At 46.9% G+C, this 121,896-nt stretch overlaps 1 protein-coding gene across 1 annotated transcript; it reads right to left on the bottom strand.

The window, feature by feature from the left end:
- Nucleotides 1-734: 734 nt before the first annotated feature.
- On the bottom strand, nt 735-89,806 carry LOC147111756 (interleukin-18 receptor accessory protein-like). The gene is made up of 11 exons (XM_085998959.1): nt 89,655-89,806; nt 79,648-79,748; nt 77,331-77,586; nt 53,977-54,154; nt 38,540-38,714; nt 36,060-36,128; nt 31,293-31,419; nt 24,669-24,814; nt 23,645-23,794; nt 16,962-17,138; nt 735-2,760 (listed from the first exon to the last, which is right to left on the bottom strand). Exons 1-11 carry the CDS (start codon nt 89,720-89,722, stop codon nt 2,402-2,404), a joined length of 1,806 nt encoding a protein of 601 aa, XP_085855085.1. The 5' UTR covers nt 89,723-89,806; the 3' UTR covers nt 735-2,401.
- Between the last annotated feature and the right edge of the window lie 32,090 nt (nt 89,807-121,896).

The raw sequence follows: 121,896 nt of genomic DNA, 5'->3' as shown, positions 1-121,896 counted from the left end.
ATAACAGAAAATGCTGGAAAAACTCAGCAGGCCAGGCAACATCCGTGGAGAGAAACAGAGTCAATGTTTCAGGTCGAAACCCTTCTTCAGAACTGAGAATAAAAGGCAGGAAATGAAACAGATTAAAAGGCAGTTTGGGGGCTGGGAAATGGGGGAGGGGATGAAAGAAGAGACATTAAGAGATATTCAAGGAATAGGACAGGTAACGAAACAAACAATGGCTGAAGTGTGAAATGCGCTGGCAGAGTGAGAGACAGCTGCCATGTGGGAGAGAGAAAAAAGGGAAAAGGCACAAACCAAAAGTGTGGATAAAAAATATAAAAATATAATAGGGGCCGAGGTTATGATCTGAAATTGTTGAACTCGATATTGATTCCGGAAGGCTGTAAAGTGCCTAATCGGAAGGTGAGTAAGGCACTTTACAGCCTTCCGGACTCAATATTGAGTTCAACAATTTCAGATCATAACCTCGGCCCCGATTATATTTTTATATTTTTTATCCACACTTTTGGTTTGTGTCTTTTCCTTTCTCTCTCCCACATGGCAGCTGTCTTTCACTCTGCCAGCGCATTTCACACTTCATCTAGAGCCATTGTTTGTGTCTTTACTTGTCTTATTCCTTGAATATCTCTTAATGTCTCTTCTTTCATCCCCTCACCCATTTCCCAGCCCCCAAACTGCCTTTTAATCTGTTTCATTTCCTGCCTTTTATTCTCAGTTCTGAGGAAGGATTTCGACCTGAAACGTTGGGCTGGATTTTCATTGAGGAGACAGGTAGGAGGCGGGACTACAACTTTTGGGGTTGTAGTCCCGCCTCCATCGAGTTGTGGCCAACCCACACGATTTTCACTTGATTGACCTTGAGCCCGCCCAACGGGCTCAGCAGGCCAATTAAGGGCCACCCGGCAACAGGTGACGTCACAGATTGACATTTCATCTGTCAAGAGCTTTTGATAGATGAAATATCAGCGTTCAACAGCTGTTTGAAGCTGTCAAACACTGACAATCTGTACTCCAAGTTAATTCCTTCCTCTCAGGGTGATTTAGAGATCTCTCCGGAACAAATAGCTGAATGCTGCAATTTTTGACAGATCGCGGCCATTCTGCTTTCTCCGGTGAGATGAGGGACTCCCGAGACCTGAAGGAAGGAAGGCTGTAAAGGTAAGTACATGTAACTAAAACTTCTTTAAACACTTTACACACACCAAACACACTTACCTCTGAACTCAGGCACCCATCACTCACCTGAACACCGGACATCTCAACCCCTCCAAGCCCTTCATCCCGATGGCCCACCTCGCTAACTTGGCGTGGTTTGGAGCCATTGGGAATTCCACACTTCACCAATAAAAATAGGGATTAGGCTAAAAACTGCCTGTTAACTACCTGTTAACAGGCAGTTAATTGACACTAATCCCCTTCCCGCCTCGGGGAGGCGGGTCCCAGTGCGGGTCGGGTACCCGCCTCCTTTGAAACTGGCATGGAGGCGGGTTGGGGGGGTGGGATGAGTTCGTGCCCCCCGATTTCAAGATTTTAACCCCCCACACGCCTCCAATCCCGCCTCCACTGCTCAATGAAAATCCTGCCCATTGACTCTGTTTCTTGCCACGGATGTTGCCTGGCCTGCTGAGTTTTTCCAGCATTTTCTGTTGTTATTTCTCATTGCACTGTGTCTCTCTTCTCTTACTTAATCCTGGACGTAGAGGGGTGGTGTTCCTAACATGTTCTGAGGAAGAGATTCACCAGCAAGCCTGTCAACCAAACTGGCTACATATCCCATAGACACCTTATGCAGTATCAGCATGAATAGAAACTGCCTCACTACAAAAGGTGTGAATATTTGTTTGCCCATCTGAGACAAAGTGGTGAATTGCTTAACAGCCCTGCTCATTCAGGTTCACCTGGCTTTACATAGAATTACATAGAATGTACAGCACAGAAACAGGCTATTTGGCCCAACTGCTCCACGCTCCACATGATCCTCCTCCCACCTCACTTCATTGAACCCTATCATACAATTTTATACACATTCTCCAATGCCCGCAGCCTGTGGCTTTTCTTTTTAAACCTATGTGAATTCACTTTGTGCTAAAACACAAAGCTTAAATAACATTCAATCCGCGAATCCTTATTGTGAAGAAAAACCTGATCAAAACATGAAACATGACGGCAAGTTTAGAATTAATGCAGGAGCACGCTAATACTGTACAGAAATTCTTTCACTTATTATAAGCTAAAGGCACTGCAGTACCTCGAACTATAATTTGTGTTTTACACAATAAGAACAGGACTGAGTTTATGATTTCCATATACATTTGACAATATATTGCACAGAGTACAATTAAATGGATGAATAGCAGATATATAATAATTACAATACAAAAAGGTCATAGTTTGTCCATTAGACAGCAGCTTTTGACAGAAGCTCCAATTTCTCACATAACTCATTCTTCTTGACTGGCATATAGTACCTGAGCATCTTCCAGAATTTTGAGGATGGGGGAGAAGACTTGTTTCCTTTCCATGTTATCTCTGGCAGCACTGTGATGGCCTTTTTAACATTGTGTGGAAGGTCAGTTACGTCAGGCAGAGATCTGAATTTTATCAAAATCACCTTAGTTTTGAAATTATCAAGCATGCTGTCGATTCCTGTCTGCAGTTCAAAGACCCTCGATTCAGTCGGTGCAATGTAATTTGGACTAAGGACAATTATTACTCTTCTGCTTCTCTTTATACATGAAATAACATCTTCTGTGTAAACTAGACAAAAAAAGAACAATTATATATGACTATTTCTTGTATGACTAGTGGTTGATATAGTTTACAACATTTTGGAGTTGAATCCAGAAACTCATGTTTTCATTTTGTCAAGTCATTAATTGTAGGGAACACAATTAAATTGTGGTGGTGCCCACAAAACTGAGGCCGCGATTTTTCCAGTGAATGCGGCTTGGGAGCGGGTCAGCTGGTTTCCGGATTCCAGTCCCGCCCCCAACTGCATCTGGCCAACGGACGTGATTTTACGTTGATTGGCCTTGTTAAGCCCGCCTGCAAGCTTGCCAGCCAATTAAGAGGAAGCCGGTCAGATGACGTCATTTGATGACGTGTCATCTGCCGATTTTCTTAAAGGGACCATGTACAATTTTTCTTTGACAGCTCATTTCTCAGTGTTTGACAGCATTGAGGTGCTGCAAACACTGACAATGACTCTTGCACCAAGGCTCTCCAGTGACTCCCTCCATCGGCTAGAACAGGTGGCAGCTACAGGTGAGGTTGCAGAAGCGATCATGTCACTGGTGAGAGAGGTTCTCCCAATAAGGTGGGACTAGACAGCCAATTCAAAACCTGTTGCCTACAGAAAAGTGTAAATGCATTAAAAAATGATTTTCCCAACATTTTCTTACTTCTGAAACTCACCAGTGCGCCATTGGATCCTTCACACCACTTCTGCAGCTGTCATCAATGCAGAAACATTACAGCAGACTCACAACACGCCACACTTACCTGGCGTGGTGTCTGGACGTCTGGGAACCCGAGCCAGAAGCAGCAAAATTCAAAAAGTCCCTGTTAACAAGTATCAAGTACCTGTTAACAGCCAGGTAAGTGGCTATAATCCTCTTCCTGCCGCTAGGTGTCGGGTCCATGTGCAAATCGGGGACCTGACACTTGGTAAGATTGATTGGAGGCGGGTTTCCTACCCGCTGTCAATCTTTGCGATTTTGACAGTGGTCCCGCCCCCTGAGTGCCGGCAAAATCGTGGCCTGAGTCTGTGTAATCCTCCCAATGATGTCACTTTCTATGTTATAATTATGTGCATTAAAGAAGAAGGTAACTAGACAGCTAAGTTATATCACTGCTATTTTTTTTATTGAAGAACCAAGGAGAAGGTGTTACCATTCAGATTTTCTCCCAGCTTATTTCATTCATGTTCACAGCAAACTTCAGTTTTCATAAGTGAACCTGTGTGCTTTCTGATCTATAATTTTCAACCTTAGACGTCCCATGAATAGGAATAATATACCTCACGACTAATAATTGCCCTTCTACTGGGATAATTTACATAAGAAGTAACAGGGGATGCCACCTTGCACACTTGCTCTCCCCACTAGATGTAAAAATACCACACTGTCAGGCTATATTGTTCAGGCTAAAACTATAGGACAAATTTATTACAAAATTAAATATACAAAGAAGAAAAAGCATTACAAAAGTAGTAGTATGAACACTTATAAAAACAAGAGAGATTTAAATCTCTCGTTTAAAATTAAGAATGAACCAATGACAGATAACAAGCTCAAATTCAAATTACAGAGCACTGATTCACCTTAAGGACTGTTTTTATATCTGTCTAATTAGTTCATTAGATGGAACAATGACCCAACCCTTCCCATTGAGGTTGTACAAACAACATAGAAATCAAAGGCTGTTAGTCTTTAATTACTCAAGCAATCTGTAATCCCAGAGACATCTCTAATCGACTAAAGCAAAAACAAAATACTGTGGATGCTAGAAATCTGAAATACAAACAGAAAATGCTGGCTGACCTGCTGAGTGTGTTCTAGCATTTTCTGTTTTTAGTTCTAATTTACTACTTGGATTTTAATAAGGTATAAATGTGCACATTTTGATCAATAATGACCACATTCACAATGCATAGGATTAATGATCCAAATAACATATAAACAATGTCACATTCGGATGGTAGTTTAGGGCTAGGACTGGCAACTTGCTCCTGCCAAATATATATAATTCCACCATTCCTTGAAGAGCATGTCCTGGTAATGGTTCTGCCGTAACTATTTACGCCTCCCCTGGACCTATCTTTTGTTTCCTTATTGTCCTATCACCATCTCCTTTTGCCTTACACCATCATCCCTTTCATCATTTAATTGCTCCTGTCCTCCACCCTATTACAGACCTTTCCCTTTGTTCTTTCCTCCCCCCACCTTTTCCCTGGCTCTGTACTTGCTAAGTATGTGGAATAGATTACTGACATGGGTGATGGAACAAGGAACTTTAATGAATTTCAAGAAGGTTCTTGCCAACAAATGGGAAACCAGGTTATTCGAATTGCACCAAGGGAATACTGTGGATAGGTGGGTTAAGATGAATTGAAGGGCGTGGAGTTTCCACTAGGGGCGCAATTGGCAAAATGCACCCATAATGTGCTGGGCACTGCGCTGGTTTTGATTAGGTGAAGTTATGCTCAAGTCTCTGCGCAAACTCATTAGCATAAGCTGCAATGTAAAATCTCACATGAATCAACACAATTAAGCAGCGTAATCGATCATAATTGATTTGTGACTGGAACAAGGCATTCTCCAGTATCACAAAGAGGAGTGGGATTGCCAGGAAATTAGCCATTCTTGAACTGACTGATTTAAGCTATTGGTCTTACTTTTTAATTGGCTTCAATTGACTGCTTTGATCTGCTCTTGGTACACAAGACCTGTGGCCAGCAGTCAGTTGAAGCCACACAAGTGCGTCCTGCTCTGCTGTAATTGACAGAATTTAGACTAATTTAAAATGAATTTAAAGTAATTTAAAGTAATTGCAGCAGCAGCGGGAGAAACAGCCCTGGGTCAGGCTTTAATTGTCAGCTGTGGCTCAGTTGGTGGCACTCTTGCCTTTGATGTCAGAAGGTTCTGGCACTATTTTGACGAAGAGCAGGGGAGTTATCCCTGGTGTCCTGGCCAATATTTATCCCTCAGTCAACATTATTGAAAAACAAATTATCGGTCATTATCACATTGCAGTTTGTGGGAGCTTGCTGTGCGCAGGTTGGCTGCCGCGTTTCCCACATTACAGGTAGACTATCCTTTATCCGAACTTCCGAAAACCGAAAACCTCTAAAAACCGAAAGTTTTTTTGTTCAGCGTAAGTCGTGCGCACGACATGACCAGAGTGGTGCACGACTTACGCTGAGCAGGGCAGAGGGTCACAGAGTTCCCTCCTGGGTAGGAGATTGCAGGCCGAGCCGGGCAGTGTGAAGGAGGTACCGGGAGAGTGAACCCAACAATACAGCGGCCCGTCCGATAGCTGCAGCGGCCCGTCCGATATTCTTTTCTCCCCCGCGACCCCGCCCTCCCCGACCTCCCTGACCCCCCCGCCCCCCCCGACCTGAACCGCGGCTCGTCCGATATTCTTTTCTCCCCCCCCCACCCGACCCCTGACCTGATTTGTGGGCCAGCTTAGCAGGAGTCAGCCGATATCCGGCTTTCCAGAGAAGCAGGAAGGGGAATGAGACACGGAACAGTCGCAAGAGGTAGCCTGAACTTTTAAAATTTATATTAAATACAAATTTCCCAGTCTTATAATAATACTTTCTGAAATCCGAAAAATTCCGAAAACTGAACCTCAGCTGGTCCCAAGGCTTTCGGATAAGGGATAGTGTACCTGTACAACAGTGACGACACTTCAAAAGTACTTCATTGGCTGTAAAGCGCTTTGGGACGTCCCGAGGTCATGAAGGGCGCTATATAAATGCAAGTCTTTCTTTCAATGGACTACTGGTCACTGTAGGTACAGGTGATTAACGCTGGATTCATGTGAAATTCTGGGTGCAATGTGATGAATACATCCGAACGGGTGCAATCGGCGGAAACTCGCCATTCCGGCTTGGGGGCATGACCAGTTTTGTGAGTGAGGACGAATGGACTTTTGAGCAGCACAAAAGATCACAGATGGTTATGAGTTCAACGCACTTGCGTTTTAAATTCTTTAGTGCTGTTTCATTCAATTCCGTTCGGATTACATTGATATCTGGGAGGAAATCATACAGAAACTCCAGGCCAAGATCTTCTGCCTGAAACTGTTACTATGTTATTCAAAATGTCATAAGATGTCTTTTCTCTTTATAAATGCTAACTGATCTGCTGTGTATTTCCAGCATCTTCTGGTTTTGTTTCAGATTTCTAGCATTTGCAGTTTTGTTTTTATATTTTGCTTTTTTATAACATGCCTGACACTGTTCCCATTGGAATTGCAATCAAATTGTAGGAACTGGTAGCTACATTTTCCAAATAAAATTAGTAATGATTATAAATGGAATTGTTCTCACTTTGAAATCCAAAATTTTGAGTTAACATTAATTTAATTTGACGGTCCTTTTAGCCACTGTACGAGTGCAGCCATCTGGCCTCTCTCCGGCGACAGTACTTCAAAATGTAAGCGCGCCCAGAATCCAGGAGCTGACAGAATCATAAATCCATAAAAATTCTACAGTTCTACTTCAGGATTAAGCCAGTGGTTTATTGTTTATTGTTTATTGTCTCCATATTAACAGCAGAGCCCAGCGTGCCGACAGAGACCAGCACCCCACTCCAGAAGAACAGAATATCAAGTCCACTCTTCCAAAACAGGATGTGATGGTTAAGTGTAAATTAAAAGCACTTTAAAGCTGATGTCATGGAGGAAATACTCATCTCACCTCTTCGGTATGGGTTGGAATTCATGCCCATGAGATAAAAGTCTAGCCTAACCCACCAACTAGACATATAAATTTTATTTGATAAATGTATGCACTTATTGGCCGGTACGTTTGTTCTGGTACAAAAACTGCAGCGCATATTGCATCATATTTAAAATGTTGTATATTTTAAAACATACGTGTATATAAATAATTAAAAGTGATTCAACAGACTTCTCTAAATAATAGACCTTTATCAAACCACTTGATTTTATCTGCAACAGGGCATTCAACATTAATTTACATAAGAAGGAACAGGAAATATCAGTAAAAAGTGTGAAACTAAACAGAACTACGCTGTGCTACCTAAAAACCATAATCTACCATAGTCACTGACACTAACTGTATAGTCAGTGTTTATAGATGAGATATGTTAAGGATATAAGGCTAAAACTTAACCTTTACCTCATTAGCCACGTCAAGTTTATAAGAAACTAGACAACTTTAAGCTGCATTTATATTGTTTTTATGTTGTATGTGCCTATTTGCATGTGTGTTTTGGCTGCCACTCTGGACTGGAGCCCATCACTTCTATTTCTCCTGATGTGGTTCATTGTCAAATTTTGTTTTATTACGCTCATGTGAAGCACCTTGGGATGTTTTATTACATTAAAGGCGGTATATAAATTCAAGTTGTTGTTGTACAACTGTTGTCAGCTCGCAACCTGCTGAAGCAACAGCGGAGAAGACTCAGTAAAAAACAAATCTTTCAAGTTTACTTCAGAATAAAAGAAAAACCTGCAAATGCTGGAAATCTGAAACAAGAAGCGAAAATAAAATACATAACAGGCCAATGAACATCATTAAAGAGAAAAGATAGGTTAATGACATTTTGGGTGTGTTAATCCTTAGTTTCCTGTGGGTTCACAGTTGTCTGACACCTCAGGAACACACACGGCACCAGCACGACATGAAACCAATATAAAAGCAGCTTTATATTTAAGTAGGGGCAGTGGCAGAGCAGAACTTAAAACACAGACCCAAAACGGAACCTAAAACGGGGGCAACAATAACCAATTTTGCAATGTAGAGGCCCATGCCTGATCGTTACAGGAGATCGGACCTCTGCTAACTTGGTCGGGACCTTTTAGAGGCATCCCTGGCATCGCACGAAATCAGCGCAAGCCTCATTTTAATATTGTGCAGCAGTATTTGTAGGGAAATGGTGTTAGGGAAATTGACGGGATTGAAGGCCGATAAATCCCCAGGGCCTGATAATCTACATCCGAGGGTACTTAAGGAAGTGGCCCTAGAAATAGTAGATGCATTGCTGGTCATCTTCCAAAATTCGATAGACTCTGGAACAGTTCCCATGGATTGGAGGGTAGCTAATGTTAGCCCACTATTCAAAAAAGGTGGTAGAGAGAAAACGGGGAATTACAGACCGGTAAGCCTGACATCGGTAGTGGGGAAAATGCTAGAGTCTATTATAAAAGATGTAATAGCAGAGCACTTGGAAAACAGTGATAGAATCGGACAAAGTCAACTTGGATTTACAAAAGGTAAATCTTGCTTAACTAATCTACTGGAATTTTTTGAGGATGTAACTGGAAGAATAGATAAGGGAGAACCAGTGGGTGTGGTGTATTTGGACTTTCAGAAGGCTTTCGATAAGGAGCCGCATCAGAGATTAGCGTGTAAAGTTAAGGCACATAGGATTGGGGGCAAGGTACTGACTTGGATAGAGAACTGGTTGGCAGACAGGAAGCAAAGAGTTGGAATAAACGGCTCTTTTTCCGAGTGGCAGGCAGTGACTAGTGCGGTACCGCAGGGATCAGCCCTAGGACCCCAGCAATTCACAATATATATAAATGATCTAGACGAGGGAACTAGATGTAATATCTCCAAGTTTGCAGACGACACAAAGCTGGGTGGGCGTGTGTGTTGTGAGGAGGATGCCGAGAAACTCCAGTATGATTTGGGCAGGTTGGGTGATTGGGCAGAAGCATGGCAGATGCAGTATAATGTGGATAAATGTGAGGTTATCCACTTTGATGGCAAAAACAGGAAGGCAGATTATTATTTGAACGGCAATAGATTGGGAGAAGGGGAAGTGCAACGAGACCTGGGTGTCCTTGTGCACCAGTCGCTGAAGGTAAGCATGCAGGTGCAGCAGGCGGTTAAGAAGGCAAATGGTATGTTGGCCTTCGTAGCGAGAGGGTTCGAGTACAGGAGCAAGGATGTCTTGCTGCAGTAGTACAGGGCCTTGGTGAGACCACACCTTGAGTATTGTGTGCAGTTTTGGTTGCCTTATCTGAGGAAGGATGTTCTTGCTATGGAGGGAGTGCAGCGAAGATTCTCCAGACTGATACCTGGGATGGCAGGAATGACGTGTGAGGAGAGATTGGGTCGATTGGGCTTATACTCGCTGGAGTTTAGAAGAATGAGAGGGGAACTCACTGAAACTTATAAAATTCTAACAGGACTAGACAGACTGGATGCAGGAAGGATGTTCCCGATGGCCAGGGAGTCCAGAACCAGGGGTCACAGTCTAAGGATAAGGGGTATGCCATTTAGGACAGAGATGAAGAGGAATTTCTTCACCCAGAGAGTGGTGAACCTGTGGAATTCTCTACCACAGAGGGCAGTGGAGGCCAATTCATTAAATATATTCAAGAAGGAGTTAGATATATTTCTTAAGGCTAAAGGGATCAAGGGATATGGGGAGAAGGCAGGGACAGGGTACTAAATTTGGATGATCAGCCATGATCGCATTGAATGGCAGAGCAGGCTTGAGGGGCCGAATGGCCTACTCCTGCTCCTATCTTCTATGTTTCTATGTTTCTATGTTTCTATGTGCTACTTGGCTTATTTCAGACCCGGACTCTGAAAGTTCTTTGCCCTAGTTGGAGGTTGTGATGCACAATCTCCAACTGGAATTTCCGGGTCTTGAACAGCCTAACCAGCAGTCCTTAAAGGGGTCGCTGGAGGTCGCTCAAAATAAGCCTCAAAACGTCCAAAATTTAGTTTTTTGTGGAATCAGAAGGAACGAGAATGCTCCTCCTCACCAGCCCTCGTCCCCCTCACCCTGATCGCCTCACCCCTCCCCGTACTGGACCACAATTCATAATACCCCAACAGGCAAGCCCAGCTGCGCGGGGGCCTGCAGCTTACATAGAAACATAGAAACATAGAAGATAGGAGCAGGAGTAGGCCATTCGGCCCTTCGAGCCTGCTCCGCCATTCAATGAGATCATGGCTGATCATCCAAATTCAGTACCCTGTCCCTGCCTTCTCCCCATATCCCTTGATCCCTTTAGCCTTAAGAAATATATCCAACTCCTTCTTGAATATATTTGATGAACTGGCCTCCACCGCCCTCTGTGGCAGAGAATTCCTCAGGTTCACCACTCTCTGGGTGAAGAAATTCCTCCTCATTTCAGTCCTAAATGGCTTACCCCTTATCCTTAGACTATGACCACTGGTTCTGGATTCCCCGGCCATCGGAAACATCCTTCTTGCATCTAGTCTGTCCAGGCCTGACAGAATTTTATAGGTTTTGATGAGATCCCCTCTCAATCTTCTAAACTCCAGTGAGTATAAGCCCAATCGACACAATCTCTCATACGTCATTCCTGCCATCCCAGGTATCAGCCTGGTGAATCTTCGCTGCACTCCTTCCGTGGCAAGAACGTCCTTCCTCAGATATGGCTACCAAAACTGCACACAATACTCAAGGTGCGGTCTCACCAAGGCCCTGTACAACTGCAGCAAGACATCCTTGTTCCTGTACTCGAACCCTCTTGCTACGAAGGCCAACATACCATTTGCCTTCTTAACTGCCTGCTGCACCTGCATGCTTACCTTCAGCGACTCGTGCACAAGAACACCCAGGTCTCTTTGCACTTCCCCTTCTCCCAATCTATTGCCATTCAAATAATAATCTGCCTTCCTGTTTTTGCCACCAAAGTGGATAACCTCACATTTATTCACATTATAGCTCATTTGCCATGTTTCTGCCCAATCACCCAACCTGTCCAAATCATACTGGAGTTTCACGACATCCTCCTCACAGCATACCCTCCCACCCAGCTTTGTGTCGTCTGCAAATTTGGAGATATTACATCCAATTCCCTCGTCCAGATCATTAATGCATATTGTGAACAGCTGGGGTCCTAGGACCGATCCTTGCGGTACCCCACTAGTCACTGCCTGCCACTCGGAAAACGACCCGTTTATTCCAACTCTCTGCTTTCTATCCGCCAACCAGTTCTCTATCCAAGTCAATACCTTGCCCCCAAATCATGTGCCTTAATTCTGTACGCTAATCTCTTATGCGGGTCCTTATCGAAAGCCTTCTGAAAGTCCAAATACACCACATCCACTGGTTCTCCCTTATCTATTCTACCAGTTACATCCTCAAAAAATTCCAGTAGATTAGTCAAGCACGATTTACCTTTTGTAAATCCACGTTGACTTTGACCGATCCTGTCGCTGCTTTCCAAGTGCTCCGCTATTACATCTTTTATAATGGACTCTAGCATTTTCCCCACTACTGATGTCAAGCTTACCGGTCTATAATTCCCCGCTTTTTCTCTACCACCTTTTTTGAATAATGGAGTAACATTAGCTACCCTCCAATCCATGGGTACTGTTCCAGAGTCTGTCGAGTTCTAGAAGATGACCAGCAATGCATCTACTATTTCTAGGGCCACTTCCTTAATACCCTAGGATGTAGATTATCAGGCCCTGGGGATTTATCGGCCTTCAGTCCCATCAATTTTCCTAACACCATTTCCCTACAAATACTGATTTCTTTCAGTTCCACCCTTTCATCAGACCCTATGTTCCCCGGCATCTCTGGGAGGTTATTTGTGTCCTCCTTTGTGAAGACAGAACCAAAATATGTATTTAGTTGGTCTGCCATTTCTTTGTTCCCCATTATAAATTCCCCTGATTCTGACGGCAATGGACCTACGCTTGACTTCACCAATCTTTTTCTCTTTACATATCTATAAAAGCTTTTACAGTCAGTTTTTATGTTCTCTGCAAGCTTACTCTCATATTCTATTTTCTCCTTCTTAATTAATCCCTTTGTCCTCCTTTGTTGAATCCTAAACTGCTCCCAATCCTCAGGATTATTGCTTTTTCTGGCCAATTTCTATGTCCTCTCCTTGGATCTTACGCTATCCCTAATTTCCCTTGTTAGCCACGGTTGAGTGACCTTTTTTGTTTTATTTTTATGCCAAACTGGGATGAACAAATTCTGTAGTTCATCCATTCGGTCTTTGCATGTTTGCCATTGCCTATCCACCATCAACCCTTTGAGTGACATTCTCCAATCAATCCTACCCAACTTGCTCCTCAGACCATCGTAGTTTCCTTTATTTAAATTTAGGACCCTAGTCTCTGAGTCAACTACTTCTTTCTCCATCTTAATGAAGAATTTGATCATATTATGATCGCTCCGACCCAAGGGGCCTTGTACAAGATTGCTAATTAATCCTTTCTCGTTACATAATACCCAGTCTAAGATGGCCTGATCTCTGGTTGGTTCCTCGACATGTTGGTCCAGGAAACTATCCCGTAAACACTCCAGGAATTCCTCCTCCACAGTATTGTTACTAATTTGGTTAGCCCAATCTATATGTAGATTAAAGTCACCTATGATGACTGCTGTGCCCTTATTGCACGCTTCTTTATTTTCCCTTTTAATGCCATCCCCAACCTCCACCTTACTGTTTGGAGGTCTATATACCACTCCCACTAACGTTTTCTGCCCCTTAGTATTTCTCAAATGACTAAGCTTGACTGATTTAATCTGATGAGGCCCGAGGGTGAATTTACTTTCGTCCTTCGGCCTCCCCATTCTGGTGTGCCATCGCTGCGCTCCACCAGAAACATACCTGGTTTGGGGCACAAAGACATTTAGGCCCCAAAGACTATTATCTATACAAAGTAGTCATCCAGCACTCCACACTGGGAATAGAAAGGCAATTAAAAACCTGCTGTAATGACCATAGCCTGAATTTTAATTGCAGATGTAAGCTCCGCCCAATTACTTTTTTCTCCGCACATTCATTTACCACCAGTATAGCTACAGAGAGAGAGAGAGCCTGCTTTCAGGTGGTAAGAAATAAAGCTGCTCTAACAGTGGGGCTTGGTTGGTTTGGATTCCTGAAGACTGGCAAAAGAATTATAGACCCACAAAGATCTGGGTCTATGATTCTATCACTGAGATAAGGGAGTCAGATTCAGCACTGTAAATGCAGGGGACTGGCTCGTCTTCTGGAATCCGAACTGAACAAACCCATTTATTTCTCAGGACTTGAAGTGAGGCACTCTTTCTCTCTCTGTAGCTATGCAGGTAATTAAACAATGTGTACTGTTATCTGCTACAATGAGATCACCCGATTATATTACATGGCTCAGCATGGAATTTATACAGTATGATATAGTAGAATTTAAAATTTAAAATAATATTTTAATTTTATTTGATGTATTTTACTGAAGCTTTGCACAGCTATATGAATATTGGATCCTGAAGTTCTGGCATAGCATGTGGCCCGCTCTATTGACTACTAAGTTACCATGAGGTGCTGTGGGCCATCAGCAGCAGCAGAACTGTATTCCACCACAATCTGTAACCCGGCATATCCCTCACTCTACCATTAACATCAAGCCAGGGAAACAGCCCTGGTTCAATGAGGAGTGTAGAAGAGCATGCCAGGAGCAGCACCAGGCATACCTAAAAATGAGGTGCCAACCTGGGGAAGCTGCAACACAGGACTACATGCATGCTAAACAATGGAAGCAGCATGCTATAGACAGAGCTTAGTGATTCCACAATTAACAGATCAGATCAAAGCTCTGCAGTCCTGCCACATCCAGTCATGAATGGTGGTGGACAATTAAACAACTAACGGGAGGAGGAGGCTCCATGAATATCCTCATCCTCAATGATGGTGGAGCCCAGCACGTGAGTGCAAAAGACAAGGCTAATGTGTTTGCAACCATCTTCAGCCAGAAGTGCCAAGTGGATGATTCATCTCAGTCTCCTCCTGATGTCCCCACCATCACAGATTCAAGTCTTCAGCCAATTCAATTCACTCCACGTGATATCAAGAAACGGCTAAGCATACTGGATACAGCAAAGGCTATGGGCCCCGACAACATGCCGGCTATCGCGCTGATGACTTGTGCTCCAGAACTAGCCGCGCTTCTAGCCGAGCTGTTCCAGTATAGTTACAACACTGGCATCTACCCGACAATGTGGAAAACTGCCCAATTGTGTCCTGTCCACAAAAAGCAGGACAAATTCAATCTGGCCAATTACCGCTCCATCAGTCTACTCTCAAATCATCAGCAAAGTGATGGAAGGTGTCATCGACAGTGCTATCAAGCGGTACTTACTCACCAATAACCTGCCCACCGCTGCTCAGTTTGGGTTCCGCCAAGACCACTCAGCTCCAGACCTCATTAAAGCCTTGGTCCAAACATGGGCAAAGAAGCTGAATTCCAGAGGTGAGGTGAGAGTGACTGCCCTTGACATCAAGATAGCATTTGACCAAGTGTGGCATCAAGGAGCGCTTGAAATTTTTTTTTTGTAATCGTTCATGGAATGTTGGCATCGCTGGCAAGGCCAGCATTTATTGCCCATCCCTATTTGCCCTTGAGAAGGTGGTGGTGAGCTGCCTTCTTGAACTGCAGAGAGCAATTAAGAGTCAATCACATTGCTGTGAGTCTGGAGTCACATATCAGCCAGACCGGGTACAGATGTCAGATTTCCTTCCCTAAACAGCATTAGTGAACCAGATGGGTTTTCACGACAATCCGGTACTTTCATTGTCACCATTTCTGATACTAGTTTTTAATTCCAGATTAATTTAATTCATTGAATTTAAATTCCCCAGCTGCCTGTGGTGGGATTTGAACTCACATCTCTGGATCATTAATCCAGGCCTCTGGATTACTGGTCCAATAACATAACCACTATGCTACCGTACCCGTAATTCAATGGGAATTCAAAGGAAAACTCTCCACTGGCTGGAGTCACACCTAGCACAAAGGTGGTGGTTGTTGGAGAACAATCATCTCAGCCCCAGGACATCGCTGCAGGAGTTCCTCAGGGAAGTATCCTAGGCCCAATCATCTTCAGTTGCTTCATCAATGGCCTTCCCTCCATTTTAAGGTCAGAAGTGGGGATCTTCGCTGAAGATTGCACTGCGTTCAGTTCCATTTGCAACTCCTCAGATAATGGAGCAGTCCATGCCCGCGTACAGCAAGATTTGGACGACACTCAGGCTTGGGCTGATAAGTGGCAAGTAACATGCGTGCCACACAAGTGCGAGGCAATGATTATCTCCAACAAGCGAGAGACTAACCACCACCCCTTGTCATTCATGAATACTGTGGCTGCAAGAGCAGATCAGAGGCTGAGTATTCTGTGGCGAGTGTCTCACCTCTCCATTTGCCTGGATGAGTGCAGCTCCAACAACACTCAAGAAGCTAGACACCATCCAGGACAAAACAACCCGCTTGATTAGCATCCCATCCACCACCTTAAAATTTCACTCACTTCACTACTGGTGCACCGTGGCTGCATTGTGTACTATCTACAAGATGCACTGCAGCAACTCACCAAGGCTTCTTCGGCAGCACCTCCCATACCTGCGACCTCTACCACCTAGAAGGACAAGGGCAGCAGGCACATGGGAACACCATCACCTGCAAGTTCCCCTCCAAGTTACACATCTAGGGATGGGCAATAAATGCTGACTTTGCCAGCGACACCCACATCCCATGAATGAATTAACAAAAAACCTCCCTGACTTGGAAATATATTGTCGTTTCTTCATCGTCGCTGGGTCAAAATCCTGGAACTCCCTCCCTAACAGCACTGTGGGAGTACCTTCACCACACGGACCTGCAGGAGTTCAAGAAGGCTGCTCACCACCACCTTCTCAAGGGCAATTAGAGATGGGCAATAAATGCTGGCCTTGCCAGCGACGCCCACATCCCAAGAATGAATAAAAAAGAAATCTGTATCTTAATAAACTGCTTTTATTTCACTCAATCATACCAGCAATTCAACTGAATTTGGTATCCGGGTCTGAGTGATTATGGCCATAAAGCTGTGGGGACCCTTTGTAAACTATAACAATCTAAAAGTTTTCCTGTCAGAAATGTTCATACATTATTTATTCTTCAACACACAGTGCAGTACTAACTCATAAGTGTGAGTAGAGAAGTGAATTTTCTATGAGGATATTAAAGGTTGATACATTCATAGAATTACACATTTCACCTTTTGGAGCTGTTGGATGTGTAGAGATCTCAAAATTCATTAAAGTGATGCTAATGATTCGCTATTTTGTATGGGAGGGTACGTAGTGTGAAAATGAAGGAGGATGTGAGAGTAGGAGCGACCATTTCTCTACATTAGTTTTATATAGTAAAGAGGCATTCCTGTGGCAAACCCCTCAATATACGCAGTATAAAAAAAATACAGTGTAAATTAAAACAAATTAAACAAATATAAAAGGGCACTCACCCCCTCCAGGGAGTACATCCCTCTCAAAGAGGCACAGCTTATATCCATGCTGGTTCTCTAACATGGATGGAAGAAGCTCCAGAGCAAACCTCTCCTCTGTAATAATATCACTCTCATCATCCTTCTCCGAGGAAGAAACCTTTGCATATGAAACAAAGGCATCAAATTCTTTCCCATCTGGTCACAAGCAATCAGTGGCGGAGTGGGGTGCGGGGGAGAGAAAAAGGCAAAAAGAATGGAGATTACTGTCTCTGAGCCATTTGGAATACATTCCAAAGGTTTATTTTACAAACATAAAAGAAAGTAAATTTGGATAACATTCATTTTTTAAAATCCCATTTGAAATTTGAGACCTATTAAGGGTGAAATTGGACATGGTCGCATCAGTTGCCTGTTAAACGCTCTGCCCGACACTCGGTTCCATTGAGTTCAATACAAGTGAGCATCAGGCGTGTCATATAATGGTCGGAGAATGCGATTCAACCTGTTTTTCATCTTCACCCATATCCAATTTCACCCCCATAGAATGCAAAAACAGTGTCTAAGGGGGAAAAATTTGTGCATGCCAACAAAATTGCCGGTGTCACCGGCAACTCGAGTTAACAGCTGTCGAAAATGACCGCAGGGCCACCATTGAAAAATTGGCTCTGGAGGTAGGCGATATGGAGCGCAGCGCTAACTTACCATGCAACGCCCTCCTGGTGGTGTTAATGGAGGCCTCCGACCCAAAGTTCTCATCCACAGTTGGCATTACTGCATATTACAGCCTCTGGGAGCGAGGCTGCGGAGTTTGCAAGGTATTGTGGGTAATTAAAGGGGCAATGAATTAAAGGGACAATGCATTCAAAACTAATAAAAATTAAAGGCAAGTGAAAAAAATGCATTTTTCAGCCTTTACTGCCTTTAAAAAAAAACATTAAAAATAATTCCCAATTGACAGTTCTCAGCTCTTAAAGCTGAATTGTCTTTCACACCTAAAAAATGGTAGAAGTGCTTCAGCACTAACTCAAATGGTTCAGCAAACCAGTGAAGGGGCACCCAGAGTCTCAGCTTTGTGCAGGGGCTCAACACTGCAAGTGAGGTCCTCTACCTACAGGGGCCAAGAGGCCCTCCAGAAAGAATGATGTGGGACCACATCACTGAGGCTGTCACTGTCAGCAGTGTTGCTCCCACCACCTGGCTCCAGTGTCCAAAGAAGCTTCATGACCTCAGACCACTGGTCAAGGTCAGTGAATGCATCTTCAAAAGCCGTCTCCTACCAACTGCATCACTAGCCTCACACACTGCTGAATGCACAACACCCCCCACCCCCAATCACTCACCTACCAACAATGTGTATCAATCACAAGGCACATCTCCCATTCCTAGCCTCACCCCTTGGAGGAGATGGTGCAGGCCATTCTTGGCAGGAGCATGGCTGAGCCCTTGGCCAGCGGCGGGGCTGAAAAGATACAAGATGTTGGTATCCTCACACGTTATTCTCCTTCTTGCAGACACCTCTTGCTTTCCCACCATCCCTTCACCACAATTGCACCCTTGTGCCTTCCTCATTTCACACACCCAAAAAATGCAGCCTGTCCAGCCAGTGGGTGACCAAGAAGAGGGAGAGGAGAGTGAAGAAGAAGAAGATTGATTTGACATTCCCAGCCACCAGTTCCTCAAGGTCATCCAGCAAGGCCATTTGCAGTGTCCCGCACTGAAAGTCACTAGCCTTCCACCAGCCATGCTACAGCCACTGGTATAGCACTGCATGACATCAGTAGGACAGGCAAAAGCTCACACAAGACAGTCACTAACAGAAAGCATAAGGGTGATGATTTGATTTCTGGATGTCATATTGGATGGATAGATGTATAAAATTGGATTGGAAAGCTTGCTTTGTGGTGGCTTTTATTTAGGTATCGTGGCTAAAAGGACACTGTGATGGTCAGTAACAGAGGAAAGATAAGAAGTGGGACTAATGTTGAAAGGGGAATTGGGGTTGTGGTCACTTGGACTGCAGGCAGATGATTCCATCCCAGTGATCCTGGTCGCAAAGGGGCTGTCTGGGATGCATCCTTCCATCTGCTTCCTCCTCTTCCCTCTGCGAGCTGATGCTATAAATTTGAAATGACAGCATAAAATGCTGGAAATACTCAGCAGCTCAGGCAGCATCTTGACCTGAGACGTGAACTCTGTTTCTCTCTCCACGGATGTTCCCTGACCTGTTGAGTATTTGCAGCATTTTCTGCTTCTCAGAGGCCTTCCTTTACCATCTGAGGCCTTGAAAGCATCCAGCAGCACTTTAACATTTTTTAACATCTATTGTCGCAAGCCACTACTTCCAGAATTTTTTTTTAAAAGTCCAAAAGTTTAAATGCAAACTTACCTGAAAAATGTGTGTGTCCCTTTAAGAGGTGCTGACAGTGCCTCTGTCAGTCTCTTTATATGCTGGGTTTTCCCGGCGTGGTTATGACCCAGTGTTGAACTGGGTCATAACCACGCCAGGGTTAGGGTCAAAGTTGGCCGTAGTGACGTTAAGTCAGCATTACGTGCCAACTGATGTCACCACTTTGCTATTTTTGTTTGCAGGTCACTAATAGTTACCAGCAGCATGATGGAAAAGGCCAAAATGGAGGTAGCATCGTGGTAATGTCACTGGGCTAATGATCCAAGAGACATGAGTTCAAATCCCACTATGGCAGCTGGGGAGTTTAAATTTAGTTAATTAAATAAATCTGGAATAAAAAGCTGGTAACCATGAAACTATCGGCTTGTTGTACAAACCCATCTAGTTCACTAATGTCCATAGGGAAGGAAATCTGCTGTCCTTACCTGGTCTGACCTATATGTGACTCCAGATCCATAGCAATGTGGTTAACTCTTAACTGCCCTCTGAAATGGCCTAGCAAGTCACTCAGTTGTAACAAACAGCTACGAAACAAAATAATAAGAATAAAACCGGACAGACCACCCGGCATCGACCTTGGCACTGGCTACGGAAATGGCAATGGCACACCCAGCCCAATCAACCCTGCAAAGTCCTCCTCACCAACATCTGGGGACTTGTGCCAAAATTGGGAGAGCTGTCCCACAGACTAGTCAACTAACAGCCTGACATCAGTATACTCACAGAATCATACCTTTCAGCCAATGTCCCAACCTCCTCCATCACCATCCCTGGGTATGTCCTGTCCCACCAGCAGGATAGACCCACCAGGAGTGGTGGCACAGTGGGATACAGTCAGGAAGGAGGGGCCCTGGGAGGCCTCAATATTGATTCCGGACCCATGAAGTCTCATGGCTTCAGGTCAAGCATGGGCACCTGATTACCACCTACTGCCCTCCTTCAGCTGATAAATCAGTACTCCTCCATGTTGAACACCACTTGCAAGAAGCAAGGGCACAGAATGTACTCTGGGTGGGAGACTTCAATGTCCATCACCACGAGTGGCTCGGTAGCACCACTGCTGGCCGAGTCCTGAAGGACATAACTGCCAGTCTGGGCCTGCGACAGGTGGTGAGAGAACCAACACGAGGGGAAAAACCTACTTGACCTCATCCTTACCTGTCGCAGATGCATCTGTCCATGACAGTATTGGTAGCAGTGACCACCGCACAGTCATTGTGGAGACAAAGTCCCATCTTCACATGGAGGACACCCTCCATTGTGTTGTGTGGCACTACCACCGTGCTAAATGGGATAGATTCAGAACAGATCTAGCAGCTGAAAACTGGGCATCCATGATGCACTGTGGGCTATCAGCAGTAGCAGAATTGTATTCCACCACAATCTGTAACCTCATGGCCCAGCATGTCCCTCACTCTACCATTACCATCAAGCCAGGGGACCAACCCTGGTTCAGTAAGAAGTGTAGAAGAGTATGCAAGGAGCAGCACCAGGCATACCTAAAAATGAGGTGTCAACCTGGGGATTCTGCAACACAGGACTACATGCATGCTAAAAAGCGGAAGCAGCATGCTATAGACAGGGCTGAGCAATCCCACAATCAACGGATCAGATCAAAGCTCTGCAGTCCTGCCACATCCAGTCGTGAATGACGGTGGACAATTAAACAACTAATGGGAGGAGGAGGTTCCATGAATATCCCCATCCTCAATGATGGTGGAACCTAGCACGTGAGTGCAAAAGACAAGGCTGATGTGTTTGCAACCATCTTCAGCCAGAAGTGTCGAGTGGATGATCCATATCGGCCTCCTCCTGAGGTCCCCACCATCACAGAAGCCAGTCTTCAGCCAATTCGATTCACTCCACATGATATCAAGAAACGGCTGAGCGCACTGGAAACAGCAAAGGTTATGGGCCTTGACAACATCCCAGCTATCGTGCTGAAGACTTGTGCTCCAGAACTAGCCGTGCCTCTAGCCAAGCTGTTCCAGGACAGCTACAATACTGGCATCTATCCAACAATGTGAAAGCTGCCCAGGTATGTCCTGTCCACAAAAACCAGGACAAATCCAATCCAGCCAATTACCGCCCCATCAGTCTACCAACAATTATCAGCAAAGTGATGGAAGGTGTCATCGACAGTGCTATCAAGTGGCACTTACCAATAACCTGCTCACTGATGCCCAGTTTGGGTTCCGCCAAGATCACTCGGCTCCCGGCCTCATTACAGCCTTGGTCCAAACATGGACAAAGGAACTGAATTCCAGAGGTGAGGTGAGAGTGACTGCCCTTGACATCAAGGCAGCATTTGACCGAGTGTGGCATCAAGGAGCCCTGGTAAAACTGAAGTCAATGGGAATCGGGGGGAAAACTCTCCACTGGCTGGCGTCATACCTAATAAAGGAAGATGGTTGTGGTGATTGAAGGTCAATCATCACAGCCCCAGGACATCGCTGCAGGAGTTCCTCAGGGCAGTGTCCTAGGCCCAACCATCTTCAGCTTCTTCATCAATGACCTTCCCTCCAACATAAGGTCAGAAATGGGGATGTTCGCTGATGACTGCACAGTGTTCAGTGCCATTCACAGCTCCTCAGATAATGAAGCAGCCCATGCCCGCATGCAACAAAACCTGGACGACGTTCAGGCTTGGGCTGATAAGTGGCAGGTAACATTTGCACCACAGAAGTGCCAGTCAATGACTATCTCCAACAAGCGAGAGTCTAACCACCGCCCCTTGACATTCAATGGCATTACCATCGCCGAATCCCCCACCATCAACATCCTGGGGGTCACCATTGACCAGAAACTTAACTGGACCAGCCATATAGATAATGTGACAACAAGAGCAGGTCAGAGGCTAGGTATTCTGCAGCGAGTGTCTCACCTCCTGACTCCCCAAAGCCTTTCTACCATCTACAAGGCACAAGTAAGGAGTGTGATGGAATACTTTCCCCTGCCTGGATGAGTGCAGCTCCAACAACACTCAAGAAGCTCGACACCATCCAGGACAAAGGAGTCGCTTGATTGGCACCCCATCTGCCACTCTTAATATTCATCCCCTCCACCACCGGCGTACCGTGGCTGCAGTGTGTACCATCTACAAGATGCACTGCAGTAACTTGCCAAGGCTGCTTCGGCAGCACCTCCCAAACCCACGACCTCTTCCACCTAGAAGGACAAGGGCAGCAGGCGCATGGGAACACCACCATCTCCAAGTTCCCCTCCAAGTCACACACCATCCTGACTTGGAAGTATATCACCATCCTTCATCGTCGCTGGGTCAAAATCCTGGAATTCCCTCCCTAACAGCACTGTGGGAGTACCTTCACCACACGGACTGCAGCGGTTCAAGAAGGCGGCTCACCACCACCTTCTCAAGGGCAATTAGGGATGGGCATTAAATGCTGGCCTTGTTAGCGACGCCCACATCCCATAAACAAATTTTTAAAAAAGAACGCCACGTGACCCACCACCAGCTGGTGAAAGAGCTGCTGCTGCCGCTCTTTCACCATTTTTTGCCAGTAACGGGTGGCGTTAAGCCCCTGAATTTTTAGCCATAGGGCTTTTTCTTTGGCCCCATCCTAGTAGTTACAAGCACAGCATTAGGTACAATGGGTTCCAATTTGGCCATATGTGAATTAATGCAATTTGCAAAAATTCATATTTAAATCATATTATAATTACTTGAGGCTGCACATTCATCACTCACTAGCTGTTTGAAGAGTTGCTGAAAGAAGGCTAAAAGGCAGACATCTTCTGTTGAGGAAAGACATCCTTCATTTTTTATCAAACCTTTAATTCATTTTTCAATCCTCTCTCCCTTGCTGGATTCTTATTTTGTCAGAGTCTTCTTTTTCCCATTTATTACCCAATAAATATTTAAAACACAACCAATAAGCCCAGATGGTATAAGACGACAAGGGTAATTAAAAAATACTTATGGTAACTTTTGGAGAAAGAAGTAGCATGTCACAAGCATATTGAAATAGAAAAGTTAGCAGATGAAAAATTATTCAAAAATTATATTCTATTAATTTCTCAAATATTATAAAATTCATTTGAAGAAATGTAGAAACCTAAATTTTTTAATTAATATGTTTGGATTAAACTAAAACAAGATATGATAGAACTAGAATACTATGGTCCTAAAAGATTATTGGTCTTTCCTTTGTGAAGAGATTAGAAACAGTACATTTTTCTAAATAAATATGATTTACAATTCAGTAATGCCTCATGGTTACATCCATGTGGAGGTGAATTCTATCAATAGTTTGTAACCTAGAATTTCTCTCACCTCCTATGGTTTCATCCTTTGAGAAATAGTGCCGGTAAAGCAGAACAATTTCAATCCAAAATATATGGACTCCGACACATCCACAGACAATCGTCACAAATATTAGTGATGTAGATATGGTTATCACTTTTACTTGAAAGATGTTGGACTCTGAAAGAGTAACATTAGATAGGAAAAATATCAATATGTTTTAGCATATAGGGATTCAGTTTCATAAAACAAACATTTTTTCAGTCTTTAATGTATTTTAATGTAACTGTTTATTATATCACAGCTTGCTCAAACAGATGCGTGAAAGTTAAAATCAGTACCAAACGTTCTTCATCATGCATATTAATCAGCTGGGAAATGTATGGAGGCCAAATTCCTCAAGCCAATTAAGAGCAGTTGGTCACTGTGTTGTAGGTTTTCCTACATGTATGAGCTATGGCTTTCCTCATACACCCTTCTCACAACTTACTTTGTCGGCGGTGACTGTTCTTTTGGTGCTGGCAGGCGGCCTCCTGCCACCCGAAATTCCACTGCCACCTGCTGGCCAGCTGCTGCTTCCCACCGGTTTCAGGAAGGCGGCTGACCAGTGGCATGCACATGATGCCCAGGAGTTAAAATCGTCCGGGTCTCACACTTCTGAGGCTGATTCCCTCTCCCCGTTCCCCGCTCCCTGCTCTCGGTTAAAATTAGGGCTAAGGAACTGGACTGAGACTGCAGACATATGACTTTCCTGCCATGAATCTAGCTAGTTTCAGACTCAGGTCAGGACAATTGTAAACCAGTGATAAACTAGCTCGATAGCAAAATACTGCAGATGTTGGAAATCCGAAATAACAACAGAAAATGCTGGAAAAACTCAGCAGGTCAGGCAACATCCGTGGAGAGAAATTTGAGTTGACGTTTCAGGTCGAAACTAGCTTATCTTGCGACGTTTCAGTAAATGAAGGATTTCTCTGAGATTGCAACACATTCTTATTTTGAAGTTTTCTGAAGCACGTGTCAGTGGAAGCATTCACTGTCTGTTGTTTCTTACCTTTCTCTTTGAGTTTAAGCACACCAGATGAATTTCCCTGGGAGTTCTGGGAGAAGCATGTGAAGTTGGCTCTAAAATCTTCTTCAGTAACTTTATTCAGGTTTGCTTTCAGAATGAGTGTAAATCCTTCGATTGCTTTTGTATGCCTAAAGAGGATAAATAAGAATATTTAATTTACTTAACGTAAAACGTTACATGAAATGTTTGCCCTAATATGGCAAAACCAATTACACTGTTGAGTGGAGTTTTTTTGATCTTGATTTTTACACAAAGATTCTATAATTTACACAGGGTTAATTAGCTTTAACAATTTATGCTGAAATTGCACTGTACAATGCTTTGGCAACTATTTTCACCAATCGATTATTTTAAATGGATTAACACATTTGTTAAAATATTAGGCACAGGGATTCATATGAATGCATTAATATACTCATTAGTAATAACACACAGCACATTTTAATACTGATTAATTTTAAATAAGACCTTCTGTGGCCTAGCTCACAGTGAATAAGGGGATATTGGGCTAGAAATTCAGTTGCGTGTGCGACCAGTTACCGCCCAAAGAGGGCTTCTGCGCTAGTAGAGGAGTTTGCGCTGATATTCAGCGCTGCGGTAATGGCGGCAGTAGCCGGTAGCGCTGCGCCGGCACCGATGATGTCATCGGTGTGCGCAGTGCCCCGGTTCTGCCCCGCTACCGGCCCGACCCCCATATTTAGTTGCGGCCGCCTCTTCCGCAGCGGCCGCAAACAACGTTGTGAAGACCGGGCCGTGCTGCAGCCTTAGTGGCGCTAGTTAAGGCGGAGGTGCGGCCGGCCACTTTTTCGGCGGCCGCCTGGCCGCACCTCCTTCCCCGGCCTCCTCCACCCCCCCCCCCCCGTGGCATTGCCGGCTGCTTTCCGCGAGCCCGGCACTTCTCCGTGGTGCCGGGCTCATTTGCCGGCACTATCAAGCGGCGAGCTCCCCATTGCAGGCACCTCCCCCTTAAGAGAAGGAGGAGGCCTGCAGTACCGCAGCCTGCCGCTCCGCAGGGGGTGGCGCAGCGGCACCTACAGCGCTGAAATTCAGTTTCAGCGCCCCAAGCGGGGGCGGGCACAACCTGGAATAGCGCCTGGTTCCGACTTGGGGCGCAAAAACTGAATATCTGATGGGCGCAACTGGCTCCGTGCGCAGCGCTAACTTTTGGGCGCTAGCCAGCTGGCGGGGCCTTACTGAATTTCTAGGCCATTATGTTTTATTACATGTAACACACAATGGAGCAGATTTTCCTGTTATTTGTTTTTGGCCGTATCGCATCACCTGGCTGCAACAAAGTGAAGATCAGGCAAGGAGCATTACATGCCCATAATGGAGTTTGCCTGATTGTGTGTCCATTCGTTTAAATACACGATCCAACATGCCCAAACGCAATAACAGGAAAATCTGCTCCAATATTTTAGTAGAGCCACAGTGACTGAATAAGTCATTAAAAAAAATGAGTATTATGGAGTGTTAATGATAGTTTCAGGCTTGAATTCCATGATTAAGTGCAAAGGCTGGAGGTAGGTCGAGATAGGCTGCAGGAACTGCATGTAGTAGTACTGGGGACTGGGTGTGGCCCTATAGACTGATGGCATTGGGAGGATAGTTCTGGAGTCTGGGAGTATTGTGAGTAGGGTTATAAGTGTTACACCATGGGGATTGCAATGGCCTGAAAGAACTAGGAGGTGGATTCTAGGGTGTGGGATCACTGGGATTGGGGAACAGGCACGTGTTTGGTATGGGATTGTTGGGGAGAACCCTAGCATAGTCCTGAGCCTTGAGAGCAATGAAAGGGGCTGCTGGGATTCAGCACTGGTGGGAAGGTGTGTTTGGGAATATTGGGATGGTAGTGGCAGGTATGGGATTATTGGGAATGGATTGATAGGAGTGGGAGAAAGGTCTCAGGATGTAGGAGCACAAGGAGAAAGAAAGAAAGAAAGAAAGACTTATAGCGCCTTTCAAAGTGAAGATCAGGTAAGGAGGATTACATGCCTGTAATGGAGTTTGCAGCCAATGAAGTACTGTTGAAGTATAGCCTCTGTTGTAATGTAGGAAACGCGGCAGCCAATTTGCACACAGCAAGCTCTCACAAACAGGAATATGATAATGACTGGATAATCTGTTTTTGTTATGTTGATTGAGGGATAAATATTGGCCAGGATATTGGGGATAACTCTCCTGCTCTTCTTCGAAATAGTGCCATGGGATCTTTTACGTCCACCTGACTGAGCAGACAGGGCCTCGGTTTAATGTCTCATCTGAAAGACAGCACCTTTGACAATGTAGCATTCCCTCAGTACTGTACTGGTCAAGTCTCTGGAGTGGAATTTGAACCCACAAACTTCTGACTCAGAGGCGAGATCAATGGTGTAGCAGTGAGGGGAGGGTGGTTGTGAAAAAAATGAAATTTCTTATTTGGATTCTTTATGACTAGAATCAGCCTATAAGAGATTAAAATCACACAGGCATGCCAGGTATTTGTCAACTGAAAAACCATAAGCTCAGAGAATAGACAGGCTGACTGCAGAGGTTTCACAACATGTGAGTGTCTAATGCAAGCACAATGGGTGCCTAAGGTATAAAATTATGAAAATGGCCAAAGCCATTGTTTTTGATCACAGACTTCCTTACTATTGTCAAAGATTGACTATCCACTCAATATAGATGGGTGGCTGTTGATCTAATGTTATTATGAGAGATGCAGTCATTTATTGCCATTTTGTTTCTATATAATTTAAAAGAATTGGTATTGTATTTCTGCGAGAAGCCTGTATTATTAGCGGGGTCAGTGTCAGCTGCCCAGCCAGCAGCCAGAGAAGAGCCCAGTGGTTTAAGTTTTGTGCCAACCAGTGGAACAGCTGGATCAACTCTGAAGCTCTGAGTTGCTCCACAGCATTAAAAAGTGAGCTTATGTTTAAGGCCTGTGTTTAGAGAGAAAGTGAGTGACATTTTTATCAAGGAAGATAGCATTTTGTAATTGTCCTTGGGATTTGAGAATTTCTGACAGGGCTGCATTTATTGCCCATCCCTTGTTGCTCTGAGAAGGTTTTTCACAATTGAATGGCTTACTGGGCCACTTCAGAGGGTATTAAGAGTCACCCACATAGTACAGGATTGGAGTCACATGTAGGCCAGACTGGGTAGGTGGGGTTGGCAGGTTACCTTCCCTGAACAACATTAGTGAACCAGTTGGGTTTTACGACAATACGATATATTTTATCAATTAACAAGTATTCTAATTGTTAAAGCCAAATGCATTCAGAGAGTCCCACTTAAATTTCAGAGATCAATACTGACAACACATTAAATTATATTTTATTCTCTTCAGTGTAGTTAAATGATGTTATAAACGAGACATTTAGAAACTCACTTAAATAGAAGCAAATGTGGGAAAAAGTAGAAGTCTGATTTCATCATTAACTCAAGTGAACAGTTCTAAGTTCTATTAGAGACTGGTGTAACCCTAGTATTTGAGGGATATTGTATAGTTGGGCAAATTTGCTTGTGTGACTATTTTATCCATTAGAGATATCTCAAAAGATGATGGGCTCGATTTTGTCACTGGGGCGGGCTGGGGTTGTGTCATCCGCTTTTCGTGTTATCCACCCGATTCCAAATCGATGTGGGAGAATGATGCGATTTTCACCTAATTGGGCAATTGAGTTCCAGCGTGTGGGAACCCATGGCCCAATTCGTTTTTTCAGTCTGAAACTCGCCTCCGATGATGTCATCATTGCTGCTGCATTTAAGGTCTGCAATAAGCCTGGCTTCTTCTGCAGACTGCCAACCTTTTGGCCTTTGCTGTGAGAGGGACCTGGAGGCAAAATGAGCAGCGGGAGACCTAAGACTGCTCCCAGATTTGATGACGTCGCCCTGCAAGCTTTGGTGGAGGGTGTAAGAGCTAATAAGGAGGTGCTCTTCCCTTCTTCAGGGAGGAAGAAGCTTCCCCAGCAAACAAAGGCTGTGTGGATCCAGGTGGCCCAGGAGGTCAACTTGTTGTCACTGATCCGCAGAATCTGGCTTCAGTGCAGGAAGAGGTTTCATGACCTTCTGCGCACTGAAAAAGTGAGTATGACTTTCCCATCACCCTCAATCTGATCCCCATCGTCTCTCCTCACCAGCACTCAGCTTTAGCAACCTCTTCCTGCACATCCCACTTAACACTGATATCCCTGCACCCTTACCCATTCCCTCTCTCTCTACGGTTACATTCACCTAACTATTTGACTATGCAGCCCTCACACTCCCTATCACTGTGATGCTATGAAAACAACTTACAAAACACAGGGAGGGCCCTTGGTCTTGCCACCTCACTCCATCTTTGTCTCCTTCTAAGCATCTATGCTATGGATTCTCGACACTCACTCCTTCATTCTCACTCAAACTCCACTTGCCTCCCTCATTGCAGGAAAAGAGAGCTCACAATAAGAGGGAAAGAATGAGGACAGGAGGAGGGCCATCCTCAGTAGCCCACCTCACCCCTTGGGAGGAGGTGGTCCTGGAGATCGTGGGACTCGAGGACGATGCGAAAGTGGGGGACGGACAGATGGGTGCATCAGAGAAAGCTGGTGACAGAATAGTTTTTCATCTCTCTCATTGATATTGTATGAGTCACTGATAATGATTCTGATGCTCTAACAGATGGACTTATGATCATCTGCAATATGCAATGTGCATGTAACCTTGGCCTCACATCTCTGACTCTTTCCTTTACTCCCCCACAGGACCATCGCAAGCACCTGTCCCCACTATCCAGGAGGAACAGCCTGAGCCTCCAGACTCCCCAGAGGAAGCTGCAACTTCTGAGGGCGCAGCATCAGCAGAATTCAGCCGGAGGAGGAGGAGGAGGACGATGATATGTGAGGAGCCACTTGGTCCTCAGGAATCTGCAAGCCATGATGCTGTGCCATGTTGTGACGTGCACAGCAAACCACAATGATTCTGGAGACCCTGGCTGCTGAGTACTGTAGGGCTCCACCTGATCTATCAAGGCATCTGAAGCACATCTTCAGCAAGCCGATGGTTTGCTCGATTATGGATCTGGTGGAAATGTGGCTGTAGTTGTAGCTCTCCTCAGCTTCATTGGATGGGCTCCTCAATGGCGTCATTAGCCATGTCTTCAGGGGATAGCCCTTGTCTCCAAGTAGCCATCCGTTAAGTTGGTCTGGTGGACTGAAGAGTGGAGGCACACTAGACTGGCACAGTATGAAGGAGTCATGGCAACTGCCAGGGTACTTGCATAAACATGCAAAATTTCCTTCTTGTGGTCACACACCAGCTGCACGTTGAGGAAGTGGAAACCCTTGCGGTTGACAAAAATACTTGGATTGCTATGGGGTCACATGTATGTAGTCAACGACGCCCTGCACCCTTGGAAAGCCTGCCAGATTAGCTAATCCAACCGCACACGCCATGACACTTGCTCGATCCTTGGAGAAATAGATGTGATTGTGCGCGATGGCAAAGAGGGCATCGGTTACTTGCGTGATGCAAGTGTGTGCGGCCGCCTGGGAGATGCCGCTGATGTCTGCTGCTGATCCCTGGAATGAGCCTGAGGCAAAAAAGTTGAGTGCGGTGATGACTTTGACAGCCACTGGTAAGGGGTGTCCATCTGCTCCTCTGGGCTCCAGGTCTTGTTGCAGCATTGCGCAGATGTCACCCACTACCTCTCACGAAAGTCGGAGTCACCTTTGGCACTGCTGCTCAGTCATGTTGAGGTAGCTAATCCTCTGTCTGTAGACCCTGTTTGGGGGGGTATCTCCTGCGCCGGTGGGCTTCCATGCGCTGGCGCCTTCCGGCCTATGCAGCTTCAGGTGGGTGAGCAGCAGCTTGGCGCTCCTGTTGTTGCTGCAGCTGTTGGTGCTGCTGTTGTTCATGGTTCTGCTGCTGCCGTGGCTGGTCTTTGTCCTCATCTGATGTCCAGGAGGAAAGGAAATAAATGGATCCCATACTTCTGCTATATGCCTCAGTTGAGGAAGTGCTCAGTCAAGGTAGCGAGAGGGGTTTCCCAGGAGGTCACAGTGGAGATGGGTGTCAGGCTCCAAACTTCCACAGCTATGGTTATGCCTGCTATAAGTTCCCTCAGACCTGAGACAACAAAGTCCTGCTACCTGCAAATGATGACTGATCAAATCTCCTATTTAATGGTGGAGCTGCAGCTGATAGTCAGCAATCCAATTGTGCTACTGCCAGGTTTCACTGTCATGTTTCAGAGGAGGCGTGTATCACGTGGGAAAAGTGTTAAAATCAGAAAGGCCTCTCAAAATGGGGTTACAGAGGCAATTCAGTGGTTGTTAAGGGCCTTAAGGGCCTATCCCGCCTCTTGGAGGTGGGACGGAGACGGGATCAGAAACCCCACATTTGGGAAAATTGCTTGGAGGCAGGATGGAGGTGGGGTCGGGCCCGCTCACCACTTTTGCAATTTTAACACCCCACACGCCTCCTTTCCCGCCTCCTCGGGCCTGGCAAATTCGAGCCCGATGTCTCTGGGCTTTTAACAGCTAAATCTGAATGGAGGGAGCTAAGAATAATTTTCTTAGAAGTTTTAACCCAGTTAGCTTACACTATAGATAATAAAAACCGTCTCAGTGGCTTAGTACTTACTGAACTTCATCCTGCTGGAGTCTCATATTTTCTGTCCCATCTTTGCCGTTTGTTAACCATTTGATTACAGGGCGGAATTTCCTTTCATAACCAAAATAAACTTTGCACATTAACTGTACAGAATTTCCTGGAATGAAATGTGTAGACTGTTAGAAATGGTGTATGTAGTGAAAAATATCAAATTAACTCCTGTCACCTCACACAAGCCTCGGTTTTGTCGATAATGGGGGTTGAACTGGCTCACTGCATGGGCTTGCCTGCACATGTAGTGCAGAGTGCTAGACTGCCCCAATTTTCCAATGGGAGACCCTCTCCCAATTTGAATAAACTACAGGCACAGGAAAAGCTTGCCGAGCAAGCTTGACCTGTAGCGTGCTTGGCTGGGGAGTGCAAACTTTGACAAGGAGGCAGCTCTTAAAGGGTTACCACCAGCTACTAAAAGGGAAGCTGTGGTGGGGACAGAAAATTGCTCCCTTTAATGCATAATGGTTAGAGGTCCTCTTGTAGGAGGTGCAGCAAAGGAGGATGCCCCAATTTGAGGTTGGATCTTACTGTCCTTTAATAAAACAGGTGTAGGCTGCATTGAGGAAGGATACTGATTGAGCCTATGTAATCACCCAGGTCCCTTGCGTCTGGCTGTAAATGAGGAAATCGTTTGCTAATATTAGGAGCAAGGCAAAGGTAACTACTTCTCACTGTTGCACATATTTCTTGTGAGACCTATCAAGGATGGCACAAACCTAAATTGGAAACTACCACACCCTCTGCATGGTACCATTTCAAGCACTGTACACAAGGTTTGTCCTCAAAGGTGTACAACACACTTCTCAGGTCCAGGTGGTGGACTTTCTCAGTAGGATCAGCAACCATGGATGCAGAGGATGGCCCTGTTCTCTTAGGGACCATCCACCCAGTGTTTCTTCACCTTCAAATATCACGGGCGCTATGGGCTGCCACACAACAAAGGCATCACGTCTGCTTCCTGGATAACAGCCATGTGGGTACCAATTGCAGTACTTTGCACTCGAGGGAACTCTACCGCCATGTGACACCTAAGTATCCTGTCCAGTTGATGCTTCCTTTCCACAGGAACAACGATGATGGCATTGCTGCTTGCAAACACAGCATCTATCATTTGCTTGATACCTGTGTGGCATTTGGGAGCTCCTCAAGAACTCTTCCTTATTTAAAGCATCCAGCACTTTCAGAACCTAGCTATGAATATCCATGCTCAGCACCTTTTCAGTGCCATTTAAATGTTCATAGCAATCAAAAAATACTGAAGGAAAGCATCGGCAGCAAAAAAAAGAAATGGAAAGATGAGAGCTCCCAGCAAGAACAACTAATGCATTGTGCAAAATATAGTAACACTGCTGAGTTAAAATAGCTTCTGCACTGACCATAATATGCATCCACCATTAAGAAGCCCGTTTGAGCAAGCTATACCTCAGGATCTCAAATGCATCCATAGGAAATGGCTGAGCAGTATGCAATGGAAGGTCACTCATCCGCAGTCGGGATTTCCAGAGAGGGGCCACATTTGCATAAATAATTCACTTAAATTAAGCTTGCACATACCAGTAACAAAGCCTCATTCTTGCGCAAAAAATTGCCTGTTTGAAAATGGAGCTGTGAATTGTGCGTTTGCGGCCATGGACCGAGATCCAATCCCTGACCTGTGCTCATAGACTCTGCACCACTGGCAGAGCTGTGAAAACATGGGACAACAATGTAATCAGCCCACACAATTCCTTGGTGTTGAGGCTTATAATATATGAGGTGAATCTGTGATCTGGCACTCCCAGTGGGGAGCAGCACTCAGGGAAATAATAACAGAAAATGCTGGAAAAACTCAGCAGGCCAGGCAACATCCATGGAGAGAAATAAGAGTCGATGTTTCGGGACTAACCCTTTTTCAAAACTGGAAAGGAAATGAAATAGATCGAAAGGCAGGGCTGGGACAGAACAAAAGAAGTGAAGAGACATTAAGAGGTATTCAAAATGAGACAAGATGGTGATAGGACTAGTGGAAACAAAAGACGGCTCAGATTAGGTGTGAAATGTCCTGGCAGAATGAGAGACAGCTGCCATGTGGGAGAGAGAAAAAAAAGTAAAGGGGGGGGGGAAGGGAAAAACCAAAACAAAGGGGTGGATAAAAAATATAAGTAAAAATGAAATAGGGGCCGAGGTTATGATCTGAAATTGCTGAACTCGATATTGAGTCCGGAAGGCTGCAAAGTGCCTAATCAGAAGATGAGGTGCTGTTCCTCGAGTTTACGTTGAGCTTCCGTGGAACAATGCAAGAGGCCAAGGACGGTGAGGTCCAAGTGGGAATGGAGCGGTGAATTAAAATGACAGGCGACCGGAAGCTCGGGGTCACCCTTACAGACTGAACGGAGGTGTTCACTGAACGGTTGCAGGGCATTCTGAAGGGGGAGGGTGAACAGGCAGAGGTCGTGGTTCACATTGGGACCAACGACATGGGTAGGAAGAGGGATGAGGTCCTGCAGCAAGAATTTAGGGAGCTAGGTAGCAGATTAAAGAGTAGGACCTCAAAGGTTGTAATCTCTGGATTACTCCCGGTGCCACGTGCTAGTGAGTATAGGAATAGGAGGATAGAGCAGATGAATGCGTGGCTAAAGAGTTGGTGCAGGAGGGAGGGCTTTAGTTTCCTGGATCACTGGGCCTGCTTCTGGGGAAAGTGGGACTTGTACAAGTCGGACGGGTTGCACCTGAACCAGAGCGGGACAAATATCCTTGCGGGGAGGTTTGCTAGCACTGTTCGGGGGGGTTTAAACTAAAATGGCAGGGGGTTGGGAGCCTGAGCAGGGAGACAGAGGAAAGGAAAACAGGGATAAAAGCAAAAGATAGGAAGGAGAAAAACAAAAGTGGCAGTCAAAGAAATCAACAGTTTAAATCAAACATGGCCACAATAAATAATAATTCTAATAGGTTTAAGAGTGTTAAAAAAACAAGCCTGAAGGCTTTGTGTCTTAATGCGAGGAGCATTTGTAATAAGGTGGATGAATTGGCTGCGCAAATAGAGGTAAACGAATATGATTTGGTTGGGATTACGGAAACGTGGCTCAAGGATGGCCAAGACTGGGAACTCAACATCCAGGGGTATTCGATATTCAGGAAAGATAGGCAAAAAGGAAAGGGAGGTGGGGTAGCATTACTGGTTAAAGAAGGGATTAATACAATTGTAATGAAGGATATTAGCTCTGATGATGTGGAATCTGTATGGGTAGAATTGAGAAATACCAAGGGGAAAAAACATTAGTGGGAGTGGTATATAGACCTCCAAACAGTAAGGCGGAGGTTGGGGATGGCATTAAAAGGGAAATTAAAGAAGCGTGCAATAAGGGCACAGCAGTCATCATGGGTGACTTTAATCTACATATCGATTGGGCCAACCAAATTAGTAACAATACTGCTCCGACGATGCCGCCTTCCACACCAGTGCTTCCGACATGTCTTCCTTTTTCCTCAACCGAGGATTCCCCTCTACCGTGGTTGACACGGCCCTCGACTGTGTCCGTTCTATCTCCCGCACTTTTGCCCTCACCCCTGCCCCTCCCTCCCGGAACCACGATAGGGTTCCCCTTGTCCTCACCTTTCACCGCACCAGCCTCCACATTCAACGGATCATCCTCCGCCATTTTCGCTACCTCCAAAGTGATCCCACCACCAAACGCATCTTCCCCTCCCCTCCCCTTTCAGCATTCCGTAGGAACCGCTCCCTCCGCAACACCCTAGTCCACTCCTCTATCACCCCCAGCACCCCTTCCCCTTTGTCTGGCACCTTCCCGTGCAAGCGCAGGAGGTGTAACACCTGCCCCTATACCTCCCCCCTTCCCACTGTCCAGGGCCCCAAACACACCCCTTCCAGGTGAAACAGCGATTTACTTGTACTTCTTGCAATCTAGTATACTGTATTCGCTGCTCACGATGCGGTCTCCTCAACATTGGGGAGACCAAACGGAGATTGGGTGACCGCTTTGCGGAACACCTCCATTCAGTCCGTAAGGATGACCCCGAGCTTCCGGTCGCCTGTCATTTTAATTCACCGCTCCATTCCCACTCAGACCTCACTGTCCTTGGCCTCTTGCATTGTTCCACGGAAGCTCAACGTAAACTCGAGGAACAGCACCTCATCTTCCGATTAGGCACTTTGCAGCCTTCCGGACTCAATATCGAGTTCAACAATTTCAGATCATAACCTCGGCCCCTATTACATTTTTAGTTATATTTTTTATCCACCCCTTTGTTTTGGTTTTCCCCTTCCCCCCCTTTCCTTTTTTTTCTCTCTCCCACATGGCAGCTGTCTCTCATTCTGCCAGGACATTTCACACCTAATCTGAGCCGTCTTTTGTTTCCACTAGTCCTATCACCATCTCGTCTCGTTTTGAATACCTCTTAATGTCTCTTCACTTCTTTTGTTCTGTCCCAGCCCTGCCTTTCGAGCTATTTCATTTCCTTTCCAGTTTTGAAAAAGTGTTAGACCCGAAACGTCGACTCTAATTTCTCTCCACGGATGTTGCCTGGCCTGCTGAGTTTTTCCAGCATTTTCTGTTATTATTTCGGATTTCCAACATCTGCAGTATTTTGCTATAGCACTCATAGGGAGCTCATCTCAGTGGGCATGCTCTGATTTCCTGAGATGTGCTCATTGTGAGCGCCACTCCCCACTGGGAGTGTCGGATTGCAGAATCTTAAACATTAGCACATTTATTGCCATACATATGAAAACTTGTTCTGACTTACCAAGCTCGACTTCAATTGTTTTTACTCCATGAGGGTCAATAACCATTGGTGTTTCCCTTGTGTCAGCAACTGAAATAAACAATCGCATTTCATTTGTCAAATTGTCACACCCAGAGTGCTGTGTCAGGTTGTTTTGTGTCTCTTAGGTTTAATCCTTTTGTTACAATTTAAGATGCCTAATTTTATTTTACCAGAACAATACCAACAATATGTCAAGTACAGTACCAGAAACCAAAAGAAATGGAAATAGTCAGTGCTGAGATTCTCTCCAAAAACAAAAAGTTCACCTACTTTTAGCTTTGCTAGGCTGGGACATTGGTTCTGATTTTCCAAGCTTTACCTTCCATCCTTCAGGCCAATGTAAATCAAGCTATAGAGAGCTCTCCAGCATCCCACTGTATTTTTTAGGTGGGCAAAAACTATTAAGGCAAATATTCAAGCTTCTCTTGCCAGGCTTTCACAGTAAATTAACGTAAGTAAAATGTACCTGTACCTGTTATAAGGTCCAGCGTATGCACTACAGAGCCAGAGTTGTGAGGACAATATATACTTGATCCTGGTAAAGAATCTATTTGATAAGGATCTAAACAGCACTGGCAGAAAAAGTGGACAACTTTCTGGTGTGGTGGAAAGCTCTGAGAGTGAATATGTCGCCCACTTTGAGCAGCTGTTTTTCAGTATTTGGCAGAATATGATGCAATTTTAACTTCAGCTCCTTTCAGCACCCTTTTTTCTTCAGTCTTGATAGACTGATTTGTAACTCCATCTCAACCATTACCATTACTTTTCTTTCTAAGGGTACTATGGTGCACTTGTGCCACTTTCTATGAACTGATCATACATCCTCCTTTCTTTAGAGGGGATATGATTAGAAGGTTTCCATCCCCTCCCACCAACTCCAGTGCTCAATCATTTAGCATTCACATATTGAAACATGTGAAAGTAATATTCCCCTTCACCTTCAGGGTTGCCAACGCTGGTTTGATGTGTTCCTGGAGATTCGATATGTGACATTTGATTACATCACTGACACTGCTCATGTAATGCTTAATCACATGGCATTCGATCACATGACATTTCCCCACTGCTTTGAGAAGTGATTGTATTTACCTTAGTTGAGTGTCTCAGAAGGGAATTTTAACATGGGTGAGCAGGTGTGAGTGGGTGCGGGGGGGGGGGGGGTTGCGGTGGTTAAATGGGCAAAATTCCAAGCGTGTCAGAAACCGGCTGCAACCCACCGACTTCTGGGTTTTACTGAGGTGGGACCAGGGGCCGACAGCCAACCCACCTCCAGGAGGCGGGTTGGCATTTTAAGTATGTTGATGAGGCTAGAAGCCTCAAATTTAACCTGCTTTGCAGATTTTACTGTGGCTGGCTGGGATTCACGGAACTTGGCAGCTGCAGGGAGGCGAGGACAGCCTCGTGGAGCACTTCTTGTGGGCCAGGAGGATCAGGAGTGATAATGTGGGGGAAAACCTTCTCGCCTAGCATGGCCTTTCTGCAGGAGACCCACCGAGAGGAGTTTGGAGTTTAGCAAACACGTATTGATCTGACTTAATCAGAGCATAGGTGAGAATTGGATGTGGAGGGTAATAACTAAAATTAATCACCAGAAAATCAGGAGCATGCCTTAATGCCCAAATCTCAGATTCAACTTTCTGTTAGATGAGACTCTACCTGGAGAAGGGCCTCAAAAAATGTATCTGGGATTTCAATTCTAATTTATTAAAATCTATGCCTCGCAGTTGATGATGCAATGATTGGATAATGAAATTCCTTTGGGCCGGTCTTAGTCTACATGTCTACAAATCTTTTCTTGACCTTGGCTCTCAAATTTGTCCTATCGAGTGGTCAGAAGTGATTTAACTGTGCCCTGGATTATCAGGCAGACAAACTATCTGGTAGTCAAGCTTTTTTCTCAAGCACAAAAAGGTCTACTTCCCATCGTTGTGAGGGCCCCTGTTTGGAGAAGGTGTAGCTCAAAGGCCTTGGTTTCCTCTCTTTTCCAATACCCTTCATGATTCCTACTCAAAGAATGAAGAGGCGCATGTTGTGCTGCACATAAAACAGCTTTCAGGATTAGCTGAGGCAGGGACAATTAAAAAATCTACACTGTACTTATCACATGAGAATACAGCTTCACAATTGAAACTCCACTGTGCCCAATGAAAGATGGAGGGGTTGTGGAGAACCAAAAGGCTTTTCCTCATATTTTGAACCTTTCTTCAGGTTTTTAAAAAATATGATTCATTTCCTCCCTTTCTGTCTCCTCCTCAAAGTGTTGACTCACACTAGGATAGGGTTCCATGGCCATTGACAGACCTTCTAATTCAAGCATTCTGTTCATCTAGTGTGGGAGTACAGACTATTGAATCTGAGCTATTTAATTGTAGGGTGCATTAAAATAAAAAATTCTTCAGGTGAACAGAGAAGGCACTTATCAAACCAATTCAAGATTATTGGTACATTTCTCCACTTACCTATAACTCTCACTGTAAATGTTCTTTTCACAAGCCACTGGATGTTATTTTCAAAGAACTCAAAGGTACACGTGTAATTGCCAGAATCAGATTCATATATTGTATTTAAATGGATTTGATCACTTTTTAACTTGAGAGAAATTCGTTTAGAATATTCTTCAACTATTTCCCCATTCTGAAAGAAATTAAAGCCAATAATAAATTGCAGGAGGCTACAGTGTCAGATTTTAATATAGTATTTTGCTGTTCTCATCAGCATTTTGTAAATCCTCAGAAATTGGGCAGTGCAGTGAGTTACAGCACTGTCCCTTTACCTGTGTGATGATCTCTGCTCCAATCAACTCAGAAAGAAAGAAAGAGCGTGAAATTACATAGCACCTTTCAGGACCTCTGGATGCCCCAAATCGCTTTACAGCCAATTAAGCACTTTTTGAAGTGTAGTCACTGTTGTAATGTAGAAGAATTCTAATCTCCTCTACGAAGCATCTGTTATGAGTCATCAGGAAAATTATTTTGGGATTCAGTCTGATTTCCAGACTACAGAATTTACCATGAAATTTCATTCAATTTTAGTACAAAGATATTCTATGAAATATATATTCTATTGAGATAGATAGATTTTTGAACTCTAGGGGAATCAAGGGATATGGAGATCGGGCGGGAAAGTGGAGTTGAGGTCGATGATCAGCCAGGATCTTATTGCATGGCGGAGCAGGCTCGAGGGGTCGTATGGCCTACTCTTGTTCTTATTTCTTGAACACGGGATGTTATTTTGACACTGATGTTTAAGCACACTGACCAGGATATTATGACAGAATTGCTCATTGCATGCATCCTATAACCTGTATAAACAGTTGGCAGTACTGCTGCTCATAACAGTTAGAAGTTTCCCAACTAACATTTACTTTTAGATTTTTTGTTGTTGCAATGATTGAATTGGTCACTGAAGCCATGCCCCGATATTAGTGGGAAGGCAGGGAGGGTGTGGGGGAGCGCAGGTGTGAGTGGGAAACCCAGCAAAGCCGGGGACGTGGAGTTAAATAAAATGCTGCAGTCTTCCGCTCGACAGCTGGCCAGATCGACAGCCTGGCCTACGGGCGGGAGCAGTAATGAGCAACAGGGCTGGTTCCAGTCAGTTAGTGGGGTTTGGGGATTGGAGCAGCAATTGGGAGGTAGGGGGAGGGCTGAGAACAGAAACACTATCAGGGCTGGGTCAGTCAGCTTTCAGGTTTCAGGGAGGTCTTGAGGCCCATGTGCCTTGCTGCTCAGACTGGTGAGTGGCCTGAAATATTGCACAGGGCTAATCATCGAATCATATAATTTTACGGCACAGAAGGAGGCCTTTCGGCCCATCGTGTCTGTGCTTGCCGAAAAAGAGCTATCCTACTTTCCAGCTCTTGGTCCATAGCCTTGTAGGTTACAGCACTTCAAGTGCACATCTAAGTACTTTTTAAATGTGATGAAGGTTTCTGCCTCTACCACTCTTTCAAGCAGTGAGTTCCAGTCCTCCACCACCTGTGGTGTATGTAACCTGTTCCACCTTAAGAGAACTTAAGCCTGTTCCACCTTAAGAGATGTACTACTTTCTCTGGCTGCTGTATACGTAATACCGGTGGTCACCACCGGTATATAAGCACTGTGTAGTAATATTGTATTTTAGTATAGTCCTGACCTCCAACCAGTAAAGACCTGTTGAACTTTAATCTTGTAGTCTGTGTTAGTAATTACAACTAGAACACACAGACTTAACAGTGGCGACGAGTCCGATTCTTACCCTGCGGCAGTTTATATCCACGACGGCTTCGTCCACAGAACGGACGTCGAAGAGAGGTTTCCACCCTCATCACCCTGCTGGAAGACACGGCGCGCGGCAGACATCGAGAAACCAGAGTGCAGAAGACATCCTGAACTCGAAGCCTCCATCAGCGGCTGTCAGCTATCTTCTTTCTTCCTCGGTGGTGGGTAAGCCGGGCAGCGACGCGACCAGAAAGTCAGCCGCGTTGGCTGTACAGACGGGGAGGGAAGACGGAGGAATAAGGGCGGTGAGATCGATCGCGACCGGAGATAAGGGCCGGGCCGCATTCGGGCCAAAAGGCGCAGCGCGGGGACATCGATCGCGGCTGGTGATAAGGGCCGGGCCGCATTCGGGCTAAAAAGGCGCAGCGTCTGGGGCAACTGAAGGCGCGAGAGCCGCGGTGAAGCGGCGACAGCGTCGGGGGACGGGTGAAGACCGCCAAGCACGGGAAAACCGCCATTTTGTAGGCGGAGGGCGAAGACAAGAGCGGGAAGCCGCCATCTTGGATAAAAATTAAAATAAATTAAATTGCAACGATGCCTAAACATGGGAACATTAATACCTTTGATAGCGACATCGAAGATTAGGCCATGTATGTAGAACGCATACAAAATTATTGTAAAGCAAATAAAATTCCAGATGAAGAGAAAGCACTAACATTATTAAACTTAATGGGTGCGAAGACATACGGGCAATTGAAACACCTTTTATCACCAGATGAACCGGCGGATAAGACGTTCGAGGAGATTGTTACTGTCCTGAAAAATCATCTAAACCCCACGCCGCTGATGCTAGCGGAACGATTTAAATTTTACAGCAGAAGGCAGCTGAAGGATGAAAGCAATGCTGAATATTTAATGGAATTGCGTAAGCTAGCAAAGTACTGTCAGTTTGGAACGAAACTGACAGAGGCGCTACGAGATAAATTTGTGTGTGGTTTATTAAAAGAAGATACACAAAAGCGACTGCTCGAGGAGAATGAGCTGACGCTTGAGAAAGCGGTCACTATGGCAGCAGCACACGAAGCCGCAGCGAGAGGCACGGCAGTAATGCAGCTACGGTCACCGGAACTCAGTACAAATAAATTGGGTTTGAGTACTGTAAAATGTTATCGTTGTGGAAAGACAATGCACGATCAGAACCAGTGTTGGTTTAAAAACCAAGAATGCAGAACGTGTGGCAGGCTTGGCCACATAGCTAAAGTATGCCGGTCAGGAAAGAAGACCAGCAAGAAAAAGTCACCGCAAGGAAAATACATAAAGGTGCACAAGGTGACAAAGACCAGTTCGAACGAACAGAAGTCAGATTCAGACGCTAGCAGTAATGAACTGGGTAGCTTAAGAGTACACAACGTTGGTAAGGATGCAGATCTCCAGACAATTTGGGTCACTCTTCAGATAGCAGGAGTCCAAGTAAAGATGGAATTGGACACTGGATCGGCATTGACGGTCATGAATAAGAAAGATTACAAAAGGTTATTCAAACATATTCCCTTACGGGATACGGAGATTATATTGAAAACATACACGGGGCAAAGAGTGTACCCCATCGGAAAGATAGAGGTAAAAGTGGTCCACAAGGGCGAAGAAAGCCAAGTAATGGACTTATATGTGCTACCTGAAGGAGGTCCACCACTACTGGGACGGGAGTGGATTAGGAAAATGAATATGGACTGGCACTCCTTGAAGGCACTAACGGTAGATTCCGGGGAAACAGATGTCAAACCTAAACAATTGTCCAAAATATTGGATGATGCTAAAGAGGTGTTCCAGCATGGACTGGGAACACTGAGAGGAATTACGGCAAACATCAAGATTGATGAACATGCACACCCAAAATTTTTTAAAGCCAGACCGGTACCCTATGCAATACGACCTACTGTGGAAGCGGAACTGGAAGCGCTAGAACGTTCAGGTGTACTGTCTAAGGTAGATTGGAGTGAGTGGGCTACGCCCATTGTTCCCGTTATGAAACGTCCTTTGAGCAACAAGCCAGGAGAACCAGGGAAGGTTCGCATCTGTGGAGATTTCAAAATCACCGTTAATCCGGTGCTTCACACGGTGCAGTATCCGCTTCCGCGGATTGAGGATATTTTTGCTTCGTTGTCTGGCTGGAAACACTTCACCAAGATAGACCTGGTGCAGGCGTACTTGCAGATGGAGGTTGAAGAAGAGTCACGCCAATACCTCACGATCAACACGCATCGAGGTTTGTACCGGTACAATAGGCTGGTTTTTGGAGTGGCATCGGCTCCAGCAATTTGGCAGAGGGCCATGGAGCAGGTATTACAGGGAATTCCAGGCACACAATGTTACCTGGACGATATTCTGATTACAGGTGATGGTGATGAAGAACACCTCGCAAACTTGGAACTGGTGCTCAACAGACTGAAAGAGTATGGACTTAGAGTTAATCGGCAGAAATGTGAGTTCTTCCAGAAGCGGATCTCATACTGTGGTCATGTCATTGACCGGGAGGGGCTTCATAAGTCTCCTGACAAGATAGAGGCAGTTGTAAAGGCTCCCGCTCCGGATAATGTCTCTCAGTTGAGGTCGTTTCTAGGATTGATTAACTATTACCATAAATTTCTACCAAATCTATCCACGGTACTGCACCCGCTAAATGCTCTTTTACAGAAGGGGGTACCATGGGAATGGAGCGAAAACTGTAAGAAGGCATTTCGCAAAAGCAAAGAATTGATCACCTCAGAGGAAGTGTTGGCTCACTTCAACCCGACACTGCCTATTCGGTTGGCTTGTGATGCTTCTCCATATGGTATTGGGGCAGTACTCTCACACAAGTTGCCAAATGGCACGGAAAGGCCAGTCACGTTTGCATCCAGATCATTGACCTCCGCTGAGCGCAACAATGCGCAGATCGATAGGGAGGCTCTCAGCCTTGTATGGGGAGTGAAGAAGTTTAATCATTACCTGCAGGGCCAAAAATTCACACTCCTGACAGACCATCAGCCGTTGGTATCCATTTTTAACCCTAAGAAGGGTGTTTCAGTGATGACAGCACAGCGTCTCCAGAGATGGTCCCTTTTCCTAGGGGCACATCAATATCAAATAGAATTCAAAGGTACGAAGCAGCATGGCAATGCTGATGGGCTGTCGCGCCTGCCACTACCTGAAGAAGAAGAAACGACGAAAGTTGACCCTGTTGAGTTATTTCATTCGACCATCATCGAGTGTTTACCAGTCACCAATGCAAGTATTGAAAGAGAAACCAGGAACGACCCGACACTGTCCAGAGTCTACGAGGTGACAGTGAAAGGATGGCCAACACGTGGTGATCCTCTGTTACCGGCATTCTCGGCAAGGCGAGACCAGCTGTCCGTCTGCCATGGTACTTTGATGTACGGGACAAGAGTGATTATTCCTCCCAAGTTAAGGGAAAGAGTTCTAAAAGAACAGCATGAAGGTCATCTGGGGGGAGTTAAGATGAAAAGTCTTGCTAGGGCTTATGTATGGTGGCCGGGTATTGACCAACAGATAGAGGAGTTGACGAAAAGCTGCGCTGGGTGCCAAAAAAGTGCAAAATGCACCTCCGATCGCACCACTACACCCATGGGAATGGCCTTCAGCCCCATGGCAACGCATACATATTGACTTTGCTGGTCCATTCATGGACTCCATGTTCCTAATTGCGGTGGACGCACATTCCAAATGGCCAGAAGTGATCAAGATGAATACCACTACTTCAGAAAAGACAATTGCGGTGTTAAGAACAATATTCGCAAGGAACGGATTGCCAGAACAGATCTGTTCGGACAACGGACCACAGTTCGTGTCGGAAGAATTCCAAAAATTCTTAAAGAAGAATGGGGTGAAACATTATACCTCTGCCCCATATCATCCGGTGACAAACGGGTTGGCCGAGAGATTTGTCCAAACATTCAAAAAGGCAATAAAGGCCATGAATGATGATCAGATTCCGCTACAGCACAAGGTGGACAATTTCCTAATGGCATATCGAAACGCCGCTCATGCAGTGACTAACCAAAGTCCTGCCATGATGTTTTATAACAGGAGGTTGCGGTCCAGGTTGGACTTGTTAAAACCAAATGTGCGGAGGGAAGTGGAAAACAAACAGTTCCGGCATATTAATAACAAGACCACTCGAAGTTTCGACGTAGGACAACCAGTGTTGGCAAGGGGCTATGGAAACGAAAAATGGCAGTCCGGAACAATTCGGGCCAGACAAGGACCTCTAATGTACACAGTAGATATTGGTAACAATGTGATAAGGCGTCATGCGGATCAACTGGTAGAATCGAGAGCAAGGGTCGAACCCATGGTTGCGACAGAGACAACTGTGGAAGACGTTAATGAACCTGAAGCATCTACCTCGGCAGGGAATGTACCTGAGGATGATAACACCCAATGCATGGGAGACCAACTAGAGGAGTCACCTCAGCAACAGGAATCAGAGACCACTGAAAGGCATTATCCAAACCGAATCAGAAGGCCTCCTGAGAGACTGAACCTTTGAACTGTTTATACCTGAAGTTATATATGTTATTATGTTATGTTAAATGGGGATATGACTGTTAAGCTAAAAAGGGAGGATTGTGGTGTATGTAACCTGTTCCACCTTAAGAGAACTTAAGCCTGTTCCACCTTAAGAGATGTACTACTTTCTCTGGCTGCTGTATACGTAATACCGGTGGTGACCACCGGTATATAAGCACTGTGTAGTAATATTGTATTTTAGTATAGTCCTGACCTCCAACCAGTAAAGACCTGTTGAACTTTAATCTTGTAGTCTGTGTTAGTAATTACAACTAGAACACACAGACTTAACACCACCCTCTGCGTGAAAAATGTTCTCCTCAACTCCCCTCTGATCCTTCTAACAATTACTTTAAATCTATGTTCCCGGGTTATTGGCCTCTCTGCTAAGGGAAATAGGTCCTTCCTATCCACTCTATCCAGGCCCCTTATAATTTTATACACCTCAATTAAGTCTCCACTCAACCTCCTCTGTTCCAAAGAAAACAACCCCAGCCTGTCCAATCTTTCCTCATAGCTAAAATTCTCCAATCCTGGCAACATCCTTGTAAATCTCCTCTGTACCCTCTCTAGTGCAATCAAATCTTTCCTGTAATGTGGGGACCAGAACTGTATGCAGTACTCTAGCTGTGGCCTAACTAGTGTTTTATACAGTTCAAGCATAACCACCCTGCTCTTATATTCTATGCCTTTGCTAATAAAGGAAAGTATCCTATATGCCTTCTTAACCACCTTATCTACCTGTCCTGTTACCTTCAGGGATCTGTGGACATGCACTCCAAGGTCCCTCTGTTCCTCTACATGTCTCAGTATCCTACCATTTATTGTGTATTTCCTTGCCTTGTTAGCTCTCCTCAAATGCATTACCTCACACTTCTCCAGATTAAATTCCATTTGCCACTTTTCTGCCCACCTGACCAGTCCATTGATATCTTCCTGTGGTCTACAGCTTTCTTCCTCACTATCAACCACACCGCCAATTATTGTATCATCTGCAAACTTCTTAATCATGCCCCCTACACTGAAATCTTAATCATTGATATATACCACAAAAAGCAAGGGACCTTGTACTGAGCCCTCTGGAACCCCACTGGAAACAACCTTTCAGTCACAAACACACCCGTCGACCATTACCCTTTGCTTCCTGCCACTGAGCGAATTTTGAACCTAACTTGCCACTTTCCCTTGGATCCCATGGGCTTTTACTTTTCTGACCAGTCTGCCATGTGGGACCTTGTCAAAAACCTTGCTAAAATCCATGTAGACTACATCAAATGTGTTACCCTCATCGACTCTCCTGGTTACCTGCTTAGACATGACCTTCCCTTAACAAATCCATGCTGACTGCCCTTGATTAATCTGAGCCTTTCTAAATGACGATTAATACTGTTCCTCAGAATTTTTTCCAATAATTTGCCCACCACCGAGGTTAGGCTGACTTGCCTGTAATTATTCGGTCTGTCCCTTTCTCCCTTTTTAAACAATGGTACAATGTTAGCAGTCCTCCAGTCATTCAACACCACACCTGCAGCCAGAGAGGATTGGAAAATGATGGTCGGATGGCTGAGCACCATCCAGCTTCTGGCTTTCTTTTTCTTCCAGTGCTGTTAATTCCCAAATAGTCATTTGGATTTCTATATTAATTTTATTACCTTTAGTCTAATATTGACTTTCCAGTTATATTGTACTCAAGTACTACCTCACACCATTTGCCATGTGGTAATTAGTACAGTTGATCCAAGAGTGAATTTTTTTTAAATGCCTACCCGCTTCGAGGCCTGTTTATAAATCAAGATGGGTGGGCCTCAGCCAGCCAATTGGCACAACTTTTTTTTTCAATTTATAACTGGCCACTGCTGTAATTTCCAACATGAACGGGGCAGGCGATAGTTGAAATTATAACAGTGTGTGGCACCACAGTATTCATTCTGTTTAAGTGCAGTTGAATCCTCTGGGGGTGATTTTCCCATTGGAGGCGGGTTGGAGGCGGGTTTCAGTTTGGGTGGGTTCCAGGTGGGAAAAATTTGCGATTTCTCCCTAATTGGCCAGTTAATTTCAGAGGTCCCTGGGCCAATTAGTCTTTTGGGACTGAAACTTGCCTCTGCTGACGTCACTTATCCAGCTTCATTTAAGGGCTGCTTGCTGCCTTGGCTCATTCCACTGGTGTTTGGTCAATGGTGCACCACGTCCAAACTTTTATCTCCTTGAAGAATAGCCAGCTCCAAGGCAAAAGCCTCCCCGAGGTTCTCAAATGGGGCGTTGGATATGCTGGTTGTTGGGGGTGAGAGCTAGCAGGGAGGTGCTCTTCCCCTCATCTGGGAGGAAGAGGCCTCCCAAAGAAACCAAAGCTGTGTTGGTCCAGCTAACAAGGGATATAACCTCCAGATCTGTGTGCAGATTGGGTGATTGTTTCTGTTTATTGATGAAATGCCATCCCTGTGTGAATGTTTTAAAATTAGGTGATGGTAAACTGTTGGCGTGATGGCATCTGTTATTTCAGCTTAGGCAGCTCCACATTACAGGCTCCACGACACTTATGTGGTCAGGTTGGTGGTCAGAGTGAAAGGAGGCCACAGAGTCATGTTTATTGTCGATCATGTGTTAAGAAGGAGCCAAGTACTTGTGGCACAATGGGCAACCTATGCAAATCTGGCCAGGATGAGTGCATCCCTTGCATCACGTGCTCGCGTGCTGCCGCTGCTGCTGGTAGATATGCTGCCGCTCGATCCTCCTCCTCCTCCTCCTCCTCATCTGAGAAGGCTATGAACTGAGCCACTTGCTCATCAGGAAGCTGCAAGCCACGCGCTGTGCCATGTTGTGCAGTGCACAGCAGACCACGGCCATTCTGGAGACCCTGGCTGCTGAATACTGCAGGGCTCCACCTGATCTGTCAAAGCATCGGAATCGCATCTTCAGCAAGCCAATGGTTTGCTCGATGATGGACCTGGTCGAAATGTGGCTGGCGTTGTAGCGCTCCTCAGCCTCGTTAGCTGGCTTCCTGATCAGTGTCATTAGCCACTTCTTCAGGGGGTAGCCCTTGTCACCAAGGAGCCATCCGTTAAGTTGGTTTGGCGGATTGAAGAGCGGAGGAACACTAAGGCTCGATTTTGTCATGGGGCAGGCTGGGAGCGTGTCAGACGCTTTTCGTGTTATCCACCCGACTCCACTTTGATGTGGGGGAAATATGCGATTTTCACCTAATTGGCCAATTGATTCCCAGCATGTGGGAAGCCCTGGCCCAATTAATCTTTCCATCCTGAAAGTCGCCTCCGATGATGTCATCAATGCTGCTGGATTTAAGGCCTGCAAGCAGCCTTGCTTCTTCTGGAGACTACAAACTTCATGCCCATTGCTGTAAGCCCTTATTTCAGCCACGATGTCCAGCAGCAGGCCAAAGTCTGCTCCACGCTTTGATGAAGCTGCCCTGCAAGCTCTGGTGGAGGGAGCCAGATCCAATAAGGAGGTGCTCTTCACTTCCTCGGGGAGGAAAAAGCCTCCTCAGCAGACTAAAGCTGTGTGGATGCAAGTGGCCCAGGAGGTCAATTCAATGTCTATGTGCTGCAGAACCTGGCTGCAGTGTAGGAAGAGGTTTCATGACCTTCTGCGCACTGGAAAAGTGAGTATGATTTTCCCATCACCCTCAATCTGATCCCCATCTCCTCTCCTCACCAGCACTCAGCTTTGATAACCCCTTCCTCCACATCCCACTTGACACTGACATCCCTGCACCCTTACCCATTCCCTCTCTATGGCCACATTGACCTAACTATTCGACTATGCAGCGCTCACACTCCCTATCGCTGTGATGCTATGAAAACAACTTACAACACACAGGGAGGGCCCTTGGTCTTGCCACCTCACTCCATCTTTGTCTCCTTCTAACCATCAATGATATGGATTCTCTACACTCACTCCTTCATTCTCACTCAAACTCCACTTGTCTCCCTCATTGCAGGAAAAGAGAGCTCACAATAAGAGGGAAAGAGCGAGGACAGGAGGAGGGCCACCCTCAGTAGCCCAGCTCACCCCCTGGGAGGAGGCTGCCCTGGAGATCGTGGGAGTGGAGGAGGATGCGCAAGTGGGGGACGGACAGATGGGTGCATCAGAGCAAGCTGGTGACAGAATAGTTTATCATCTCTCTCATTGACATTGCATGAGTCACTGATAATGATTCTGATGCTCTAACAGATTGACTTTTGATCATCTGCAATATTCAATGTGCATGTAACCTTGGCCTCACATCTCGGACTCTTTCCTTTACTTCCCCACAGGACCATCGAGAGCCCCCGTCCCCACTGTCCAGGAGGAAGAGCCTGAGCTTCCAAACTCCTCAGAGGAAGCTCCAACTTCTGAGGACGCAGCATCAGCAGAATTCAGAGCACCCAGCACCAGCGCAGATGCTCACACCTCGGTGGAACCCTCGCGAGATAGTGCAGTGTTGTCACCTGGTGTATCAGAGCTCACAAGTGAGCATCAGCAGATGGTGGAGACAGGGACAGCAGTGGAGAGTCCTCGTCGGAGGGCACACAACTCTGCCAGCTCGGCTCAGCTGCAAGTCGACCCTGTGCCTACGGGTCGTGCCTATAATACTGGAAAGTGTGAGGTTATGCACTTTGGCAGGAAAAACCGTAGAGCAAGTTATTATCTTAATGGCAAGAAACTGGAAAGTACTGAAGTACAAAGGGATCTGGGGGTCCTGGTGCACAAAACTCAAAAGATTAGTATGCAGGTGCAGCAAGTGATTAAGAAGGCCAATGGAATGTTGGCTTTCATTGCTAGGGGGATAGAATATAAAAATAGGGAGGTATTGCTTCAGTTGTACAAGGTATTGGTGAGACCGCACCTGGAATACTGCATACAGTTTTGGTGTCCGTACTTAAGAAAAGACATACTTGCTCTCGAGTCAGTACAAAGAAGGTTCACTCGGTTAATCCCGGGGATAAGGGGAAGGAGATATGAGGAGAGGTTGAGTAGATTGGGACTCTACTCATTGGAGTTCAGAAGAATGAGAGGCGATCTTATTGAAACATATAAGATTGTGAAGGGGTTGGATCGGGTGGATGCGGGGAGGATGTTCCCGATGATGGGTGAAACTAGAACTAGGGGGCATAGTCTTAGAATAAGGGGCTGCTCTTTCAAAACTGAGATGAGGAGGAACTACTTCACTTAGAGGGTGGTAGGTCCATGGAATATGCTGCCCCAAAAAGCTGTAGAAGCTACATCATTACGTAAATTTAAAACAGAAATAGACAGTTTCCTAGAAGTAAAGGGAATAAAGGGTTATGGGGAGCGGGCAGGAATTTGGAAATGAGTCTAGGTTCGGATCGGTCATGGCCCTGTGGGTAGCGGAGCGGGCCCAGGGGCCCTGTAGCCTGATCCTGCTCCTACTTCATGTGTCTAATTCTGTTAGATTCAGGAGATGGTTCTGTGATAGTAGATTGGTGGTTAGGATCAGATCAGCCATGATCTTATTGAATGGCGGAGCAGGCTCGAGGGGCCGATTGGCCTACTCCTGCTCCTATTTCTTATGTTCTTATGTTCTTATGGGTCCATCCAGAGGAAGAGTGGTGCTGGAACTCCAGGAACAGGTGCAGAAGTCTCTGGCAGGTTTTGTCTCTAGGGTAGCTGCGAGTGTGGAGCGAATGGAGGAGTCCCTCGCTAACATGAGCAGAGCCTTTGTGGAGGCATTGGCGCATGAAGGCAGCACCACGGAAAGGATGGCAACCTCCGTGGAAAGGCTGGCTACGGCCATGAGGCAGTAAGTCGCCAGAGTGAGGAAAACATGGTGAGTGTTCAGAATAGACTGACATCTCTGGAGGAGCGATGGTCAGCTATTGAACAGAGAAACTAGAGCTTCATGGAAGTCCTTCTGAGTAGGACTGCCAGTGCAGATACAGGTCCTCATGGACCCCTGATGTGCAGCAAGGTGCTCTCAAGCCACTTGCAAGCGCTGAGGGGGACCTGACCCATGAGAGGGAAGTTGGTGGCAGAATTCAAGAAAGTGGGGGCTCCTCTCCAAACACTCACACTTCCATGCCATTGCAGAGCCCTCGGTCAGAGCCCCACCAGAGTCCCCACCCAACTAAGATCGGCGTCTCAACCACTGCACAGCCACAGGAGCAGCAGACTGTTGACGAGCCCTCACAGGCTCGCAACTCCAGAGGATGCCCGCCAAAGGTGTCGAGGCAGGAGCAGTAACAAAGTGAGCAAGGGGCCTCCACACCTGCTGAAGCCACAGGGGAAGCACCACGTAGGAGCATGCGTAAAAGAAAGATAATGCACAAGTATTCACAAGGGTAGTCACTTGGGTGTAATTTTGTGTTTATTTTTAACATGCCATCAGTTGCATATTGTCATAAAAAATACTGATGGGAAACTGTTGCAGTTGTGGCGTCTGTCATTTCACAAATGGGGCTTCCACATTGAGGGCTTAGGGTGACTTGCAGTTGTCAGTATGGTGGTCAGAGTGATAGGAATCCGCAGGCTCTTGGCCATTTTCGATGGTCTGATAAGAAGCTGTGAGGCAAAAGTGTTTGATTGTGCAGGCTAAGCAAATCTGGCCAAGTGCCTCCCTTGCATCCCAGGCAGCAATGTGGTTGCGCGCTGGCACCTTCTGGCCTGTGCAGCTTCAGGTGGGTGAGCAGCAGCTTTGCACTCCTGTTGTTGCTGCTGCTGTTGGTGGTGCTGTTGTTCATGATTCTGCTGCTGCCACGGCTGGTCTTCGTCCGAATCTGATGCCCAGGAGGAAAGGAAATAAATGGTTCCCATGCTTCTGGTATATGCCTCAGTTGAGGAAGCGCTCAGTCAAGGTGGGGAGAGGGGTTTCCCAGGAGGTCACACTGGAGATGGGTGTCAGGCTCCAAACTTCCAGAACAATGAGTAGGCCTGTTAAAAGTTCCCCCAGACCTGAGACAACAAAGTTCTGCCACCTGCAAATGAAGATTGCTGAAAACTCCTTTTTAATGGTGGAGCTGCAGCTGTTAGCAAGCAATCCACTTGTGCTGCCGCCAGGATTCACTGGCATGTTTCAGAGGAGGTGTGAAGCACATGGGAAAAGTGTTAAAATCAGAACGGCCTCTCAAAATGAGATTATAGAAGCACTTAACTGGCTGTTAAGGGCCTTAAGGGCCTATCCCGCCTCTTGGAGGCGGGATGGAGATGGTGTCAGAAAACTCGCATGTGGGAAAATTGCTCGGAGGCGGGATTGGGCCCGCCCACCAGTTTTTGCGATTTTAACACCTCACACGCCTCCATTCACGCCTCCATTCCCACCTTCTCGGGCCTGGTAAAATCCAGCCCCTAGAGTTCCGCAGGATGAACGTGTCTTGGCAACGACCACAGAACTTGGTGCAAACATGCAAAATCTCCTTCTTGTGGTTACACACCAGCTGTACGTTGAGGGAGTGGAAGCCCTTGCGGTTGACAAAGATAGCTGGGTTGTGATGGGGTGTCCTAAGGGCCACATGTGTGCAGTCTATGACACCCTGCACCATTGGCAAGCCTGCCATATTTGCAAAGCCAACTGAACACGTGGTTATACTTGCTTGTTCCCTTGAGAAGTGGATGTAATTGTGCGTCTTTGCAAAAAGGGCATCGGTAACCTGCGTGATGCAACTGTGGGCGGCCAACTGGGAGATGCCGCTGATGTCTGCTGATGATCCCTGGAAGGAGCCTGAGGCAAAAAAGTTGAGTGCGGTGGTGACTTTGACAGCCACTGGTAAGGGGTGTCCACCCGTACCTCTGGGCTCCAAGTATTGGTGCAGCAGTGCACAGATGTCTCCGACAACCTCACGTGAAAGTTTCAGCCTCCTTTGACACTGCTGCTCACTCATGTTGAGGTAGCTCATCCTCTGCATGGCAGGGGGGTATCTCCTGCGGCGACGTGCTTCCATGAACTGGCGCCTTCTGCCCTGTGCAGCATCAGATGGGTGAGCAGGAGGTTGGCGCTCCTGTTGCTGCTGAGCTGCCTGGTTCTGCTGCTGCCTTGGCTGCTCCTTATCCAAATCTGAGGTCCATGGTGAAAGGAAATGAATGGTTCCCATGCTGCTGGCAGATACCTCCATTGGGGAAACGCTCAGTCCAAGCGGGGAGAGGGTCTTCCAAGGAGGTCCCACAGTTGAGAGATAGAAGCTGCAGCACCTCCGACTTCTGTAGGCCTGCTAAAAGTGCTGAAAGACCTGTGGAACAAAAGATCTGCCACCTGCAACTGCTCCCTGATGAAAGCTCCATTTTAATGGTGGAGCTGCAGCTGTGAGGAGGCCACCCACTTGTCAACCCACCAGGATTAGCTGGCGTGGTTTAGGAGGGTCGTGCAACATGCACAAAATGTGGCAAAATAACAAAGGCCTGTCAAAATAGGATTATAGAGGTCCTTAACGACTATTTAAGGTTCTTAACTACCTCTCCCGACTGATGGAGGCGGGACCGAATCGCACCCATGAAACCCGCCTCTGGCAAAATTGCACAGAGGTGGGCTGGAGGCGGGTTCCGAACCCGCCCTCACTTTTTGTGATTTTTGCCAATGTCCTGCCTCCAAATCCGCCACCTTGGGGCTGGGAAAATTGCACTCTCTGTGTTGAAACATGCTTTCTGTTGTATTTTTCTCCGTCCACTCAGGAAGCCAAATCAAACTGGGATGTAATTCAACGGGTGTTGACAGCCATCCAGTACCTTGCCCAAGTGATAAGTGTGACCTGGGCAGTGAATGGTGCCAGGTCTTTCAACCATCACAGCAAACCCTGATCTTGTATGGTACTTTTCAGCAGGAGTCATTGGGTGGCAGTTAAGCTTGAACCCTTTTCCCTCTTTAACCCAGGAAACCTGAGGTCAATTATACTGCTGCATTTTTAATCTAGCTGAGAATGCCTAACACCACAGATCTCTTTTTCCTAATTAATCCTGCATTTAGAGAGCAACAGCAGCCAAACAAAATAAAAGTATTTTTAATTCCTGTTTTTTTTTGTGTTCCAAACCCTACATTTTAATTTTGCTTAATTTGGCTTGGATTTTAATTTTTCTGAATTCCTGCCTCCAAAATCTGAATTCATCCTGAGATCTTCCCACAAGACATAGTCATCTACAATTGGAATGCGTTACATTTTCACACATTCCAGATGCCAAGTGCTTACCTGGTACCACTTTACAGGAGACCTTAGTGAAGCATTGAAATGTTGAATTCCTGGACATGATATGATATCTGCTGTATTCCGAATTAGGAAAACTTCACAATTTCCAGCATCTTGACAACCTGTTTGGTTCTGCGTCTGTACAACTAATACTGTCATCTTAAGGCAAAGGCCAGCATTTCTGTTTATTAAACACAAATAAATTTAAGCATACTGTAAAAGACAAAAGATTATGCTGTTTATTGGAATTTTTTAGATTCTTAATCAGGTATAAACAACTGCTTATTTCCCCCCCCCCCCGATCACCTGGGTGTCTGACACACGGGGAAACCCATCACCGTGCATAAGAGTTTTCAAATCAAACCGCTGAGAAATCATATATGTAGACTTTCCAACTGTTTGATTTGGAGATCAGAGCTCCTCTGTAGGGACACAGCCTACTTCCCTAAACCCAGAGAAATTAGGTGCAGGTTAGCAAGAGCCAAGGCTTAGGGACCCTGAGTGTGCGTAAGGCTACTACTAGAGTTTAACCAGAAGAGGCTGCACAGCTTACCTGCAGCGGTAAGCTTCCTGCTGCTTCTCCAGCCAGGACCAACCTACCAATTAGGACACTGGCTTGCATTGTTATCTGGAGCAAAGTGTGAAGTATCCCAGCTCCCACTGGCACATTTAGCCCTTCAGGTTTCATCAACAAATCAGATTAGCTGGCACATTATTAACAGTGCTGTGGAGTACTACACACCTGTTTAATGCAGCTAACTGGATGATTGAGTCTGCCACAAAGGACTGATTTGTTTCCAATCTCCCATTATCAGATATGTCATATTGAAACCAGCTTGACTCCAAAGACACCCCACTTACCTGCTTATATGCAACCCAAAGCGGATAGTCAGCTACTTGGTAATTAGACAGGTGACAACTGTTTGAGCCTTCCCATGGTAGACAGCAGCAATGAGGATGTCATCCTGCATGGTATGGTGAACAGCACAATGATAAACAGCATAATTCAACTACCTGACCACAGCATGGACATACAGGTTACCCCATCAAATGGTGCTTCCACCATTTTGTGGTGTGGAGCTTCAGCAGAAACTGCATTCTTCTCTCCAACTCAATCAAAGTAGACACTAAGCCCTGGATTCATGAGCATGGGATGGGTTAGGTTGATTGGCTATGATAAATTGACCCTTAGTGTTAGGGGGATTAAATACGTGGGGTTACGGGGATAGGGTGGGATATGTGTCGGTGCAGGCTCGATGGGCCGAAATGGCCTCTATCTGCACTGTGGGGTTTCTGTGATTCTGTGAAATTAACCTGTGCCTATTGGTGCCCGCCCAAACCAAGAGCCCCGAGGAGCGACAGAAATTGTTGGAGAGAGCTATAGGGAGGGAAATCGGTTGATCACGATACCTAGCTCCACAGAAAGGATTTAAAAAGAACTATTTACTTTTCGTTGCCGGCCCTGGAGGTCACTGAGAATCCTAAGGAGCTTTAACAAAACAAATTGCCCACCCTGTAGCTGACTCCACCTTCCACAGTGCTTTGTAACAAGCTGTAATAAGCCGGAACAGTCTCTGCAAACATTTCCCTTTTTCAGCACAAATCTATCTCATGTTTTGGTCTTAGATCTCATACAAGGTCTGAAGGAGGCCCTACAATTATGTGTATAGGAGCTCTGAACCATGAAGGAGATCTATTTGCACAAACATGATATATGACACTTTTCCTCACTATTTTCTCCCCTCCTCTCCTGAAAGTAGTCACTCATACTGGGATACAGTTATACGGGCACTGTTAGCTCTTTGATACCTTAATCAAATGGCTACACTTCATGTGTGAATTTTGACAGCGAGTGCTGGCAGACTATTCAAATGGCCAATCCTATCCTCACCCAATGTTCACTGTGAACTTTTTCAACAGGGATCGTTGTGTCGTGATTCAGAGTAAGAACCTTACTGATTTTTCCGCATCCAGGGTCACTAAAGCCAATTGTAATGTTCCCACCAGGTGAATGAGATCAATGAACACAGCACAAAGCAGGGATGGACCTTTGGACGGTGATGGTCTATGTTGCTCTACCACTGAATTTACGATTTCAGCTGCAGCACACACACTGTGAGGGCTAAATTCAATAGCTCCTGAAAATGGATGCGGGGATCGCAATGCGCGATTAACCCGTGCCCGTTCAACGTGATGCATGCAGCACGCCAACTACGTGCTGCCTGCTGATTAACATGATTGCAGCATGCAGCCAGTGTTGATTGGCTGCACGCATCAGCAGCGGGCCCAAAATCGTACCTTGTTAGCACTACTTAAAGCTAGTCTGCACCTCTTAAAGGGGAGGTGCATTGGGTGGGAGCAGGTGCTGGATGTCAGTCTACAACTGATTCTTACCTGGGAAACATTCAATAATGGCACACCATGGGAGAGAGTGAGTTCCAAGGTTTTCCGATGCAGCACTGGAGGTCTTAGTGGAGGAGGTGGAAAGAAGGAGAGATATGCTGTATCCACAGGGGACTTCCAGACACAGGACTAGATTTTGTCATTTCCCACCCGCCTAGAGTGGGTTCCAAGCCCAGGGAGTCCGATCCCCACCCCCAGGGGGAGTGAGATCGATCCCCGGGGGCTCCAAACCCCGGCCCCAGGGTGGGTGACATCAATCCCGAGGTGTCCGATACCCGAGGGTTGCCATGCCCGGAGGATCTGATCCCAACCCCAGGGTGAGGTGCGATCCCCGGGCGGGGGTCTGATCTCCGACACAGTGGGGGGGGGGGGGTTTCCAATCCCCGACCCCAGGGAGGGGTGGGCTGCTGGTGGGTGAGCTTGGGGGGCCAGGAGGAAGCACTCCTGATCCTCCCGGATCACAAGGATTGCTCCCCGAGGCTGTGCCCACCTCACTGCTGCTGTCGGGAATCCCAAGGCCCGGGATCCCTGGCCACCTGAAGTTAAACCTGCACAGGAGGTGAAAGCAGAGGCTTCAGGCCTCATTATCATATTTAAAATACCAACCTGCCTCCTGGCTACCTACCCCCCCCGTCCCACCTGAGTAAAAGGTGAAAGTGGACGGGTTGGAGGCAGATTGGGGTCGGGTTTTAGATTTTAAAACTTTAACTTCTCCCTCACCACCTCCAACCCACCCATTTTCTCATGTTAAAATTCCCCCCACAGTCTCAGAAGGCAGTGGGAGCAGGTAGCCGTGACGGTCAGTGCCAGGAGTCCAGCCCCGAGGATCTGGATGCAGCACCATAAGAAGTTCAATGACTTCTCACGAGTGGTCAAGGTCAGTGAAATCATCTTCAAATGCCATATCACACTAACTGCACCACTAGCCTCAGACACTGTTCAATGCAACAAGCTGCTACCAACAATCTCTGTCAATCAGATCTAATATTCATAGCTTCACCTCACCCTCACACACTTAGCACTGCTGCAAGCCTCACACCCACAGCTCACAGCTTTCACACACTGCCAGCTATTCAACCATGACAGGCACATAACCCAAACAGATTGCACCACACTCACTGACACACTTCCCTCTCTCTTGCAGGACAAGGTGGCTCACAACCGCAGGCAGCAGGACCTAACCGGCAGGGGACCGGCACATGTCCTTATCCCCATGGAGGAGACGGTGCATGCCATCATTGGAGCGGCCATTGCTGAGCCTATGGCCAGCAGCAGGGCTGAAACCATAGAAGATGACGGTATCCTCATACCTAATCCTCCTCTTCACTTCCCACTTCCCCCTCATCCCACAATCTCTTCTGATTTACATGCTGCAGTTGGTATAAGCATGCACCCCCTGCTTTCCCCCCTTCTTCACCACAACCTTTCCCCTATGCCTTTCTCCTTTCAGATACCAAAGAACTGCAACCTGGCCAGGCAGTGGCAGAAGAGCAGGAAGATAATGAAGATGAAGACACACTGTCACCCGATTTCACAGTCGCAGCCATCAGCTCAGATAGTGACACTGCGCATAATTTAGAGGATGACATAGAGGTGGGATCTGCACATGGTGAGACACCGAGCAGCCAGCAGAATGGCCTGCAGCCAGAGCAGGGGACAAGGATAGTGCAGGTGCCAGCTCACCGGAGGGTGAGGTCGCACACAAATTCAGCTGCAGAGGACTCAGATGAGCACTTTGATGGGGCAAGCTACAGAAGAAGGCTAATGGATATGCACCATGAAATGCCTGGTGCATTGGAATGTCTGCCAGAAAGCCTGCGTGCAGTGTCAATGAGCATGGAGGCGAGTCTGGCACCACTTGGCACAGGGCTTTGTGCAGAGCTTGGAGCTTGCACTTGCCACACCACTCCCTGTAGACTTTGGCAACTTGAAACAACTACCGAAAGTGCCAAACACCTGCAGACGTGTAACAACAGCCAAAAGAAATCAACCAGCAACTAACCTGCAAGTAGTTGATAATCCCTTTAACTAGGGCTGGTGGGGGCAGGGTGCGGTGGGGGGGGGTTCTTCCTGCTGCTGAACATATGTTCAGCTGTGCGAGCTTAAGAGAGAATGTTAGCTGGAGCGTTGAGCTCCAAAATGGCAGCGCTGGCGTCAAACGATTGATATCATGATCTGCCTGATCTACATATATCCAGCGGGTGTCCACTGCGCATGCGCTAATGACCTCACTAATATGGTGTCCGGCGCGATTCACCCCACAGTGTGCACGCTCACTGTGGACACTATTTTGGACCTCTAAGGGCAATCGTAGCGGCAAAAAAATGGGCGCTAGGGATCCAAATTTTGCACCGTATATGTCTAAAGTGATATCCACTCACAAAGGGGTAGGAATTAGCTTGAACACTATTTCTAACAAATTAGCTAACGCATTTGTAGAAAATTCTTATGTGCATTAATCTCATAAAGATGTTAACCCATTTATTTTAAATGGACTAACAATTTTGTTAAGATAGTGCGCTAATGAATTTTACATTAACTAAGTCATCAAATATAATACTGAATAATTTCTAGTCCAAAAATGCCCTGAAATTCCTTGGGTGCTCCTCCGGTTTCCCATTGTAAGTCCGGTGGGACACAGACAGACCTCCCAGAAAAAGGTCGGCGACCTGGTTGTGGTGGGTGTGCACCTTTTCTGGAACTTTCCTGGTTGCCTTGTAAGGGGAGGAACCTCTGCCCACCTCTTATGAGGCAAACGTCAGCCGGGGTCGGGGGGTGGGGGGCTGGACCCAGGGGCATGAACCTACATCAGGGTTCCTGCTCCTTAGCCTGGACTGGGACTCAATGCACTAATAGAGGCCAGTCTGCTCCGAGAGCTGAGGTGTATCTGCTTTTATAAGGGCGCAGTAGGCCCCACTGGTGAAATCCCAGCTCGCACTCCCAAGCAGAGGATTTGATTTTTTTTAAATGTAAATAGGCCCCCTTATCAAAAGGGCTGAGGGAGCCATGGCCAGGGTCAGGAGGGTGGGGATTCAAGTTTTTGACAACCATGAGCAGGTGGGCACTGGGTATGTGCCCAATGTGTCGCTTATGCCTGCCTGTCCCATGTTAACCAGGCATCCTCCCACTGACCCTACAAACTGCAGAGGAGTCAGCGCTGGAGGGCAGCAGCAGGCACAATCCTGTTGTCACTGCCGGGATCACAGCCTGCAGACTTCGGTCCAAGAGACTCAGGAAGCATTGAGCAGTTTTCCTTTAATCAGCTCTGAGCAAATTTCCTTACAGTGTTCATTGGTATACTTTAATGACCAATGGTGCAATTATCTTGTCTGAGATATCTCTGTTTTGGCAGTAAACCCAACTTTTAACAATAATTACTGCAAACTTCCATTTTGCCCCAAGAGTTAAACACAGACTTTTGTGTTAGCACACAGAGTTAAACCAATTATTAGAATTTGTTGGCTAGCAAAACCTGCAATTTTCCACAAATCCTGTACACTAAGATGTCCTTTATAAGGCACATTTTTATGTTAGGCTTCACGTCACCTTCAACAGACAAATGCGTAATGAGAAATCTACTATATATTAAACTGCTGTGATATTTATTTTTGGTACCCACTCACTGAGCTTTTCAGTGCATGATTTCCTTGTTAAATTAATTTATTTGTCACTATTTCCTGCTCCCTGAAATGTGGCTATACTGGGTTCAAGTTGTGAAACTAATAGATATTATAATTAAAAAATCATTTGCCCCCAAAGTTATCTCAACATTTGCAACCAGGATAGTGGCACCATACATAATATGGAAAGCGCAGATCTGTATACATTTACGAGAAACCTCACAAAACCTTCACAACCCTACATATGAGTACTTAATGAGCCCCCTCCTCTACTCCCTCTTCACCCACGACTGTGTGGCTGTTAATGGTTCCAACACCATCATCAAGTTTGCGGATGACACCACGGTAGTAGGCCAGATCACCAACAACCATGAGTCAGCCTACAGGGAGGAGATCCAGCATCTCGTGAAGTGGTGCGCCGATAACAACCTGGCCCTTAACACCAAGAAAACAAAAGAAATCATTGTGGACTTCAGGAAGTCCAAAGGCGGAAGTCACACCCCCATCCACATCAATGGGGCTGTGGTGGAAAGGGTGGACAGCTTTAAGTTCCTCGGAGTTCACATCACGGAAGACCTCTCCTGGTCCCTCAACACCTCCTCTCTGGTGAAGAAGGCCCAGCAGCGCCTATATTTCCTAAGGAGGCTGAAGGGATGTAATCTGTCACCCCTGATCCTCTCTAACTTTTACCGCTGCACTATAGAGAGCATCCTGACAAACTGTATCACAGTATGGTATGGCAGCTGTAGCTACTATGACCGGAAAGCCCTGCAGCGGGTAGTCAAAACTGCCCAACGCATTACCGGCACCCGGCTACCGACCATAGAGCACATATACCAGAAACGCTGTCTACGGAGGTCACGGTCCATCATCAAAGACCCTACCCACCCCAGCCACAGTCTGTTCGCCCTCCTGCCATCTGGGAGACGCTACAGATGCATTCGCACCCGTACGACCAGATTTAGGAACAGCTTCTTTCCCAGGGCTGTCATCCTACTGAACTCCACAAATAAACTCTAAAGTCTGCACATCTGCCAATGCACTTTATTATGGTTACATTTATGTTAATATACTACAAGCCAAATGTATGTTGAATGTTTAAATGTCTTAATCCAAATGTACACTCTCGGGAGCCGCAAGCCTACATTTCGTTGGACTGCACTTGTGCACTAACAATGACAATAAAAGTTGATTTGATTTTGATTGATTTAATTAGCTACTACTTTTTGTGAAATGGAAAGCAGGTCCTATTGCGTGAGATATTGCTTATCAGTGAGCAGCAAAATTTTAATTATTATCCCAGGTATAATGGGCTGAATTTTAATGTGGAAGAGCGTGTGGTTTTGGGTAAAGGTGGGGGGCTAAAACTGGCAAAATTGACAGTGCCGGGAAGCCAGCTCCAACCCGCTGACTTCCACATTTAACTTGAGCCCATTCGGTTGCGAGTGCACAACCCCCTCGGGAGAGGCTGGTTATCAATTTCCTTATGCTTATTGTGCAATTACAGCGATATTGACACACTGCTTTCAGTTTAATGTCGGGTCCACGGGTTTCCCGGGCTTCCTGAAACTCTCCAGTGAAAACAAGGTGAGAGGGCTGAATCTCAGGCAAAGATGCCAATAAATACTCAGTACTCACAGCTGCTTTCTTACCTGCTAGTGGGAAAGGGTTTGTTCACAGTACTTTAGCTGAGAGGTTACTTTTTAGAGGTTACTTTCTGCACTTTGGAGATTTGCTCTCTCACATCAGGATGGGTGTTGCTTATGCTGCCTTAGATTGGACCTCAGATGAGGACCAAGATGACCTGCAACAGCACCAACAACAGCACCTGCAGCAGTCTGCTGCTCACAGACCTGTAGCTGCACAGCAGAGAGAGGACCAGCAGAGAGCAGACCAGCAGAGAGGGAACCAGCAGAGAGGGGACCAGCAGAGAGTGGACCAGCAGAGAGGGGACCAGCAGAGAGGGGAGCAGCAGAGAGGGGACCAGCAGAGAGGGGAGCAGCAGAGAGGGGACCAGCAGAGAGGGGAGCAGCAGAGAGGGGACCAGCAGAGAGGGGACCAGCAGAGAGTGGACCAGCAGAGAGGGGAGCAGCAGAGAGGGGAGCAGCAGAGAGGGGACCAGCAGAGAGAGAACAAACAGAGAGGGGACAAACAGAGAGGGGACCAGCAGAGAGAGAACCAGCAGAGAATGGACCAGCAGAGAGGTGCAGCTCGCAGGAGGCACTACCCACAAAACAGGGTCTACAGACAGAGGATCAGTTTCCTTGACATGTCTAAACAGCAGTGTCTCAGGAGGCTCAGGTCATGTCAGGTGAGTGCAGACATCTGCAAGTCTTCTAGAAGAAGACCTGCTGCCTGCTGGACCTGCTGGCCATGCATTACTAGTGCTGTCAAAGTCACCACTGCTCTCAATTGTTTTGCCTCTGGATCCTTCTAGGGCTCTGCCACAAACATATCCAGGATCTCCCAATCGGTCCCCACAAATGCCTAAGACAGGTGGCTGATGGCTTGTTTGCCAGGGGGCCGGCAATTATGTCAACTTTGCCACCGATGATGCCAATCAGAATGAACGGGCACTCGGCTTTGCGGCTCCAGCTGGCTTCTCACAGGGCGCCACATGGCAATCTGGGCACCACCAGAACAACCAGGAGTGTTTGCTAACTGCAAGGGCTTCCACGCCATCAAAGTGCAGCCACAGAAAGACATTTATGCGGGTGTGCGCAAGATTCCCAGGCAGCTGCCATTATGCTTTCTTCTTGCGTCAGTCCAAGCTCCCTGATCTTTTCAGACCTGGAAACAGACATAAGGGGTGGTTGCTAGGCGACAAGGGATACCCACTGCAAACTTGGGTCATGCCACCCATCAGAAACCCCAACACTGAAGTCCAACATTGCTACAATGAATGCCATATCACCACCAGATGTGTGATTGAACAGGCCATTGGAATGCTGAAGAAGTGCTTCAGGTACCTGGACACATCTAGAGGCGCCCTTCAGTACACACCAGCCAGGGTTTCCAGAATGGTTGTGGTTTGCTGCGCCCTGCACAACATTGCGCAGCAGCGAGGCTTAAACTTGCAGGAGGAACAAGGCGAAGAGCTCAGATTCCCCCACAAACCACACGACCCCCCACCGCCACCACCCCCCCACCCCGCCCCCCGCAAACTTCGAAAGATTTAATAGAGGTGTTCAAAATCATGAAGGGTTTTGATACAGTAAGTATGGAGAAATTGTTTCCAGTGGCAGAAATGTTGGCAACCACAGGACACAGATTTAAGGTGATTGGCAAAAGAACCAGACACGAGATAAGGAGAATTTTTATTTACACAGCGAGCTATTATGATCTGGAATGCACGGCCTGAAAGGGTGGTGGAAGCAAATTCAGTAATAGCTTTCGAAAGGGAATTGAATAAATACTTGAAGTGGAAAAATTTGCAGGGCTATGGGGAAAGGGCAGGGGAATGGGACTAATTGAATAACTCTATTAAAGACCAGGCACAGGCCGATGGGCCGAAGGGCCTCCTTCTGTGCTGTATCAGTCTATGGGCATTATTTTAACCCCCAAAAATGGGTGGGTTTGGGTTGAATGGGAAGTTAAAATGTAAAAAATTTCAAACCTAAACCCAAGCCGCCTTGAATTCATCCAGTTCTGGTTTCAATGGAGGCAGGACGAGGGGCAGTGGGTCATTGAAACCATTTAAGGGGGCTGCATGCTTCCATTTTAACAAAGTTTCTATTTATAACACATGTCAGACGAGTTTCCCAGGTCTCCGGAAACTCAGCAGGTAAAAGGAGGCAAAAAGGGCTGGATCCATAAGGGAAGTGTCTTTACAGCACTGCTTGTGGGCCAGGAGGAGCAGGAGTGTTTCCTTCAGGCCCAACAAGCTTACCCTATAACACCCCGAACACCCACATTCCTGCAATCCATCGGACCCCTACCCCTCTCCACAACGTATCCTCGCCCCTAACTCCACGACGTATTGCCTCACCCTAAATCCACGACGTATTGCCTCACCCTAACTCCACGACATATTGCCTCACCCTAACTCCATGACGTATCCGCTCACCCTAATACCACGACGTATTGCCTCACCCTAACGCCACGACGTATCCGCTCACCCTAACTCCATGACGTATCCTCGTCCCTAACTCCACGACGTATTGCCTCACCCTAACTCCACGACGTATCCACTCACACTAACTTCACGACATATCCTCATCCTAACTCCTCGAAGTATCCTCACCCCCAACTCCAAGACGTATCCGCGCACCCTAACTCCACAACGTATACTCACCCTAACTCCACGATGTATCCGCTCACCCTAACTCCGCAACGTATCCTTGCCCCTAACTCCGCAACGTATCCTTGCCCCTAACTCCACATCGTATCCTCACCCTAACTCCATGACGTATCCGCTCACCCTAACTCCACGACGTATCCGCTCACCCTAACTCCATGACGTATCCTCGCCCCTAACTCCACGACGTATCCACTCACCCCAACTCCACAACGTATCCTCGCCCCTAACTCCACAACGTATCCGCTCACCCTAACTCCACAACGTATACTCACCCTAACTCCATGACGTATCCGCTCGCCCTAACTCCACGACGTATCCGCTCACCCTAACTCCACAACGTATCCTCACCCTAACACTACGACGTATCCGCTCACCCTAACTCCACGGCGTATCCGCTCACCCTAACTCCACATCGTATCCTTACCCTAACTCCACAACGTATCCGCTCACACTAACTCCACAACGTATCATCACCCTAACACCACGACGTATCCGCTCACCCTAACTCCACGACGTATCCGCTCACCCTAACTCCACGACGTATCCACTCACCCTAACTCCACGACGTAACCTCACCCCTACCTCCACAACGTATCTTCACCCTAACTCCACGATGTAACCTCACCACTAACTCCACGATGTATCCTCACCCTAACTCCATGATGTATCCTCACCCTAACTCCACGACATATCCACTCACCCTAACTCCACATCGTATCCTCACCCTAACTCCATGACATATCCACTCACCCTAACTCCACATCATATCCTCACCCTAACTCCATGACGTATCCTCACCCTAACTCCACAACGTATCCTCACCCTAACTCCGCGATGTATCCACTCACCCCTAATTTCACAATGTATCCTCGCCCCTAACTCCACATCGGATCCTCACCCTAACTCCACATCATATCCGCTCACCCTAACTCCACAACGTATCCTCACCCTAACTCCACAACGTATCCTCACCCTAACTCCAAAACGTATCCTCACACTAACTCCACAACGTATCCTCACCCTAACTCCACAACGTATCCTCACCCTAACTCCACAACATATCCTCACCCTAACTCCACATCATATCCGCTCACCCTAACTCCACAACGTATCCTCACCCTAACTCCACAACGTATCCTCACCCTAACTCCAAAACGTATCCTCACACTAACTCCACAACGTATCCTCACCCTAACTCCACAACATATCCTCACCCTAACTCCACAACGTACCCTCACCCTAACTCCACATTGTATCCTCGCCACTAACTCCACAAAGTAACCTCACCCTAACTCCACGACGTATCCTCACCCTAACTCCACATCGTATCCTTGCCCCTAACTCCACATCGTATCCTCACCCTAACTCCATAACGGATCCGCTCAAACTAACTCCACATCGTATCCTCACCCTAACTCCACATTGTATCCGCTCACCCTAACTCCATGACTTATCCTCACCCTAACTCCACGACGTATCCTCACCCTAACTCCACGACGTATCCTCGCCTCTAAATCCACAACGTATCCTCTCACCCTAACTCCACAACGTGTCTGCTCACCCTAACTCCACGACGTATCCTAATCCTAACTCCACAACGTATCCTCACCCTAACTCCACGACGTGTCTGCTCAAAATAACTCCACGACGTGTCCGCTCACCCTAACTCCACATTGTATCCTCACCCTAACTCCACAACGTATCCACACACTAACACCACATCGTATCCACACCCTTAACTCCACGACGTATCCTCACCCTAACTCCACATCGACTCCTCGCCCTTAACTCCACGACGTAAGCGCTCACCCTAACTCCATGACGTATCCACTCACCCTAACTCCACGACGTATCTTCACCCCTAACTCCACATCGTATCCTCACCCTAACTCCACAACGTATCCTCACCCTAACTCCACGACGTAACCTCACCCTAACTCCAAAACGTATCCGTGCCCCTAGCTCCACGACATATTCGCTCACCCTAGCTCCACATCGTATCATTGCCCCTAACTCCACAACGTATCCTTGCCCCTAGCTCCACGACGTATCTGCTCACTCTAAATCCGCAACGTATACTCACCCCTAACTTCACGACATATCCGCTCACCCTAAATCCACAACGTATCCTCACCCTAACTCCACAATGTATCCTCGCCCCTAGCTCCACGACGTATCCGCTCACCCTAAATCCGCAACGTATCCTCACCCCTAACTCCACGACATATCCACTCACCCTAATTCCACAACGTATCCGCTCACCCTAACTCCACATCATATCCTCACCCTAACTCCACAACGTATCCTCGCCCCTAACTCCACAACATATCCACTCACCCTAACTCCACATCCTAACATTGCCCCTAACTCCACCACGTATCCTCACCCTAACTCCACATTGTATCCTCACCCTAACTCCACAACATATCCTCACCCTAACTCCACGATGTAACCTCACCCCTAACTCCACAACGTATCTTCACCCTAACTCCACGACATATCCTCGCCCCCTAACTCCACAACATATTCGCTCACCCTAACTCCACATTGTATCATCGCCCCTAACTCCACATCGTATCCTCACCCTAGCTCCACAACGTGCCCTCACCCTAACTCTACGACGTAACCTCACCACTAACTCCACAACGTATCCGCGCCCCTAACTCCACAACGTATCCACTCACCCTAACTGCACAATGTATCCTCGCCCCTAACCCCACGACGTATCCTCACCCTAATTCCACATCGTATCTGCTCACCCTAACACCACATCGTATCCGCTCACCCTAACTCCACAACGTATCCTCGCCCCTAACTCCACGACGTATCCTCACCCTAACTCCACGACATATCCGCTCACCCTAAATCCACAACATATCCTCGCCCCTAACTCCACGACGTATCCGCTCACCCTAAATCCACAACGTATCCTCGCCCCTAGCTCCACAACGTATCCACTCACCCTAAATCCACAACGTATGCTCGCCCCTAAATCCACGACGTATCTGCTCACCCTAACTCCACGACGTATCTGCTCACCCTAAATGCACAACGTATCCTCGCCCCTAACTCCACGACATATCCGCTCACCCTAAATCCACAACGTATCCTCGCCCCTAAATCCACGACGTATCTGCTCACCCTAACTCCACGACGTATCTGCTCACCCTAAATGCACAACGTATCCTCGCCCCTAACTCCACGACATATCCGCTCACCCTAAATCCACAACGTATCCTCACCCCTAACTCCACAACATATCCGCTCACCCTAACTCCACATCGTATCCTCACCCTAACTCCACAACGTATCCTCGCCCCTAACTCCACGACGTATCCGCTCACCCTAACTCCACAACGTATCCGCTCACCTTAACTCCACATTGTATCCTCACCCTAACTCCACGATGTGTCCGCTCACAATAACTCCACGACCTGTCCGCTCACCCTAACTCCACATTGTATCCTCACCCTAACTCCACAACGTATCCACACACTAACTCCACATCGTATCCACGCCCTTAACTCCACGATGTATCCTCACCCTAACTCCACATCGACTCCTCGCCCTTAACTCCACGACGTATCCGCTCACCCTAACTCCATGACGTATCACTCACCCTAACTCCACGACGTATCTTCACCCCTAACTCCACATCGTATCCTCACCCTAACTCCACAACGTATCCTCACCCTAACTCCACGACGTAACCTCACCCTAACTCCACAACGTATCCTCGCCCCTAGCTCCACGACATATTCGCTCACCCTAACTCCACATCGTATCAATGCCCCTAACTCCACATCGTATCCTCACCCTAACTTCACAACATATCCTCACCCTAACTCCACAACGTATCCTCGCCCCTAGCTCCACGACGTATCTGCTCACCCTAAATCCGAAACGTATCCTCACCCCTAACTCCACGACATATCCGCTCACCCTAAATCCACAACGTATCCGCTCACCCGAACTCCACATCGTATCCTCACCCTAACTCCACAACGTATCCTCGCCCCTAACTCCACAACATATCCACTCACCCTAACTCCACATCCTAACATTGCCCCTAATTCCACCACGTATCCTCACCCTAACTCCACATCGTATCCTCACCCTAACTCCACAACATATCCTCACCCTAACTCCACGATGTAACCTCACCCCTAACTCCACAACGTATCTTCACCCTAACTCCACGACATATCCTCGCCCCTAACTCCACAACATATTCGCTCACCCTAACTCCACATTGTATCATCGCCCCTAACTCCACATCGTATCCTCACCCTAGCTCCACAACGAGCCCTCACCCTAACTCTATGACATAACCTCACCACTAACTCCACAACGTATCCTCGCCCCTAACTCCACAACGTATCCGCTCACCCTAACTCCACAATGTATCCTCGCCCCTAACCCCACGACGTATCCTCACCCTAATTCCACATCGTATCTGCTCACCCTAACACCGCATCGTATCCGCTCACCCTAACTCCACAACGTATCCTCGCCCCTAACTCCGCGACGTATCCTCACCCTAACTCCACGACATATCCGCTCACCCTAAATCCACAACGTATCCTCGCCCCTAACTCCACGACGTATCCGCTCACCCTAAATCCACAACGTATCCTCGGCCCTAGCTCCACAACGTATCCGCTCACCCTAAATCCACAACGTATCCTCGCCCCTAACTCCACGACGTATCCGTTCACCCTAAATCCACAACGTATCCTCGTCCCTAACTCCACGACATATCCGCTCACCCTAAATCCACAACGTATCCTCGCCCTAACTCCACAACGTATCCTCGCCCCTAACTCCACGACGTATCCGCTCACCCTAACTCCACAACGTATCCGCTCACCTTAACTCCACATCGTATCCTTACCCTAACTCCACGATGTGTCCGCTCACAATAACTCCACGACCTGTCCGCTCACCCTAACTCCACATTGTATCCTCACCCTAACTCCACAACGTATCCACACACTAACTCCACATCGTATCCACGCCCTTAACTCCACGACGTATCCTCACCCTAACTCCACATCGACTCCTCGCCCTTAACTCCACGACGTATCCGCTCACCCTAACTCCACGACGTATCCTCACCCTAACTCCACGACATATCCGCTCACCCTAAATCCACAACGTATCCTCGCCCCTAACTCCACGACGTATCCGCTCACCCTAAATCCACAACGTATCCTCGGCCCTAGCTCCACAACGTATCCGCTCACCCTAAATCCACAACGTATACTCGCCCCTAACTCCACGACGTATCCGTTCACCCTAAATCCACAACGTATCCTCGTCCCTAACTCCACGACATATCCGCTCACCCTAAATCCACAACGTATCCTCGCCCCTAACTCCACAACATATCCGCTCACCCTAACTCCACATTGTATCCTCACCCTAACTCCACAACGTATCCTCGCCCCTAACTCCACGACGTATCCGCTCACCCTAACTCCACAACGTATCCGCTCACCTTAACTCCACATCGTATCCTCACCCTAACTCCACGATGTGTCCGCTCACAATAACTCCACGACCTGTCCGCTCACCCTAACTCCACATTGTATCCTCACCCTAACTCCACAACGTATCCACACACTAACTCCACATCGTATCCACGCCCTTAACTCCACGACGTATCCTCACCCTAACTCCACATCGACTCCTCGCCCTTAACTCCACGACGTATCCGCTCACCCTAACTCCATGACGTATCACTCACCCTAACTCCACGACGTATCTTCACCCCTAACTCCACATCGTATCCTCACCCTAACTCCACAACGTATCCTCACCCTAACTCCACGACGTAACCTCACCCTAACTCCACAACGTATCCTCGCCCCTAGCTCCACGACATATTCGTTCACCCTAACTCCACATCGTATCATTGCCCCTAACTCCACATCGTATCCTCACCCTAATTTCACAACGTATCCTCACCCTAACTCCACAACGTATCCTCGCCCCTAGCTCCACGACGTATCTGCTCACCCTAAATCCGAAACGTATCCTCACCCCTAACTTCACGACATATCCGCTCACCCTAAATCCACAACGTATCCGCTCACCCTAACTCCACATCATATCCTCACACTAACTCCACAACATATCCTCGCCCCTAACCCCACAACATATCCACTCACCCTAACTCCACATCCTAACATTGCCCCTAACTCCACCACGTATCCTCACCCTAACTCCACGACGTATCCTCACCCTAACTCCGCGACATATCCTCGCCTCTAAATCTACAACGTACCCTCACCCTAACTCCACAATGTATCCTCGCCCCTAGCTCCACGACGTATCCGCTCACCCTAAATCCGCAACGTATCCTCACCCCTAACTCCACGACACATCCGCTCACCCTAACTCCACATCGTATCCTCACCCTAACACCACAACGTATCCTCGTCCCTAACTCCACAACATATCCACTCACCCTAACTCCACATCCTAACATTGCCCCTAACTCCACCACATATCCTCACCCTAACTCCACATCGTATCCTCACCCTAACTCCACAACATATCCTCACCCTAACTCCACGATGTAACCTCACCCCTAACTCCACAACGTATCTTCACCCTAACTCCACGACATATCCTCGCCCCTAACTCCACAACATATTCGCTCACCCTAACTCCACATTGTATCCTCACCCTAACTCCACAACGTACCCTCACCCTAACTCTACAATGTAACCTCACCCCTAACTCCACAACGTACCCTCACCCTAACTCCACAACGTATCCTCGCCCCTAACTCCACAACGTATCCGCTCACCCTAACTCCACAATGTATCCTCGCCCCTAACCCCACGACGTATCCTCACCCTAATTCCACATCGTATCTGCTCACCCTAACACCACATCGTATCCGCTCACCCTAACTCCACAACGTATCCTCGCCCCTAACTCCACGACGTACCCTCACCCTAACTCCACGACATATCCGCTCACCCTAAATCCACAACGTCTCCTCGCCCCTAACTCCACAACGTATCCGCTCACCCTAAATCCACAATGTATCCTCGCCCCTAACTCCACGACGTATCCGTTCACCCTAAATCCACAACGTATCCTCGTCCCTAACTCCACGACATATCCGCTCACCCTAAATCCACAACGTATCCTCGCCCCTAACTCCACGACGTATCTGCTCACCCTAAATCCACAACGTATCCTCGCCCCTAACTCCACGACATATCCGCTCACCCTAACTCCACATCGTATCCTCACCCTAAATCCACAACGTATCCTCGCCCCTAACTCCACGGCGTATCTGCTCACCCGAACTCCACAACGTATCTGCTCACCCTAAATCCACAACGTATCCTCGCCCCTAACTCCACAACATATCCGCTCACCCTAACTCCACATCGTATCCTCACCCTAACTCCACAACGTATCCTCACCCCTAACTCCACGACGTATCCGCTCACCCTAACTCCACAACGTATCCGCTCACCCTAACTCCACATCGTATCCTCACCCTAACTCCACAACGTATCCTCGCCCCTAGCTCCACGACATATTCGCTCACCCTAACTCCACATCGTATCATTGCCCCTAACTCCACATCGTATCCTCACCCTAACTTCACAACGTATCCTCACCCTAACTCCACAACGTATCCTCGCCCCTAGCTCCACGACGTATCTGCTCACCCTAAATCCGAAACGTATCCTCACCCCTAACTTCACGACATATCCGCTCACCCTAAATCCACAACGTATCCGCTCACCCTAACTCCACATCATATCCTCACACTAACTCCACAACATATCCTCGCCCCTAACCCCACAACATATCCACTCACCCTAACTCCACATCCTAACATTGCCCCTAACTCCACCACGTATCCTCACCCTAACTCCACGACGTATCCTCACCCTAACTCCGCGACATATCCTCGCCTCTAAATCTACAACGTACCCTCACCCTAACTCCACAATGTATCCTCGCCCCTAGCTCCACGACGTATCTGCTCACCCTAAATCCGCAACGTATCCTCACCCCTAACTCCACGACACATCCGCTCACCCTAACTCCACATCGTATCCTCACCCTAACACCACAACGTATCCTCGTCCCTAACTCCACAACATATCCACTCACCCTAACTCCACATCCTAACATTGCCCCTAACTCCACCACATATCCTCACCCTAACTCCACATCGTATCCTCACCCTAACTCCACAACATATCCTCACCCTAACTCCACGATGTAACCTCACCCCTAACTCCACAACGTATCTTCACCCTAACTCCACGACATATCCTCGCCCCTAACTCCACAACATATTCGCTCACCCTAACTCCACATTGTATCCTCACCCTAACTCCACAACGTACCCTCACCCTAACTCTACGACGTAACCTCACCCCTAACTCCACAACGTACCCTCACCCTAACTCCACAATGTATCCTCGCCCCTAACTCCACAACATATCCGCTCACCCTAACTCCACAATGTATCCTCGCCCCTAACCCCACGACGTATCCTCACCCTAATTCCACATCGTATCTGCTCACCCTAACACCACATCGTATCCGCTCACCCTAACTCCACAACGTATCCTCGCCCCTAACTCCACGACGTATCCTCACCCTAACTCCACGACATATCCGCTCACCCTAAATCCACAACGTCTCCTCGCCCCTAACTCCACAACGTATCCGCTCACCCTAAATCCACAATGTATCCTCGCCCCTAACTCCACGACGTATCCGTTCACCCTAAATCCACAACGTATCCTCGTCCCTAACTCCACGACATATCCGCTCACCCTAAATCCACAACGTATCCTCGCCCCTAACTCCACGACGTATCTGCTCACCCTAAATCCACAACGTATCCTCGCCCCTAACTCCACGACATATCCGCTCACCCTAACTCCACATCGTATCCTCACCCTAAATCCACAACGTATCCTCGCCCCTAACTCCACGGCGTATCTGCTCACCCGAACTCCACAACGTATCTGCTCACCCTAAATCCACAACGTATCCTCGCCCCTAACTCCACAACATATCCGCTCACCCTAACTCCACATCGTATCCTCACCCTAACTCCACAACGTATCCTCACCCCTAACTCCACGACGTATCCGCTCACCCTAACTCCACAACGTATCCGCTCACCCTAACTCCACATCGTATCCTCACCCTAACTCCACAACGTATCCTCGCCCCTAACTTCACAATGTATCTGCTCACCCTAACTCCACATTGTATCCTCGCCCCTAACTCCACAATATGTCCGTGCCCCTAACTCCACAATATCAGAGGCTGGGTATTCTGTGGCAAATGTCTCACCTCCTGACTCTCCAAAGCCTTTCCACCATCTACAAGGCACAAGTCAGGAGTGTGATGGAATACTCTCCACTTGCCTGGATGAGTGCAGCTCCAACAACACTCAAGAAGCTCAACACCATCCAGGACAAAGCAGCCCGCTTGATTGGCACCCCATCCACCACCTTAAACATTCACACCCTCCACCACCGGCGTACCGTGGCTGCAGTGTATACCATCTACAAGATGCACTGCAGCTGTGAAGGAATAGCCATGATTCAGAGAAATACACGATACCACGAACAGATTTCTGATATTATTAATAAAAGACATATTGGGTTTAAAAGACACAAGTCTCAGCAGACAAGGCTGTGAACAGAAATACAGGCTTCTGAGATAAGATCAGTTGATAACAAAGTTGTAAACAGGCTTTGAAATGGGAAAGTGATATTGACCAAGAAACTAAGACCCTATTGAAAAGCAAAGGCTTGCTTCCAAAGAGTCTAGGGTTTGCAACGAACACAATGAGAATGCCCAGTTTTAAGTGTTAAGAGCTAACACATAAAACAGAAATACAAATATTAAAAGAGGCATGTGCCTTTGAAAACATGACATCAAGTAAAAGAAACATCTGCTTTTCAAATAGTTTTATGTTAAACTTGGAAAACAGGAACCATAAGATTAAATATGCAACCAATTGAGATAGCTAGAAATGCATGAACCACCCTGGTCAAAGTGTCCTTAATTTATAGACATAGTAAATATGATACCAACAAGAACACTTTGAAGATGTGACTTCAATAGATACACCAAGCAATTGCATTGTGTTTGTATTGAACTTGGAGCAGTAAGGAGAGTCAAAATGTCTGCTAAGGACCAGTAAAACCAATATTAAGAATTGAATGGAAAGCATTTGTAAGAATGACATCAAACAAAAACCATTGCTGTCATTGTTTTTATGATAGTTTTTGGAACACCTAAAGGTAGAAAAATTATTATGCATGCAATAGTTGAATTGACAGTAAGAATAGAAAGCATTCGAAAGAGGTATCAATAAAGACAATTAGTTAACATCAGTAGAGAACATCAAAGAAGAAAACACTGCCAAAAGGGTATAAAAATAGGATTTTTTTCAAACAGAAACTCAGAATTCGCTGAACGGGCCAAGCGTTTCTCAACTTTACAGTCACCATCTGTAAGTCTTTAACTATGAGTCTCGGGAAGTCAGATTGATTTTGGTGGATGTTCTGGATTTAGAAATAAGTAAGAAATAAGAAATGTAACGAAGTAAAGATTTGAGAATAAGGATCTCTGAGAAATAAGAAATGTAAGCTAATTGTACTTTGAATTGTTAATGTTGCGACTGATTTAACAGATGTTAACTGAATGTTGGCTCTTAAATAAAACGATATATTTTTAGGATTGTCTCAAAGAGTAATTCTGTATAGACTCGCGAACCCACAAATTCTGTACACTCTTTTGTAAGGAGTTGCAGAATTCTGGGGGGTATTCCAGACCCTCATAATATCCGGAAGGTTACAGTCTAGTTCAACTTATTAAAAGTACTATCTGGAGGACGGTAACATCTTCAGTCATTCCTTTCCTTTAGGGAGAGATAGTCTGAACCTTTAGACCCATTTAAGCGTCTTATGGAATTCGGCTATCTCTAACTTAAGTTGAAGGTGAACGTCTGGAGAATACGCCTGATCTGGGGTAGCCCAAAAGGGCTAGGACTGTAATTATGCCTTCACAGCAACTCGCCAGGTCGTCTTCGGCAACACCTCCCAAACACGCGACCTTTTCCACCTAGAAGGACAAGGGCAGCAGGCGCATGGGAACACCACCACCTCCAAGTTCCCCTCCAAGTCACACACCATCCTGACTTGGAAATATATTGCCGATCCTTCATCGTCGCTGGGTCAAAATCCTGGAACTCCCTCCCTAACAGCACTATGGGGGTACCTTCACCACACGGACTACAGCGGTTTAAGAAGGCTGCTCACCACCACCTTCTCAAGGGCAATTAGGGATGGGCAATAAATGCTGGCCTTGCCAGCGACACCCATATCCCATAAACAATTTTTTTTAATGTATCCGCTCACCCTAACTCCACAATGTAACTGCGCCCCTAACTCCATGATGTCTCCCCGCCCCCGCCTTTCTCCCTGTCCCCTAACCCAGCTGTCTGTTGGGTGGGAAACCTGGCAAAAAGAATTCAAACACATCCTGGAGTTTAAACTCCAGGGTGTTTGGGGAAGCCCGCACTTCCGGGTTTCAGGACTATAAGTCCTCCCCCACCCACTCCGAGATTGGGTCTTGGTAAAAATAAGGCGTTATGATTCTACCTCTACCCTTATTCACATTATAAAAGATTCACATTATAGAAAATTCCTTCTCCTCCATTTCCAATACCTTCACTCCAGCCATCCTAGGCTCAATTTTTTGCATTCCTCTAGCCTCTCCTTTCATCCCAAACTCCCATTAGCTCTCTACTGAGTAATGGTTGACTTTTCTCTCTCCATTCATATGCCCATCCCTCTGGGGAATGTTTTGCCGATACTTAGTGATTCCTGCCGACTGCAATCAGGAACACACCTGTCATATTATCAGTGCTCCCGGGAAGAGTTCAGGAGTTAACAGAACTATTACAAGGTTTGCCATTCCATCCCTGAAGTAGGAGCAGCATCAGGTTGGAGCTGGGACAGTGCGGAAAGTTGGAGTGAGGATTGCAGTCAGAAGGGGTGGAGCGGGGAAGCAGTAAACACAAGCAGACAATGACTCAGAATGCTGACTTCTGTGTGAAGTGTAGAATGTTGACATGTTTGCCAGCACCAAGCTAGGCCAACAGAAGTTTTACAATTTACAAAATTGCAGGTTGAAGAGAATTTCCTCATGGTTGTGGTAAATTAAGCTCGTGGTTGTGGTAAATTAAGCCTTTCTTTTCTCTTACAGGAAATTCAGCTCCTGCTGTCTGTTCACGCCCCACATGCACATAAAATTTGTGGGTGAAGTTGGCCCAAATGCACAGGAATTTCACCAAAAATTCCACCACCCCCACCTACAGTGCGAATAGATATAGTGAGCCAGCAATTCCCAGAATGGTACCGCAGCTTAGGAGGTTAAATTATGAGGACAGGTTGTATAAACTTGGCTTGTATTGCCTTGAACACAGAAAATTGAGGGGTGATCTAATTCAGATGTTTAAAATGATAAAATGATTCTATAGGGTAGATACAAATAAACTATGTTCGCTGGTGGGAGAATCCAGAACAAACTTAAAATTAAAGTTAGGCCATTCAGGAGTGAAATCAGGAAGTACTTTTTCATACAAAAAGTAGTGGAAACCTGGAACTTGCTCCCGCTAAAAGCTGTGGATGCTGGGTCAATGGATATGGATAAATGGCGGGTAAATGGAGTTGAGGTACAGATCAGCCATGATCTCATTAAATGGCGGAACAGGCTCGAGAGGCAGAATGGCCTACTCCTATTCCTGTTGCTATGTCCCTGTGATTGAATATCTTACGTGACCATATTCACATAAAATCAGCAAAGTTCACTAATTGTATTTAATTCCCCTGACATATATTTAATCCCCACTTGGTATTGTATAAATTATAATAGTTTTGAAATGCTTAGATTTATAACCAACTATAATAAATCCATTGGTGAGTTGGATATCAGAACTTTAAGAATATTTCCCATACCTGAGAAAACAGAGGTAAGTGCCAGAATCAGCAGTGCTGATCGATGAAAATGAGAAGTTTTTTCCTTTCTGATTAATAACTTCATTCCAGCCACTAATTTGTTGAGAATGTTCTTCCTTGTCTTGTCTGTACCATAATAATTCATTCGCATAGTATATGGAATTATTATCAGTGAGATTATCTGGCTCACATGCCAATTCAAAAGGATCGCCCACAAATGCATAGTAGTACCGCTGCAGTGCTTTTGCAAAACAATCTACATGGAAAATAATGTTGAAGATTTCCTGTTCAGATACATTTAAAACAGCCATTGCATGTAATTGCGCAGAACGATTAACATTTAATAAGCACTCTCAATGACACATGCTAGCTTTTTGGAAATGTTACTGAAACCCTTTGGCAATTTCGACAGAGTCACTCCAATTATTTTACATACATTGTATCAAAGAGTCACTCCAACCGATTGTATATATTACACCAAAGTAACTCCCCCAGCTTTATAAATCATATGAAAGAGGGGCACTGTCACCACTGACTGTTGACTTTTTCGTTTCCATACAAGAAAAAGCAACTTTTATTTTGTTCAGACCTTGCATCGAAATGTCAATGCTCATCTGTGCTGCTTAAATAAAACATGGAAAATGCACCTTTTGTTGCTGCCAATGAAGTGCGGCGGTGGGGGTAGAATTTCCATGGTGCTCCAGCGATAATTTCTAGTTATAGGAAAAGGCTATTGGTCCAAGAAACCCATTATTTTTCTATCCAATGCCATAAGGGCTAAACTTTACACATTGGGGGTAATATTTCAACTTCGGTGGTGGTGCAAAACGGACATTGACGTCAATGGAAAGGAAAATCAGACGGGTGTATAACGGCCAGCTGGTCCACCACCGCCTGTTTTGCTGCACTGTCAAAGTTGAATTTTACACCAAGTGAGTTTGTGTGGTTTTTAGATGAGCAACTTTGTGCATAACAATTTAATGAATGGAAATAATAGAAACGTCCAATCACGATGCACCCAGGTCAATGATTCTTTATTTTAAACAGCTAATGAACCATTTAAATCAGTAGAAATGATTAAAAAAAAGGTTTGAGTCCAGCTGTGGATCGTGTGATATTTCTGCATAATGATTCAGTGGCCAATTCATTAATTCCGTTTCACTGACTGGGCCCTGTGGTTCCTTCTCAGCTACATTCTGGAGAAAAAAATGACCTCTTGTCCAAACATACTCTAGAAACAACAAACAAAGCAATCCATTACACAGCATGTGAACTGGTTGCTGACTATTCTGACTATCTGGAGGATGTCTGCACAAAGTTGCACAACTTAGCACCAGTATATTATTGTAAAGTCATACTATAGGACACAGATGGAGATCAAGGAAAGTTGTAATTGCATAACAACAACAACTTGCATTTATATAACGCCTTTAACATAGTAAAACATCTCAAGGCGCTTCACAGGAGTGTTATCAAACAAAATTTGACACCGAGCCACATAAGGAGATATTAGGGCAGATGACCAGAAGCTTGGTTAAAGAGATAGGTTTCAAGGAGCATCTTAAAGGAGGTAGAGAGAGTAAAGAGATGGAGAGGTTTAGAAAGGGAATTCCAGAGCTTAGGGCCTCAGCAGCTGAAGGCACGGCCATCAATGGTGGAGCGATTAAAATCGGGGATGCGCAAGATGCCAGAATTGGTGGAGTGCAGAGATTTCGGAGGTTTGTAGGGCTGGATGAGGTTACAGAGATAGGGAGTGGCAAGGCCATGGAAGGATAATAAAAAGGTCTTCCACCTGTAACAGGCGGGTGCTCTGGCCGCTCAAGGTAGGTCCCTTTAAAAGTGGCAGCAGCCAGAGCACTGGGACGATAAGTCTACCAACCCCATTTTGAGTCTGTTACCATCCTGTAACACTGATTTGGCCAGCTGAAAATTGGCCCCAGTCAGTTAAATTTCTGCTCCATAGACATTGACTGACACTGGAGTATGGTTCCTTAATTGTCAGCCACCCTTCAGTACCAAATATTCCTCACATATAAATCTAGACAGTGAGTATAAGCCAGCTATTTGACTATTGAAGGCATTACGACTACTCCAATCCTGTCCTGACCTGCGATCCACATATGTGCACTTTCAGATGAGGTCATTGGATAGTAATCTGGAGAAGGAGCCCAGCTTGATGTTTTTCCCAGGGGTTCTGACCTTTGTGCTTGAACATGCTCCTGATGAGCAAAGCTTCATACCAGGAGTGCAAATTCATAAATTCTATCTTATAATTTAAGAGTATTTGTGTAGTTAAGAAATAATAATGATATCTAACCTGGAGAATTTGAAGAATTCAGAGGATATGTAATGGTGTTTCTACCCATCGATTCTGATATGGTGAATGCCAAAAAGAACATCCAAAAGTTCCTAATCATCCTGTTTTCAGATAAAAATAGAACAGCAGCTCAGGTACTAATGGTAAAAGGTAGGACTGATACATGTATCATATATTACACAGAATACTTAGCACATATAAACATTTACTGTACACTTCAGATGCTAGAAAATGTGGTGGATCTTTCTCCATTTAAAATACAGCCTATTATGGATTTCAACTATCAGTTGCTTTCTACAATCTACCAGAGCGCAGACGATGCTTGCGTCTGCGCTCACTCGGAGGTCGAACTCCAAACCATCGTAAATACCTTCATCAAAGCATACGAGAGCATGGGCCTTACACTAAACACCCATAAGACAAAGATCCTCTGCCAACCTGCCCCCGCCACACAGTGCTGCCCCCCGATTATCAAAATCCACGACAAGGCCTTGGACAACGTGGACCACTTTCCATACCTCAGGAGTCTACTGTCAACAAGGGCAGACGTCGACGACGAAGTCCAACACCGCCTTCAGTGTGCCAGTGCAACCTTTGGTCGCCTGAGGAAGAGAGTGTTTGAAGACCAGGACCTCAAACCCGGCACTAAGCTCATGGTCTACAGGGCAGCAGTGATACCTGCCCTGCTGTATGCCTCAGAGACATGGACCATGTACAGCAGGCACTTCAAAGCACTGGAGAGGTACCACCAACGCTGCCTCCGCAAGATCGTGCAAATCCAGTGGCAGGATAGGCGCACCAATGTCAGTGTTCTTGCTCAGGCCAACATCCCCAGCATCGAAGCTCTGACCACGCTCAATCAGCTCCGATGGATGGGTCACATCATCTGCATGCCCGATACGAGACTCCCAAAACAAGCGCTCTACTCGGAGCTCCGGCACAGCAAGAGAGCCCCAGGTGGGCAGAGGAAATGCTTCAAGGACACCCTCAAAGCCTCCTTGAAAAAGAATAACATCCCCACCGACACCTGTGAATCCCTGGCCCAAGACCGCACAAAGTGGAGGAGACTTTGTGGCACATGGGATTGGGGGCAAGGTATTGACTTGGATAGAGAACTGGTTGGCGGACAGAAAGCAAAGAGTTGGAATAAACGGGTCGTTTTCCGAGTGGCAGGCAGTGACTAGTGGGGTACCGCAAGGATCAGTCCTAGGACCCCAGCTGTCCACAATATATATTAATGATCTGGACGAGGGAATTGGATGTAATATCTCCAAATTTGCAGACGACACAAAGCTGGGTGGGAGGGTAAGCTGTGAGGAGGATGTCGTGAAACTCCAGTATGATTTGGACAGATTGGGTGATTGGGCAGAAACATGGCAAATGCACTATAATGTGGATAAATGTGAGGTTATCCACTTTGGTGGCAAAAACAGGAAGGCAGATTATTATTTGAATGGCAATAGATTGGGAGAAGGGGAAGTGCAAAGAGACCTGGGTGTTCTTGTGCACCAGTCGCTGAAGGTAAGCATGCAGGTGCAGCAGGCGGTTAAGAAGGCAAATGGTATGTTGGCCTTCGTAGCAAGAGGGTTCTAGTACAGGAACAAGGATGTCTTGCTACAGTTGTACAGGGCCTTGGTGAGACCGCACCTTGAGTACTGTGTGCAGTTTTGGTCACCTTACCTGAGGAAGGACGTTCTTGTCATGGAAGGAGTGCAGCGAAGATTCACCAGGCTGATACCTGGGATGGCAGGAATGACGTATGAGGAGAGATTGTGTCGATTGGGCTTATACTCACTGGAGTTTAGAAGATTGAGAGGGGATCTCATCGAAACTTATAAAATTCTGTCAGGCCTGGACAGACTAGATGCAGGAAGGATGTTTATGATAGCCGCGGAGTCCAGAACCAGGGGTCATAGTCTAAGGATAAGGGGTAAGCCATTTAGGACTGAAATGAGGAGGAATTTCTTCACCCAGAGAGTGGTGAACCTGTGGAATTCTCTACCACAGAGGGCGATGGAGGCCAGTTCATTAAATATATTGAAAAAAGAGTTGGATATATTTCTTAAGGCTAAAGGGATCAAGGGATATGGGGAGAAGGCAGGGACAGGGTACTGAATTTGGATGATCAGCCATGATCTCATTGAATGGCGGAGCAGGCTCGAAGGGCCGAATGGCCTACTCCTGCTCCCATCTTCTATGTTTCTAAGCATCCGGGAAGGCGCTGAACACCTCGAGTCTCTTCGCCAGGAGCAAGCGGAAGCCAAGCGCAGGCAGCGCAAGGAGCGCACGTCAACCCAAGCACCCTACCCACCTGCCCCTTCAACCACCGTCTGCCCCACCTGTGACAGAGACTGTAGGTCCCGCATTGGACTAATCAGTCACCTGCGAGCTCATTTTTAATGTGGAAGCAAGTCATCCTCGGTTCCGAGGGACTGCCTAAGAAGAAGAGAAGAAGAGAGATTATAGCATGCAGTATATACAGAGAGGTGACATCAAGTTACATCGAGATACATCAAGTCTACAGCACAGAAGCAGGCCATTCGGCCCTATTAGTCTATGCTGGTGTTTATGCTCTACATGGGCCTCCTCCCACCCCTCTTCATCTAATCATATCAGCATATCCTTCTATTCCTTTCTCCCTTATGTACTTATCCAGCTGCCCCTTAAATGCATCTATGCTACTTGCCTCAACTACTCTTTGCGGCAGCGTGTTCCACATTCTAACTACTCTGAGTAAAGAAGTGTCTCCTGAATTTTCTATTGGATTTATTAGTGACTATCTTTATATTTATGACCTTTAGTTTTGGACTCAAGTGGAAACAAGTGAATCAAACACCAGGAACGCACTATCACATCTCAATACAGGTTTTTTATTTGATTACTGCTTGCATAAAAACAGTCAGGTTCATACAAATGGTGAGGCAGATCTCACCAAGGTTCGGGTACACTTGGAACTAACCCAACAGGCAGTTAAAGTGTAAACGATAAAACATTTTCCCAATTAATGATTGCCAAACCATTCAAACCTTGCAGTGAACTGTTAGTTGTAGTAATAACCAAGTGACTGTGGAAATTTTAGAAATCTCTGCAAATTTAGAGTGACTCATCAAATAGGTCACAGGAAAGTAAGCTCCATGCCAGAGTATTTTTTAATGGATACTGAGACACCTGCAGATGCATCTCTTAAAGGAGTGTGACAATGAATCCTTTGAATTTATAGGCCTAGAAATTCGGTTGTGGGTCCGCCTGGGCTTTAGCGCCCGAAATTTTGCGCCGGCGTTAATGCCGCTGCGCCCAACGAAAATTCGGTTGCCCCGGGCCCAGACGGCGGCGGGCGCTAATGGAGGGTTTTTGCGCCTCACTATGGGCGTTCAGTGCAGTTTTGAGGCGCTAATCCCCCGCTGCGGCACCCGAGGCGGTGCGGCAGGCTGGGGTACTGCAGGCCTCCTCCTTCTGTTAAGGAGGAGCTGCCTGCAGCCGACCGCTGGCCGGTCGATTCGCCCAACAAATGAGCCCGGCACCTCGGGGAAGAGCCGGGCTCGCGGGCCACACACATCAGTGCCGCGGGGGGGTGGTGGAGGAGTCCGGGGAGGGAGGTGCGGGCAGGCGGCCGCCGGGAAAGCGGCCGGCCGCCGCTCCACCTTTATGCGCCGGCGCAAAGGAGTGTAACATCCCTTTCAACAATCGTTGGTTGCGGCTGCCACGGGCGAGGCGGCCGCAACTGAATTTGGGCTTGGGGCCGGGTTACCACGGCAACCGGGACGCTGCGCACACCGATGACGTCATCGGTGCCGGCGCAGCGCTACCGGCTAACGCCGATGGTAGGGCCCAACGCAATTTCGTTACCAGCTATAATTCTGGCGCAAGGCCCTCTAATGCCTCTAATTGGGCGCTAACCCCACCGAATTTCTAGGCCATAGACACTTGTCCATGAGGTTGCTTTCAGTTATATCATATTTTTTTATCTGATTATTTGTTTCTGGGGTTTTTTTCTGTGGATTTACTTCTTCACTAAAGTTAGCAAAGACAGGAATTTCACTTCACTTCACTGGAAAAGAGAATTGGGTGGGGTGTTGAGATACCGCGGCAAATGTGGGAGTCGAGACCAGAGCTAGTAAAACACAACTGCTTTATTCAACCTCATGGCAAAGAGGGACTGGAAAAGCCCGCGCATCCACTTAAATACTCCCCAGACAGGAAGTGCTCCCGACAGCCTGTCCCTGCGGGAAACAAGTTGCTGGAGGAAAGGGCCCCCAGCTGGGGGCATCTGCTTAAACTGTCCGTGCCGCCGTGAGCGGATTGTGTCCAGTGGTGGCGTGTCGCCACAGAGCTCCCCCCAGAATCCGCTTAGGAGGAGTGGACGAGTCGTGACGGTGGTCTGATGGTTCTGCCGCAGCGGCTCTGAGTGGTTGCCGGTCTAGTTGGTGGGGCCGGGCGGTTCGCCGCCGGCTGTGCTGGCTTGCTGGCGGGACGGCCTCTAGTTGGAGGCCGGGCCACAGGGACCTGTTCCCCTGGTTCTGTGTGTGCTGGTTTGAACCGGTCGATGGAGACTGTGTCGATCCTGTCGCCGAGTCGCAGCTTGAAGACCTTGTCCCCGGTTTGTAGTACCTCGTACGGTCCGTCGTACAGGGGTCGCAGGGGCCCGCGGTGCGCGTCGTGTCGCACGAAGACGAAGCGCGCCTGCTGTAAATTTGGCGGGACGTGAGGTGCGAGTTCGCCGTGTCGGTTGACCGGAAGTGGGGCGAACTGCTGAGCGGAAGAGAAAGAGTTGAGCCGCTGTTGTTCGGCTGACCAAGGCGTGGTAGCCTCCAGAAGGAATTCGCCTGGGACGCGCAGCGGTTGTCCGTAGACTAACTCCGCTGCCGAGGACTGGAGGTCTTCCTTGACCGCGGTGCGTAGGCCTAGTAGCACCCATGGTAGGCGGTCAGTCCAGGTACTGTCCTGCAGGCCGGCGCGGAGTGAGGCCTTGAGTGACCTGTGGAAGCGTTCACACAGCCCATTGGCCTGCGGGTGGTACGCCGTGGTTCGGTGGAGTGTCACCCCGAGGTTGCGTGCTGTGGCCGTCCAGAGTTCGGAGGTGAACTGGGCGCCTCTGTCGGAGGTTATGTCGACTGGTACGCCGAACCTTGTGACCCAGGTGTTAATGAACACCCTGGCGATGTCGGCTGTAGTGGTGGAGGGCAGCGGCACTGCCTCAGGCCAGCGTGTGTAGCGGTCGACCATCGTGAGGAGATAAGTTTGGCCTTGTGATGGCGGCAGAGGACCGACGATGTCGACGTGTACGTGGTCGAAGCGACGGCTGGGTACCTCGAAGTCTCCCAGGGGTGCTTTTGTGTGTAGCTGTACCTTAGCCCGTTGGCAGGCGAGGCAGGAAGTGGCCCAAGTCCGAACATCTTTGCTGAGGCCGCGCCAGACGAAACGCTGGGAGAGGAGTTTGACGGATGCGCGGGCACCCGGATGGGAGAGCGCGTGTAGCGCGTCGAAGATGCGGCGGCGCCAGGTTGCAGGGACGACCGGCCTGGGTTGGCCGAGTGAGACGTCGCAAGTGACTGCCGTGGCTTCGGGCCCGTGCGCGACCTTCACTAGGCGTAGCCCTGGCAGGCTGGTAGCCGCCGAGAGGAGGTCTGGGTCCGTGAGCTGGGCCGCTGCTAGTTGCACGTAGTCGACCGCGAGGTGATTCGCGCAGATGGCGGGATGGGAAAGGCAGTCGGCGACGACATTGTCTCTACCGGAGACGTGATGGATGTCCGTAGTAAACTCGGACACGGCCGCGAGCTGGCGTTGCTGCCTAGCGGACCAGGGTTCGGTGTGCTTGGCCATCGCGTATGTGAGCGGCTTGTGGTCCACGTACACGGTGAAGGGGCGGCCTTCCAGGAGGAACCTGAAATAGCGGACCGACAGGTGGAGCGCGAGAAGCTCGCAGTCGAAAGTGGAGTATTTGACCTCCGGGGGGCGCAGTTGGCGGCTGTAGAAGGCAAGTGACTGCCACGCTCCATTGACCCACTGCTCGAACACGGCTCTGACCGTGTGGTTGGAGGCGTCGGTGGTGAGCACGACCCGGGCATCGGCCTTCGGGTGCGCGAGCAGGGTGGCGTCGGCGAGCGCGTTTTTGGTGGCGTCGAAGGCGGCTGATGTGTCAGTGGTCCAGGCTACGTCCATCTTGCCGGATTTACCTCGGAGGGAGTCGTATAGGGGCTTCATGAGGGCTGCAGCTCTGGGGATGAACCTGTTGTAGAAGTTCACCATCCCGAGGAACTCCTGGAGGCCCTTGATGGTTTTGGGGCGGGGGAATTGCTGGACGGCCTGCACCTTGTTGGGCAGGGGGACGGCCCCAGCAGGGGTGATGTGGTGACCGAGAAAATCGATCTTGGTTAGGCCAAATTGACACTTCGCCGGGCTGAGGATGAGCCCGTGTTGGGCTAGGCGCCCGAACAGGATGCGAAGGTGTTCGAGGTGTTCCTGTTTGGAGGAGCTGGCCACGAGAATGTCGTCTAGATAGACGAATAGGAAGTTCAGGTCCCGGAGGACTGAGTCCATAAGGCGCTGGAAAGCCTGGGCTGCATTCTTGAGGCCGAAGGGCATCCTCAGGAACTCGAACAGGCCGAATGGGGTGATGACGGCCGTTTTGGGGATGTCCGCAGGGTGTACGGGGACTTGGTGGTAACCGCGCACCAGGTCGACCTTGGAAAAGATGGTTCATCCGGCCAGTCGGGCCGAGAAGTCCTGGATGTGTGGCACCAGGTATCGGTCGGGGGTGGTGGCGTCGTTGAAGCGGCGGTAGTCCCCGCAAGGGGGCCAGCCTCTGCCGGGCTTGGGGGCGAGGTGGAGGGGCGAGGCCCAAGGGCTGCTGGAGCGGCGGGTGATGCTGAGTTGTTCCATGGTGGTGAACTCGGCCCGCGCAATTTCCAGCTTGGCCGGGTTGAGTCTGCGGGCGTGGGCAGAAACTGGGGGGCCGGTGGTGGGGATATAGTGCTCCACACCATGTTTGGCGGCCTTGGCCAAAAAGGTCGGGTTAGTGAGGGCGGGAAACTCGGCTAGGAGTGCCGAGTAGTCGTCCGTGGCTCTGGCGAGGCAGTAGGTCGTCAGGCCGGCCGAACGGGCCGGAATGAATGCGCCGGGGATGGGGGCCATAGTGTTGATGTCGACGAGGCGGTGCCTCGGAATGTCGACAAGGAGGCCGTGGGCGCGTAGGAAGTCGGCGCCGATGAGTGGGCAGAGGACCTTGGCTGTGAGGAACTCCCAGCGGTAGCGGCGGCCTGCGAGGTCGAGCGTGACCATGCGGGTGCCATATGTGCTGATGTCAGAGCCATTGGCTGCGGCCAGCGTGATACCCCGTGTGCCGCGTTGGATTTCGAGGGCGGAGGCGGGGGTGATGCTGTGCTGGGCCCCTGTGTCGCACAGAAATCGGCGGTTGGTTCTGTCGTCGGTGACGTACAGTAGAGGCCCCTTTTGCCCCGCGGCCATCGCGGGGGCCGGTGCGGGGGGGCGTTTGAAAGTGAACGGTGGCGTGCAGCGTTGGGCCCTAGTGCCAAAACGGGTGTGGTAGTAGCAGTGACCCGGAGTGGTAGGGCGGTCGGGCCTAGTGGGCCGGGAAGACCGCGTGGTCGTTGCCGTGAGGTCGGGCGCGACGTCGCGAGCGGACTGCGCAGAGAGCAGCCGGTCGGCCTTTTCGGCTATGTCATTCAGGTCCGTGGAGCCAGACTCCACAATGAGCGGGCGGATGCTGGCGGGGAGCTGCCGAATGAAAAGCGTGCGAAAAAGGGCGCCGGTGTTTTTGTCGTCCGAGAGGGACAGCATGTGGGAAAGCAGATCCGAGGGTGAAGCGTCACCAAGGCCGGGGAGGTCAAGGAGTTGGCAGTTGCGCTGGTAAGAGGACGTTTGAAATTTTTTAAGGAGCGCAGCCTTCAGATGTTCGTACTTGCCTTCCACTGGTGGATCCTGCAGCGCTGCCCAAACCTTGGGGACTGTGGCATAGGTGAGAGAGGAGACGAGGTAGTCGTACTTTGTGGTGTCGACTGTAATGTGTTTCAGCCTGAATCTGGACTCAGCTTGAACAAACCAGGCTTTGGCCAGGTTCTCCCAAAAGTCCGGTAGTTTAACCGTGACTGCGTTTGTATCCGCCATGCTAGCTTAGGATTCGTCCTGAGCGTCGGGGTCACCAGTGTTGAGATACCGCAGCAAACGTGGGAGTCGAGAACAGAGCTAGTAAAACACAACTGTTTTATTCAACCTCATGACAAAGAGGGACTGGAAAAGCCCGCGCATCCACTTAAATACTCCCCAGACAGGAAGTGCTTCCGGCAGCCTGTCCCTGCGGGAAACAAGTTACTGGAGGAAAGGGCCCCCGGCTGGGGGCGTCTGCTTAAACTGTCCGTGCCGCCGTGAGCGGATTATGTCCAGTGGTGGCGTGTCGCCACATGGGTATAAAATCGGCTGCCAATTCGATATCACTCATTTTGCGCAATCACCGAAGAACAATTTCATCCCCCACATGTCAAAATGACACTTTTACCTGGGTGGCACTGTCCTTGCAACAGGACCACTCGGCATTTATGCCGCTTCGTCTGTTTGATGGATAATTCTTCAAAGGGGTTTTTGTCTTAAAAATAAAACCGTGGTGTTTTATGGGCAGCCCACAGCCCTTCCCATAGTCCTGGTGCCTGATATTCCAGCCAAAACTTCCAAGGTGCTCCCAGGTACAGTAAGCTGCCTAACGCAGGTAACTCAACTCACATTATCGGGCACAGTCACCTCTGTGGGGTACAGGCTTGGCCAGCGCTCACTTTGCTGAGGCCCCAGCATCACTGGGCCAGGGCAACATTATCAGCTTCATGGCAACTTTTAATTTCAAGGGGTATTGTCATCATGATAAAATATATCTGGCAACCTCTTTTGTGGGAAGAGAGGAGAGCCGAAAGAGCATGTACCAGTTTTGTACAATGCTTTCATATATAAGTAACTCAACAATGCATTCAAATGCTATTTCCAATAGCTAATTTAAACAAAAATAGATTAATCAAATAATTTTACCTGAGAAAGACAGTGGCCTAGAAATTGGGTATAGTCCCGCCAGCACGTTTGCGCCGAAAATGTTACGCCCGCCGCGGAGCCAGTTGTGCCCGCCCCATATTCACTTTCAGCGCCCCAAAGCGGAACCGGGCGCTGGTACAGGGTGTGTCCGCCCCACTTGGGGCGCTGAAAGTGAATTTCAGCGCTCCCGGTCCCGCTGCGCCACCCGATGCGGTGCGGCAGGCTGCTGTACTGCAGGCCTCCCCCTTCTCTTAAGGGGGAGGTGCCTGCAACAGCCGGAGCCCCGATTGCAAGTGCCGGCAAAAGAGCCCGGCACAACGGAGAAGTGCCGGGCTCCACGGAAACCAGCCGGCAATGCCGCGGGGGTGGGGGGGTGGAGGAGGCTGGGGAAGGAGGTGCGGGCAGGCGGCCGCCGAAAAAGCGGCCGCCCCGCACCTCCACCTTAACTTGCGCCGCTAAGGCTGCAGTAAGGACCCGGTCTCCCGATGTTGTTAGCGCCCGCCACGGAAGAGGCGGCCGCTACTGAAGATGGGGATCGGCATGGTTTCGGGCGGTACCGGGGCACTGCGCACACCGATGACGTCATCGGTGCCGGCGCAGCGCTACCGGCTAACGCCGATGTTAGGGCCCACCTAATTTCGGGCGCAACGCAACTTCCGGCGCAACCCACTCTTTCGCCCCTAATTGGGCGCAAACGCAACTGAATTTCTAGGCCAGTACCCCTTTAAATCTTTAACTTGGTGTTACCAAAGTGCGACTTTTATTAAAATGGCTCTGCCAACAAGAAAAGTAACAGTAATTAATTGAACTAAGCACATTTCTAAATTCAACAGCAGCACTGTTCAGTTTATTACTTGATACAACTGACAGCTAAATGTGACCAATGAAAAATATCTGTGGGCCTCTGTATTTAAAGAATCATCACTAAGCAGATATCTACAGATTTTAAGTATCTTCAAGTTATGGAGATTACTTACCTTTTCTGTTGTTTTTCCATCTTTGACAGTTTGACATCTTTGAAGCACTGACAGTTACAAAGGTTCATCTAAGTCTGTTTCCTTTACGTGAACACTTATCTTGATCTACACAACCCCCCTCTAGCCCACAACATTTCAAAATAGCTGTGTGTATTTTGTCTAGTTTACCAGTATAGTCAGGTTTGCTGGTTAGAAACGTCATTCCTGCTGTAAGTAGTGACACTATAGAAGTGAAATGACAGTAAGTAACAAAAGGAAAATGGATGAAAATAAACATAGTTTATCATGTACATTTTTCAGCTTGCTTTCCTTTTCTATCTAACTTTCTTGCCTTTTCAGAAAAACTAGTCACTGAGCTGAGGTAACAAGATATATCTGTGAGGTATGATTTTTTTTAGTAACGTAGCTCCCAAAGGGAAAAAACAACAGTTATCACCTTACATTTACGGTTTCCTGTGGCAGCATTACACATTCAAAAAAAAAAAATGTTTTATAGCTTTAGTTTTATTGGTTGATTTAACAACAACAATAAAAAAAGAAAAGAAAGCAGGCAGACAGACAGACAGCAGCCTAATTTATTTTGTGTTAATCTGTTAGCCAAGTGAACATAAGTTTTAGAAGTAGAAAATCACGTATCCTCTTTTATTTTGTAAGGAATTTGGAACTCCAGGTTTTCTGTTGTCTTTACATATTCTTAATTCTATTTGGGTGGTTGGAATGTGATAATTGGAAATTAGAGTGAAGAGGACGCTGAGAAGAAACAACAAGTAATTGATATTAAGGATTAAATGCCACTGTTTAGCACGTGGGAGGGCCCCCTTTGCCAGATAATTAGCAACAGTTTTCAAACATGCAGCATAAGGTGTCTGTCTTTCAGCATTAAAGATTTGGTCTGGACCAGTAGGCACAGTATTCCCCACAAACGATTAGGGGGCTCAATTAAATAGCATAATTTCCAAATGTCTACTGTAATACAAGTGATCAGTTTAAAACATAATGATGTGGTGAGATCCTGTAGCGCAATGGCCTCCCAATAAACTGTGCTAATTTAGTTAATTTGGGAGCACTCTTGCTTCTGAATCAAAAGGTTACAGGCTCAAGTCCCACTCCAGGTAGGTGTACTATCATTTCCAAGGATGGGTGAGGTGAGCGGGTTGGTGTTAGGTATTGGAATCTTCCCCACCCTCCGTTAGAACATTGTGCTGGTGGGGTAGTCTGCACCCGTGGTGTTAACCTATTTTCTTCTTCGACCAGGCTTCTAGGCCTCTGGAGCTTGCTCCACTTTGTCAGTATTTCATGCTTTCCATTCCGCTTACCGATCTCTCTTTAACCCTTCACACACTTCCAGGACTGGATTTTACCAATCTCGGCAGGTCCTTGGCTTGCGACGTCCATGGTGGGTCCCGACCCTGCAGCTATGTCGATCCCGGCCTCCGAAATGATTTTACCGTGATGGGGCTCGTTAAGCCCGCGCTGCAAGGTTCCCGGCCAATTAAAAGGAAGCGGGTCTAATGACGTCATCTGATGACAAGTCAAGAGCCGGTTTCCTTAAAGGGACCACGCTCACATTCATTTTGACAGTTGTGCTGTCAGTGTTCTACAGCATTGAGGTGCTGCAAACACTGACAATCACTGCACAGAGGGGCACGGCTGAACCCAGGCTCTCCCATGACTCCCTTCATATGCTTATGGAGGGAGTCACAGCACACAGGGAGGTCCTCTTCCCTTCCAGTGGGCGGAAGGCACCTCCCCAGGACACCAATGCAGCCTGGTTGCACAGGAGGGCACAAGCAGGGATGTCATCAGGAGGACCAGGCTGCAGTGGCGCAAACCTTTCAATGATCTCAGTAGATCACAAAACGTTACTCTGAAGCCATACTCAACCTCATCCTGCTGTGCCATTCATCACATCCCCATCACTCTGCCTTCCCTACCCTACTTCTGCACATCCTTACTCACACCAACTTACCTTGCACCTCTACCCATCCCTCTCTATCTACATTATCACATCTCCATCTCACTAGCCACCCCTCACACTCACCCTCATCCTTGTCCAATCATACCAACTAACAACACACAAAAGTAGGCACATGGGTGTTTTATGCAATGTTTATGTAAAGTTTCTGTTAATGTGCTGTCAAACATTGAAATCTTTATTTTCAACACTTTGCCTTCTTGGACAGATTTGTGTCCACCTTTGGAAGTGTCTTAGTGAGTTCCAGTGAATGGTAAGACATAATGTCCCACACCCCCCTCAATGGTGATGAGTGTGAAAGGAATGGCTTGGGCATTGTAGGGATGCTTTATGGTGGTGGTGTGGGATGGTGTCAACCTAGTGCATCATGTGGCAACCAGGATGTACAGCATCAAGTGAAGTAAATCTGCCAATGGTGAGGCCATCCCTGGCATCCTGGGCAGCAATGTGCTCGGGTGCTGATGCCCTGTGTCCTGTGCAGCATCAGGTGATTGCAGGAAAGGTTGTTGTTGTTGTTGTTGGTACTACTGGTGTGCCTGGTGATGCTGGTGTGCCCGGTGATGTTGGTGTTGGGGCTGATCGTGGAGGGATTCTGAGGACCAAGGTGAGATTTTTTGAAGGGCACTGATGCTGCTGGAATAGATGGCAGCTGAAGTTGAGATGACAGAAGCGATCTGTTAATGGTGAAAGAGGTTGCTCCAAGGAGGTGACAGTGGATAGAGAATTTACTCCAAACACTTCCAAACTGAATACAACTCAAAAGTGTCTTCCAATTCTTGAAGGCTCAAGCTTCTAACATTTGAAAGTGAATAGCTGTGTAATGGTAGCTTTTATACCACTTTTGCAGCTGTCACCTATTCACAGCAATGGAGAGTCATTGAGAACCCGACACACTTACCTGACGTGATGCCTGAGCGATGGGAACCTCCTGAAAAAGTTAGAAAAATGGTAAGTACCTGGTAAAATTATTTTTAAATACTTTTAAACTCACTCTTAATTATGTTAATTGGCTGGCCCGCTGCTTGGTGTCGGGCCTGTGAAGCAAAGACAGACCCGGCACTTTGGAAACTTACAAGGAGGCGGTTTCAGTGCGGGATACCGCCCCGCTGTCAATCGTTTAGATTTTGACAGCAGACCCACCTCCGAACCCGCCCTCTGAGTGCCAGCAAAATTCAGCCCCCAGTGTCTCATACAGTGTCTTTTATTTATTTTATTTTTTTCATTGTGCCTCCTCTTGTTTTCTGTGTATATCACTTCTGATGGTATGAGGCGCGAGTTGGGTAGGATTAATTCGGGAATGTTACTCAAAGGGTTGATGGTGGATAGGCAATGGCAAACATTTAAAGATCGCATGGATGAATACAGAATTTGTTCATCCCTGTTTGGCATAAAAATAAAACAAAGAATCAACCATGGCTAACAAGGGAAATTAGGGATAGCATAAGATCCAAGGAGAGGACATATAAATTGGCCAGAAAAAGCAGCAAACCTGAGGATTGGGAGCAGTTTAGGATTCAACAAAGGAGGACAAAGGGATTAATTAAGAGGGGGAAAATACAGTATGAGAATAAGCTTGCAGGGAACATAAAAACTGGCTGTAAAAGCTTCTATAGCTATGTGAAGAGAAAAAGATTGGTGAAGTCAAGCGTAGGTCCCTTGCAGTCAGAATCAGGGGAACTTATAATGGGGAACAAAAAAATGGCAGACCAATTAAATACATACTTTGGTTCTGTCTTCACAAAGGAGGACACAAATAACCTCCCAGAGATGTCGGGGAACATAGGGTCTAATGAGAGGAAGGAACTGAAATAAATCAGTATTTGTAGGGAAATGGTGTTAGGGAAATTGATGGGATAGAAGGCCAATAAATCTCCAGGGCCTGATAATCTACCTCCTAGGGTACTCAAGGAAGTGGCCCTAGAAATAGTAGATGCATTGCTGGTCATCTTCCAAAATTCAATAGACTCTGGAACAGTTCCCATGGATTGGAGGGTAGCTAATGTTACCCCACTATTCAAAAAAGGTGGTAGAGAGAAAACAGGGAATTATTAACCGGTAAGCCTGACATCGGTAGTGGGGAAAATAATAGAGTCCATTATAAAAGATGTAATAGCAGAGCACTTGGAAAACAGTGACAGGATCGGACAAAGTCAACATGGATTTACAAAAGGTAAATCGTGTTTGACTAATCTACTGGAATTTTTTGAGGATGTAACTGGTAAAATAGATAAGGGAGAACCAGTGGATGTGATGTATTTGGACTTTCAGAACGCTTTCGATAAGGTCCCGCATAAGAGATTAGCGTGTAAAGTTAAGGCACATGGGATTGGGGGCAAGGTACTGACTTGGATAGAGAACTGGTTGGCAGACAGGAAGCAAAGAGTTGGAATAAACGGCTCTTTTTCCGAGTGGCAAGCAGTGACTAGTGGGTTACCACAGGGATCGGTCATAGGACCTCAGCAATTCACAATATATATTAATGATCTGGATGAGGGAACTAGATGTAATATCTCCAAGTATGCAGATGACACAAAGCTGGGTGGGCGTGTGTGCTGTGAGGAGGATGCTGAGAAACTCCAGTATGATTTGGACAGATTGGGTGATTGGGCAGAGGCATGGCAGATGCAGTATAATGTGGATAAATGCGAGGTTATCCACTTTGGTGGCAAAAACAGGAAGGCAGATTATTATCTGAATGGCAATAGATTGGGAGAAGGGGAAGTGCAATGAGACCTGGGTGTCCTTGTGCACCAGTCGCTGAAGGTAAGCATGCAGGTGCAGCAGGCGGTTAAGAAGGCAAATGCTACGTTGACCTTCATAGCGAGAGGGTTCGAGTACAGGAGCAAGGATGTCTTGCTGCAGTTGTACAGGGCCTTGGTGAGACCACACCTTGACTATTGTGTGCAGTTTTGGCCGCCTTATCTGAGGAAGGATGTTCTTGCCATGGAGGGAGTGCAGCGAAGATTCACCAGACTGATACCTGGGATGGCAGGGATGACATATGAGGAGAGATTGGGTCGATTGGGCTTATACTTGCTGGAGTTTAGAAGAATGAGAGGGGATCTCATTGAAACTTATAAAATTCTAACAGAACTAGACAGACTAGACGCAGGAAGGATGTTCCCGATGGCCGTGGAGTCCAGAACCAGGGGTCACATTCTAAGGATAAGGGGTAAGCCATTTAGGACAGAGATGAGGAGGAATTTCTTCACCCAGAGAGTGGTGAACCTGTGGAATTCTCTACCACAGAAGGCAGTAGAGGCCAATTCATTAAATATATTCAAGAAGGAGTTAGATATATTTCTTAAGGCTAAAGGGATCAAGGGATATGGGGAGAAGGCAGGGACAGGGTGACGCAATAAAACTCACTACACACTTGATTTGAGTATAAAGCCATGCTTTAATCAACTTGTTTCAGAACATGGAGGTCTAGTTGTACTTCACTAGTTCCTGTCTTACAAAATGTCCCTGGGCAAGCTGGGCCCACGCCCGAGTATTTATACTCCTTGGACGGCGCCACCAGCTGACCATCCAGTGTTATTTCATGAGTAGTTTCTTTATGATGATGAGATTTATAACATTCTTCCTGCCTAAAAGATTTGGAAGTCCGACGACTTCCTCTTAACGGATTAGGTGGACCACAAATAGCCGCAGTCTTTTAGATCTTTGTTTATGGCTAGAAGGCACATCTGCCATGTCTTGGTCCCTGGGTCGTTTGATCTGTACCGGTGGATCGACAGGGCCCGTGTTGCCCTGATCGACCCCGAGGGAGGCTAGGGAGTTCATGGGGTCGATTTTCCCGAAGCTGTCGGAAAGAAGGCGGGACTACAACTTTCGGGTTTTAGACTCGCCTCCATCGACATCCGGCCAATCCGCACGATTTTCCCTTGATTGACCTTGTTGGGCCCGCCCAGCGGGCTCAGCAAGCCATTTCAGGGCCACCCGGCAACAGGTGACATCACACACTGCAATTTCCTCTGTCAAGAGTTCTTGACAGATGAAATATCAGTGTTTCACAGCGTTTTGAAGCTGTGAAACACTGACAGTCCGAGTTCTAACATGAATCCTTCTGCACAGACTCAGTTAGAACTCACACCGGCACTCAAAGCTGAAGGCTGTCACTTTTCACAGATCGCAGCCGTTCAGCTTTAAATCCTGGCTGAGTGATGGGCTCCCGACGGCTACAGGAAGAAAGGCTGTTAAGGTAAGTACAGGTAAGTAAAAGTTCTTTACACACTTTACACACACCAAACACACTTACCTTTGCACTCATGCACCCATCACTCACCTGAACACCGACATCGCGACCCCTCCAACTCCTTCAACCCGACGGCCCGCCTGCTCTAACCTGGCGTGGTTTGGAGCTGTCGGGAATCCCACACGAAACCCCTCAAAATAGGGATTAGGCTAAAAACTGGCTGTTAACTATCTGTTAACAGGCAGTTAATTGGCACTAATCCCTTCCCGTCTGGTTTCGGCGGGTCCCAGTGCGGGGCGGGTACCCGCCGCCTCTGAAAGTTGCGTGGAGCGGGGTTTTGGGCGGCATGGTGTCAGGACCCATGAATTCGGGATTTCCCCCCCACCACATGCCTGAAACCCCGCCTGACGGCTCCACGAAAATCGACCCCCATGACTCCAGGTGCGGGTCCCCACAGTCGCAGAGCTGGCTTCATCCTGTTTGACAGCCGGGGATTGACTGGCGTCCTGGCCTCGGGTGGCCATCCCATGGGGAGTGCTCGGCTCCCCAAGCCGGCAGATCTCTCGATGTCCCAGGTAGGGCATCATCTTCGAGGGAGCGCAGTGTCAGCATCATCACCGTGGGTCCCTCTATCAGCTGGGTCCGTGGAACCGGCTGGACAGGGAGCCAGGTCCCGGAGCGAAACAGTGGACTCCTGGCCATCAGGGTACTGCATGTGCGCGTACGTGGGATTGACGTCTGTGAGTTCTACCTCGTCGACGAGGGGATCATTTTTAGAAGATCGGACGAATCTTCGGAGCAGCACAGGGCTGGGAGATGCCAACCATGATGGTAGGGACGTCCCATGAGTGGAGCGATGCTGGAAGCTGAAGAATCGCTCATGAGGTGTGACATCGGTGGACGTAGAAAGAAGAGACCTGATGGAATGCAACACGTCAGGGAGCATAGTTTCCCACTGCTGGTCTGGTAGGTTGCGTGACCTCAGTGCAAGATGAACAGCGTTCCAAATGATAGCGTTGTATCTCTCAACCTGTCCATTACCGATGGGATGGTACAGTGTCGTTTTACTTGTGGCGATTCCCCGTTGGGAAAGATAACTTTTGAGTTCGCTTGACATGAAGGAGGGACCCCGATCAGAGTGGATGAAATTGGCCGTACCGCAAAGGGAAAAGACTTGATCAAGGCATTTGATCACTGTGGAAGTAAGCATATTGGGACAGGGGAAAGCAAAGGGAAAGCATGAATATTCGTCCACCATAGTAAGTAAGTAGGTGTTTCGCGTTGAGGAGGGCAATGGCCCTTTAAAGTCAATGCTGAGTCGTTGCATAGGCTGCATAGCGTGTATGAGCGAGCCATCCGATGGACGGAAGAATTGTTGTTTTAATTCCGCACAAATTCCACAGGAGGAACATGTTCTTTTCACATCTTCCGCAGAAAATGGGAGAATTTTAGATCGCACAAAGTGCAACATACGGGTAACGCCAGGATGACATAAGTCAGTATGAAGATCCACAAGAGTCGAAGTTGACAATGAAGAGCAGAATGCCCGCGTGAGGGTATCCGGGGCCACATTCTCTTTGCCGGGTCGATAATGTATGGTGTATCCAAATACGGCCAATTCCATCCTCCAGAGTTGTATTTTGTTATTCTTGATCTTAGTGCGTTTCCAGTTATCCAGCATAAAGGCCACAGAGCGCTGATCGGTTATAAGTGTGAAATGGCGACGAGCGAGAAAATGACTCCACTTATGTATAGCTTCGATGATGGCCGTAGCCACCTTCTTGATAGGAGGATAATGGAGATCGCTACCCTGCAAAGTTCTGGACAGAAATGCAATGGGTCAACCACCTTGATTCAAGGTAGCAGAGATCGCCACATCCAATGCATCGCACTCGACCACGAAAGGAAGATTTTCATCAATGGAGCGAAGCGTGGCTTTTTCCAGTTGTTGCTTGAGGAGGTGGAAAGCTGAAATAGCTGTTGCCTCCAATGGAAATGACTTTGCGTGAAGCAGGGGCTGGATCTTGTTGGAGAAGTGGGGTATCCATTTCGCATAATAGGCGAGTGCCCGACGAAGAGAGCCGAGATTCTTAGCGGGAGGGAGCTCCTGAAGCAGACAAAATCACTCTGGATCCGGTTTGATGACACCGTTGCCCACCCAGTAGCCAAGGATGTTGACTGATGGTACTGATTTCACAGATTTGGACTCATTTAAGGTTAAGTTGCGATGACGGAGAACGTCAAAAAATTTCTGGAGATTGGCATTATGCTCCTTCTGGTCATGACCAGCAATGGTGATATTATCCAGATATGGAAAAGTGTCCGTTAAGTTCTCCTGTTTGACTAGGCTATCCATTGCCCGTTGAAAGATGGCCACCCCATTGGTGACCCCAAATGGAAGGCGACAAAACTGGTAAAGCTGACCATTGGGCTCAAAGGCCATATACTTTTTGTCAGAGTCCTTTAACGGTACTTGATGATATGCGCTCTTTAAATCAAAAGTTGAAAATGCCTTGTAGTTGGCAAGGTTATTGACCATGTCATCGATGCGTGGTAGTGGGTAGGCATCCAGGTCGGTATACTGGTTAATAGTTTGTGAGTAATCGATGCAAAGACGTTTCTTGTGTTGCTTCAGAGGATTTTTAACAATGATGACTTAAGCCCGCCTGGTAGATAAACATGGCTCAATGATATCATCATCTAGAAGGCGAGAGATTTCTGCCTCGATAAAGGATCGATCATCTTGGCTGAAACGTCGTGATTTAGTGACTATGGGCTTACATCGGGGGGAAAGATTGGCAAACAAGGAGGGCTCATCGAGCGAAGCCGCCAAAAGCGCACAAAATGGTACTTTGGAAATAGTAAGCTCCGGCTTTGACCCTCCAAACTCGAAAGTGAGTCTTTTGTGTTGTTTCTGGAAATCCTGTCCCAGGAGCACATCACTGCATAGGTTTTTGAGCACCTCGAGCCAGGTGGAGAAATAAGTGCAGCCATTGAGAATAAGGTCGACAAGACAAATGCCAGAAGAATTGGTGGTCAGTGTCATCAGAGCCATTGCAATTTCCCTGTCTGAGGGGTAAATATGCAGTTTTAACTTACTGACAGCCCGCTCACTAATGAAGCTGTCAGAGCTGCATGAGTCAATAAGTGCGCTCAAAATGTGTCCATTTACTGAAACCTTCTTGGCTGCATGGGACAGACTTTGGGGAAAAACAGCTATGATGGGAGGAGGGGCAGTTTTACCCTTGACAGCTGTAACCTTAGTACTGGTTCTTGGGGGAGGAGCAGTTTCATAGATAGCAGCTGTAACTTTAGTAGTGGCTCTTGGGGGAGGACCAGTTTTATAGATAGTAGCTGCAAAACTAACAGGAGCTCTCGACCGGTATACCTTAGAAAAGTGGCCTTTCTTACTAACAGAGGCTCTTGACTGGCATACCTTAGAAAAGTAACCTTTCTTGCTGCAATGATTGCAGGTTGCGTTACGAGCAGGACAACATTTCCTATAATGGAACGCACCTCCACAGAAGAAACACTTCCTTCCAGATTGCCAAGATGCCGGTAGGGCGGGGTCATCATCAGTGAAGGCTTCTAGGGTAGGGTTGTCATCCACTAGGTTAGAGTCATCATCAGTGAGGGCTTCCGCCCGAGACCTATCGAAGGAATCATTAAAAGTGATAGCAGCAGCCCATGCACGAGGTAGAAGATAGGTATCTGCATTCCTCTTTGCTAATTCCAGGGAACATGCCTGGTCATAGGCTGCCTGTAACTCGAGGGTTTTATTCTCCAACAGATGCTGGCATATAAAGGGAGATGCAATCCCATTAATAAAGGGATCACGAATTAACTCCTCCTGGTACTGCTCAGCTGTGGCAGCTTTAAGATTACAATCCTTGCTGAGCCTGCGAAGTTTCTGAAGGAATTCGTCAAGTGATTCCCCGGGTTGTTGTCGAGTTATGGCCAATAGATGCCAAGCAAAAATTTCATTTGGGGCCTTAACATATAGTCGCTGTAATATTAGGATAGCGGAGTCAAGTCTACACAGTCGTCGATATAGTCAAACATATGAGGAGATACATAATTGGCAAGTATCTCTAATTTATCAGGAACATTCTCACCACACTCCCTGAGGAAGTTGCTGAAAGTACGATACCAGTGTTTCCATACCTTAGCAGTTGTAGGTGAATTCGGGTCCAGGTCAAGACGGGCGGGTCTGAGTAGTTTGTCCATGATGGATTTATTACTCTGCCGGAGTTCCCTTCTGCAGTTGAAGTCATAGCTGGCTGTTCCCGAAATCCCTCAGAGCGTGGAGTCGATATCAAGTTGATTAAATTGATGTAATAAAACTCACTACGCACTTGGTTTGAGTATAAAGCAAGGCTTTAATCAACTTGTTTCAGAACATGGAGCTCTAGTTGTACTTCACTAGTTCCTGTCTTACAAAATGTCCCTGGGAAAGCTGGGCCCACGCCCGAGTATTTATACTCCTTGGACGGCGCCACCAGCTGGCCATCCAGTGTTATTGCACGAGTAGTTTCTTTATGATGATGAGATTTATAACACAGGGTACTGAATTTGGATGATCAGCCATGATCTCATTGAATGGCGGAGCACGCTTGAGGGGCCGAATGGCCTACTCCTGCTCCTATCTTCTATGTTTCTGCCTTTTCTGATTCCCATCTTAGCACTTTATAGGCCATTCTGTCTTTTATTGTGTGTGTTTTTCTCCTTCCCCCTTTCCCTTGTTCTGTTCTTTCTTTAATGCTGTTCCTCTGTAATGTCTTCCAGTTCTGAGGATGGTTAATACCTGAAAAGCCTACTGACTTCTATTTTCTTAATGGATGCTGCCTGACCTGCTGAATGTCTCCAGCATTTTCTGTTTTTGTTTCCCACCCAAGGATTTGAGTAACATAATCTAGACTGGCACTGTACTGTTGGGATGGAGACCGAGAAATTCCACACCATTCTTGGTGTAACTTCAGTATATAATCAACAGCAAAGTTCCCCAAATTTCCTTGTACAATTTGGCCCTTTCCACTACTCCCCCACTGATTCCTGAGTGAGGTTATTTATATCTCTTATAATGAGAGCCAGTGTTGCTGCAGCTCCAATGTCCTGCTATTACTCGGGGTAAGTTAGAATAACAATTCTAAGATGCAGCTGTTGCCAGGGTCAGCTGAGACAGGCAGAGTGAAGAATTTGTGAGCTTGAAGAGTGAGGAAAGTTTCAGTCGCGATTTCTGCAACAGGAGTGACTTTTTGCAGGGTTTCCTGTGTTAGCTTTGCATATTCTTAATAAGAGTGCATTATCAAGGTTTAGCTGTATAGATGTTGCTTTTGCTCATTTACAAATCTGTCCATGGTTTCCACTGATCTTCCGCCAAAGTTACATCCACCACTTGGGAGAACCCCGGAGGAAATTTCCAGCCTATGAGTCTATCTCAGGGGCACAGCAGAATTTACATGCCACATCCAAAAAACAGTCATTTATCCAAATGCAGGACAGGCCATAGGTATATTTTATTACAGTACTTGGAAGGCCATAGGTGAAGGATCAGGTCTCATAGTGCAGGAAACCACAAAGGTTGAAAAGAGTGGAAGAAAAAACAAGATAAATCCAGAGGTAGTGATTAGATGACACCAAGCATGAATTATAAAAGTCTGAAGATTTTAAAAGGAATTCAGCAGAAAAAACTGAGGAAGTTAGAGACAGTAACTCTGATAAGTCATACATAGTGAATGAGGAAAAAGAAGAGAAAATCACCTCAGATAACAAGTCACCCTGATAACAGGTGCATATATCTATCTTTCTCTTCCTATTCACCCCTCAGTCACCTCTCATTCTGCATTTGTCTTCCCATTAAAAATTCAGCTGAAAACTGATAAGTTTACAGTGATAGCAGTAAGCGTCTATTATGGACACTTTGGGGGCTAAATTGGAAAGTCCCCAAAAATGGGCACGGGGATCATGATGTGTGATTAACCCATGCCTGTCCAATTTAATGAAGGCAGCGCTGCTTAAAGCACGCCTGCACCTCTTAAAGGGGAGGTGCATTATGGTTGGAGCAGGTGCTGGCAGTCATGCAGGAAGTGAATCTGACATGGGAAACAGTGAAGATTTATTTTTATTATTCATTCATGGGATGTGGGCATCACTGGCAAGGCCAGCATTTATTGCCAACCCCTAATTGCCCTTGAGAATGTGGTGGTGAGTCGCATTCTTGAAATGCTGCAGCCTGTGTGGTGAAGGTACTCCCACAGTGCTGTTATGAGGGAGTTCCAGGATTTTGACCCAGCGACGATGAAGGAATGATGATATACTTCCAAGTCAGAATGGTGTGTGACTTGGAGGGGAACTTGAAGCTGGTGGAGTTCCCATGCGTTTGCTCCCCTTGTCCTTCTAGTTGGTAGAGGTCGCAGGTTAGGGAGGTGCTGTCAAGGAAGCCTCGGCGAGTTGCTACAGTGCATCATGTAGATGGTAAATACTGCAGCCACGGTACACCGGTGGCGGAGGGAGTGAATGTTTAAGGTGGCGATGGGGTGCAAATCAGGCAGGTTGCTTTGTCTTGGATGGTGTCGAGCTTCTTGAGTGTTGTTGAAGCTGCACTCATCCAGGCAAGCGGAGAGTATTCCATCACACAGTTGACTTGTGCCTTGTAGATGGTGGAAAGGCTTTGGGGAGTCAGGAGGTGCATCACTGCAGAATACCTAGCCTATGACTTGTTTTTGTAGCCTCAGTAGTTATGTGGCTGGTTCAGCTAAATTTCTGGTCAATGGTGACCCCCAGGATGTTGATGATGGGGCATTTGATGATGGTAATGCCGTTGAATGTCAAGGGGAGTTGGTTAGACTCTCTTGATGGATATGGTCATTGCCTGGGACTTGTGTGGCACAAATGGCACAACCTGGGAGAGAGCAGGTGCCAAGATTTTCAGACACTGTACTGGAGGCCTTGGTGGAGGAGGTGGACAGTAGGAGAGATGTCCTGTATCTGCAGAGGGGCAGGAGGCCCTCCAGACACATGCTCAAAAGGCAATGGGAGCAGATAGCCGTGGACATCAATGCCAGACGTCAAGCCCCAAGGATCTGGATGCAGTTCCACAAGAAGTTCAATGACCTCACATGAGTGGTCAAAGTCAGTGAATGCATCTTCAAATGCCATAACCTACTAATTGCACCATTAGCCTCAGACACTGCTCAAATCATCACACCCCACATCACTCACCTACAAACAGTCTATCAATCAGGACTCATACCTAACATTCATATGCTTCACCTCACCCTCACACACTTACCACTGCTGCAAGCCTCACACCCACATCTCACAGGTTGCACGCACTACCAGCTATTCAGCTACGACAACCACATCAGCCAATCAGATTGCATGACACTCACTGACATACTTCCCTCTCTCTTGCAGGACAAGATCGTGCACAACCGTTGACAGCAGGACCTAACCGGAGAGGGACAGGCACACCTGCATGTCCTAACCCCTATGGAGGAGATGGTGCTGGCCATTATTGGAATGCCCATTGCTGAGGCTGTGGCCAGCGACAGAGTTGAAATCATCGAAGATAATGGTATCCTCATGCCTAATTTTCCTTCTCACATCCCACTTCCCCTTCATCCCACAATCTCTTTTGAATTACAAGCTGCAGATGATGTAAGCATAGACCAATTACTTCTCCCCCCCCCCCACTCCCCTCACCACAACCTTACCCTTGTGCCTTTTTCCTTTCAGATATCCAAGAGATGCAACCTGGCCAGGCAGTGGAGGAACACAAAGAAGAGAGTGCTGATGAATACACAACATGGTCACTGGATTTAACACTTGCAGCCACCAGCTCAGATATTGACAAGTGCTACGTGTATCTTAGTGGACAGATTAGAGGCGGGATTTGCACGTAGTGAGACACCGAGCACGAGTGGGTTGAAGTCAGGGTAGGGAGCAAGGATAGGACAGATGCCAGCTCGCCAGAGGGTGAGGTCGCACACAGGTTCCGCTGCAGAGGACTCAGATGAACACTTTGAGGGGGCAGCCTACAGAAGATCACTGATGGATACACACAACAAAATGCTTGGTGCATTGGGAAGCCTGCCACAAAGCCTGCGGTCAATGTCAAGGAGCATGGAGGAGTCTGGCACCAACCTGGCACAGGTCTTTGCACAGGGTTTGGAGCACATCCTTTCCAGCATGGAATAGGTGCACAACTCCCTTCACACCCTTGTGGACCCAACCATGATGCAGCGTCTGATGGCCGATGTCGCAGCTTCCATTGCAGCACAAGCAGCAACCACCCAACGTCTGAGTGCTACAGTGGAAACTCAGACGGCTGTCATCGTGGTGGTGGATTGCAGTGTGTCACATCAATCCAGCAATCTGTCCTCCAACAGATTACAAGGATTGCTAAGGTGCCACCCTGGGGGAGCGGCAGTGGCTCTGTGGAGCACGAACCTGCTGTTCTCTCTCAGGAAGACAGGATTCGTCCTCCCACCTCTGCCACTCCGACAGTGCCCTTGCTGCTGTCTGTCAGCCAGCCAGTCCAGGCTGCTGCTGCCCATGCTGAGATGGTGCAGTCCGAAGTCGGCCTTCTTGCCCCAGAGCTACACGATGCCTTCCGCCAGCCATGCTGCAGCCACTGGGGTAGCACTGCATAGGAGCACTAGACAGACAAAGGTACACGGGAGACAGGCACTAAGGGAATGTACAAGGGTGGTTAGTTGAATTTTTTATGTAATATGGAATAATTTGATTTATAAATTTGGTTTGGAATGTTTATTTTGTGCTGGCTTTTATTTTTGCATTGTGGCCAAGCGGACGCTGTGATGGTCGGTAACAGAAGGAAGTAAGGGTGGGTCTGTTGGTGAATGGGGAATTGGGGCTGGGGTTACTGATATTGCACTTGGATGAATTCTTCATGGACAGCCCGGCCAGAAAAGGTCTATCTAGGTTGCCTCCTCTCTTCCGCTTCCTCCTCCTCCTCCTCCTGCTGATGCTCCTGCTCCTGAGATGCTCACCGTATAGCTGGTGGCAAGGGCTGTGTCCTCATGATGGCAAGGTTGTGCAACATGCAGCAGACCACCACGAATCTTGACACCCGCTCTGCCGAGTACTGCAGGGCTCCTCTAGAACAGTCCGGTCAACGGAAGCATTGTTTCAGCATGCCAATGGTCTGCTGTATCACATTTCGTGTGGCAGCATGTTTTCATTGTATGCACATTGCGCCCGTGTGCATGGGTTGCGCACCAGAGTCATCAGCCATGTGGTCAGTGGATAGCCCTTGTCACCTAGTAGCCACCCTTTGGTTTGCCATGGTGGCTCAAATGCAGCTGGCACAGCAGACTGCCGCAGAATGAAGGAATCATGTCTGCTGCCAGGATACCGGCATGATTTGCTGCATATGGTTGCACACCAGCTGGATGTTAAGTGAGTGGAATCCCTTGCGGTTGCGGTATAGGGCAGAGCTGACATACAGCATCTGCAAAGTGATGTACATGCAGTCAATGGCGCCCTTCACCATGGGGAAGCCTGCAATCCTAGCAAAGCCACGTGCTTGCTCCGCCTGCTTCTCTCTGGCAAGAGAGAAGGAAATGTAGTTAGCTTTCAATGAACAGAGAGCGGCAGTGACCTCCCTTCCTTATGAAACAGTGGACGGCCAACTGCTGAGATGTTGCTAATATCTCCAGCTCCAGCCTGGAAGGAGCCAGACGCATAACATTTCATTGCCACGGGCACCTTGACAGCCAATGACAATGTGGTCCTTGTCCTGCTCTAAGGTTGCAGTTGTGGCTGCAGCAGGTGGCAGATTTTTAAAATTCATTCACAGGATGTGGATGTTGCCGGCAAGGCCTGCATTTATTGCCCATCCCTATTTATCCTTGAGAAGGTGGTGGTGAGCCACCTTCTTGAATACAACTGAGTGGCTTGATAGGCCATTTCAAGGGCAGTTAAGAGTCAACCACATTGCTGTGGGTCTGGAGTCACATATAGGCCAGACCAGGTAAGGATAACAGATTACCTTCCGTAAAGGACATTAGTGAACCGGGTGGGTTTTTACGACAATCCGGTAGTTTCATGGCTAGATTTTTATTCCAGATTTATTTAATTAGCTGAACTTAACCTCCCCAGCTGCCATGGTAGGATTTGAATTCATGTCTCTTGGATCATTAGTCGAGGCCTCTGGATTAGTCCAGTGACATAACCACTATTCCACCAGACCCCTCAGTGAGGACGTCCTTATGGAAGCACAGACGTCTCACACACTGTTCCTCACTGAGGTTGAGGTAGGAGAATTGCTCCCTGCACCTCCTCTACGTCCCTGTTACTGCAGCTTGTCCTGCTCTGCGTGCCCTCTGCTCATTCTCCAAGTCATGCTGTATTCCTAAAGGGGTAAGCCATTTAGGACAGAGATGAGAAGGAATTTCTTCACCCAGAGAGTGTTGAACCTGTGGAATTCTCTACCACAGAAGGCAGTTGAGGCCAATTCATTAAATATATTCAAGAAGGAGTTAGATATATTTCTTAAGGCTAAAGGGATCAAGGGATATGGGGAGAAAGCAGGGCCAGGGTACTGAATTTGGATGATCAGCCATGATCTCATTAAATGGTGGAGCAGGCTCGAGGGGCCGAATATCTTCAATGTTTCTATGTTTCTATTCCGAAGGGAATGCTTACTAGTGCACCCATGCAAAAAGACCTTCAGCACCTTCCACACTACTCCCTGTAGACTTTTGCAACTTGAGACAACTATAGAAAGCACCAAACACTTGTAGAATTGTAGCAACAGTCAGAAGAAATCAACCAGCAATTAACCTGTACGTAGTTGATAAGCCCTTTAAATAGCGCTGGTGGGGGGTCCTTCCTGCTGCTGAACCAGTGTTCAGCCGTATGTGATTAGGAGAGGATGTTAGCTGGAGCGTTGTACTGCAAAATGGCAGCACTGGCATCAAATCAGCGTGACGTCATGATCTCCATACTCAGCATACTTCCGGCGGCCGTTCACTGCACGCGCTATCGCCCTTACCAGTATGGCGTCCAGCGCAACTCGCCCCAGAAGTGAGTGTGTGCGTCTCGGACGCCATTTTGGACCTCAAACGGCACCGTAGTACCCATACAACGAGCGCTACTGACCCAGTTTTGCGTTGTTTATCTTATTGGTATTTTCCATTTATTTTCTTTAAAAAGAACTTTAGTAAACGACTCTGAAAATAGTGTTTTAATATTTAATGGTTATTTTGGATTTTATACCTGCGGTACCTGCCATCAATGCATGCTGTGAGTTTGTTTTCTCACAGAAAGTTGGGTGTTAGTACCATCTTTATTTGTTTAAAATGCCTGACCATATTACTCAAACTCTACCTACCTGAGAAATTCCCTTATCCACCCACAATCACCTAAGAAGTCCCCACTCCCACTCTTTCTCTCACTTAGGTTTTCTGATCAGTGTAATATTAATACCAGTGATAACCAATTTATTTCTATGCATAAGAGTTCCCCCCACCCCTCATCTCTCACAATCCTACCTGCTTTCATCTTAGCTGTTAGCTGTGTTCCTCATTCCCACTTCGGCCAAAGTAATCGAGAAAGTAAGGGTTCCTGATCTCCTTATTTTAAGGGCTTCATCAAAGTGCTTACCCAGGCTAATTGGAGCAGGGATTTCCATTCTCTGAGGTAGGTGGCAATGTAGGTGTGTTTCCCACTGCTGTTTAACTGTAATTGTGACAGAGAGGGCTTTTAATACTGGCAGGAAACCAATCACTATACCAAAACTACCAGGTTTTCCCCTTTCTGCACTTTCTACCTTGTTTTCTGTTCAGAAAAAGATGAGTGAAGTTAGTAGCAAAACTTTCTTTAAAAAAAAGCGCTGTTGCTTGTGAAGCCTGTTAAGACCTAGGTAATCAGCTCTGAGAGAAAGATCCAGCAGATTTTCGCTGGGCAAAATTTAAATGACCAGGGTTTAGCTCACCTTTGCTGGAATTAATTGAACAATGAATGGACGAAGCACCTGCCTAAAACAAGCTGTAGGCCTCTTCCAATCCAAATGGAAGTCCTAATGACATAGTTAGGACCCCGATTTGAATTTTAAGGGAAGCATCGATGGGACTCACTCTCTGCCTACAGGAGAAAACTGCTCATAACAGTTGGGAGAGGATCAAGACCATAGGAAACCACCCAACATCCAGGTCCTGAGCAAAATGGAGTAAGCAGACCTGGACATCATTGGCTTAGCAACAGTACCAGGTATCAGAGATGGTGAGGCTGGGGAATTAATTGAACAGGGTGTCTGCTTATTACTTGTACCCTTTAATTTAGCTCAATCAATCACACATTTTACCAGTTTGGCAACATCATGCTGCATTGTGAAGTCTCTCATTTGCTGCTGTCTAGCCTGTCAGTGCCAAGCTAACTCTTGTCCCTTTCTCCTTTCTCTAAGTCCTTCTCAGCATTTGGAACCACTTGAACAGGATTTGGAGGAGGACAATCCTCCAGAAGATGCCCTGTCATGTGCTTCATTCCTCCTAAGCACTGTATTGATTTCTTTGTGGGTTCAATGACGAGACCTTTATGAAAGAGAATGTCTTTTAATCTAAAGCTTGTTCAACTCTTTTAACAGCATTTACAGGAGACATCATGCTAGTGATGCATCTAGAGTGAAAGTAAAACTAAACTGCTTGTCTCTGTCACATGCCCTCTGCTGGTCAGGCATAAGTAATCAATACATGCAATTATGCTGGTAAGGCATGATAATCAAACAGGCAAATAACATCACTATTTGCTGATATCATTACATCTCCCTTTCTTAAAACAAAAGTATTTTACTTTTAACTAACAACATGTTTTCTTTGTATTAATCTGCATTTTAACTGTAACACTTAATGAACTTACATTAACATTATCATTATCAAGGTTTTTTAACCTTGCTTTGTGTGTTCACATGAAATATGTAAACACACTAGAACTTGAAGAAAGAATAAGATAACATTACTTCCTTCTATAACAAGAGTCCTTAAATTTGCTCAATGAGTCTCTCAGGAGGCTTCACGCATCTTGAGGATTTTCATCTTTGTTTGTCTCAGTCTTTATGAGCTCCATTTTTGCATCTGCTATGGGCAGTGCACTTGTGATCATGTCCACGTAGGCGTTCACTTTTTCATCCATTGTGGTGTTTGCGGGCTCACTTGGGTCAACAGCTCTGGACAACGTGTCTGCTGTATACATAAGCTTACCCGGTGTGTACGCAACATTCAGTGTATAGCGTTGCAGCCTGATCATCATTCTTTGTATTCTAAGCGGACAGCTATTTAGTGGCTTTTGGAACAATGCAATCAAGGGCTTATGGTCAGTCTCTACACTGATTGCTTGTCCTGCCACAAACTGGTGAAATCTTTCACAGGCGTATGTGATGCTGAGCAGCTCCCTTTCTATTTGAGCATATCGCGTCTCCGCGTCTGTCATTGAGTGCGATGCATATGCAATAGGTTGCCAGTAGTCATATTTTTGCAGAAGAACGGCACCGAGCCCACTCTGTGATGCATCTGATGATATCTTGATGGGTCTCGCTGGGTCATAGAACCTCAGAACTGGTTCCTCTGTGAGCAGTTTCTTTAGATCGCTCCATGAATTCTCATGCTCATGATTCCATTCCCATTCTATGTTCTTTTCAGTTAGTCTTCTCAGTGGCGCCATCTTTTCTGAGAGGTTGGATATGAATTTCCCCATGTAGTTGATCATTCCATTAAACCTCTGCACGTCCTTTTTGCATTGTGGCTTTGGCATATTCTCAATGGCGGACACCTTTCTGGGATCTGGTCTGATGCCCTCACTGCTAAGGATATCTCCCATGAATGTCAGTTCTGTCACCCCGAGCTGGCATTTCTCTCTATTCAGCTTCAGGTTTGTTTTCCTTGTTGCTTCCAGCACTTTTTTCAGTCTCTCGTCATGCTCAGTTCTCGTGGTTCCCCATACTATGATGTCATCCATTGATGTATCAACTCCCTCCAGGTGCTCATAGATCATATGAATTGTTTTGTGATACACTTCAGGAGCTGAGGCAATGCCAAATGGTAACCTTAGGAATCTGTATCTGCCAAATGGACTGTTGAATGTGCACAGTCTTGAGCTTACCTCGTCCAGCTTCATCTGCCAAAATCCTGATGATGCATCTAACTTGCTGAAATACTTTGCATTTGCAAACTGTGACATGATTTCCTCACGTGTAGGAAGCTTGAAGTGCTCTCTCTTTATTGCTCTGTTTAGATCTCTTGGATCCAGGCAAATTCTGAGCTTTCCATTCTTTTTGTCCACTACGACGAGGGAACTCACCCACTCAGTTGGCTCATCTATCTTCCGAATCACGTTCAGGCTTTCCATCCTGTCCAACTCTGCCTTCAGTTGCTTTTGAAGAGCAAACGGGACTTTTCTGCATGGATGTATGACCGGTGTCATACTTTTATCTACTCTGATCGTGTGTTCTCCTGGAATGCAGCCTAGACCCTTAAATAGGCCTTTGTACTCTTTCATGAGTTCATCATAGACTGTCTCTCCTTCGCTTTCCACAACGAGGACTCTCTTTACCAGGTTCAGTCTCTCACAGGCTTTTAAACCTAGTATGGCTTGCAGATCCTTTGGCACCACGATTAATGCTAGCGTGTGCTCTCTGTCCTTGTGTGTTACTTTGACAATGCATCTTCCTTTCACTGGTATTTCAGTACCTGAGTATCCTGTCACTTTCACTTTGATTCCATGTATCTTTGGTCTGGGTCTAATTTTCTTAAACTCAGTCTCTGATATCACATTAACTTGTGCTCCAGTATCCAATTTAAATGGAATGTGTATGTCATTCACTTTTAGTGTCAACATCCAGTCTCTTTCTTCTTTTTTGTTTTCAGACACAACATCTACATAGAACTCCTCTATGTCGCTTTCATCTACTGCATGGACCTTGCTTTGTTGCACTTGGTTCTTGCAGCAATGGGCATAATGGTTGTTTTTGTTGCAACTATTGCATTTTTTACCATATGCTGGACACTTTTTTGGTGGATGCTGTGTACCGCATCGACTACATGTCTTTCGATTGTCCCTTTCATTTTTGTTCGCTGGCCACGCCTCTTTTTTCACATTGGAGCTCTTTTTGTTAACCGGTTTGTGTCCGTTCATTCTCACTGCATCCACGTTGCAGCTACTGTCACTGAACAGCTCCTTTGCCTGCGACTTCACAGTCTCTGTAGCCCTACACAGTGCTATGGCTTTTCCCAGGTCTAGATCTTGCTCTCTTAGCAGTCTTTCCCTTAGACCATTATCTGGAATACCACACACCAGTCTGTCTTTTATCAGCGAGTCTGTCAGTCCCCCAAATTCACATGTTTTGCTTCGGTTTCTCAGTTCAGTCACATACTGATCAATAGTCTCTCCCGTTTTCTGTACACATGTGAAAAATCTGTGCCTCTCAAACGTCACGTTACGTTTAGGTATGCAGTAGGCCTCAAACTGTTCCATTATTTTATCTAGCTTCATTTTGTCTCCATCAGCAGCGAATGTGAAGTTATTATACACCTCCAACGCTTATCACCCACGACATGTAAGAACAGTGATGATTTCTTTTTATTACTTTTCTCGTCAGCTCCGATTGCCGCTAAATACAATTCCACACGTTGTTTGAACCTCCTCCAATTTTCAGCCACATTACCTGTCAACTGATGCGTCGCCGGTGGGTGTAAACCTTCCATTTTTCACTTCGTTAGCTATTCTCTAATGGTAAGCAACGATGTTCTCTTTTGGCTTGCTAATTTGTGGAGAGCTGATTTAACTTCAGATTTTTTCTCTTCATCTCTTTCAATCACTTCTGACACCATGTATTGATTTCTTTGTGGGTTCAATGACGAGACCTTTATGAAAGAGAATGTCTTTTAATCTAAAGCTTGTTCAACTCTTTTAACAGCATTTACAGGAGACATCATGCTAGTGATGCATCTAGAGTGAAAGTAAAACTAAACTGCTTGTCTCTGTCACATGCCCTCTGCTGGTCAGGCATAAGTAATCAATACATGCAATTATGCTGGTAAGGCATGATAATCAAACAGGCAAATAACATCACTATTTGCTGATATCATTACAAGCACCAACACAGAGATTGGCACCACGGGTAGGTTAGATAGTGAGGTAGAGGGGCCTGCACATGGTGAAGCACTCAGCAGGAGTGAGTAGGAGCAGGGGCTAGTGGAAAGGGCGGCCCAGGAGACGGCTCGCCAGAGGGCTGTAAGATAGCTTAGTCCTGTATGCATATATATGTAGGGTTAGGATTTGATTTAATCTCATATAATTAAGGTTTTTTGCTTTCTTTTTACTCATAAATGGCTTGTGAATTTGTACTGTAGCTAGAAATTATGCTCATTGCCAGGATGCTTTAGGGTTTAATTTGTCAGAGTACAATTTAATTGACTGTGCTGTTTAGCTTCTAAGTACAGGATGTGCGATTCGTGCCTGTTGACTTATTTTTGTGACCACATTGTAAGATAGCCAAGGCAGTCTTGAGATTGCAAGTGGGACAATGGAGCTCAGGATCATTAGTTACATCCTAGATGGTAAACAAGTTGGCATCTGGTGTTTTGAAGGAAATATCTAATTTCTAGGGGTCTTGTTCACAATAACACTTGTCATGTCATAATAAATCAGCAAGGGCATTGTGCTTGAGAAGTGGCCTATAAAGATCTTGAGCTTTCCTTAACAATTTATATAGAGAGAGTAAAGATCGAAAGGATCTAGCGGTGGTGCCAGAGGACTGGAGAATTGCAAATGTTACACCCTTGTTCAAAAAAGGGTGTAAGGATAAACCCAGCAACTACAGGCCAGTCAGTTTAACCTCGGTGGTGGGACGCTTTTAAAACGATAATCCGGGACAAAGTTAACAGTCACTTGGAGAAGTGTGGATTAATTAATGAAAGCCAGCACGGATTTGTTAAAGGCAAATCGTGTTTAACTAACTTGATTGAGTTCTTTGATGAGGTAGAAGAGAGGGTTGATGACGGTAATGCAGTTGACATAGTGTACATGGATTTCCAAAAGGCGTTCGACAAAGTGTCACATAATAGGCTTGCCAGCAATGTTGAAGCTCATGGAATAAAAGGGACAGTGGCAGCATGGATACGAAATTGGCTAAGTGACAGGAAACAGAGAGTAGTAATGAACAATTGTTTTTTGGACTGGAGGAAGATTCACAGTGGTGTTCTCCAGGGGTCAGTACTGCTTTGCTTGATATATATTAACGATTTGGGCTTGGGTGTACAGGGCACAATTTCAAAATTTGTAGATGACACAAAACTTGGAAGTATAGTGAACTGTAAGGACTTCAAAAGGACATTGTCGCGAGTGGTGAGAGCGGAGGTTCAGTAAGTATTTAAACTCACTTTCGCGGTCTTTTTTTCATAGGCCATTGTCGGGAGCAGTGAGAGCGGAGACTCAGTGAGTATTTAAACTCACTTTCGCGGGCTTTCTTTCACAGGCCATTGTCAGGAACGGTGAGAGCGGAGACTCAGTGAGTATTTAAACTCACTTTCGCGGGCTTTCTTTCACAGACTTACCAATCTCGCAGACCGGTGGCAGTGTTCTAGAGCCACGTCACGATTCAAAATGTGACGCGGGCAGGAGGAAGCAGCTGATTGGGTGAGTACGGCCAGGTGAGTATGTATACTACTCTATAGTTTGACAGTTAAGGTTGGGGGAAAAATTGAGTATCGCCCCGTTTGGGGTGCCATTATCAGCCGTGCGCAAAGTTTAGCGCCTGGCGCTAATTATCGCCTCCGACGGCAAACTTGGCTTTTATCGCCCCTGGAGGTGATTGGAGCGCTAAATCAGGTGCTTCACACCTGTCTTAAGGCACAAAGGCCGAGGAGCGAAGTGCTACCTCAGAGTACGGCGCTACCTCAGAGCGCTGGCGAAGCAAGGAAGGGCAAATCAAAATGAACCTGCAAAGTGCTGGTCAGTACCCAAAGCTCCTTCACACAGTGTTGAATCTCTCCAGAAGTCTCTCTCTCTCTGTGCAAATATATCACCAACAAAAAAAGGCAGGAAGCGGTCGCCTTTAAATAGCGCTCTCCCAGTCCCTTTCTGACTGCAAAATGCTCCCCTCAACCTGGCGTTGCAAGCGGCAGTCGGTAAGGCAGGGGGTGCCACTCAATATCCAGTCCGGGGCGCTAACGGGGCGTTGCACACTCGACTGATGTCACGATCTGCTGGTGCAGGAGATCGTGGCGGTAGTGTTTAGCATGGTCGCAAAATGTCTAGTTAATTTCACAAGTGGTGCAAACATCGCCGTGCCCAGGCGCTAGTTGCTTTGCACCCCATTAGCGTCCTCTTAAGGCACTAACGGGAGGCACAAACAACTGAATTTTTCCCCCATAGTTTATAAAGTTTAGAGGGTCTTAATTTTGTGGTTATAGTTTCTAAGGTCTCTGTTGTGTAGCAGGGACTGCTAGGAAACAAGGGCCCTTGAGTATATCATTTAACTGTAGTATAATTGGTGGTATTGATTTCATTAAAATTAATTAAAGGGTAAGTCATGGCAGGACAGCTCGGCCCCGTGGCATGCTCCTCCTGCACTATGTCAGCAATCAGGAATACTTCCGGTGTCCCGGATGACCATGTGTGCGGGAAGTGTATCCAGCTGCAGCTACTGGCAGACCGCATTGCGGCGCTGGAGCTGCGAATGGATACATACTGGAGCATTCGCGATGCTGAGGACATCGTGGATATCACGTTTAATCAGTTGGTCACACTGCAGGTAAAGGCTGCACAGGCAGGAAGGGACTGGGTGACCGCCAGGCAGAGTAGTAGTCACAGGCAGGTAGTGCAGGGGTCCCCTGCGGCCATCCCCCTCTCAAAAAGATGTACCAATTTGGATATTGTTGGGGAGGATGGCTTATCGGGGGAAGGCAGCAGCAACCAACTTCCTGGCACCATGGGTGGTTCTGCTGCACGGGACGGGAGGAAAAAGAGCGGGAGAGCTATAGTGATAGGGGATTCTATTGTAAGGGGAATAGATAGGCGTTTCTGCAGCCGCAAACGAGACCCCAGGATGGTATGTTGCCTTCCTGGTGCAAGGGTCAAGGATGTCTCGGAGCAGCTGCAGGGCATTCTGGAGGGGGAGGGTGAACAGCCAGTTGTCGTGGTGGATATAGGTACCAACGATATAGGTAAAAAACGGGATGTGGTTCTAAAAGCTGAATATAGGGAGTTAGGAGGTAAATTAAAAAATAGGACCTCAAAGGTAGTAATCTCAGGATTGCTACCAGTGCCACATGCTAGTCAGAGTAGAAATAGAAGGATATTTCAGATGAATACGTGGCTAGGAGAATGGTGCAAGGGGGAGGGATTCAAATTCCTGCAACATTGGAACCGGTTCTGGGGGAGGTGGGACCAGCACAGACCGGACGGTTTGCACCTGGGCAGGACCAGGACCGATGTCCTAGGGGGAGTGTTTGCTAGTGCTGTTGGGGAGGGTTTAAACGAAAATGGCAGGGGGTTGGGAACCTGTGCAGAGAGACAGAGGAAAGGGAAGCAAGGATAGAAGAAAACGACAGGAAGGAGAAAAGCAAAAGTGGCAGTCAGAGAAATCAAGGGTGTAAATCAAACATGGCTGCATTAAACAATAATTCTAAAAAGTCTAAGAGTGTGAAAAAAACAATCCTGAAGGCTTTGTGTCTTAATACGAGGAGCATTCTTAATAAGCTGGATGAATTAGCTGCGCAAATAGATGTAAATGGATATGATATAATTGGGATTATGGAGACATGGCTCCAGGGTGACCAAGGCTGGGAATTCAACATCCAGGGGTATTCAATATTCAGGAAGGACAGGCAAAAAGGAAAATGCGGTGGGGTAGCATTACTGCTTAAAGAGGAGATTAACACAATAGTAAGGAAGGATATTAGCTCTGATGATGTGGAATCTGTATGGGTAGAGCTGAGAAATAGCAAGGGACAGAAAACTTTAATGGGAGTTGTATACAGACCCCCAAACAGTAATGCTGAGGTTGGGGATGGCATCAAACGGGAAATTAGAGATGCGTGCAATAAGGGCACGGCAGTTATCATGGGTGACTTTAATCTACATATAGATTGGTCTAACCAAATTAGTAACAATACCGTGGAAGAGGAATTCCTAGAATGTATACGGGATGGTTTCCTGGACCAATATGTCGAGGAACCAACTGGAGAGGCGGCCATCTTAGACTGGGTATTATGTAATGAGAAGGGATTAATTAGCAATCTTGTTGTGCGAGGCCCCTTGGGGAGGAGTGATCATAATATGATAGAATTCTTCATTAAAATGGAGAGTGAAGTAGTCGATTCAGAGACTTGGGTACTGAATTTAAATAAAGGAAACTATGATGGTATGAGGTGCGAGTTGGGTAGGATGGATTGGGGAATGTTACTTAAAGGGTTGATGGTGAATAGGCAATGGCAAACATTTAAAGATCGCATGGATGAACTACAGAATTTGTTCATCCCTGTTTGGCATAAAAATAAAACAAAAAAGGTGACACAACATTGGCTAACAAGGGAAATTAGGGATAGCTTAAGATCCAAGGAGAGGACATATAAATTGGCCAGAAAAAGCAGCAAACCTGAGGACTGGGAGCAGTTTAGGATTCAGCAAAGGAGGACAAAGGGATTAATTAAGAGGGGGAAAATAGAGTATGAGAGTAAGCTTGCAGAGAACATAAAAACTGACTGTAAAAGCTTCCATAGATATGTGAAGAGAAAAAGATTGGTAAAGTCAAGCTTAGGTCCCTTGCAGTCAGAATCAGGGGAATTTATAATGGGGAACAAAGACATGGCAGACCAATTATATACATACTTTGGTTCTGTCTTCACAAAGGAGGACACAAATAAACTCCCAGAGATGTCGGGGAACATAGGGTCTAATGAGAGGGAGGAACTGAATGAAATCAGTATTTGTAGGGAAATGGTGTTAGGGAAATTGACGGGATTGAAGGCCGATAAATCCCCAGGGCCTGATAATCTACATCCTAGGGTAGTTAAGGAAGTGGCCCAAGAAATAGTAGATGCATTGCTGGTTATCTTCCAAAATTCAATAGACTCTGGAACAGTTCCCATGGATTGGAGGGTAGCTAATGTAACCCCACTATTTAAAAAAGGTGGTAGAGAAAAAATGGGGAATTATAGACCGGTAAGCCTGACATCGGTAGTGGGGAAAATGCTGGAGTCCATTATAAAAGATGTAATAACAGAGCACTTGGAAAACAGTGACAGGATCGGACAAAGTCAACATGGATTTACAGAAGGTAAATCATGCTTGACTAATCTACTGGAAGAAGGCTTTCGATAAGGTCCCGCATAAGAGATTGGCGTGCAAAGTTAAAGCACAAGGGACTGGGGGTAAGGTACTGACTTGGATAGAAAACTGGTTGGCAGACAGGAAGCAAAGAGTTGGACTAAACGGGTCTTTTTTCGAGTGGAAGGCAGTGGCTAGTGGGGTACCGCAGGGATTGGTGCTAGGACCCCAGTTATTCACAATGGCCTAGAAATTCAGGTCCCAATGCGTGAGTACGCATGGGATACTCACGCGTTGGCCCAATGAAAGTGCCGGTTCCGTGCATGCACTGCGCATGCGCGGGATACCGGCACTTCCGTACCCCTGAAAGAAGGGGTTGACAGGTCGAACGCGTGCGCTGGAGAGGCAGCACCTGCGCATCGAACTTACGTTTTTTTTGCAGGTTTCTCCGGGAGGGTAAGTCGCCAGCAGTTACACTTTTAAAAAGCAGGCGCAACGCCTGCTTTTAACAAGGTAAGTGGTGAATTAATTAAAATTAAAACATTTTTTCCACAGGTTTATTATTTTTAAATATTTTAAAGAAAGGTAAGTTTATTTTTAGCCCCGTTAGAAAATGTAATTCATTTTTTCAAAAATTTAAATTATTGTTTAAAATTGTTATTTCATGTAACTTAGTTATTTTTAAAATGTGATTTTTTCAAAAGTTTAAATTATTGTTTAAAATTGTTATTTCATGTAATTTATAGTTATTTTAAAAATGTGATTTAAAAAAAAAATTATTTGAAGTTTTAGTGATGTTTTGGGGCTTATAGTATTTATAGGTTTGACAGCTCTTCCTGTCAAACTTATGAATGAAGCATTCCCTGCTACCATTGGCTCTCCATGGCCCATGTGATCCCAGGGGACGCAATGAACTAACTGCGCCCCTGGGATACGCAAGCACTGTGCGCCGGCAGTTGGAGGAGGCCCAGGATCGGAATCCCACATGGGCCCACTGCTCAACGGCCGGCGCGCTAGGTAAGTGCAGGTCGGGGGCTTGCACCCACGGGCAGCCCCCGACCCGAATTTCTGGGTCTATATATATTAATGATCTAGACGAGGGAATTAGATGTAATATCTCCAAGTTTGCAGATGACACAAAGCTGGGTGGGCATGTATGCTGTGAGGAGGATGCAGAGAAACTCCAGTACGATTTGGACAGGTTGGGCGATTGAGGAGATGCATTATAATGTGGATAAATGCGAGGTTATCAACTTTGGTGGCAAAAACAGGAAGGCAGATTATTATCTGAATGGCAATAGATTGGGAAAAGGGAAAGTGCAATGAGACCTGGGTGTCCTTGTGCACCAGTTGCTGAAGGTAGGCATGCAGGTGCAGCAGGCAGTTAAGAAGGCAAATGGTAAGCTGGCCTTCATAGTGAGAGGATTCGAGTACAGGAGCAAGGATGTCTTGCTGCAGTTGTACAGGGCCTTGGTGAGACCACACCTTGAGTATTGTGTGCAGTTTTGGTCGCCTTATCTGAGGATGGATGTTCTTGCCATGGAGGGAGTGCAGCGAAGATTCACCAGACTGATACCTGGGATGGCAGGAATGACATATGAAGAGAGATTGGGTCGATTAGGCTTATATTTGCTAGAGTTTAGAAGAATGAGAGGGGATCTCATTGAAACTTATAAAATTCTAACAGGACTAGACAGACTAGATGCAGGAAGGCTGTTCCCGATGGCGGGGGAGTCCAGAACCAGGGGTCACAGTCTAAGGATAAGGGGTAAGCCATTTAGGACTGAGATGAGGAGGAATTTCTTCACCCAGAGAGTGGTGAACCTGTGGAATTCTCTACCACAGAAGACAGTTGAGGCCAATTCATTAAATATATTCAAGAAGGAGTTAGATATATTTCTTAAGGCTAAGGGGATCAAGGGATATGGGGAGAAAGCAGGGACAGGGTACTGAATTTGGATGATCAGCCATAATCGCATTGAATGGCGGAGCAGGCTCGAGGGGCCAAATGGCCTACTCCTGCTCCTATCTTCTCTGTTTCTATGTTTCTGCCCTTGGAAGGGAAAAGAACCTCCCTACATACAGTGACTCCCTTCATAAGCCTGGCTGCAAGAGTTCACCTTTGTACAGTGATTGTCAGTGTTTTCAGCACCTCAATGCTGTCAAACACTGAAAAATCAACTGTCAGAATAAAATTGTGCATGGTCCCTTTAAGGAAACCGACAGATGATGCGTCATCAAATGACGTCATCAGATCCACGTCCTGTTAATTGGCCGGTACAAGGCCAATCAAGGGAAAATCATGCCTGCAGAGCGGAGGCAGCTGGGGGCAGGACTGGAAACCGGAAACCAGCTGACACGCCCCCATCCCAACACCAATGAGAAAATCAGGGCCTTTAACTCTGTTTCTCTCTCCTCAATGCTGCCTGACCTGCTGAGTGTTTCCAGCATTTTCCAGTGTTATTTATGATATTACCTCGTTCTGCTGGGAGGAGTGTTGACCTCAGGACTCACTTCTTTTTCTGCCTCTACATGTGAAAGATCTTGTAGTGTTTTATATCTTGCCTTATCTTGGTCGCATCTATTTGCAACACACTGGTGGAATCAGCATACTTTGTTATTGAAGCCAACAGGATAAGGCAGGACAATACACACCCAACATTCCCTCTAGAACAAGGGTTCTTAACCTTTTTGCTTCTGAGGCCCACCTCCCATGTAAGAAAAATTCCATGGACCCCCTGTAAACACAAGTATTTTTTCTGTATAAAAATTAGTTATACAATTAAACATATATATTTACTTATTATTATTTTTGTTTTAATTACTTAATGTGACTGGAAGATTGATCGCAAAATCTCCGCTGCAGTACTGAGGGAGTGCTGCATTGTGAGAGGTTGGAAACTAGAGGTAAAAAGTGAATGACGAGCTATTACGTCCTGCCAACAGGGTGAAGGACGTCTTAAAAAAGTCTTCCTTAATATGCACTGTTGGACACACTGGTATTATAGAATTAAAAGATGTTCATCTGAACAGATACTCAGTTTGGCGGATTTCAATGCACCATTGTTTAGGGCCTGATTAGCTTAAGGTAGCAGGCAATTCGGGAAACAATCTTGAGTGCATTCAACAAGTTCTTTCATGAGTGTGAAAGAATCCCACCACAATGCTTGTGATATTTAAAGTTCTATTTTTGAATGGGCAAAACTACCTCTAATATATACACAGTCGCTAAGTCTATTTATGACACAGAATATTAAAACCCAATCATATATTAACCCCACCCCTTGAATCGATAACTGGAAATCAGATGCAATTTTATTTTTCTGTCAGTCAGAGACCCCATACCAAATGAATTGAGGAAATCTGCTATCTTTTTGATGCTGTTGGTGATAACCTCCCTATTGCCCCAGTCCTGGTGCATCTCTTTCTGCATCGGATTGCCCTGCCTCGACATGCCTGAAGCTCAACAATGTCCCCCCAACCCAACCGCACCTGTAATCGCTGCACTGATTGGCTTCGCATCGCCCGTCCAAAGCACTGAATAAACCGAACAACCAGATTGGCCACATCTAATCCAAAGTGTGAGTTAGGTAAAGATTATTGGTCAGGAGGGCAACGGATTGAGACGATAGATAAAACAAGAGTCTCTAGTGGTTATTTTTGATGGACCCTGATTGGCCTTGTTAAGCCTGCCCTGTGGGCCTGCCGGCCAATTAAGGGAAAGCCAGTGTCAGATGACATCAGTTGATGACACTTCATCTGCCGGTTTTCTTAAAGGCATATGCACCACACTTGTTTGACAGTATTTCACAGCATTGAGGTGCTGTCAAACACTGACAATCATTGTCCAAAGGTGAGTCCTTGCACCCAGGCTCTCCAATTACTCTCTCCTTAGGATAAAACAGATGGCAGCTGCAGCTGAGATTACAGAAGCCAACTGTCACTTCTCCCAATGAGATGAGGCTACACAAACACTTCACAGCTTGTCACCTGCAGAAACATCTAATCACAATAAAAATTACTTTCATAACATTTCCTTACCTCTGATACTAACCATTGTCACTTTGCATCCTTCACATCAATTCTGCAGCTGTCATCCAAACACCAACATAACAACAGACCCACAGCACGCCTCACTTACCCTGGCAGGGTTTCCCAACATCGGGAAGCCCACAGCAGCAGTGGAAAAATTGGGAAATGCCTTTTAACTGCCTGTTAATTACCTGTTAACAGGCAGTTGAGTGATTATAATCCTCTTCCCACCGCTAGGAGTCGGGTCCCTGCGCAAATCGGGGACCCGACTCCCGGGAAGATTGTATGGAGGTGGGTTTGGAGTGGGTTCAGGACCCGCTCCCATTCTTTTGGACTTTCCCAGCAGTTCCACCTCCAAACCCGCCTCCTCAGGGCTGGTAAGATCCAGCCCAAAGAATCTGCAAAGGGATATACAGTAGATAGACAAAGTGAGTGGGCAGTAAGGTGGCAGATGGAGTATAATGTAGGGAAATGTGAGTTTATTCACTTTGGTAGGAAGAATAGAAAAACAATATTATTTAAATGGTGAGAAACTTTCAAATGTTGGTGTTCAGAGAGATTTGGGTGTCCTCGTGCAAGAAACACAGAAAGCTAGCATACAGGTACAACAACCAATAAGGAAGGCAAATCATATGTTGGCTTTTATTGCAAGGCGGTTGGAGTATAAGAGTAAGGAAGTCTTGCTACAATTGTACAGGGCTTTGGTGAGACCACACCTGGAGTACTGTGCACAGTTTTAGTCTCCTTAT

This window comes from Somniosus microcephalus, chromosome 10, assembly GCF_052327205.1.
Source record: "Somniosus microcephalus isolate GS21.2 chromosome 10, FLI_Smic_1.0, whole genome shotgun sequence".
In the NCBI taxonomy this organism is placed as follows: domain Eukaryota; kingdom Metazoa; phylum Chordata; class Chondrichthyes; order Squaliformes; family Somniosidae; genus Somniosus; species Somniosus microcephalus.
Note: the sequence above shows the minus strand (reverse complement) of the source record. Positions and strands in the feature narration are given on the sequence as shown.

Excerpts from the sequence above, each read along its gene's own strand:
- LOC147111756 (XM_085998959.1), bottom strand. The coding sequence starts at position 89,722 with ATGAACCTTTGTAACTGTCAGTGCTTCAAAGATGTCAAACTGTCAAAG. Across the intron at positions 79,749-89,654 it reads ATGGAAAAACAACAGAAAAG|GATGATTAGGAACTTTTGGA; the intron begins GTAAGTAATCTC and ends ATCTGAAAACAG. Across the intron at positions 17,139-23,644 it reads AAAGGATGAAACCATAGGAG|ATGGGAAAGAATTTGATGCC; the intron begins GTGAGAGAAATT and ends GCTTGTGACCAG.